General features: G+C 44.8%; 4 protein-coding genes and 1 long non-coding RNA gene across 11 annotated transcripts; 2 read left to right on the top strand and 3 right to left on the bottom strand.

Moving 5' to 3' along the window:
• Positions 1-6,118: 6,118 nt before the first annotated feature.
• Positions 6,119-17,991, bottom strand: FCAMR (Fc alpha and mu receptor). The gene is made up of 7 exons (XM_045182971.2): positions 17,854-17,991; positions 17,633-17,769; positions 15,072-15,132; positions 13,015-13,362; positions 11,362-12,118; positions 10,620-10,738; positions 6,119-10,023 (listed from the first exon to the last, which is right to left on the bottom strand). Exons 2-7 carry the CDS (start codon positions 17,669-17,671, stop codon positions 9,884-9,886), a joined length of 1,464 nt encoding a protein of 487 aa, XP_045038906.2. The 5' UTR covers positions 17,672-17,769; positions 17,854-17,991; the 3' UTR covers positions 6,119-9,883.
• Positions 17,992-69,686: 51,695 nt separating this feature from the next.
• Positions 69,687-81,623, bottom strand: C12H1orf116 (chromosome 12 C1orf116 homolog). 3 transcript variants are annotated; one of them, XM_045182979.2, is made up of 4 exons: positions 81,524-81,623; positions 76,194-76,379; positions 73,693-73,870; positions 69,687-72,454 (listed from the first exon to the last, which is right to left on the bottom strand). In XM_045182979.2, exons 1-4 carry the CDS (start codon positions 81,542-81,544, stop codon positions 70,926-70,928), a joined length of 1,914 nt encoding a protein of 637 aa, XP_045038914.2. In that variant the 5' UTR covers positions 81,545-81,623; the 3' UTR covers positions 69,687-70,925. The 3 variants fall into 3 exon arrangements, with proteins under 3 accessions (XP_045038914.2, XP_024431220.2, XP_024431229.2); XM_024575452.3 differs by having other exon boundaries at positions 81,391-81,527; XM_024575461.3 differs by lacking the exons at positions 76,194-76,379; positions 81,524-81,623 and adding an exon at positions 81,391-81,517.
• Positions 81,624-81,754: 131 nt separating this feature from the next.
• LOC128779659 (uncharacterized) lies at positions 81,755-83,152 on the top strand. The gene is made up of 3 exons (XR_008425731.1): positions 81,755-81,845; positions 82,332-82,421; positions 82,933-83,152. It is a non-coding gene; the product is annotated as an uncharacterized lncRNA (long non-coding RNA).
• Positions 83,153-93,089: 9,937 nt separating this feature from the next.
• YOD1 (YOD1 deubiquitinase) lies at positions 93,090-101,542 on the bottom strand. Of its 2 annotated transcripts, XM_045182991.3 has the most exons (4): positions 101,171-101,542; positions 101,017-101,085; positions 99,661-99,820; positions 93,090-98,623 (listed from the first exon to the last, which is right to left on the bottom strand). In XM_045182991.3, exons 1-4 carry the CDS (start codon positions 101,435-101,437, stop codon positions 97,920-97,922), a joined length of 1,200 nt encoding a protein of 399 aa, XP_045038926.2. In that variant the 5' UTR covers positions 101,438-101,542; the 3' UTR covers positions 93,090-97,919. The 2 variants fall into 2 exon arrangements, with proteins under 2 accessions (XP_045038926.2, XP_045038928.1); XM_045182993.3 differs by lacking the exons at positions 101,017-101,085; positions 101,171-101,542 and adding an exon at positions 100,169-100,602.
• Positions 101,543-101,677: 135 nt separating this feature from the next.
• PFKFB2 (6-phosphofructo-2-kinase/fructose-2,6-biphosphatase 2) lies at positions 101,678-127,013 on the top strand. Of its 4 annotated transcripts, XM_024575520.3 has the most exons (16): positions 101,840-101,984; positions 103,020-103,127; positions 108,777-108,902; positions 109,381-109,477; positions 109,883-109,949; positions 110,080-110,154; positions 110,515-110,571; positions 111,494-111,618; positions 113,623-113,830; positions 114,205-114,351; positions 115,114-115,218; positions 116,205-116,334; positions 117,077-117,139; positions 117,399-117,463; positions 118,077-118,268; positions 125,063-127,013. In XM_024575520.3, the coding sequence occupies exons 2-16, from the start codon at positions 103,040-103,042 to the stop codon at positions 125,123-125,125; spliced, it is 1,608 nt and encodes a 535-aa protein (XP_024431288.1). In that variant the 5' UTR covers positions 101,840-101,984; positions 103,020-103,039; the 3' UTR covers positions 125,126-127,013. The 4 variants fall into 4 exon arrangements, with proteins under 4 accessions (XP_024431272.1, XP_024431288.1, XP_024431281.1 ...); XM_024575504.3 differs by lacking the exons at positions 101,840-101,984; positions 125,063-127,013 and adding an exon at positions 101,678-101,826 and having other exon boundaries at positions 118,077-123,945; XM_024575513.3 differs by lacking the exon at positions 118,077-118,268.
• Positions 127,014-129,220: the final 2,207 nt, after the last annotated feature.

Genomic DNA, 129,220 nt, shown 5'->3' with positions numbered 1-129,220 from the left:
GTCTCGTTTGGAGCTCAGCCACATTCTAGCGGTGTGATTGGAGTCCCCCAGCTTCCCCTCTCTCACAGTGGTTTCCCCATCTGGGATTCAGTGGCCCTAAAACATAACTCCTGCATCCTAGTCCTTGGGGAGGAGGGACTGGCCACGAAGGTCCAACTGCCCAACTCAATAATAATGATAATAAGAGCAGTCGTTTTACCTTCCAAAACTTACCTCATATGTTTAAACATCCCCCCTCTTTAAAAATAATAACATTATGAGAAACATACTAAGAACAACTCCTCATTTTACTTTCATGGCTCTGTGACTTGACGTGAGTCAGTGTGCAGATGTGCCAAGCCCTGGCCTGGGGTCAGAGCTCCTGGGTCCTGGTTCTGGCTCTGCCTCTAATTTGACAACTGCTTCCTACTTTAGGGCTGTAGTTGCTCCATCTGTTAAATGGGAGGGCTGGGCCAAATGGTTTTCCAGTGCTTTTCCAGTTCTAGGATTCTGTTTTGACTGAGCACTGCATTAGTTTCCTGTCGCTGCTGTAACAAATTGCCATAACTGTGGTGGCTTAAAACAACAGAAATGTATCTTCTCAGTTCTGGAGGCCCAAAGTCAGAAGTCAAGGTGTGGACAGGGCCATGCTCCCTCTGGAGGCTCTAGGGAGAATCTGCTCAGGCCTCTCCTAGCTTCTGGTTCTCCTGGCATTCCTTGGCATTCTTCGGCTTGTAGCTGCATCATTCCAACCTCTGCCCTTGCTCTCACATTGCTTTCTCTGTATGTCTAAAATGTGTTTCTGCCTCTCTCTCATAAGGACACTTATGACGGTGTTTAGGGTCCACCTGGATAATCCTATATCATCTCACCTCAAGATCCTGAACTGAATCACATCTGCAAAGACCCTTTTCCCAAATAAGGTCACATTTGCAGATTCCAGGTGTCATGAGGTGGACATGTTTTTGGAGAGTGGCATTTTTCAGCCTACCATGGCATCTACCATGTCCATGACCAGTTCAAAGTCCAGGCAGATTCAAGACATACAGGAGTGTGCATCCCTATTCCCCAGATGCACGTGGTCTAACTGAAGAGTCGTCATCTTGGCATCACCACTGTTGCCAAGGAGAACAGCAGCCCAATGGCAGCCAGAGTGGAGAGGCAGTGCAGCCTTGTGGAAAGCTCACAGGCTCCAGACCCAGAACACCCTCGGTTTGCATCCCAGCCCTGCCGCCTGCTAGCCAGGGGACCCTTGATAAGTTATTTAATGTCACTGGGCCTCAGTTTTCTCATTTATAAAATGGGCTACTTATACTTACCCATAGGTGTGTTATGAAGATTAAGTATAACATGTGCATTGGCTGGTGCCTACTCGGTGCTTGTGATTCAGCTTAGATAAACGCACAGCACAGGCTTTCTGAACATGGAGTCATTCCCCACTGATCAACGAGGAACCACGGGCAGAGAAGTGGAGCGACTTGCCCAACTTTACACAGTGAGGTAACGGCATAGATAGGTCAGGAACCAAGGTCTCTCAGCACTGGGCATTTCCTAAAACCTTCATTCTCCAGATAAATCTTTTGAATTGTGTTCATAGACAGCAAAGAACTCCCATTTGCACCTTTGATTGATCTTGGGAAGGTTGGAGAGGAGCAGGCACACAGGCCTACACAGGTCCAACTTCAGGTTGGCATCATTAGCATGATGCTTCAGGACCCTGGGCTGACCCAGCTACCGACAGAAGGGGTACCTAAATCATACAGTTATTCCCCAGGTATCCTCTGCCCTCTGGCCCTCACTGTGGGTGCTTCTTATGAATGTGGTGTTTGAATGAGGTAAGAGAGGACAGATAAAATGCCTATTGCCGTTGTTTACTGCCAGCCCTCTGCTCCCACATGCAGATCTTTGTCAATGTTTAACCCCTGTCTCGAGTCAATGTTTAATCCCCAGGCACCCAGCCCTGAAATCCAACATTCTTTAGTAAGCCACTAATACAGTCATTTTAGTGTCAATCACTGGAAAATAGATTGTGGCAATGAGTCTACCAAAGCTAACTAGCAAGCCCCCTCTCCTTCTTCTTCTTCTTCTTCTTCTTCTTCTTCTTCTTCTTCTTCTTCTTCTTCTTCTTCTTCTTCTTCTTCTTCTTCTTTTTTTTAAGCATATTGACTGTTTGGGATAATCCATGCCCAAGTAACCTCACCTTTGCCATCAGCAAATAATGATCTGGTATTTCCTCACCCTCAATGTCACCTATTGGCAGAAGTACAGCACCTACTCTGCCTGTTCTAATAGCAACTTCTGGGCTGGGGGAGGGCATGGAATGGGGACTACTGCCCTTGGTGCTCAGCTGAGTGCTGCTCGCTGGCCTTGTGGCTCCTGGTGTGGTCACTGTTTGGAATCCTACTAAGAGAGTGGGGATCTGAATAGTACAGTTAGTTGGCTGGGCTTGGGCAAGCTTTTGGGGGTCTTCTGAGTCCAGACTTATGTCCAAAAGCTGGAACCTTTTGTCAAGTGGGTTTTCCTGTTAGGGAGTAGGTAGGAAAAAAATTAATCATAAACACTTCATATTTGTCTGGCTGTTGGCTGACTTCACAGGGATTATGCGAGGCTCTTCTTAAGGAGCTTGGAGCATGGCATGTATGATCTTGCCACACTGTGCCAATGCCAAGAACAACCTCAGTGAGAAGAAAGTCAGAGGATCACAGGCTGGTGGTGGGCACGTAGGGGGTGTGACAGATGGGGAGAGGGCTGTGAGCAGATTAGCAGTTCTAGTCACTGGATGGTGTTGGAGAGGGTGACATAGTAGCCAAATGTGTGCATGTGGAGCCTCAAATCTTTCTTTTTTTTACATGAACACACTGAGTCATTTCCTTCTCCCTGACCACCTGCCTCCCTGTACACTGTCCAGATGTCCAATCCCTCACCTGTTTTCCCAGCTCTGTTGACTCCCAAACAGAGAATAAAAGCAACATTCCTTCTGGGGTTTCTGGGATGTAGAAGTGTCTGTAACTCTTGATCTTTTCAGCTGTTGGAGGAGTAAAGGCAGAGACTGGCTGTGTCTTGCCTTGAGGAGGCTGTCATTTGTGGAGAGCAAGGAGTGAGGAGTTGAACTTGAGAGAGCCTGGCAATGGAGAGCTGGCCTTTGTCCAAAGGCTCTCTCAGTTTCCCCTGGGCCAGAGAGAGCTTTTCACTGCTCTGGTTCTGAGACGCAGGAGCAAATAAACCAACCTTTTCTGAGGTTACCAAACCACTCTTGTGCCCTCTCCTCCTTCATACCCTGGCTGGGGAGGGGCGGAAGGAGGAAGATTTTTGGAGTAGACATCCAAAGTCAACTAGTGGAGGGTCAGATGACAGGGTCCAGCCCCTCTCACAAGCCATTGGTGTCCTCCTAAAAACTTGCTGTTTCCTTGTTCCTGGTCTGAACCTGGCCTTTAGCCCAAGGTTTGCCTGGCAGGCAGATAATGGAAAAATATCCCATGATCTCCTGCAGCCTGTGACCACCTGAGCCTCGGCATTCCCTTCTGTGCAATGGCGTACAATCTGCTTCTTTCTGGGGATGCACACTGTAATTGATTTTTAGTGGCACTACACAAGCGAAGGAGAGCGCTGCAGGCAAAAGGAAGAGTTTGGGCCCTCGCATCGACGCACCAGCCTGTCCTTCCCATGCCAGGCTCTGGAGAAACAAACTCCCTGATGCCCTTTTCCTGAGCTCTCGTCAGGCGTGAAGTGCACTCTCTTCAGACAAATTGTGGGGTAACTGAGAAAACACCTTTGGTCTCAAGAGTCCTGGTTCTCTTCCTCCTCTCTAAGATACACAGGGTTGGGAAGCCAGAAACTTGAAACTTTAAGGAAAGAAGTGGCCCTTAATTGACTCTCTATGCTCAGAGCAGAACTGGTAGATCTGGATTAAGGCAGCAAGGGAAGGGAACTCGGCCAGAGGTTGGAAGAGGCGGGACATAGGAGATTCCTGTGCTAATTAGGGAATGAACGTGTGTCTCCAAGGAAGTGGGACCAGGAGGCAAACGGTGGCCCGCTGGCCCAGAGCCTCAGTGCTCACGACTTCTGTGTGACTCCAGAAGTGTGGCATGGGTCCTCTCCCTGAGCTGGCACCTCTCTGCTGCCTATCTGGGTTCTAGCTGATCCTTTGGAGAGCAGGCCTTGGCATGACAGCTCACCTTTTTGCTGATTACAAAGGACACAAGTTGGTCTGGGAGGGCCAGTGCATGTAAGACAAGCTGTCACTTTATGAGAAATGGAGAGCTTCCCGGCGCTGGACCCTGCATGCAGGGGCACTTACAGAGTTTATTTCCTTTTCTGTAGAATCTCCAGCCTCTATTCAGTGTTTGTAAAGCTCTTTGTCTTGGAATATCGGCACCAGTGAAATATAATCACGCAGTCCATGTTTACCCGGCTGAAGTACATCATAGGTCTTTCCGTGGAAATACCTTCCTCTTTGCATCTGACTGAAGCTGCTCTTAAACCTATCCTGTATTTGCAGACTGCACTGGCTGCTGGGGGGAGGAAGAAACCCCCCAAAGTGACAGTGGAGTACAAGGAAAATTTGGCTGGGGGTCAGGCGTTTGCCTTGAGTTACCTGAGAAGGGTGGACACCGCCTCAGGTAATTGAGATCTGAGCTCTATCTGTATAAATCCATAAGCACCTCAGGGCTGGTGACTGAAGTTTGAGCTCCCAGCTTCCTGAGCTCAGCTTCCTCAGCTTCAGGAGCTTTCAGCATCCTGAGCTTTTTGTACTTCCCTTAGCCAGAACAGGATTATTATAAACCAGGTAGGTGGCTGAAGAGAACAAATTACTCGAAATTTTTATGGCTCTTTCTACACACGGGCCTAAAGGAGGAAAGCAAAGGAGGCTTTGGAAGCTTCAACAGGAAAGGACCTGACCAGACACCCAGGCCGCAAATCCAAGCGCAGAGGAAGGCAGTGCAGCCTGCTGCTCAAGGATTTAACCTGCGGGGCTCAGTCACTCCCTTTGTGTTCAATTCCCAGTGTGCCCTTTCCCTAGGAGTGTAACTACTTAGTTTCTCTGGATTCCATTTCCTCATCTGTAAATGGAAATTGTTATACTTGCCTTACAGAAATGTTGCAGCCAGTACTATCAGGGAATGTGAGAACACCTACGGTAGTGCCTGCCGTGTGGAGACACTTTACCGAGTGGTGGTGGCGTTAAGGATAGAGGGGGAGAACTGAAGAGTGGTGCCCCGACCTGGGAAATCTGCTGGGTCATAGGGAAGTCAGTGCTTCCCTGCCCCTGGGATTAGAAATCTCCATAGACCTGTCCCTGACTCCAGCCTGGTGGTGGATGTTTCCCTGCTCTGAGTCTGGTGATGTGGGGTCGTGCTAGCTGGGAATTCACAATGAAAAACAAACCACCGACAGTACCAAGTGGTGGAGTTGGCCGGCTTTGCTTGTTCTGGTCCTTTAAGTTAAGCACTCCTACTGGGCTCCAGGCATCAGTTAGCCCATAAAAAAGGAACTGCAAACACACAGGGCCGCCCCACTTCCTTCCTAGGAAAGATTTCACTCAGATTTTATCTCTGCCCAGTTCCAAACTCACCCCTGAGACCCTGATCTTGGCTGTGCTCTGGCCCCTTGAACTTGTGCTGGCTCCTCCGCTGGTGGGCCTCAGTGTTCCCTACAACACCCAAACTGGACAGCCTTTCCTGCTTCCGGAAGCTGCTCCTGCCTTCGGCCACTCGGTCAATACCCTTGTTGGGCTGGTCCCCTTCCTCGGAAGATGGGTGCTCGGGCAGGAAGTATTACAGGAGTTTGGAGGAAGGGGCCGGCCCTGTGGAGTTTTTGAGGAGAAGTGGGGTCTGATCCTTCACATCAGAGTAGGAACAGGAGACTCTCGTTTGGTTTTATGGCTCAGAGCAAGGATTGGCGAATGATGGCCGGAGAGCCAGATCCAGCCTGCCACCTGTTTCTGTAAATAAAGTGTTGTTGGAAGACAGGTAAAATCAGCCAGTCATGTGTTGTCTCTGGCCGCAGCTTGTGCTACACCAGCGTAATTGAGTAGTTGTGAAAGAGGTCAATTACTTGCAAAGTCTAAAATAGTTACTAGTTGGCCTTTGTTAAAAAACAAAATTCAATTGAATAAATTTTAAAGACCTTCTTGGCTTTATTCAACAGTTCATGATTCAGATAGCATCTTATCCAGCAGATAGAAAGAAGCTCCAAGGAACTGTACAAAACAGTCAACTTTTATGGGCAGAAGGGAAAGGGACAGGTAAGTCATAGCAGCAAAAGTAAATTGGCTGTGGCAAAGTCATTTGCCTTTAGGGGACAGAAGGGATCTGCAGGCAGATTGCCTCACTACTGCTGCCCGGAGGAGGTCTGATTGACTGGTTTAAGGTTCCATTTCTGGGACAGGCTGAAACTACAATTAAGTCTCATTTTGGTGATGTGGGGGTTTAGCATAAGTGATTCCATTTTGGGCCTGTTTTGTCTTTAACACACTTGACTTTTTTTTTTTTTTGAGAATGTTGGGAGCAACTTTGTTTATAATAACCAGAAACTGGACACAATACAAATGTCCATCAATAGGGGAATAGATAGTCCAATTGAGATGTATGCATACAATTATCCTTCAGCAATAAAAGGAATAAACTATTGGTACGTACAACAACATGGATGAATCTCAGAAACACGTTGCACAAAAGAAGTTGGACACAAACACGTACTATATGAAGTCTAAGATGGGCATGATGATAGAAATTTGATCAACAGGAGGAGGGAGAAGGGGGGGTTGTTGGTTGTTGACTGCCAAGGAGATTGGAGGTAAGGGAAGTATTATTTATTATTTATTTATTTATATTGAATTTATTGCGGTGACATTGGTTAATAAAATTATACAGGTTTCAGGTGTACAATTCTATCATCCATCATCTGTATGTTGTATTGTGTGCTCACCACGCCAAGTCAAGTCTCCTTCCGACACCATGTATTCCCCCTTTACTCTCTTCTACCTCCCCCACCACTCTACACCTCTGGTAATCATCATACAATCGTCTGTATGTTTTTTTCTTTTTTCTTTTTTGCTTAATCCCTTCGCCCTTTTCACCCAGCTCCCCAGCCCTTGTCCCCTCTGATACCTGCACAAAAAATTTGGAAACCCCTGTTTTAGTGAATCAAACTTCTCCCAAAAAATAGTGGCCTGAGGAACCCAGTCCTGTAAGCTTGCTTCGCCACAACACAAGAATCCAAAACGCTGGGGAAACCGACATGACGTCCCCACTTCCTGGGGCTACTGACAATGCACCTCAGTGTATTAAGAGCTCTAAAAAGTCCTATGCAGAAGAACTTGTTTGTTGTTTAACCCTCAATTGCCAAACTTATTTGATCTACCAAAACCTACTTTTTCTCAGAATACCTTTTAACAATCCTGAGAAGCGAGCATTCTGTGGACTTCCCAGTATGCACTTAATTAGGTAAAACAATCTTACATAGCCTGGTTCTTGGCCGATCCGTGCCTCCAAGGTGCAGAATGACCTTGGCTGAACTGTATACCCCTCAGTGCCTGCTAACTCATTGGTTGAGTGGGATACTGTTGCCTGTTCTATCTCTCTTCAGGTTTTTCATAGCAGGTCACTGAGATAGTGTGCTTGAAAATGGCCTGGAGCAAGACAACTTGGTGTAATTGATTTTTTGATTAGTTTTGCTTTGATCAATGCTATAATGGTGGTGTGGAGAAGGCATTAGATCAAAGTCCTGAGTTCCCTTTTCTAGTCCTCACTTTGCTATTACTAATTGAGTTTACTGAGTGACTTTAAGTAAGTTACTTCCCCCCACAGGGACTCAGTTACCTCCCACTAGGCTGAGGGTTTTAGAGTGGTTAATCTCTAAAGAACTATTAGCTCTGAAACTGTATGATTCCCTTCGGTTAGATGCATACAACTTTCCTACTTATCCAAAACAATGAGGCTCTCACAAACCATGAAGACAGCATCCCCTTGGTTTTCTTGGGACAGTATCTGGGTCCAGCACCTGCTGTGAAAAGGTATTGATAAAGGGTTTCTGGTACTGCTGACAGCTTAGGAGGCAGGGCTGAGGCTTCTGGGAATGTCTACCCAACAGTTCTCTACTCAGTATCAGAGCTTTTCTTGCCCTTCTCTTCCATCGCTCAAAGCCCTCTCTGCCCAGACATTAAGTTCAGGCAGCTAGTTAATAGATTTGGCAAAATAAAAAAGCAGAGGTAACTCCTGAAAAGACAGTGGGACCACGGGTGGAGGGAAAGTCCCCCAACAGGGAGTGAAGTGGTTATAACGCAGAATCCACATAAAATTCCCTTTGGCCACCTTCTCTCTTCACCCCCCACCAACCGTTGTCTAGCTCCACCAACATCCTTGCTGTTGTCAATGTACGGAGTGTCCCAACCTGCAAGAATTTTTTATAAGTTCATGTGAGCCAAAATGTTGACAACTGTTAGGAAGCAAAACCTCAACTGATGGAGGAAATTTTCCAGAGAATGGCAGGTCTGCACCCTGCTTTACACGTTACAATCAGAAGAGAGGATATAAGTGGGCCGCATGAAATCCATCAGTGATAGATTAGGGAGGTGGGAGAAAGCAAAGCAGAGAAACTTCTAGAATTGGATAAAAAGTAAAATGATAGACACATTTTTTTTACACAGGTGGGAACAGGATAGTTAATAGTCAACAATTAACTCAATAACAATGAGGGGATTTGTGATCTCCACTTTTGTACTCTGGTGTGGTATCTGTGCTTTGAGGGGTCTGGGAAAAGGAAATTACTTTGACATTCCAAAAATATGTTTTTGTAGATGCAAAAGGACCATAGACACCTTAATTAAGGTAAAGACTGACTTTTGTCGGGGAAGATTCTAGCCTGAGACATGACTACCTGCCATAAACTGCTTTTAGTTAATGAGATTTAATTTCAGACCATCCTTTGTGGTTACTTTAGTTTTCTGAGTTCATAAGGCTGCTATACAGGCCTCCCCTGAACTGAGCCTGTCAGGTTTCGTATGAGGCCTCTTTTCATCTACACTATCAAGGGTTTATAAGCAATCGAATAAGAGAAGCTTTGTGAAGAAGGTGACAATCTACTGAAAAATACCCGCTTTTCCATGAATTTAGGAAAATCCCAGAAAATCTTGACTGGGTCAGAAGGTCTCCAGCATGGTAAGTATGGGGCCCAGTGGGGAGGAGTGATTGGAGGACTGGGTGTACTTTTGGTCTTTATGAAACACCATCTGCTTATGGAGTCATCCGGGGGAATCCCGAGGGAGAGCCAAAGTGTCTGCGAGAGCTGGGCTCCTGGAGGCAGCTGGGCCCATGCCCTTCCAGGCAGCCAATCGGTCACAAATATTCACAGGGGGTCATCCTGGATTGGAAGTCCCTCCATGGACACAGTGGTAGAAAACAGAATTACTGCCCTAAAGCAGCTTAAGGCTGCTTCATTTACTGCCCTAAATCCACTTGCGGAGGCAAGACCAGTATACACGGATGTGATTCAATGTGTACAGCAGGCTCAATGCCAGCAGATGGCAGGAAAGGGGGCGACTGGCACAGGTTACAAGTGCTGGTTGAAAACTTGTAATCCCCCCCACTGATTAGAAGCCTCTTACATTTCGAACCTCCAGGAATGGAAATTTCACAGTTTTCCTCCGTGACCTCCACCAGTGTTCAATAAGTCCTTTCTTGAAGCCTTCTCTGAGTCATACTGTCATCCTTGACTGTGGCAAACTGTTGACCTTTGTAGGTAGTAGGATGGTCAGCCTTTGCTTCCCCAACTGGAGCCCCAGCTTCCTTTTCTGCAGGCAGAGAAAAATGAGAAGGGGTCATGGTGTTTGGTCCTGGGTCTCCTTCCATGGCGACCGAGCAGCTTCTCCTTGCATTCCTCAGGGTCCTGTCCGTCTCTGGGACCGTCATGTGGCATGGGTAGGAGGAGAGTCATCCTGGAGTATCTTCCTTTCATCATGGGGCAGCTGGTCTGGCTGGAGGCTCAGCCCCAGGAAACGTCTCATCTGAATCAAGATGACTCCTGCTGCCTCTTCTGTCTCTTGAGCTGCATGGACAGAGCACACTATGAGGGGACCGGGCACTGAATTCGACTCCTTGAGAACTACCCCCACCCACCACAAGCCTTCAAGGATTTTCTGAGCCCTTAGGCTGGCAGGGACTGGGTCTGAAAATCTTGGCTTCCTCCACTTGCTCCCAGAAAATCTCACCCTTTCTTCACCAGATTCAAACACCATGGAGTTTAAAATCATATCAGGAGTATTTAAACCTGGGCGCATTGCTGTAAGAGACTTTTAGCTGAGCCACGCAGCAGTGCAGATGGAGTTTGGGCCCAGCACGATCTGCTGCTGGGGTTGCTCATGTGGTTCACACACCTATGGGGAGCACGGGTGTTGCCATCTTCAGAAGAGCTTCTCCTTAATCTCTGGGGTGCCACTGAGACATAAATTCAAAGATGATTTTCCCATTTTGATAAAGGAATGAAGGCCAAGAATGGTTACATGGCTCAGACTAGAATTTAGCACTTCTATTGTACACCAGAAGTCCTGGCACCAACTCTGACCCCACCCAGTCCTGAGGGTGTCAGAGGGGAGCTAAACGCCCTCCCCCTCCCAGCCTGGGGGCTTCTTAAACTCAACTCACAAGTACTCTTTCTCCGCAGTTTCCTTCGCCATAGGACAAGAGCCCCAAGCATAAGCGGGAACAGCACCGTAGAGACAGGAGTCAGGATCCTAGAATTGTTCTTCTCTTCTGGAGAAACACTGTAGTGCAAGTAGCAGGGGTGGGGAGAGCCCCAGAGAGGGGATGTTGGAGCTGAATAACAAGCTGTAGGCCGTTAGCCCTGGCCCCTCATTTTACAGGTGAGAAACTAGGCCAAGGTGAGTTGGCTGCCCTCATTGCCATGGTGGGTTAGTAGCAGAGCTGGGACTAGATGCCCTGTCTTCAGGTTCCTGAGCCCTAACTCCTGTTCCCAACTCCCCCGCCTGTGTGTGGGCCCCACTACTGAACCACAGTGCAAAAGGGGACTGGGCAAGGGTCAGGGAATCTACCCTTGGCATTTGGCTCTGCCACAGTCTTTCCTTGTGGCTTCAGCGAGTCACCTCCCCTCTCTGGAGCTTTCATTTCTCATCTCTAAAAAAAAAGTCCCAAAGGTTTCATTGCCTAGATTTTTGCTGAAAACCACGTAAAAATGCTCAGATTCTCCTAGCACAGACCTCCAGTGAGGGAGGGTGGCTGGTTTTATTCCCTTGCCCTTTACTGTCTTGTGGTTTCAAAGGGAGAGAAGTGAGTAGAAGGAGAGGGGCATGGAGGTCAGCTCATGCAGGGGAGTCCCAGGGAAAAGGGCAGTGTGGAGCCCTAGCCAACAGGGGGCCTGGAGGTTTACCTCTTCATGGAGGACAGCTTGCTGGGGGGCCTTCTGGGTCCTGTTACCAGGTCCTGGCTTGGTGTTATTTGGGGACCACTGTCTCCAGCAGGGAGGTCTAGTTCCCCTTCAGTGCTCCCTTCAGCAAATGACATCTCTACGCTCATGGGCCCCAAGGCCCACATTCCTGCAGCTTGAGTAGTTTCTTCAGTGGAGCCCGGGGCTTGTGGCTTAGAAACCAATCTCTCTTCTTGGAGGGTTTCCAATGCCCCTTTTTCTGTGGCCAGGGTTGATGGCATAATGGTGCCTGGGACCGTCCAGTCTGCATCTAGGGCTATTCTGACCCGTTCTGCTTCCTCTCTTGGCCTATTGGCCTCAGTCGTTGTCTCTCTCCCTTCCTCACTGGCCCGAGTGCCGTTTGCTCCAGAGCTTCTGGTGTCCCACAGCCAAGCACCTCCTGTTACATCGGACATGCCTCTGATTGTTGCAGCCGAACTCTCTGGAATAGGTATGGTTGCCCAGATGGAACTCTCTCCCTGGCTAACTCTCCCTGCAGCTATGTCCCCAGGGGTTCCTGGGGTTTGCATTCCCTTAGCTGAAGCTGTTCTTTTGCTGGTTCCTGGAGTCAGAGCAACTCTGTCCCGTCCTGTGCCCTGTCTTTCCACAGTCTGGGTATTTCTGGGGGTCCGTCTGTTGGCTGCTGGAGCAGCTGTTCCAAAGGATCTCCTGACGAGCTCACTAGCAGCTGGAGTGGCTCTGAGGGTGGGACTGGGAGGACCTGTGTGAACAGCAGAGGGAAACATGGGAAGGCTATCCTGTGGCCTGCAGGGTTTAGCAAAGGAAGCCAGGCTGAAAGCGTTCACTACATGGAATGCAACCTCACTAAGTGATACAGTCTTTGGCCAATATGTTGTATAAGATAAAAATTTGGGAAAACCAGATGTATTCTCTAGTCTGTTGCAAACACTGACATTTTATGGCTCTATCTTACTTTTTATGTCTATATATTCTCTATCCAAGCTGTCCAGGGCTTGCAGGCAGCTCCCTTTCCCAGAGGGAAAAAGAAGCCCAGCATGTACTATCCTCAAATAATAAAAAAGAGAAGACCAGTCATGGTGGAGCAGCCAGGCTCAGCAGGCAGACAGATAGCAATCGGCTTCTAAGAAAATAAGCCTACTGGCCTGTCACAGCCTTCCTCAGCCTCAGGGTGCCTGACCCTGGATCAGTTCTCTGGAACCTGCCATACAGGGTGTGGCTGTCAGGTGTCTGCTGAGGGGTTCGGTCTTAGGAAGAGCCAAGGCCCAGTTCTTCTGTCCTGCCCATCTCACTTCCTCTGCTTGTCTGAACAGAGACACAACGACCATAAGCAGCCACATGATCCAATTCACTACATTCTTGGAACTCTCTGTAAATGTATGTGCCACACACCTTGGGGTAAATGGGTGGGAAAGCTGACGTGCATTCAGCTGCGATGTTTACCCCAACATCTGCCTTTCTTCTGCAGGCAGTTTCCTTAGAAATGAAAGCCTTCTTCTTCAAGCCCTTGCCTTGCCCCGGCTTTTCCTCATCACACCCCTCGTGGGTAAAGCCCTCATGGACCTCTTCATTCCCTGGCACCTGCAATTTCCTGGCATTCACTTCACCAACCTTGACTCACTGGCCATCAGCCCATACCTGCAGAGATGGTCAGGTTCATGCTGAAGAACCGCACACTGTTCCTGTTTCCAATGCCACAGCGGTAGGACCCCACATCGTCCGGGGACAGCTGGGACAGCCTCACCACAAATAAGCCTCTCTGTGGGAAGTCTGTCAGAGCCACGCGGCCAACATAGCGACGGTGAGTGTAGTGGTTGGTGGACACGACGGTGTGGCAGAGCTGTGTCAGGGGGCTTCGGCGGCACCAGTACTTCCTCTGGTGCCTGTTGATGGCAGAGGGCTTATAATGGCACTGGATGGTGACAGCGCCCCCAGGCTTCCCAGGCACCAGCTGCGGGCCCTTCAGGCCCTCCCACGCATTTGTAGCTGCAGGCCGAGAAAAAAACGTCTGAGGGGAGGGAGTGTTGAGAACAGTCACCGTGTGGGGCGTTAACAAGCTCCACACTCTGCCAGAATTAGGGGGCAGGTGAGAAAATGTCTCCTTAACAGTGAGGCAAGAAAAAATCAATATAGAAATGTGAGAACTTAGTCCCTGGGTGAGGAGTAGGCTCAAGATATACAATGAAGCTCCATCCAAGGCCCCATCTGAGAGATTGACATGCAAAAACCATCGTGGCCATGAGTTAGCTAACACGTCGTGTACCCAATGTTCTCGCCCAAGTCTGTCCAGAGCCTGGGTTCCTTTCACTGTGCTCCAATGCAGGTGTTTAAAAAGCTACTATCCAGCCCTGGCTGATGTGGCCCAGTGGACTGAGTGCCAGCCTGCGAACTGAAAGGTCGCCAGTTCGATTCCCAGTCAGGGCACATGCCTGGGTTGTGGGCCAGGTCCCCAGCTGGGAGCATGCGAGAGGCAACCGATTGATGTATCTCTCGCGCTTTGATGTGTCTTTCCCTCTCTTTCTCCCTCCCTTCCTCTCTCTCTAAAAATAAACAAATTTTTTAAATAAATAAAAAATTAAAAGCTGCCATCCAAACACACATAGGAGGGCTAAGGCAACATCTGGCAGAGGGCTGTGGCTTATACGCAGGAAAAGTAAAAGAGAGGCGTTAAATAGTAAGGACAGATCCACATACTTTCTGCTGGGGGTGCGGGGCGAAGCAAGAATCCTGGTTTGCCTGGCAGGTATATCCACAGACCAGTGGTTGCAAAAATGTTCACAGTGGCCGCCTTTTTGTAGAAATGGGCACAGCCAAGGGCCACCGTTGAAGCCCAGATAAGCAGTATTGTGGCTACATCTGCTTTGGCAGTAGGCTTGAACTACAGTATGTGTGGTGTGGCCTGTTTACTGAGTGACTTAATTTTGATTGGTGCAAGCAGCAACAAAGTCTGTTCTTTCCCTTACTGCCTCTTCATACTCCCCCTGTGTGCTTCTGCTCCTTGATAAAAATGTCAGGCATACTCTCATAGTCTCACCTCATCAGTCTAGACTGGCTGCATATACAAAATTATATAACCAGTCCAGTCCAATGACTGTTTGCATCTCCAATCTCTTACCCAGCTGAAGCCTTTTCCTTTTGCTCAGTTAGGTTTGGAGGCCTGTGCAGAGGAAAGAGGCATGCTGGGGCCCCTTGTTGTGCCCTACCCCTTTCTCTACCCCAAACTGCTGTTTTAGGCCCCTCTGGGATTGGGTATGGAGGAGAGAGAAGAGACGCGAGAGGGACAGCAGGGACATGCATGCTCTTGGTGCCCTGTGGGCACGGCAGATGGCCTGAGTTGCTTCCTTCTCTGTTGCCTCTCAGAACCTTGATCTTGCCAATGCAGCTGACTTTCAGCCATTAACTTGAATGGAAGAGAGCAGAAAATAGGGAACATCAAAACAGTGAATATTCTAGAAATCATCAAGTCAGGCATTTGCCCTCCTGTGAGCTCTCAGTTCCCTTATTCCCTCTGGGCCCAGACCTGCCCCCTCCCTGAACCCACTGCATGGCCTTGGATCCCAGGAGAGAAAGCCATGGCTATGCCCAAACTGCCAAGGGTGTGCTGAATGCCACCAAGGTGCCTACTGGCAGTCTCCACAGCCTGGAAGACTTGGGTCTGGTTTTGCAAGCCTTGCATCTGAGCTGTTTGGTCTCACCTTGCAGCAGGCACAGTATGAGGATGACACGCATTTTCCATCCTGCCCTCTGGTTGGTGACCTGCAAAAAACCCACTAAAAATGAAGAGGTCTGAGAGGGAAGCAAGTGAGAAGCTGGGGTGAGCAGCAGGGGGGCCTGCGGCAAGCACCTTCTTGCTTGGGGATCTCAGTCTGCTCGGTGCTGGGGCTGGGTGGGATATCTCTAAGAGAGAAACTGGCTCCCATCTTCACGCTCTGAAGCGTGTACCTCTGGCCTGTCACTGCCACCAAGGGTAACATGTCCCCTGCCTTGGTGGTTTCTGTGTTCAGGAGAGGCAAAGTGCCCTCGGTGGGATTCCAGCCTCTGCACCCACTTGCCAGCATGGAGCTCTGGGTTTGGGGAGCATCGTGTAGTGGAAAGACTACCCATTGGAAGTTTAAACCTCAGGTGCAACCTTGGAAAGGTTACTCTGTGTCAGGGATTAGTTTCTTTTCAGGGACAGAGTCCATATGCGGTTGTTACATAACACCAATGAGACTTCTGTGTTAGCAGTGCTGACAGTGTGCCTGGTAGAGAGTGGCTCCTCTCCCCGCCTCTCCTCACCCCTTCTTTTTTGTATGAGAATAGATTCCTTCAGGGGAAACTTTGTTTCATGGGTAGTGTGCCTCCCAGTCATAACAAGGAGTTAAAAATTAACTCCTGGCCCAGTTGTCTGCATGAGGGTCCTATTCTGTTTCTTCTCCAGCTTCTAGAAAGCCCTCCCGGCCCCCTGGTTCACACCTATCTTCCCCCTGCTCCCATGTCTCCCACTGGGAACTCCTCATGTCTCCCCATGTCTTCCCTGGGAACTCCTTGAAGACTGTGTGACTCTTCTGTCCACCTCCAGGCCGTGACGCAGGATCCAGCACGGTATAAGTGGACCATGTGTAACTATAGTGAACAAGACCAGACCACTCTGATTAATATTTTACTTCTTATTCCCCATAGGGCTTTCAAGGGTGCTTTTTGGTTGATTAAAACTCTTCTTAGAATCTATCTACTGTCTGAAGTTCCTTGGGCCTACAGATAAAAAAATAAGGCAAACTAAAGAGCCATTGTTTTCTCCTTCCTGCTCTAACACTTACCGTTAATGTTAAGAACAGGCATTGCAAGTCAGCAGTCTGGCCCAGGGGCAGGAACTCCCTGCCCCTCTTCCCCAACTGATCCACTGAGTCACACGAGGTCACTGGCCAGTCTGGGACACAGGCTAAAGGAGGAAAAAGGGGAATGGAGAGGGGAGCAGGAAGGAAGTCAGAGAAAACAAGAGCAAGGGGAGAAGAAAGGAACGGTGAGAGCTGAAAGAGAAAAGGAGGGAAAAGAAAGGAGTGAACAGGAGAAAAGCAGAATCTTGGGTTTGCCCTATAGCAGCTTGGCTCTATTCAGCCATCTCCACCAATGCCTTTGCTGGCCCCGTCCAGGTAGAGCCACGTGAGTGGTCAGATTTGGAAAAGTCCAGGGGCTCCTCAGGCTACCTCCGTGCCCTCCCCCAGCAGCCCTCCTGTCTTGGGCACTGCCACAGCAGCCTTAGGCCTTCCCTGCCTTCCAGAGCTCTGGCTTCCTACTCTCACCTGGAGGCTTGCCCAGGTGTGCCTGCACCTAATCTTTTGTTTACACAATCAATATTCACCGAGTTCAGGCTAATTCTGAGGCTGGCACCCAGGACCCTGGGCTAATTTTCCTAAAGAGCTAAGTGCTGACGCAGCAGCACGTGTTGGGGCCGAATTCCTCTGAAGTCCAGTGGGGCAGCCGTCTCTCTGCCTCAGAGGGGCAATGAGGAAACAGAGGGTGAGATAAAATGTCCCCAGGGAGTTATCAGCCTTAACTGAAGGCTGCAACACAATATCTCCAAGTCTTCCACCCTACCAGTGACCTTCAGAAAACCTTTCTCCAGGAGGCAGGGATCCCCAGCTCAGGAGCCTGGGGCCACAGGCCTCTGTTCTTCTGCACAACATTTTAGGGAATGAGGGCCAGGTTCAGAACCTCTCTTGTCCCTCTGTCCTGCTGGGAGGAGCAACGACTTCAGCACAGGCTGGTATATGGCCCACCAAATCCTAACCGCCCTCCTGAGGGCCACTCGTCACCTATCCTCCTACCCCTGGGGCAGCACACGAGAAAGGAAGGAGCCAGTGTGGTGTGGGTGGAAGCGAAGAGAGCCAGGATGAAGGAGGTTCTGCCTTGCCTCTCTGGCTGACAGAACGACCTTGAGCAGTGTGTCTTTCCTCTCCACAACAACGGAAGAGCTTTGACGGTGTGATCTCCACGTTTCCGGCACTGTCCGGCACTTGTTGTTTCTAAATTACGCACGGGCCTCTCAGGAATCATGCTCTCCGGTGGCAGGGAAAGTGGGAGTGAGCAGAAGAGGAGGGAGGGAGAAGGAAGGTGCTGTGCCCTGACCTCCAGAACCTCCCCAGGCCTCCTGGGAGGGAGCCCAGCTGCTCTGGGAAGGGCATGTGAGTGCTGGACAGCTGCTGCTGCAATTTGCCACCCACCTTCCACATTCCGAGACAAGACCCCAGGCTCTGGGGAGAACTTCTCTTCTCACCTTTTGTTCTCTGGGCTTAGCTGGGGCTTTTCCATCCATCTTAGTCTAGAAATAAACTCCACTGGGACTTTCCTTTTTCTCTCTTTGAGATGCTGGTCGTTGGGCGTCTTCTAGCTTCTTCTCTGGGATCCTGGAGACTGAGGAGGCAGCACGGCAGTGCTGGGAAGCAGCTGGAGTCAGCTCTACAGGATGGAGGTGCAAGGTGAGGCTCTGCCACTTACCTCTCCGCGACTTGATCAAGTCACTTCGCCCTAGGCCTTGGCTTTTATTTCATGTACATGGGAGCCAGTCCTGTCCCCTGTTGTTCTCACTGTCACTTATTCCTGCAGAACTTTTCCTGGGGTGGTGACTGTAGTTTTAAAGAAAGTGCACTGATCTACATCCTTCCACCTCTCATCACCCCTCCAAGGCAGGGTCCCAGACTTTTCAGGGCGCTCCAGCTTAGCCAGCCCACTCAGGTCTCTCCTGAACAAGTGATGCAACCACGTGGGCTGGCGAGAAAATTCAGGAGAGGAATTCCCCTGCTGACTGGTGGGCAGCTGGTGCCTTCTAGCTGACCTGGCCCCTTCAGCTCCCATGGAGAAGTGGTGTGGGGCACTGAGTGCGGCTCAACTGCTCTCCTGGAGGTCACTAATTCACGCCCGGGACAAAGCCCCACACAGTAAACAAGATGACCTCCCTGGAAAGGAGCAGTGAGTGGGGCTTCTCCAGCTGGATGACACACTCAAAAATTCCCCAACATTCCCCTTTGGAAAATATTTCATGGGTGCGTTTTTTCTTCATTAAAGACGTGATCTGCTTACCTCTACTGGTTTTAAACTGACCTGAAAATGGCCGGCACAGCCTGAGTGAGACGGGATAGTGAGAAGCTAGGGAAATTCCTTGGCAAGCAGGATAGGGAAACTGAGACACGTAGCCGAGCACAATGGCTGAGCAATTTACAGCCAGGTGCGGATGGTCACCAGGGCCGAAGGGAAGGCCCTGGGTGCCTAGCATGGGGCAAAACTGGGACCTCATCCCCAGGGTAACCTTTCCTCCCCTGGCCTTTCCTCCCTGGAGATAACATCTAGGCCTCAGTTGTATTTCAGCTCCAGGCCCAGAAAAGCAGCAAAACCAGGTGGAAGACGCCAGGACCAACTGCAAGGACTAAGGACCTGCCCTGTCACTGACCAATCAGCAAAGACCATGACCCTAAAAAAGCGCACCTGGAGAACTGATACCCTCCCTTAAGACCTCCCCTAAGATTCCCACCTACAAGAGAGAGAGAAAAGCCTCAAGAAAAAGGACCCAGCACACAGACTCCCTCTGCGGAGCAGCCTGTGTCATTTCCTTTCCCTTTTTCTCCCCCCTCTTCTTACTTCACAGGCACGTGTCTCCTAAACTCTAAGGCAACGGGCAGCTGGCAGCTTGTCCCAGGCTGATCCCCTGAACCTGCCCCAAAGGCCCCCTTTTCTCTGACTTCCCAGTGAGCTAAAGCAGCCCAGCATAGGCTCTCCTGTTGCTTCTTCTTTGCTAAGTCCTTCCTTGTTTTACTGTCCCCAGCTTTCATAAGTGGATCCTCTTAGTCACTTGTTATGAAATCTTTCCTACACAAAGCCAAGAACCCAAACGTATAGCTGGACATAGGCAGACCACTCCAGGCCAGGCTCCTGTCTGGTTGCACAAAGCACTCAGCAACTGAGGGCTCCAGAGGATGGAGGTGCTGCGGACTGTACGTAGGACTTTCCCCAGGACTCCTGTAGATAGCCATGGACCAATTAGAAAGGACCCTCCTTCTTTAAGAAAAATAAATTCAGTTGATACATTGTCGCACAATTGGAATAACCATAGTGGCAGCATGTATTCCCTACGCATTCCCCCTTCCAGGTCGGAAGACAGGTTGCGGGTGAGACTTGAGTCACTTTGAAAGCAAAAAGGGAGGAAGTGAAGCAACTGCACAGGATGCCTGGGCTGGGACAAGGCAGTCTCGTGCGAGTGTGTGTGCCAGTGACCTCACACAGCTGTGTGTGCTGCTGTCCAGGACGTGGTCAGGAGCTGAGCTCAGTGTCTTGGGCAGTCCTTGAGCTCAGTATCTTCAGTCACCTATAGCCTCCTGTACCAGTTAGATCACTTCTGCAACGTGAGCAGGGTCCCCTCAGTGGGGCGTGCTTGAACAGTGCACAACCCCCGGAAGTGTGCATGGCAGCCCCACCCCCAGAGGCTATCCCAGAGTTGAATGGTCCCTGTGCAGGTGGTAGAAAGGGTTGATGCCTGGCTAACCTCCCGTCCCAGCTCCTCAGGGAGCTGCACAGCATTTAGGTTGATTGGTGGGTTGGTCACTGATAGACTTTGGAGTCAGATTCCCTCCAAGTTAATATCCCAGCCCTACTTTTTACTGATATGGGCATGATTACTTACCGTCTTTAAACCTTGTTTCCCTAATCTGTAAAATGAGAGATAATAGCCTGTGTCTCATAAAGTTATTATGTGCATTATGTGTGATAATTCATGTAACTCAAAGTGAGTTGTAAGTTATCAGGAAATGGTAGATAATAATAGTAACAGATTAGCTTTCAGCAACAGGAGTGTCTTGTAATGATCAAACCCTGAAAAACAAGTTCCTTTGAAGGTTTTCATCTCTTCAGAAGTCTGCGACTTTCCTACATTTCCTTTTTCTTTCTTTTTTTGCCACTTCATCATTTTGGTATTTGAAAGATTAAAAAGAAATCAATTTGGGACATGTCTGAATTGATTTTTGTATTTTAAAAATAAATATCTATCTAATTTTTATTTTACAAACAATGCAGTCATTTTATATCCTTCACAGTGTCTTTCCTATTTTATTTGCTTTTGGACCCTTTGAAGCCTTTTTGATTCCTAGAGACATACTTAGAGTAAAGCCCAGTTAGTTGCAAAGCACTGGCCCCGCGTTCAGAGTTCTGTCCCAGAGCCCAGATGGCCCCCTCCCTGGAGCTTTGTGGGGGCAGCGCACTGTCCTGGCTCCGGCTCTGGGGAGCGCAGCTGAATTCTCTCGCTCGGCCAAAGCCACCGGCGGCCTCTTTACACAGGTTCATGACACTGTGATCTGCTGACTTCGGGTCACAGACTCCAGGAAAAGGCGACATAAAACTCAGGCCAAATGTCGGATTTCCAAAGAGCTTTACCCCCTCCCCGTCTGACAAGTTGGATGTTCGTTCGCAACACCTGTAAACTCAGCCTTGGTTAGTGGGAGCCTTTGCTCTTGGTGGGAGTCCGTGTATAGCCCCATCCCTCTAACTGGGGCTACTTCCCTCAGTGTCCACTGTGCCAGCACCACAGTGGCCAATGCCTGGAGTTGGCTGATGTCAGATGGCCAAGTCGTTGTGTCTGCTTGGTAGCTGAACGTCTCTTCCATGGTCTATACTCTCTGGCGGGCATTCACATTCAATACAAAGAGCTTCACACTTCCTGCCACTCACTCCCATGTCCATCCACGTGTCTCTAACCAATGTTTCAATCTTTTTCCATCCAGGCCTCTGTATGCTAAAATCAGGCCATTTTTCCTTTCATATCAAGTAGATGAGCAGGTATACTGTCCAAAGTTCCACCTATTGGAAGGCCTTTGCTTTGCCACTGTGTTTCAAGGTCACCCCTTGTTACACACCTACTGTTCACTTTCAACTTGAACCCACATATTGGACCAACTCATCTATAAACAAAGCTTGGGTTTTGCCCTCCTGTCATGTGGTTATAGGAGGTGCCTACACGGCCCATGTGAGCTGAGGGGCACTGATGCAACGGTGGGGGTCAGCATGAGGGGCTGGCTGCTTCCTCAGGCAGCTTGCTTGTGCCCCCAAGTCCTTCTGCACTCGGTCTCAGCTGTACCACCTCCGATTTATGACTAATGGCTACAGGCCTACCTGATGTTATGACTCACTGGGTATAATAGTTCTCAGCTCCTGATGGATAGTTCGAGATGCCTACTCACCTGGTGTCCAGTGTTCAGGTATTACATCCCTACCAGGGCTCAGTATCATGCCAGGAGTTGTTTCTCAAAAGACACATAACTCTCCCTTGCAGAAGACATGGCCTTGCCAAAGAACCACAGGGTACTATGTGACTAGGCTGTGATTCTCCCACTGGGGCTTGCCATAGTGCCACATAGCATCTGCGCCCAACACCCATACCTGTAACATGAAGTGGCAGGGCTGCCTATGTCTCAGCCCGGACCTGCCACAGAACTCTGGGCCCCACTCAAAGGTAGAAGTGTTCTGTGCCACTGGGTGCGTAGGCCAGAGCAGTATCTCCAGGTGTGGAATGTGCCTTCTCCAGAACCAAGGAGGCCTATCAGTTACGTTGTGGTGGGAGGTGTGGAGGGAGCTGTGGTGTCTTTGACTTGGGATGAGATTTCCTGGTGGACCCTGGATCACTGGGCCCCTAAAAATAAATATGGTTGATGTGGAATCCCCTGAATTTTCGTAAGGATTACCTCCCATCCTCTGAAGCATGGGTGTCATGCTAAGTTCTCCGACATGCTAGCCATGTCTTGCTAACAGGGCCTGATTAGCATAATATCACAAATAATGGATCAATGTGACATTCTTCAGGATGTCCAGATGGTCCAGATCCCTTTGGACTATATTAGGACAGAAGGCAGGGGAGTTAACACAGCCTTGGGACGGAACTGTAAATATATGTTGTTATTCACCCATATAAATGCAAATGGTCTCTAATCTTCTCTGAAGGGAATAGCAAAGATTGCATTCGCCAAACCAAGGCTGCATGCTCTGTGCTCGGGGCCAAGTCCATCTGCTCTGTGATAGTCCCACCCCGCCATCTGTGGGGGAATACCCTCCAAGGCCCCCAGTGGATGCCTGAAACTGCAGATAGTACCAAATGCTATATTTTCCATAGGCATACACAACTATGATAAAGTTTACTTATAAATTAGGAACAGTAAGAGATTAATAACAATAACTAACTATAAAATGGAACAATTGTAACTGAAATAAGAGTTGTGTGAATGTGGTCTCTCTCTCTCTCTCTCAATATATCGGATTGTACTGTACTCATCTTTTCACTCAACAGAAGTACTTTTTGTTGTTTCTTTTTAGCAAATCTGAATTGCCAGCATCACTACTCTCATACTTTGGAGCCTTTGCAAAGTAAAATAAGAGTTACCTGAACACAAGCACTGCGATACTGTGACAGTCCATCTGATAGTTCACCAGCGACTGAAGGGCATACGGGCAGAGAGTGCCGACAGCAAGGAGACGCCGGACAAGGGCATGGTTCACCTCCCGGTGGGATGGAGTGGGATGGTGTGAGATTTCGTCATGTTACCCAGAGTGATGCATGACTCAAAATGTGTGAATTGTTTATTTCCAGAATTTTCCATTTAGTATTTTCAAGTTGAGCTTGACTTTGGGTAACTGAAACTGTGGAAAGTGAAACCGTGGATGGGGGTGGAAGACTGTAGTGGATCAAGAGATACAGTGGCTGGAATGGGGGTTAACATTTTGTCGAGTTGGCAGTCACTGGTTGGCATCCTCCACGGTGCCCTAGGTTTCTGTAGGGGCCAACTATTGAACTGAATGGAGATGTTATGGAAGCTACCACTTTGCATCCTTTAGACCCTTAAGGGTGGCTCCATTACCCACAGTTCTCCCACCATGAGACATTGGTTTGTAGGTATTATCTTGGCTGGGGTGAGGACGTTTCAGTTGCTTCTTCATAGCCTTCCCTGTTATGATAGCTCTTATCCCACAAGCCTAAGACCCAATGATCCAACTCAAAAGCATGTCGGCCCCACTTATACATTCAGGAACTAGAGAAATTACCACTGGAAGTATCTGAAGACCCACTGGGCACACTGTGAGCCGGACCTTGGTCGGGACGTTATACCTGGCCCTACATGTCCCACTAGCTTAAAGAGAGGACCGTGATTATATTCTGGTTCTCCTGGGTATCATGTCAGTTTGGACTCTGTGTCCAACAGTTCTCAGAATGTTTGGAGATTCTTTTCCCCCAGCGTACAGCTACCCAAATAAATGACCGTGGGTCCCTTTCAGGGGGACTTACGGAGTAATCACTGTCTGTGTTTGCTGTGGTGTTGCAGGCTGTTTTCTCCTGGGGACCTGGCTGAATATGAGTCTGAAAACTGGCTCAGGCCCAGGAAACAGGCAAGGAATCATGACACTTTACTGGGGTTACTGCTTTTCAACTCCTGGTCATCCATTCTTAGCTTCTAATGGCATAAGCTAGGAAACACTCCATTGGTTGGTTGTTCATTTTGCCTCTAAGGACACTGTATTTTTAATTGTCTCCAAAACTCTCTGTGGGTCAGGCCGCTTCCAGCCGCCCCTCCCACCCTGTGGTTCATGGTGAGAACAGTATCCACTGGGCCTCTGTGGTTCTGGGCCTGTCATCACCACTGCTGTCACTGAGCAAAGCCTCCACCCACCTAACCTACCACCAGATCTGGCTTACAGAGGAGAGCCCTGGGTGATCTTCTTGGTGAAGCTGGTATCTTCTCTAGCTCATTTCTTTTCTTTTTTTTTTTTTTAAGATTTCATTTATTTATTTTTAGAGAGGGGATAAGGGAGGGAGAAAGAGAGGGAGAGAAACATCAGTGTGTGGTTGCCTCTTGCACACTCCCTCCTGGGGACCTGGATGGTAATGCAGGCATGTGCCCTGAGTGGGGATCAAACTGGCTACCTTTTGGTTCATAGGCCGGCACTCTATCCACTGAGCTATACCAGTGGATAGCTCATTTCTTTTAGCTTCTCTGAGTGGTGGATTTCCTGGGGGCTTTCCATGGAACAGAGTCATCTGGTAGGTCTTCCAGCCTCGTGGTAGGTGTATCCGTCCACACTAGCATGCCCACTTCCCTGACCCTTTCCATTTCTTCTTCACTGGCTACTGGGGCAATGCTAGCATTTCAACCACACCTTTTCCATATTTCTTGGAGCCACTGGAGCAGCAAAGTCATCTCCTAGAGTGCTTGCTAGGGTGTTAAATCTTGTATCCTTGGAGAGTGCTCCCAAATCAATGAACTCTTCCCTGTCCTATCTTACATTTCAGCCCCCTTGGTCCAGCACCTTCTGATCCCAGGCCCAGAGGACCACCTCTGCCTTCAGCTGGTGCACGCTGCCCAGGACTCCGCTTGCTGGAGGTCTTTCCTCCACCAGGCCCAGCACATCCCCACTGGGTTATGTTGTGACTTCCCCTGGTTATCGGCCTTGTTACTAGGAGGGGAGGTAGGGGGGAATCTCTGCAATGTCTTCAAGCAAGGTGGAGGTGGGGGTTCAGGGAGCAGAGACAGTAGCACTAGCTCTTGAAAGGGAGAGATGAGACAGTTCTGCAGGTCAGAGTTTCGAAGAATCTGAAAGATAAAAAAACAATTTGGGTGGGGGTCATCCACCCTGATGACGCATCCTAAGTTCTGGGGTTCCATTTACTCCCAGAATATATCCACTGTCTTTGGATCTAAGCCTTTCTATGTGTGTGACATTGGGCCACTTCAGCTTTCCTTCACAGAGAGACTGTTGTGTGGCTCGCCCCACCTACCTGAAATCCCACAGGAACCGAAAACAAGGGGCTGTCAAGGACCATCTTCCCAACAGATCTTCCAAACAAAGTATCAGCAAAGATATTGAGGCATTGAACAATGCCCTAGATGAAATGGACTTAACTGGTATATATACAGCCTTTCATCCCAAAGAAGCAAAATACACATTCTTTTCAAATGCACATGGAACATTTTCAAAGACAGACCACATGATAAGACATAAAACAAGCCTCAACAAGTTCAAGAAAATTGAAATCATATCAAGCATTTTCTCTGACCACAAGGGACTGAAACTAGAAATAAAACTCGAGGAAAAAACCCCAAAACACTAAAAAATATGGAGATTGAATAGCATGCCATTAAACAATGAATGGGTGAGGAATGATTTTAGGGAAGAAATCAAAAAGTTTCTGGAAACAAACGAAAATGAACTCACAACAATCCAAAACCTATGGGACACAGCAAAGACAGTCCTGAGAGGGAAGTTCATAGCAATACAGGCCTACCTAAAAAGAACAGAAACATTTCAAATAAACAACCTAACCCTACACCTACAAGAACTTGAGGAACAACAACAAAGATAACCCAGAGCAAGTACAAGGAAGGAAATAACCAAGATCAGAGCAGAATTAAACAACATAGAGACTGAAAGCACAATTGTAAGGATCAACTAATCCAGGAGCTGGCTCTTTGAAAAGATAAACAAAATCGACAAGCCCTTAAGCAGGCTCATCAAGAAAAAAAGAGAGAGGACCCAAATAAACACAATCAGAAATGAAAGAGGAGAGACTACAACTGATACCACCGAAATACAAAGGATTGTAAGAAATTACTATGAAGAACTGTATGCCAAGAAATGTGAAAACCTAGATGAAATGGACAAATCTCTAGAAAAATATAACCTTCCAAAACTCAGTGAAGAAGAAGCAGAAAGCCTGAACAAACCAATAACACCAGATGAAACTGAAACAGTAATCAAAAAGCTTCCGACACACAAAAGCCCTGGACCAGACAGTTTCATAGGAGGATTATACAGAACATTTAAGGGAGAGCTAACCCCCATCCTCCACAGATTATTTCAAAAAACTCAAGAAGATGGAAGGCTCCCAAACTCGTTTTATGAGGCCAACATCATCCTAATCCCAAAACTAGATAAAGATATAACAAAGAAAGAAAACTTCAGGCCAATATTGCTGATGAACATAGATGCTAAAATCCTCAACAAAATATTGGCAAACTGCATCCAGCAATACATTAAAAAGATCATACACCATGATCAAGTGGGATTCATCCCAGGGATGCAAGGGTGGTACAATATTTGCAAATCAATAAACATAATACATCACATAAACAACAGCAAAGACAAAAATCACATGATCATATCAATAGATTCAGAAAAAGCATTTGATAAGATACAGCACCCATTTCTGATAAAAACACTCAGCAAAGTGGGAATAGATGGAGCATTCCTCAACATAATACAGGCCATATATGAGAGACCTACAGCCAACATCATACTCAATGGACAAAAACTTAGAGCTTTTCCACTAAGATCAGGAACAAGACAAGGATGCCCTCTCTCACCACTCCTATTCAACATAGTATTGAAAGTCCCACCCACAGCAATCAGACAAGAAAAAGAAATAAAAGGCATCCAAATTGGAAAGAAGGAAATGAAACTGTCACTGTTTGCAGATGACATGATAGTGTACCTGGAAAATCCTATAGACTCCACCAAAAAATTACTTGACCTAATAAATGAATTTGGAAAAACAGCTGGATACAAAGTCAATACTCAGAAATCAAAGGCATTCTTGTACACCAACAATGAAACATCAGAAAGAGAAATCAGGGGAAAATCCCATTGGATATAGCAACAAGAAAAATAAAGTACCTAGGAATCAACCTAACCAAGGAGGTAAAAGACCTGTACTCGGAAAACTACACAACACTGAAGAAAGAAATTAAGGAAGACACAAACAAATGGAAGCATGTACCATGCTATGGATTGGAAGAATTAACATCATCAAAATGACCATACTACCCAAAGTGATTTATAGATTCAATGCAATCCCTATTAAAGTACCTATGACATATTTCAGATATAGAACAAACATTTCAGAAATTTATATGGAACCATAAACAACCCCGAATAGCTGCAGCAATTTTGAGAAAGAAGAACAAAGCAGGAGGGATCACAATACCTGATATCAAACTGTATTACAAGGCCACTGTAATCAAAACAGCCTGGTACTGGCAGAAAACCAGGCACATAGACCAATGGAATAGAACAGAGAGCCCAGAAATAAACCCAAGTCTTTATGGTCAATTAATATTTGACAAAGGAGGCAGGAGCAAAAAATGGAGCAAAAATAGCCTCTTCAACAAATGGTGTTGGGAGATCTGGACAGCTACGTGCAAAAAAATGAAACTCAATCACCAACTTATGCCATACACAGAAATAAATTCAAGATGGATAAAAGACTTAAATATAAGTCATAACACCATAAAAGTCCCAGAGGAAAACATTGGCAGGAAAATCTCAGACATTCCACACAGCAACATCCTCACAGACATGTCCCCTAAAGCAAGGGACATAAAGGAAAGAATAAACAAATGGGACCTCATCAAATTAAAAAGCTTCTGCATGGCTAAAGAAAACAGCATTAAAATGAAGAGAACCAACAGTATGGGAAAACATATTTGCCAATGATACCTCAGACCAGGGCCTGATCTCCAAAATATATAAAGAACTCAAATGACTCCACTCAAGGAAGACAAACAACCCAATTAAAAAAATGGGCAAAGGACTTGAACAGACAACTCTCCAAGGAAGACGTACAGAGAGCCCAGAGACATATGAAAAGATGCTCAGCATCACTAGTCATCAGAGAGATGCAAATTAAAACCACAATGAGGTACCATCTCACACCAGTCAGAGTGGCCAACATAAACAAATCAACAAACAAATGTTGGAGAGGATGTGGAGAAAAGGGAACCCTAGTACATTGTTGGTGGGAATGAAGACTGGTGCCACCACTGTGGAAAACAATATGGAATTTCCTCAGAAAACTAAAAATGGAACTGCCTTTTGACCCAACAATTCCACTGCTGGGATTATACCCTAAGAGCCCTGAAACACCAATCCAAAAGAACCTATGCACCCCAATGTTCATAGCAGCACAATTTACAATGGCCAAGTACTGGAAGCAACCTAAGTGCCCATCAGTAAATGAGTGGATCAAAAAACTATGGTACATTCACACAATGGAATTCTATGCAGCAGAGAGAAAGAAGGAGCTTATACCCTTTGCAACAGCATGGATGGAACTGGAGAGCATTATGCTAAGTGAAGCAAGCCAGGCAGTGAGGGACAAATACCATATGATCCTCACCTTTAACTGGAACATAATCAACAGAAGAAAAAAGCAAACAAAATATAACCAGAGACACTGAAGTTAAGAACAATCTAACAATAACCAGAGGTGAGGGAGGAGGTGACAATGGGGGGAAGGGTTTTCAGGAACTACTATAAAGGACACTTGGACAAAACCAAGGGGGAGGGTGGAAGCAGGGGAGGGAGGTGGGTTTGGCTAGGGTGGGTTTGGCTAGGGTGGGGAGAAAATGCAGACAACTGTAATTGAACAACAATAAAATAATTTTTTTAAAAAAAGAACCATCTTCCCACCAAATGCTGAAACAAGCAGATGTATTCAGTGTCCAGGTTTGCTACAGGGTGACAGGCTCCATAATGATGGGAATTTTATTCTGATTTAAGTTCTAAATAAAGCCTGTTTGTTCATCCTATCTTTTTTAAGATCTACAATGACAAAATTACTTAATTTTGGAGGGTAACTTATCTTCAGAGATCATTCCCCTGAATCCTTCATTCACCACCCCTCTCCCTTTTATGGTTCTACACGAAGATGCCCAAGGAAACCATGAAGCCTCAGTGGGCATTTCAATAGCTGATTTATAGGCTCCCAATGTTTCTAGGGTTATTTTCTTCCTAATGGTTCAATTTATGAAGCTGGGGTTTATCTCAAGGAGAGATGGGAATGCAATCCTGCAGCCCCATGTCTTACCATAAACACCATGGACACTTTTCTCTCTCAGAGACCTGGTTGGACCCTCCTTCCTCCCTAACAATTCCCGGCACCCAGTGATCCTGGCACAGTGCTGGATGCACAAGGAGAGGCTGGCAGGGAAAAGACACGCAGGTACTGTCCTCAAGAGATGTTCTACCTAACTGTGGAAGAAACGTGAAAACTCCAATATCAACACCAACTTATTCCAAAAAATAAGCCCTCAGAAGGGGGAGAAAGTTCAGTGGGAAGAAGCTGGGAAAGGATGCTCATGGAATCGTACATTATCATAAACTCATGAAGTGTGTGGGATCTTAGAAGTGACCTAATTCAATCCCTACTCGATGCACGATATCTCGGAAGACTTCTTTAAAAAGGAGACATTTCACCTCACTTTGATTACCTCCAGGGAAAGAGAATTCACACAAAGCCAATTCCGTTTTCAAATATTTCTAATTTCCAGGAAATTTTATTGCAACCAATCGAACTACTTCTAATTCCTACTTATCGGTGATGCTTATTATACCTTCTGGAAAGAGAAATGTTAGATTAAATGCACTCTCTATTACCCTCAGTGGTCTTTGAACTAGTCCACTAGAGTCTTCTGTTTGCTCACCTGAGTAGTTCCCATTCCTTTGGACTAAAATCATAGACTAGTACTGATGCAAATATGCACCCTTTATTGAATGTCTATTTTCTGCCAGTCCACACGCCTGCCGTGATCTCATTTAAGCATTGCAATGACCCCCTAAGTCCGTGTTATTATGCCCACTATATGTAGACAAGTGTTTTGGAGCTGCAGGGAAGTTCACCCCCTCCCCCACCAATATCTAAGCTGCTCCCTTCCCTTCTAGATGACGAGCAAACATTTGGGAAAATACAAACTGGTCAGGAAATTGTGACAATAATCAAAGATAATGATGAGGTTGGGATGGCTGTGATGAGTAGCACAAGGTCAGGTTGATGTCCAGTGGTGTGTATGTGTGTGGGGGGGAGGGGGGGAGGTGAGTGGAAAGAGGGTGTGAGAAGAAATAGAGGGATTAATTTAATGAGTCCTCATGTATTTCTCAAGAATACATACACCAGCTGGGTGCTGGGTATAGTGAACAAAACAGGTATGCCCACCCCTTCATGGCACTTATAGCCTGGTGGGGGGAGAGGAACATTAAACTAACTGGTATATAATCACATATGTTAATTATTATGAAGGAAAAGAAGAGGTCTAAGAAAGTGGTCCAGGACAAGTTGAAATAGCAGAGTGTGCTGACAACACTTAAGCTAGGTTGTCTTGCTGATGAGTGAGAAGCTCATCTCCTTGTTCAAAGGGATATGCTCCAAGTTCAAGTTTAGCCACTTGCTTGACTCCTGCCAGCTGCCCCTGCTGACTAGACTGGGAGAACCTGAAAGGGAGTTTTGGATGTTGTCAGTTGTGAAGCGCCCTCTAGTGTTGAGGAAAAAGATAATACCCTGAAAGAGGCAGCCGGGAAAGAAAGACTCTAACGGGGGGAGAGGGGAGTGCTTGTTTTGAAGAAAAGACCAAGGAGAAGCCCCCCCAGGGACCTATGCTGATGGGCTGGGGTAAGGTTAAAGTGAGTGCCCCCTCAGTGCCCCAGAATGCATATCTGCACCCAGACAATAGAATGGATAATGAAGCAGGAACTATTCCACTGCTTACCTGTTCTACACATTTACTCTTCGCTAAGACCATATGAGAAGGTACTAGTAGAACCCATTTTACAGGTATGGAAACGGAGGCACCGAGGTTAACTGATTTGCCCAAGGTCACACAACTTGCAAGTGGCATAGAAAAGAATCGCTAGTCAGTGTTCCTCTCTGAGTGCTTGTCTGTGATCCCAGCACAGGCTCTGGAGACTTCAGATGTGCTTGGCTGGCTTCTCTTTCAACATTTGCCTGGGGGCTGACAAAGAAATGCAAAGAAAGGTGCTTCTGGGTTAGACTACTCATTGCTGGGCCGATGCAGTAGACAAACCCTAAAATCTAAGTGGCTTAACACAGAAAACTTTCTTTCTCAAGGGACATCCCATGTGGATGGACAGGGGCTCTGCCCCAAGAAGGGCCACCTCAGAGGAACCAAGCTCTCTCTATTTTGTGGCACTGCCCTCCCGACACGTGGCCTCCAAGTCTGCCGAGCTGAGGAAAACAGGGACAGTGGAGGCACACTGGCTTTCATTTCTTCCCCCCAGAAGTGCCCCAGCAAACGTGCTTGGCTTGACTGAGTCAGGTGGCACCAGCCTAACTGCAAAGGAGGATGGATGGAATGTGGACACATCAGGAGAGTGCTGTCCCTGCCCTGCAGTGGGACTGTCCCCGAGCTCAGCCCCAGAGGCAAGGAAAAGCAAAGGAGCAGGAGCAGCAGCTCATCTCTCCTCAGAGGAAGACGATGCCCGTTGGGCTGCGGGGGCACACAGCCCGTCCTCGCCTGGGTCCGCCTGTTTGCAGGGTGCACACTCTGCCCTGTCCCAGGGGTCAGGGGCCCCCCTCTGTGCCATGGTCCGAGTGGCAGCAGGGAGAAAGGGGGACAGCTGGGAAGGGGGTCACCCTGCAGACCTGTGAGAAGTTGCTCCCAACCTGGGAACGCTGAGGAAAATTTTCTGTTTGAGCTTTTGGATATATGGGGAGACAGTGACTAGAAATTGCTGTAGAGCCCAAGCCCCTGAAAATCCAGCCTGGAAACCTAATTCGCAGGAAATTTGTTGTCCTACCCCCCTTACAGAGTGAGGCTCCTGTGATCCCGCTTCCTGCTCTTCACGCCTTTTCCTCAAGTGTGGGTGCGATCTGTGACTTCTTTTACCCACCAAACACAGCAAAGGTGATGGTCCCTTCTGTGATCAAGATGCAAAAGATTGTCATGCCATCATTCCAGGGGACTCTGTCCCGGGCTGGCTTTGCGGAAGCCAGTGGCCAAGACGTGAGCTGCTCTATGAAGAGGACCTTGTAGCAAGGAAATGAGGCTCTAAGTCCAGCACCCTACCAATAGTCACGTGAACTTGGAAGGGGATCCTTCCTCCACTGCACTCTCTGGTGACAACCCAGCCTTGGCCTACACCTTGACCGCAGCCTGGTGGAGAACTCAGCTAAGCTGTGCTGGAATTCTGGATCCGAAGACATCTTGAGATAATAAATGCGGGCTGTTTTAATCTGCTAACCCCATGGTAGTCTTGTTACACAGCAATAGATAGTAACACGCTAGAACCCGTGACGGTATTGGAGGGAGGGCATCTGTTTCTAGGGCTTCCGTGAAGTCCCACAAACTGGGTGGCTGAAAACAACAGGAATTACTCTCTCGCAGTGCTGGAAGCTAGAAGTCCAAAATCAAGGTGCAGGCAGCGCCATGATCCCTCCAGATCCTCTAGGGAGGGTTCATCCCTGCCTCTCAGCTCCCCAGGCATTCCAGGGCCTGTGGCACCATCACTGCGGTCTATACCTCTTCTCTTCTTACGTGAACACCAGTCGTGATGGGTTAAGGATCCACTGGACTCTGTATGGCCTCATCTTAACTAATTACATCTTTAATGACCCTATTTTCCATAAGGCCATTCTGAAGTGCTGGATGTTAGGACTTCAGCCTATGTTTTGGGGGACAAAATTCAACCCAGTAAAAGGAAGAAAAAAAGAAAAGAGCTGACAAAGTATCATCTGGAAGCAAACACCTTCTTCGTGGGTCAGTTGGCCGTACCTAACCATCTGTACCTTCCGTGCAAGGTCTAGTGCAGGTGAGCATCTCGAAAGCTGCTGGGGCACTGGACCTGTCCCTGGGTGTCACACAGAAAGTGCCTGGACCAAGTCTAATTTTACATGCGGAGACAGGCCCCACCCTGAGGGAGGACAGCTTCCCTCACAGCTGCCAGGTATGGCTGGGCCATCCGCCCCACAGCAGGGGATGGACAAGGCGAGCCCTTACAAATCCCCGCGTTCTAATTCCTCGAATACTAAGGTCCCCTTGGAATGGTGCTTTATTTCTGCCCTATGCTAGGTTAGTGAAGGGGCCCCTTTCTCTGCCACAGACTCTGGAACCCCCCACAAACTGCAGTACTTTTTTTTTTTTTAAGATTTTATTTATTTATTTTTAGAGAGAGGGGAGGAGAGGGAGAAAGAGAGGGAGAGAAATATCATTGTGTGGCTGTCTCTCACGCATCCCCTACTGGGGCCCTGGCCCACAACCCAGGCACGTGCCCTGACTGGGGTTTGAACCAGGACCCTTTTGTTCTCAAGCTGGTGCTTGATCCATTGAGCAACACCATCTAGGGCTGCAGTACTTTTTCAACTGTGGGCAGATGCCACCACCTGGTGTCAGAAAGATGCCATGGCTCGGGTGATCATATAATTTATCGCTTAGATTAGGGACACTTCAGAAAGTGAAAGTGGGCACTTCTCATCATCGTGTTGGGACGGCAGGTGTAAGTCAGGACTGTCCCAGGCAAACAAGGACATATGGGATATGAGGGAACAAGAGGACGTGCGGGGCTTCTCTAGAGGCAAATCTGGCAGATTCCCAGACTGGCCCACTCCCCACATCTACTCCCTGCGGGAAGCTTCCTGTTCTACCCCCCTGGCAGGAGGCTAACAATACTACAGAAAGAGTTTTGAGTTCTTCTGACACAAGTATAAAAAACCCCAACTATGCCAACTACAACTAAAAGGGGGGAAAGGAGATCTCTTTCTGCATGCCTATAGACACAGCATACCCCAAACAGATTTAAAGTTTTGTTCTCACTTATTGATACATTTTAAGTTAATAAAGGAACAAAAGTCCCAAAAAGGGCCTCTTGTGTGTGTGTGCACATGCATTGGTAGTTTCTAAATTTATATATCACTTAGAAATATAAAAGTAAATTTTTGTTGGATAATTGCATTTTCTTCCGGGTGCTAACTTCTGTTCATAGCAGGGAGGAGGTGACATTGGCAAGACATTCGAACCGATGATTAACAGCAACAACCTTTCACTCTCAGACTTCTTTTAGGTAAAGCAGTAAATCCAAAGCTCACACTCCTGACAGCTCGAAGGGGTCTCTTCTTTGCCTCTGCAGGACGGAGCCTGGGGCCTGTGACCTGGCTCACACATCCCCCGATCCCCTGTAGCCTCTGCTGAGACATGGCCCTGCTTGACTATGAAGGTACAGCAGGCCAGAGCCGGTCCATTCTCACCACAGTGGCATCTGCCACCCACACCTGGGTCCATGCCATTGCCTCTGGTGACAAGAGGGCCACACTCTGAGCTTCCTTACTCAGAACCCAGGTCTCTTCTGCTCTCTCAGGTATTCTGCTTCCTCCTGGTGCCAGAAAGCTACAGGTTGCTTCCTCCCTAACATGCTGTGGTGTGTGGCCCCTCAGAAGCTGCTCTCGTGGTGCGAAGTGGAAGGACCTCTGCCACGCCTGTCACTTCTGCAGACTCTTTTCAGGAAGAGGGCTCGGGTCTTACCCACGAGGTCCTGGGAGTGGGTGGGTGGGTGGGGAAGTCACACACACCTTCCTTCTGCAGCCCTGCCCCAGCTCAGCGTACTTGATTGAGTTCCTGAGGTGAGAAAAACTGGTTCTGGCTACTTATTTACTTCCAAATGTAAGGTCTTTGGCCTGCACCTCCACTTTTGAAATTTAAAACCTATTATTTGATCATTTTATTATGGGGTTCTGCTGTAGCAATCCTCAAGACACAGCCTAAGATATAAAACACAATAGCACAAAGCACAATAAAAATGTAAAATCATTGGTTAATGTATTGAAAAGCCCACTACAAACTGCTAAAACACGCAAACAAAATCCCAAAATTGCTCACATGACTTCATTTTAACTGTATTAACATTATCTGTACATATGTAAAAAACTATAAGGAAATACTAAGCGAACTGATGTGCTGGTGAGGAGACGATATGGGTGATTTAAAAAAAATACATTTCCTTTATATTCATTACATGTAAATACTGCCCATGTTATTTGTGAAAAAAATAATTTATTTTACCTCTAATAATACAGAGCCTTCCCAGTTGCTATAGTTCCCACCCGGTCTCCCCTCACTCTCAATAGGGCTTCTTCACTCCAGTGAAGCCAGTCAGCCGGCTCAGCCCAGCTTCCGGCCTTTGCTTAGCCCAGTAGTTCTGAAGCTTCAGCTGCATCAGAATCGCCTGGAAGGCTGGGCCCCACCCACGGAGTTTCTGATTCTTAGGTCAGGGGTGGGGTCTGAGAACTTGCATTTCTAACAAGTTCCCAGGCAATGTTGATGTTTCTGTTCGAAGGACCCCACTGAGAACCATTGGCTTATTCATACCTTTCCCCTGAATTGTCTTTTCCCCCCTTTCTCCTTCCTCCCTTCCTTCCTTCTTTCCCCAACCACTTAAACCGGGAACGGCGTAGGCGCGAGGCACTCCTTAAGGAGTTTTTTGGCTAGAGCCAATTTATTTACCCATGTATTTCACCTACCTTTTCTCAACAGGTTCTCAGAACTCTGATTATTTACTCTGAACTACTGCTACCATTTATATAATCCAGCCAGGATATCAAAATAATTCCACATTATTTTGAATTTATTACTGCATACTGTTGCAGTTATTTCACGCATTTCTTTCTCTCCCTAACCAGCCCTTTGAAGCTCCAACAACATGCCCCCTCTCCCCTCCTTCCTGGGCACAGACCCAGTGTCTGCTGCCGGGGCCCCTGAGCTGTAGACATGCCACCTATTAATAGCGCTCTGGCTGCAGGAACCTGTCTGAGCCAGTGCCCGCCCCACCCTTCGCGGTCCTGATGGGGAATTTCTACTGCCCTGCTCTTGTGGGGCCGTTTCCCGTGCTCCTGCCCCATCTTCTAGGCGGAGAGCCCTGGGACAACTCCCTGCAGGCTCCGCTCACACCGAAACCAATTCCCAAGGACAGCTGTGCTGAAGAGATGGCACCAAGTGTTTGCTGTTTTGAAAATGGACTTGACTATAAAAGTTATAATGTAGTTCCACAGTTTATTTTTAAAAATACAGAAAAGCCAAAGAAGAAAATTAAAATGTACCCATAAACCCACCCTTTAGATACCCAATTTTAATGTCTGAATGTTTATCTTTTTTGTGTTTTCCCACAAAACTATTCTGTAAATACTGTTTTTCAAGGCATGCTTTTTCATTTGTCCATGTATCCAGACTTATTTACTGATACCACTTAATCTTCTGTAACATCACTTCAGATGGTTAGTTACAAAGCTTTGCATTGTATCCAGAGACTGCAAGTTACTAAAAACCAATCCTTTATTGGTTAATAATCAATCACTTCTGCTAATTAAAAAAGCGATTCAGTGACTATCTTTACTCATTCATCTTTGTACACCCTCCAATGATTTCATCAAGCATGCATTTGAGAGACTGACGCCTGTTGAAACACTGCCCTCCCAAGTATGCACATTCCCCTGGGCAGTGTGCAAAAGGCACATGCAGTCCCTCACAGGGTGTCACCAAACTTTAGGTCCTTGCCCAGCTCATTCGTGAAGATGGCATCTTATTTTAATTTGAATATATTTTATCGCTCAGAGAATGAATTTTTTAAAAAGATTTTATTTATTTATTTATTATTAGAGAGAGGGGAAGGGAGGAAGAAAGAGAGGGAGACACTGGTGTGTGGTTGCCTCTCACATGCCCCCTACTGGGGACCTGACCCCAGTATGTGCCTTGGCATGTGCCCTGACTGGGAATAAACCCCTCGACCTTTTGATTCACAGGCCGGCACTCAGTCCCCTGAGCCACACCAGCCAGGGCTTGGAGAATGAATTTTAAATGAATATTTATTCTTTGGTGAATTGCCTTTTTGTGTCCTCTGCCCAGTTTTCTTCTTATTGTTTTTTTTTTTTTTAGGATTATATGTTATTTTTGTTTTTCTTCTTTATAATTTCCTGAGCTTTACTAGAGACTTCCCACCAAAAGTAAGCATATGAGAGTATTTATTTATTTATTCATTTATTAAATTTTTACTTTTATTTTTATTGTTATTCAATTATAGATGGAATTCTACGCAGCAGAGAGAAAGAAGGAGCTTATACCCTTTGCAACAACATGGATGGAACTGGAGAGCATTATGCTAAGTGAAATAAGCCAGGTGGTGAGGGACAAATACCATATGATCTCACCTTTAACTGGAACATAATCAACAGAAGAAAAAAGCAAACAAAATATAACCAGAGACATTGAAGTTAAGAACAATCTAATAATAGCCAGAGCGGATGGGGGAGGGGATAGTGGGGAGAGGGGGAGAGGAGTCCTTTATAATTACTATAAAGGACTCATGGACAAAACCAAGGGGGAGGGTGGAGGTGGGGGAGTGGAGGTGGGGGAGGGAAGTGGGTTTGGCAGGGGTGGGGTGGAAGGGTGGGGAGAAAATCTTCTTATTGTTTTCAGAACAGCAGATTATATTAGCTATTTTAAGTGAATCACCAAGGTACTAGAGATAAGTAATCACAGAGTGAGATAAGAGGCAGACCTGCAGAAAATTCTGTGAAGAGAACGAGAAGCCACTCCTGTGTGAGATGGGAGAGGGTTGGGGGTGGAGAATGGGAGACAGTAAAGCAGATTTCTCTGCAGAGGGCTGTGCTGAGACCAACCTCCTTTCCCAAGGAAGGAGAACGGCGGTGCTTGCCTGTGGCTGGAATAATGACATGGGCTTCGTTGAACGCTTAGAGTGTGTGTACTCCCTGCAATTAGGGTGAAGGCTGACTCCTTCCTGCTGGAAGAATCCAGGGGAGAGGTGCGGCCACATGGCTGGATGTTTGGGGAGTGGAGCAAGCCAAGGATGGTTGCTTAGATTCTATCAGGCAAAAAAGTGAGTTTTCTGTGAACCAGAGGTAGAGGGGGTCCATTCAGAAAGGAGAAATGGACTGTAGCCCTTTGAGACCTCACCCCAAAGGACACTTGTAGTAGGCAGAATAATGGTTTCCATGATGTTGTCCACATTCTGATCCTCAGAACCTGTGAATATGTTACCTTACCTGGCTAAAAGGACTTTGCAGGTGTGATTAAATGCAGGATCTTGATCTGGGGAAATTATCCTAGATTACCTGGTGGTCCCCATGTAATCCACAGGTTCTTTTTCAAAAACTATTTTTTTAAATTACAGTTTACAGCCCTGGCTGGTGTAGTTCACTGGACTAAACACAGGACTGCGAACCAAAGGATTGCCAGTTCGATTCCCAGTCAGGGCACATGCCTGGGTTGCAGGCCAGGTCCCCAGTAGGGGGCGCATGTGAAACAACCCCACATTGATGTTTCTCTCCCTCTCTTTCCCTTCCCTTCTCTCTAAAAATAAATAAATAAAAGTAAAATCTTTAAAATTACAGTTGACATTCATATTACTTTGCATTAGCTTCAGGTGTACAGCATAGCGGTCAGACTATCAGACACTGCACAGAGTGTTCTCCCCACTATCTCCAGCACCCACCTGGCCCCATACACAGTTATTGCACTTACCAGGTTCAAGAGGGAGGTCGGAGGGGCAGGGCCAAGGAAGGGGATTTCCGTAACTTTATTTTATATATATTTATATTTATAAACTTCTGTTGCCATATTGTATTTTACAAGAACATTCTCTTTTTATTTTTAAAGTTTTTAATTGATTTATTGTTGTGGCACTGGCTGATAATATTATGTAGGTTTCAAGTGTACAATTCTATAACACATCCTCTGGTATTTCCTTAATGCAGATGTTATTATGCTTCATGCTGTACCAAAGGTTTCTTAAACTCTCCTCATTTTTTATAATTATTTTTTCTTTTTGCTGCTCTGCTTGGGTGTTTTTTCTGCCTTGTCTTCCAAATTGCTCATTCAATATTTTGCTTCATCTAACCTACTCTTTATTCCTTCCAGTGTATTATTTATTTCAGATATTGCATTCATTATTTCTGATTGGTCCCTTTTTATGGTTTCTATGTCTTTTTTCATGCTGTTTAGTATCCTTGTAATCATTACTCAAAAGTATATCTGATACATTGTTTACCTCCATTTCATTTAGTTCTTTTGGAGAATTCTCTTGCTCTTTCATTTGGGTACTGTGTCGTTGTATTCCCATTTCGGCTGCCTCGTTGTGTTTGTTTCTATGTATTAGGTAGATTTGCAAAGCCTCTGGTGCAGACCCATGTCGGATGCTTCCTGTGACTGGCTCTTGGCAACCTGTTCAGAGCTATCAGCAATCCACCTCTCGTGGCTCCCTCTGCTGGGCCAGTCTCATTGCAGTGGTGGTGTCTCTTCCATAAGTCCTTGTTTATAAGGCTTCTCTCCAGCTTGTGTTCAGTTGGTTATTCAGGATGATTTTTCTATAATTTAGTTCTAATTCCAGTTAGGTCTGAGAGGAGGTTAGTGTAGCTCCACCTACTCTACCACCATCTTGGATCTCCCTTCTGCCTGCTTTTCATCTTCCATTGTCACCTTCTGTTCGGTGTCCTTTGTTTTAGTTAATTTTTACATTTTTTACTATTATTTTAAAAGAATGTTTGGACACACTGCAGATAAAATATTACATGTACTCCGCCGTGTTTAAGCAGATGGGGGATTCTTCTAGATAAGTACAGTTTGATTCTCTCCCCACTCTGCTATGACCAGTGCTGAGCCCCTTGTTCACCCTGTAGCTGGGGGGTTTACTGCTCAGCTCCCAGAGTGCCAGTGAGATTCCTGAATGTAGTCCCACAGTATCAGATTCTGCAGAAATGGCTCCTAGCTGCCATATTTATAGTTTTAGGTGGTTTTATAATTTGGTGAATACAATAATTTACATCTAATCATCTATTTCATCTCAGGTAGAGAAGCCTTTGTTTGTAAGTCTTTCTGGTGAATTATATACTTAGGGTGTTTTGAAAGAGGACTAGAGAATTGTTATCTAATAAGTCACTTGGATTTTAAAACACTGATGAGAAGTTAAATTCCATCCTGTATTAGAAAGACCTACAGTTGTCATATGTGTATCTTTTACTTTTACACAGAACACTTCACCTCTGGCACTCTGCTCACCAAATGTGTGGGACATTTCCCCATACCAAGCAGTTGTGTGACACCAGCTGGGTATCCTACAACTTAACTCAACTCTGATACTATGTATTTACCTGGAGATTGCATCAGACCCCATAGGTAAGGACTCAGTCCTGCAAGTCTGACCACCCCCACCTTTAGATACTAATTGAAAGTCCAGGTTGCCACCTGTGCTTCTGCCTGACTATAAAACCAGAGGTTCCCACAACCCCCTCCACAGTTTTGGTTAACTTGCTAGAGTGGCTCCCAGAACTCAGGGTAACAGTTTCCTTACTACTTACCAGTTTATTATAAAAGGATATGATAAAAGATACAGAATATCCAGATGGAAGAGACACATAAGGCAAGGTGTGTGGGAAGGGGCGCTGAGCCCCCACGTCTTGTCCATGTGCACCACTTTCCCAGGACCTCCATGTGGCTTCACCAGCCTGGAAGCTCTCCAAACCTCTCACTTTTGGGGATTTCATGGAGCCTCCCTCATGTAGGTGTAATCAATTATTAACTCCATTTCCAGCCCTCTCCCCTTCTGGAGGATGGGGGTGGGGCTGAAAATTTCAAGCTTTTCATCTTGGCTGGGTCTAGCCCCACCCAGAAGCCCACCCAGAGTCAACTCATTAGAACAAAGGATGCTCCTGGTGCTCTTATCAAATAGGAAATTACAAGGGTTTCAGGAGTTTTGTGTGAGAAGCGGGGATGAAGACTAAATATATATTTCTTATTATAAGTCAAAATACCACACACTTCCTACCCCAAACACTTAGTTTAATCTCCTCTAAAGTAAGTGATTATTCATGGCGTATAGTTTGCTAAGGCTGCTGTAACAAATACCATACATAAGCTGGGTAGCTCGGACGATGAAAATGTCTCGTCTCTCAGTTCTGGAGGCGAGAACTCTGAAACCAGGGGGCGTCTGGGCCTTGTTTCTCTTGAAGGCTGGGGAAGGATCTGCTCCAGGCATCTCTCCCAGCTTCTGGTAATTTCTTGGCTTGTGGCCCCAAAACTCTGACTTGATGTGTGTTCTTCCCCTGAGCACACCTGTCTCTTCTTGTGAAGTTGTTGTGGTTTTGTTTTAGTAAGGACACAGATTAGATTGAGGATCTACCCGACTCCAGTGTGACCTCATCTTAACTAATGACCTCATCTGCGATGACCCTGTTTCAAAATAAGGTCAAATTCTGAGGTATCTGGGTGGCAGGGTAAGACTCCAACATAAGATTTTGGGGGACAGTGTTCACTCTACAACAAGTAGCAGCGATGGACTTTGTAAAGGGAATATTCGGCTAAAGGAAGCTAATGGAAGAGAGTGGGTCCTCTGGAGCCTAATTACTTGGGTTTAGTTCTGGATTTGTGGCTTCTTATGTGACTTGAAGCTAGTTTAACTTTTCTGAACCTCTGTCTTCCTTCTGTATGGTAAGAAAAATAGTGTTTATCTTGAAAGGTTTCGAGGTTAACGGAAAGAATCAATTAAAAGCATCCTGCATAGCACTGGGCACACAATCACTGTGCAGTGGTAGTGGCTATTATTATTATTCTGTCTGTCTTTGTGGGGTACCTGACTGCTTCTCCCTTACGTAACTCTTGTTTCTCAGGGGTCTCCAAGTATTTATAATTAGCAGCTAAAAATGTCTGAGTGTGCGTGCACTCTGCGTGCGTGTGCATGTGTGTATACATATATACACGTACATTCATACATGCACATTCCTTATTTTACTAATTTATTATGTACATTAGAATTTATACACAGACAAAAGAAATGAAAAGAATGAGATAAATAGAAGTTAAAAGAATGAGATGAATATAAGTTTGAACAGCTTCTCCCATCACTCCTAGAGCTTTCTGTGCTTAGAAACCACCTTTGACCAGGTTAGAGACACCTGCATTTGTTTGTGTGACTTCTGCTCTGGTTACAGCCACTGGGTAGTCAGCTTGCCCACGGTCCACACGGTTTCCACCTGCTCCACTCCACAGAGGCAAACCCACGCAGCCTTGGCCATGTGCTCTGGATACCCTGATCAACTCCAAGTCCTCGACTCCAGGGGACTCTAGCTTTGGCATATCAGTGCACAGAAGTTTGTTCCAGGTCAGATGTTCCCAGTCTTGAGGATGGGATTGGACCGCTTGAACTGTGCTTTTACTGAAGGTCTTCCCCCTGGAGTCCTGAGGTCCTGCTCCACCGTGCGTGTTTGTTCGTGAGCTCTGCTGCACAGAGCAGTCACTGCTTTCCTGAGTGAGGACCTTGTTTCCTGGGTCTTAGGTTTTTCTTTATCTGAGCCAACTCCCGCATTTGCTGAAGCATGCTGTTAATTATTTACTCAGTAAGGAGGTTTGATAGGTAAATTTCTTCAGTCTCCGTATTTCTAAAAATACCACTATGAATAAAACAACAAGACTGACCTAATGGACATATATTAAATAGTATACTTAATAATTAAAGAAAACATACTATTTTAAAATATATATACAGAAAATTCAAGAACTGACCATCATAGAAAACCATTAATCAGCTTTCAACAAATTTCAAAAAGTGTCAAACGAATCTTATTACCTGATCACAAAACAATTACGCTAAAATTCAATAACAATAACACACTTATCTTAAAATTGATATATTTGAAAAATAGGAAAATTTAAAACAGATATCTAAAATTTAAAGGGTTAAAATAGAATAATATTAATTTTAAAATATTTAAATTAAACACTAAAATACTAAATGTCAAAGCTACTGTAGAAATTTGAGGAAAATTTATAACATTAAATTGCTGTATTATAGGAGGAGGAAGACTGAACATTAAATAATTACATTGGATTAAGTACCCAACTAAAAATGTTACAAAAAGAACCACAGAAGAAAACCAAGTAAAGGTGAAGAAGTAACAATGTAAGACAAGGGCAACGCTTACGAAATAAAGAATGTAAAACCGAGAGATCCACATAGTTGAATTAATTAACAAAGCTCTGCAAGCAAAGGCGTCACAACAATATCAAGGATGAAAAAGGGGCAACTACTAGATAGAGGATAAGACGGGAGTGTCATAAATACCTTTATGCCAATAAACCTGTGCTCTTAGTTGAAATGGACAAACTCCTAGAAAAATATAACTGGTAACAATAACCTCTACAGGAAACAGAAAGTTGGAGTGGTTTTATAACCGTGAATGAAACTGTTAAAGAAAACATAGGCCCAAAGAACTTTACAGGTGAGTTCTATCATGTGTGTATTCAAGAGGTTGAGGCATATAATCCAAACCTACTCAAACTCTTAGTGAAGGAAGAAGAAGCAATACTCCAAAGTGAATTTTATGAGACTATTGGAATTTGGATCCCCAAACTGTACAAAGGTAGTATGGAAAATATTTTTTTTCAGATTAGTCTCATTTATGAATACAGATGAAAAACTAAGTTAAATATTCCCAACATAATCCAACTATTTTTTTTTAAGTTAATGAGTCTTTACCGAGAAGTTGTATTGGAAAAGATCTTAATATCACTGATCTTATTAGAGACTTAAAGAGATATTCATCTCAAAGGTCTAGAAAGAGTACTAGATGACATTCAACATTTAGTCATGTTTAAAAAAGTTAAAACTGACCTCTTGGACCTGGAGAGCATCATGCAAGTGAAATAAGCCAATCAGAGGAAGACAAATACCATATGATTTCACTCTCATGCGGAATCTAATGAACAAAATAAACTAACAAACAAGATAGAAACAGACTCAGACCGACAACTTTCAGACGGAAAAGGGGTTGAGGAGCTGGGTGAAAAAGGTAAAGGGATTAGACAAAAACAAAACCAAAACCAAACAGACAAATAAAAAAACCCAACAATTCGTAGATACAGACAACAGCCAGGTAATTACCAGAAGGAAAGAGTGATGTGGGAAAGTAGAAGCGGGTACAGGGGGGATAAACAGTGATGGAAGAAGACTCGACTTGGGATGGCAAACACACATTATGACATACAGATGATGCGTTATAGAACTGTGCACTTAAAACCCATATAATTGTATTACCCAATGCCAACCCAATAAATGCAAAAAAAAAAAATCTGACTTCTTAGTAAACTAGAAATAGAAGGTAATTTCCTGATCAAGGAAATCTTTTTTTTTTCAAATTAACATTATAAATCATTGGTAAAAAATTAAAAGTATTGCTTTTAAACTCAGAAACAAAATAAAGATTGCAGTAAAGATTTTAGCCAGCTCAACAAGGCAAGAAAAAGAGTAAAGATATAAGAATAAAAAGGGATGAAATAAAACTCTCTTCATTTGACAACAACAAGAAAAACCTTATGGAAAACTCCAAATAACCTACAGATTCATTATTGGAATTATTAAGATAGCTTAGCAAAGTTGTCAAGTACAAAATCAATACACAAAAGTTAATTTTAGTCTTAATATAAATAATAAACGGAAAAATTCGATTTCAAATTACAAAAACAGCCAAAAAATCTAGGAATATTAAAGAGTTTCAAGTATTTAATATAGAAAATAATAATGATGTTTTGAAAGGTATTAGAGAAGACCTAAGTAAATAGAAAGATTCAATAAATTTGTAGGAAAGAAAGATAAATTTTGTAAATATGTTCATTTTCTCCATCTTGGTCTATAGAATTAAAGAAATTCCAATTAAAAACATGGTTTTCCATGGAATGTGACAGGCTTACTCTAAAAAGTCTGTAAGAGCAGAGAACAATCACTACCCAAAACCCTCCCAAAGAAGCACAAGGTTGGTGACGAGGGTGGAACAGGACGTTATCGGTGACATCACAATTTATTATAAAACTTGAGTAATTGAAGCGGTGCCATACGAGCAGAGGACAGACAAGCAGATGAATGGAACGCAGTGTGAGAACCCAGATGCAGGTTCCTTGCATAGATGAAAGGTTGACATATGAGAGGGCTGGTTTGCAGATTATCTACCCATATGGAGAAATCGAGTGCCTACTTACACCACACACAACAATGAATTCCAGATGGATTAGGAACTTAAATACAAAAGACAAAAATGAAACATTTAGAAGAAATATAAGAGAATTTCATAAGTTCAAGGAAAAAGATTTGTTTTTTTGTAACAAGACACTAACCACAAACTAAAGGAAAAGATGGATACCCTTGAGTACATTAATAATGTTGTATATATTTGAATACATTGAATACTTTGATACTATTTGTTAAGTATACCATAAAGAACAAGAGAGGAAAAGCCACAGGGAGAATATATTTGCAACACATAAGTGACAAGGAATGTGTATCCCGACTATAGGAAAAACACACACAAATCATAAGAAAAGTAGACTAAGAGGAAGATTGACAAAAGACATCTCACTTTTCACTGGAGACAACTAAAATGGCCCCCAAATTTATGAAAAGATGCTCAGGAAAATAAGTAGTCAGGGGAATGCCAATAAAAACCACATACAGGGAGGGAACATGGCGTGCTCATTCAATTAGCCAGGATTTTAAAACTCTGATAATGTCAAGAGGTGAAGGTGATGTAGAGAAACAGGAACTCTTAAACACTTCAGAGAGAAGTGCTTACTAGAGTGAGACTTTGGAAAAACAATTCGGAATTATCTAATAAATTTGAAAATGTATAGATCGTACCGCCCAGTAATTCCACTTCTGGGCGCACAGTCTGAAGAAGCCCTTGAACATGTACACGAGACGACCTACAGGGGAATGTTCATGAAATCGTTGTCTGTAACAGTAAGAGACTGGAAATGACCTAAGTGACCCTCAACTGTAAAATGCATAAAGTGTAAAATGCGATGGGAGTGTAAAATGGTGCAGCCACTTTGGAAAACAGTGTGGCATTCCTGAAAAAATGTTAAATGTAAAATTACTACATGGGCCAGCAATGTCACTCCTAGGTATTTTGCAAGGGAATCAAAACATACATCCATGCCAAAAAGCAAATCAAAACAAACAAACAAAAAAACTGTGCACAAATATTTACAACAGCATTATTCATAATAGTTCAGAAATGAAAACAATTCAAATTGCCCATCAGCTGAAGGGTGGATAAACAAAAATGTGGTATATCCATAAAATGGAGCATTACCAAAATTACCATAATGAAGTACTGATACATCTACAATATGGATGAACCCTGAAAACATTAAGCTAAGTGAAAGAAGCCAGATGCAAAAGATTGCACACTGTATGATTCCATCTGCATGGGACGCCCAGGGCGGACAAGTCCATAGACACAGAAAGCAGACTGGTGGTTTCCAGGGGCTGGGGAGAGGGGAATGGAGAGTGACTTCTAACAATCGCAGGAGTTCTTTTGGGGGGTGATGAAAATATTCTGGAGTTAAATGGTGATGATGTTTGCAGAGTTTTGTGAATATACTAAAAATCATCGAGTGTACACACTTTAAAATGGCGAATTTTATGGCATGTGAATTATATGTTCATAAAACTGTATTTAAAAGCAAATATAATGTTGAGTGAAAAAACATGTCACAGAAAAATACATAAAGTATGATTTTATTTATATAGAGATCAAAAATAAAGAAAACTAAACAATGTGTTGCTTAGGGATAGATACATATGTGAATAATATAAGAAAAGCAAGAGAATGATCACACAAATTTGGGGCTACTCGTTACCTTAGAGGGAGTGGGAGATGGATGGGGAAGGGCCACAGAGATGTCAAAGGGACCGGTAATGTTTTCCTGAAACTTGGCAGCAGGCAAATGGGTGTTCATGTTCATGGTCTTATGTTAACAGTACATACTGTCTTTTAAAGTGAGTTTCAACTCTCTTTCTCTTTATCTATCTACCTATCATCGATCTATCTATCTATCTATCATCGATCTATCTATCTATCTCAGGTTTATGTGCCTATCATTTATCTATCTAGATATACATACTCATCTATGTGCATATTTCCTAATTTCTAAAAATAAAACCCCTCTTTTCTATGCCTACACTTGATGTTTAGTTGGGGCTTGTTTTTTTTTTTTATGGATACAATAAATATGTCTTAGGATATTAATTTAAATATTTAGAGAAATTCTTACAGTTGTCACTCCTCCATCGGCCTCATTTTTCCCTCATCCTTATTGTCTCTCATCTGCTGAAAACCTCTCCACGGGTCTCTTCAGCACTCAGAGTTTATACATCTTAATTCTTAATTTTTGTATACAGAGGTCTAATATTTGAAGGGAGGGAAGAAAATGTGTGTGGTACATCTGCTACCTTTCATCAGAAGTTAGATTACCTGTAAAATAAAAAATACTACGACAAAAAAGAACTTACATTTATTGCACACTCAGTAAGGGCCTAGCACTGGCCTAAGAACTTACTATTTTGTTAATCTCTGCGACAACCCTCTGAGGCAAGTGCTCTTATTTTCCCCTACTTTACAGATGAGGAAACTGAGAAGCAAGCAGAAGGGATAAATATCTTGCCAAAGACCTAAGAGATAAGAAAGTGGTAGAACCAGGCAGTGTGAGTCTAGGAGCTATGGCGCTAATCATCATGTGACAGAAATGTGGTAGATAGAGAGAGAGAGGCACGCAACCTGACGTTCTGTAGTCGACGGTGGCAGATGAAAATCCTTGGGACAGAGGGGCGTCTTGTGGGGAGGTGTGGTCAGGACGTGGAAGGCACATGTAGCTACTTCGTGTTTTGTCTTCTGGTGGCCTCAGTTCTTCCTTTTGCCTGGTCTCTGGACACCAGACTCTCTCAATTTTAGGCAGCAGTTTCAATCCTGCCTGGGGCAGCTGCAACGACATTTCTGAGCCTGTGTCCACCACCCTGCCCTCAAGACCTCCACACTTCCTTTGGTCAGGTGGAGCTTCAGGACAAGGGTGTCTGAGCTGAGAGAGGGGTTGGTCTAGCGTGTGTGCTCAGTACCACGTGGAAGCTGCCCCAGCCAGGTGCAGCGCCAGTGTGAGGGGCTGAGCCTCTGCCCCAGCCCTGGATGTGGTGGGTCAGGGCCAGGGAGGCAGCCCCAGCCCCGTGTGGGAGCACTACTTTTGGAGCCCCAGTTAACGGACTCTCAGTGCTCTGCCAGCCATGGGTGAGGATGGACATAGGTTATTATTACCGATGTTGTTGTTATCATTCATATTGCTGTTAACACTTCTTACATTGGTATTGTGATTCTAACTTCTCTAAGTACCTTCACTTTGACTTTCTTTCCCCTCGGCGAGGTGTACAAAACACGAATAATCATTCTCTTATTTTACAGTCGAAGAAAACGAAGCCCAGAGAAGTTGTGTTACTTGCCTATGTTGGTGACAGAGCACAGAGGTCTAAAATCAAAGTTCCCTGGCTCCAGTCAATGGTCACTCCAGTTCCTCACAACAGAAGAGAAGAATATTGAAGAGTGAGTGTTGAGAGATCCACCTGAGCCTAGAGTGTTTGAGTTGTGCATATGCCCCAAATTTAGGCAATCGAGGCCTAGTGGGCTACTGGGACTAGAAACTGGTTCTATTTCCATCTCCAGTACAGAACCTACCTATTAATCCTACCTCCAGAAACCACCCAGCCCCAAACAAGAGAGTGGACCAATGCCCTGGGGCTGAGATTATGTCAGTGGAGGCTGGGCCGCTGCCACCTGTCTGGGTAGGAAGGGGTGGAAGGAGGGCTCTGCCTCTGCCCTGGCCTCCCCAGGGTGAGGTGAGCGTGGGCACAAGAATGCGGAGAGGCCACTCTGAGCCAGGCCAGGTGGGTCTTGCCCTGCAGCTCTAAACCGACAGGCTCAAACCAGTTTGTGGCTTAGCCTGTACTTCAGAATGGGGTGGTGGTTGCATTTTTTTCCATCCCCACCCTAAACCAGGCTGTCCATTGAGAAGGAAGTGTGGACAACATAAGAGGCAGTGGGTCGGGACAAATGTGCTTTAGGAAGAGGAGGGCGCTCAGGACTGGAGGCTGCTGCTGCTCGCTGGGCACCAGCCCCTGCGGTCAGCTCTCAGGGTCTTTATCCTGACTGTTCCAGGCACCAGTGTTTTTTAAACTCACCTTCAGTCTCCTGAATTCTCTCTTTTGCCCTTTCATCCGGTCTTCACACAGCAACCAGAGTGAGCTTTCAAAAACACAACCCTGATCACATCACTCCCTGGCCCAAGACTCCCAGTGGTCCCCTGCTGCACGGCAAGTCCAGATCCCCCAGCACGGCCCGCCAGGCTCTGCGTGCTCTAGAACGGCCCACATCAGCCTCACCTTGCCCTGCTCTCCTCACTGCTCCCCGGGCTAAGCTCACGTTCCTTGGAAAGGGTTCTGTGCTTTCCTGCCTCAGGACCTTTGCTCCTGCTGTTTTCACTGCTTGGAATGCCCATCATCTATAGATCCTTCATATGCGAGCTCAGTGCTTTCTTCAGAGAGGTCTACCCCAATGCCATCCCCCACATTAGAGAGGTCCCCTTCCATGTTCTCACAATACTCCATGTGACAATTGTCATTTTTTATTTAATGTCAACTGCATTTTTTGCTGGACTGAATGTTCCATGAGGACAGGACACTGGTATGTTCTTCTCAATACTGTATCTTCAGTACTGTCTATGAGTGGATTAATTACATTCAGTTCCTTGAAGGCCTAATACTCAGATTCAGCAAAGACTTGCTGAGCACTGGTATTGACGAATAGTCTTCAGCAAAGACTATTTGTCAAGAATGATACAACCTCATATACAATCTTAATTAATTAATTTAATTTCCATAAACTTCATGCTAGGATTTGAGTTCCAAAGCTGAGGTTACTACATTGAGATTATGTGCTCATATATTTTAAAAAGCACAGGCTTTTTTATAACACAGGGTTATAGTAGTTGCTCAATAAATATTTATCCAATAGAAAAAAATACATTTCTTAAAAGGCAATCTTCTGACGAAAAAGTTAAATGACACCTGGTGTATCTGAGAAAAACAAGATTCCCTAAATCCCATAGTTGCGAGTGCTAGGCCCAGGATTAGAACCCAGGCCTGCAGGCATGAGCCTGGAGTTCATCTTGGATTCCCGCTTTCACTCCTGGCCCAGTGAGGACTCAAAGAAGTCAAGAACTGTGTCTGTCCTGGAGGAACAGACAGTAACATCGATAAGAGAGAGATACAGACCTAAAGATACAGTTGTCTCTGTGTTTTGGTGCCAAAGAAATTGATATGAACAGTTTGTGAAATCGGAAATAAGAGAAGGGAGAGATCCCCGCAACAGTGAGGAGTACCTGCAGGGAGGGGGAGCCAGAGAGGGCAGTCCAGGAGGGCGAGAGAGCGCAAGCGAGGCGGAGAAGAACAAGTCAGTGTGAATGAGAATCCACAGCCAGAATGTGCTGTTCCCCAGCAGGAAGAGATGAAGCACGGAAAGGAAGGTGGAGACAGTGGCTGAGGGTCCTGCATGGCTGGGGAAGAGGTGACTGGACCTGGTGATGGGGAGCCACTTGAGATTTGTGATCAAGAGCGGAGCCTGATGCAAGCAGAGTGTGAGGAAGGTCATTCTGGGGGTGCAGTACAAGACACACTCTAGCAAAGAGGAAAGAAGGAAAGGAGAGGGGGAGGGAAGAAGGATAGACCGACAAGAGGTAGCTTTCGTCGAGCAGCTAGTAGGCTTTCATTTAATGTTGTCAACAACACTGAATGGTGTGTATTATTATCTGGAGTTTAAGGAGGTGAAAGAACTCACCCAGGATTACTTAACCAGATAGGAATCAGAAGTAATGCTGTGTGATTTGCCTCCAAGCCCAGCAAGCTTTCCGCAGCATCACGAGGTGCATTTGACAGACAGCCCAGTTAGGAGGTCGTTCCAGCAGAGAGGTCATAGTACTTTACAGTTTGGGGTTAGAAGGAGACTTTCCTGAGCTAAAATAGGTGTGCCTATCCCTGAGCCCAGCTCTACAAGCATCATCGCAGGCATGCTCTGACAAGAAATAAGGTCAGGGGCCATGCATGGTCAGTCCTGGGAGAATGGCCAGTGTGGGGCGATGTGGAGAGTTGAATTAAAAGCAAAGTCTGAGGAGATGGAGTCAGAGCCAGGAGTCAGTCTGGCCTGGTTGTTGGGAAAACTGGCTTCAAGTCCTGGAAGCATCACTCTGGGGCTTTGGGTCAGTTGCTGTCTCTTGGAGCCTCAGCTTTCTTGTCTGCAAAATACAATTAAGAATTTCTCATACACTGTGTTTTGAAATCCAAATGTGCTATGACTGAGATTGTAACTGTGTACATGCTTTGATTCCTGAGAAATTCTGAGCTGGTGGAAGAGATGGTTGTCGTATCAGGAATCGGGAGAAGACGGGCAGGATGACTCAGGGCCCCAGGGTAAGCATTTCCTCGTTTGGGACCCTGTGGACATCTCACCCAGCTGACTTCATCACCTCTAATCAATTCACTGCCCATTCATTAGGCACCCACTCTGTTTATTTGTTTGTTTTAATTTTTAATTTTTTAATTTTATTTTTTCAATTACAGTTCACATTTAACATTATTTTGTAATAGTCTTAGGTGTACAGCATAGTGGTTAGACAATCATATACTTTATAAAGTGTCCCCCTGACATTTCCAGTATCTATTGGCATCATACATAGTTACACTATTATTGACCACATTCCCTATGCTGTGCTTTATATCCCCATGACTATTCTGTAACTGCAAACTTGTACTTAGTCCCTTCACTTTTTCCACCCAGCCCCTAAGCCCCCTCCCCTCTGGCAACTATCAGTCTGTTCTCTGTATCTATGAGTCTGTTTAAATTTTGTTTGTTTATTTTGTTCTTTAGATTCCACATGTAAATGAAATCATATGGTATTTGTCTTTCTGTGGACGACTTATTTCACTTAGCATAATACCCTTAAGGTACATTTATGTCTCAAAAAGATTCTATTGTTTTCTTATGGCTGAGTAATATTCCATTGTGTACACGTAGCACCACTTTTTTATCCGCTTGTCTATTGACGGGCACTTGGATTGCTTCCATGTCTTGGCTATTGTAAATGACGCTGCAAAAAAAATAGACGTGCATATACTCGCATTCTTTCAAATTAGCGTTTTGGGTTTCTTCCAATACATACCCAGAAGTGGAATTGCTGAGTCATAAGGAAGTTCCATTTTTAATTCTTTGAGGACCCTCCATACTGCAGCAATCTGCGTTCTCACCAACAGTGCACAAGGGCTCCCTTTTCTCCACATCCTCACCCGTAATTGTTTGTTGATGCATTGATAATAGCCATTCTGGCAGGTATGGAAGAAAAGGAGACAAATACTAAACCTGACAAGCTCAGGGGAGCCCTGCGTGGTGGTCTTACAAGCTCAGAGACCTGAAGTAACCACATAGGATGGTCTGAAATTAAAAACTTAGTAACTGAAAGTAGTTCACAGCGGGTAGTCACGTCCCAGGCTGGTGCCTTTCCCCAAAAGTCAGTCTTCCCTTTACTCAGCCTGTCTGTTGTCTTTTTGCATCTCAAATAACAAACCTTTGGAATGTCAAGAAAATTTCCTTTCTGCAGACCCCTCAGGGCACAATCTTGCATGAGAGCAGGGACCGCCAGAACCCTGCATTGTTACCCCGTTCTCCCACATACCATCTCCATGTGCTGTGAATGTTCGTTGTTAACCGTCCTATACCCACCAGTGTAAAAGAAGTGTCTCTCTGGTTTACTTTTCATCCAGTCCCAGAGATTTCCATGCTTTGCTTTCTCCTGCCTCCATAATCTATCGCCAATGGATTCATGTAACCCTGGTTTGTCTCCTCGTTTGATTGTAATGTTAAAATAAGGTGGGAAAATGCCATTCTCTGGAGCATTATCTCAACTGGTTGAGGTTTTGCTTCCTGGCAGTTGTCAGTTTGGCTCAAATAAACTCACAATAATTCTCTAGCAGGGGTGTCTAACCCACGGCCCACAGGCCGCATGCAGTCCAGGATGGCTATGAATGCGGCCCAACACAAAATCGTAAGTTTACTTAAAATCTTTTTGTTTGTTTTACTTAAAACACTTTCATTAGTGTTTGTGTATTTAACATGTGGCCCAAGACGACTCTTCTTCTTCCAGCGTGGCCCAGAGACACCACAAGTTTGGACACCCCTGCTACAGGTTAGTTTTATTGATCTTTTGTCTTGTATTTTTTAGGCTTTATTTTGTTTATTTCCACTCTGATCTTTATTATTTTCTTCCTCCTACTACTCTCGGCTTTGTTTGTTCTTTTTCTAGTTCCTTTTAGGTGTAAGGTTAGATAGTTTGAGATTTTTCTGGTTTCTCAAGGTAGGCCTGTATTGCTATGAATTTCCCTCTTAGGACTTCTTTGCTGTGTCCCATAGATTTTGGGTTGTTGTGTTCTTGTTTTCATTTGTTTCAAGTGATCTTTTGATTTCTTCCTTGAGCTCGGTGTTAACCCATTCATTGTTTAGTAACATATCATTTAGCCTCCATGTGTTTGTGCATTTTCATTTTTTTCTTGTAATTGATTTCTAATTTCATACCATTGTGGTTGAAGATTCTTGATACGTTTTCAATCTTTTTAAGTTTATTGTATTTTGCCATGTATAATGCACAATTTTTGCCCAAATTTTTGAGAGAAAAATAAGGATGCACATTATATGTGGATGTAACGATTACATACATGGGTATATGTATGATTATACATGGGTATAATAATGGGTATAATAATCTTGTGTATAACGTGCACAAAAACATGGGTGTGCATTACACATGGCAAATATGGTATTAAGCCTTGTTTTGTATTAAGGGAGGGGGAAGGGTCAAGTCAGGGAACATGTATAAAGGACCCATGGACAAGGACAACAGGGGAGGGGAGAGGATTGAATGTGGGATGTGGGGGATAGGAAGGACAGGGGAGAGTAGTTGGGGGGAAATGGGGACAACTGTAATTGAACAACAATAAAAAAAGATTTGTTTTAACATATAATTTATGTTAAGTATGTGTTCTAACATATAATTTACCCTGAAAAATGTTCCATGTACACTTGAAAACAATGTATATTCTGCTGCTTTGAGGTGAAATGCTCTGAAAATATCAGTTAAATCCCTCTGGTCTAGATTGCTGTTGTCTTGTTGATGTTCTGTCTGGAAGACCTATTCATTGATGTCAATGGTCTGTGCAAGTCCCCTACTGTCGGCGGTATTACTGTTAATCTCTCCCCTTATGTCTGTCAATATGTACTTCATGTATTCAGGTGCTCCTGTGTTGTGTGCATAAACATTTGCACGGGTTCCATCCTTTTGTTGGGCTGATCCCTTTATCATTATGTCATGTCCTTCCTTGTTGTTATTACCTTTGTTTTAAAGTCTATTTTGCCTTACAATAACTATTGCTACCCTAGCTTTTTTTCTACTTCCATTTGCATGAAATACCTTTTTCCATCTCTTTATTCTCAGTCTGTGTGTGTCTTTTGTTCTAAGTTGGGTCTCTAGCAGACAGCACATATATAGGTCTAGTCTTTTTATTTATTCAGCAACCCTATGTCTTTTGATTGGAGCATTTAATCCATTTACATTTAAAGTGATTATTACTAGGTACATATTTATTGTCATTTTATTCTTTGTAATTATGTTTCTCTCTTTTCTTCTTCCTTCCTAAAGAAGTCCCTTTAACATTTCTTGTAATATTGGTTTGGTGGTAATAAATTCCTTTAGCTTTTTCTTGTCTGGGAGGTACCTCCTCTGTTTAGATTACTGCGTTAGGCATGTCTGGTTCCAATCCTCTCATCACCCTCCTTTTACTTTTCCTCTTTCCTGTATATCCTAAGAGGTAGTCAAATAATTCTAGTGTGTTTTTGGTAAAAAGTGAATCACCTATATCCAAATACTGAAATATATTATAATGCTTCTTTTACATCATCTTTAGTCTGTCCTTTCATGTCCACAAAATTTACTGTCTGTGGCACACTTGTGTTATAAATTACATATATAGATCATCAAATTCAGTTCCAGAAAAAAAAAAAGAACTAAAAATATGTTTTCCGGTTCTCATTGCTGGTAAACTTTAAAACATGAGCCATTTTATGTGTGGATGAGGGGACTTAGGTATCAGCCAACATAGTGCTTTGCAAATTTACTTTTTTTAGAAAATGCATTATGGGGATAGGTATTTTCATTTATTTGTACCAAAGCCTCTAAAGAAAAAAAAAATACTTGTGTGTTGCTCAGGTGTGTATCACTCTTACAGACGAAGACTACGGCAAAATTCCATTTCAGTAGCCTGAGGAAACAGCGCTCACAGCCCCACCACCGCCCCCCGCCCGAAAGGTCCTTACTGTCTGTCGTCTGTGCGTATCTGCCCAGCCTAGAACACTCTGCAGGTGCCGTGGGCACCTCTGTTGGAGATCAGGGTCAGAGAGGGCCAGAGACAGGGAGAGTCCTAGTTACAGGATGAGGACCACATCATGGACAAACAAAGAGAGGACACAGCGCTTGAAACACCAGGGACCCATGCCGGGGTGAGATTGCAGCAGTTCCCGGAGAACAACAGGCCCAAAGGAAGGTCAAAAGGGACATTACCCTGTGTCCAGCGACGAAAGACTTTTGCTTTACTGGAAATAAAACCCGCTTTAGGAGAGCATTCTAAACCCTTGACTTTTTTTCACCACGTTGGCCCAGTTTTGTATGATCACTTTGTTTGGGTTATTCTCTGCTCCCTGAGGCAGGGAGAGGGTGGAGAAAAGTGGGTTCTCTGTGGGATAAGGAGGACAGCCAGGTGTTTGGAAAAGTGACCTTTGAGTAAGCCACTCCTTGCCTTTGTATGCTGGGAATCCATTCATTTGTTTATCCAACATGACACATTTACTACCTTCCTGTAGGATGCCCGGCAGCATGCGAGGAACTGGAGGGACAGAGAAGAATGGAACCCAGGCCCTCCAGTTTTCTGTAATGAAGCCACAGAACTAAGACTCCTGCCAGCCCAGGTAGTCTATGGCTGGACTTGAGTAAGGAATCTGAACTCCACAAACTCTTCTGTTTCATGGCTCTTGCATTTCCTTATTTAGGGGTTTGTCTTTTTTATAGTTTTCTATAAAGTCCTTTGACAATAATTCCAGCTTTGACCCAGCTAAACCAAGGAGGAAATGTGTATAGTCTATACTTGGCCAAGGCCAGGCATGTGGGTGTGGTGGTCACTCCATCAGACCAGTACAGGACTAAGTGAGGGGCTGGGACTTCTGACTCTAGTGGGGTCTGCCTTTCTCTACCCCTCCTGTGTGTTTCATACCTACAGGCATCTGGAGGATACTTTGTCCAATGGCTGAGAGCAGCCCAGAGACTTGGAACTGGAACAAGAGAATGCTGAGTCGTCATCAAGGACCCTTGGGCCCTCTCAGCCATTGGTGAGGCCATCCCACCTGTAGGCAGCCCCAGCCTCAGGCTCACCATCTTGCATCTGGGATTTTCCAGGCTGTGCATAGCACTCGGCCCAATCTGTCTACTGCCCTGCTTCTCTTCTCCCCATCAGATTATATTCTCCTTTGGGGCCACTTACCATGCCTGTAACAGAATGAAATGCTTGCTATCCCTGACTCTATCTTAATTCTAGCCTGCATTTCTCCCACAGCTTTCAGGCAAGTAGCTCCTGCTGTAGATTTGCTAATTATTAGAAAAATTCTGCCCGAGGCTTGAGCTTCTGGTAAAGATTTGCAGGAGCCTCAACACGGACTCAGATCAGCAGGAGACAATGGACAGGGAACAAAAAGATTTAGAGATTTCAGGCTCTTCCTTGGATCCCAGATGGTGCCTAGATGTCACACACCTCTTGCCCTGCCATTCTCCCTTCCCTTGACCTAAAAGAAGCCTGAATTCTAGGGTCTCTTAAGATGTATTTAAGCTTTAAGAAGCTTAAAGACTTCCCTATATTCTTGAGCTGGTGCCTTCTAAATCAATAAACCTTTCCTTACTTAGAACCTGATGTTTTGAATATTGGCCTTAAAGTGCTAGACAGAAAAACCTTGAATAGTTTACATGCCCCCTTCTCATGCAAAGCCCTATAAAACTGGGCCAGTCAGCAGCCTGCCTTCTTTAAATCCTACAGGACACATGGAGAAAAGAAAGAAGTATTCACTTCTGGCTCTTGATGAGGGAACACCCAACCTGTTGAGGCTCCTTCTTATTCCATCACTGCTCACAGCACATGCTTTCCAATTTCCTTCCCTCCTCAGCCTGGGAGAGAATGACAGGAATCTTTCTTTCTAGTTCAGCTGGTTCTTCTACTTTCTCTCCCCTCCCCAGAGCCCAGGTCTCAGGGTCCCTCTTCCATTGCCCAGACCAAAGTACCAGGTCTGCCTGAGCCCTGGTTCCTCTGTACCCAGTGAGGTGGGACACAGGGGAGGGCTGGAGCAAAGGAAAGGGACTAGCAATGATGCTAAAGGGGCAGAGGGGGGGCATGCTGATTTGTTTATATACTACTTCATCTTGAAGGGACTGAGAGTTTCCTATGTTGGGCCTTCTCATGTCTGTTCCCAGCAGCTACTCTTCCAAACCCTCTTGCACACACATGACTTTAGCCCTGTTTTTCTGCATTTAATTCCAGCGTGTACGTGTTGTGGGGCAGTGGCAGACCCACACCAGCAAGCAATCCTCAGATACCAGCTGGGTGTTTCAAGCTAACTCAATTCTGACACTATCTGCCTGGAGATAGCATCAGATTCCCCAGGTTAAGTGCTCAGTCCTAAGATACTGTCCGCCCCACCCACCTCAGGTGCCAGTCACAAGCCCAGGGTGTCATCGGTGTTCTGAACAACTGGCTAGAGGCTGCGTGTTCCCATGACCCTCTCTTTAGGGGTTTGATGAATTTGCTAGAGCAGCTCACGGAACACAGAGACACCTGTTAATTACTAGGTTACCAATTTACTGTAAAAGGATATATGACTGAGGAACTGCCAGATGGAGGAGGTGCACTGGGCAGGGTATGTGGGAAGGGGCCCAGAGCTCCCATCCCCTCTCCAGGCGTGCCACTCGCCCTGCACCTCCCGGTGTTCACCAACCCAGAAGCTCTCAAAATCCTGTCCTTATGTGAATTGTGTTTCTTTTAGGGGCACCTTCATTACATAGAAATGATTAATTAATAATTCATTGGCCAATGGTTATTGATTAACCTCCAGGCCCTCTTCCTTCCCTGGAAGTCAGCTAGGTGGGACTGAAAGTTCCAACCCTCTAATCACTTGGTAGGGTCACCTGGCAACTAGCCCCCATCCTTAGGTGATCTAGAGATGTTCTAAATGTCACTCCATTAATATGACAAGGACACCTTAATCACTCTCTATCACTTAGGAAATTCCAAGGGCTTTGAGAGCTCTGTGTCAGAATCAGGTGGAAGACTATCTATAAATTTTATATAAATTTCTTACCATAAATTACAATGTCATAAGACCCTAGCTGTTCCCCCCTACCTTTCTTGACAAGATCCAAATGGTCTTCCTCTTCCTGAAAGCAGCCAGATGTGACCTCTGAAAATGGTTTCCTATTCACCTGACCCAGAAAACCCCGCAAATTCATGCAAATCAGGCAGTCCAAATCTTTGTGTTCACTTGAAGAACATGTGCAAAACTGCCCAGGCCATCAAGGGTACGCGTATCTGAAAAGCCACCGAGTATCTGAAGTGTGTCACTTTACAGAAGCAGTGTGCGCCATTCTGCCATTGCAATGATGGAGCTGGCAGGCGTGTCCAGGCCGGACAGTGGGGCTGGACACAGGATTGGTGGCCCCAAAAGAGTGCTGAGTATGTGCTGCACGTGCTTGAAAGTGCAGAGAGAAATGCTGAGCTTAAGGGTTTAGATGTAGACTCTCTGCTCGTTGAGCACATTCAGGGGAACAAAGCTCCCAAGATGCGGCACAGAAGTTACAGAGCTCATGGGTGAATAAGCCCACACATGAGCTCTCCCCGCCACACTGAGAAGATCTTACTGAAAGAGAACAGATTGTTACTGAACCAGAAGAAGAGGCTGCACGGAAAGAAAAAAAGATATCCCGGAATAGACTGAAGAAACAAAAACGTATGGCCCAGGAATACATTTAGCATAAAATAAATACTAATAAAAGTTTTTTTAAAAATTCAAATGGTCCAATCAATAGTTGTAATCTGTGGGCACAGGTCCTCCCTCTTCCAAGAATCATTCTTGATCAACTATTCCTGAAACGGGCTGAACTTCGCCTGACCCTTCCTCTAAAGCTCTATAAACATTCCACTCCCCTCCCCCAAGTTAGGGGGGAATAAAACTTATGTTAATGGGGCTCTGAAGGATGTTCTTCCACAATGCAGTCCTGTGATAGTAGTCCAGTCCCAGAGAAGGTCTTCTGTTTACCCCAAGAAATGTCTTCTGGGGGTAGGGAGGAAAGAAAGATCATTCTGCAGTTTGTGGTGGGATTGGAAAGAGTGTGCCAAGGAGGAAGCTTCTAGAATAGTGTAGTTGGGCCGAGCAGGCACCACCCCCAGCGGCTGGCCGGGGAGTCTTTCTCAGCTCCCCTCCTCAACCTGTCCCTTCCTAGACTTGTCCCTGGGTGGATGGCCCCTCCTGTCCTGTCCCCACAGCACCCTGCCCACCTCTCCAGCCTGTTGTGCTTGCTCAGCACCTCTGCTTCCCTACAGAGCCACAAGCACCTGCTGAGTTTCCTTTATTAGGTTCCGCCTTGGAAAGCTGATTAGCTGAAATAACTGAGATTAAGCAAGAAACTGGCACTTCACAGAGGAAGACAGGCCTCTAGAAATGCTGGCTCAGGGACTCTAACCCGAGAACAGGTGTTAGTCCCAGAGTAGTGTGGATACAAGTCCTTGTTATCTCTCCACGTGGTTACTTGGCCCCGCCCCTATATCTCTCTAGGCAGGTACAACATTCCTGGGTGTGAGGAGGGCCTTATCAGAGGGGAGCAGTAGAAGCTTGATATGCAGGCCAGGGTCCACCTCTGAAGGATGAGGAGTTCCTCACTAATGCTGCCTCCTGCTCCTGTTTTCCCAGAGTGGAATCCAAACTTGTTTGCAGAGGGAAGAGGTTACTTAGGCCAGGGTCCTATCAAAGGGCCTTTTGTCTCCTGAGCTAAACATTGGCTCATTGTTACCTTCCTTCCTGGACCCTCCCTCCAGACGTGGAAGGCCAGTTGGCTCTGAATGCAATGGTGCAGCAAGAGGAGGCTGGCCCAGCTCTGGGCCAGAGGAAACCTGGGACAGGCTAGTGTGATGCATCTGCTCAGGCCTCTGTCCAGCAACGACAGGGTGAGCTGACACACAGTTGCCTTCCTCCAGGACAAAGGATTCTTACAGCTCTTCCTTCCTCCCCCCTCAACTCAAGTCTGTTACAGGATTCTTTTCCCCTTGCTTCTCAGGAGATGGAGATAACCTTGTATTCTGGCAAACCTGAACTGACCTAACTAACACCACCTTCCTTTCCCTGTACAATTACACTTTCCTGAAGAACACTTGACCACTGGAACATCAACCAAGTTTGGACAGTTTTCACCTCCTTGAGATGGAGAAAGAACAATTTCAGAAAGTTTGTAGAACAGACAGAATTGAAGACCTGACCCCAGTTGTTAGCTGTGGAACTTAGGACAAGTCTTTGACCTTCTCTATGCCTCAGTTGCCTCTTCTACCAAATGGCAATAACACTAGAGTTATTGTGAGGACTAAACTGGATAACGTGGGCAAAGTGCCTACCTCTGTAGGTCTTGTAAATATTTGCTGCAGGAAATGTTACCTGGCGTTATAATTCTCCAGGTGAGTCCCTGGACCTGTCCCCAGAGTCCGCACTCTGAATTTGTTCTCTGTTGCCTCTCAAGGCACATCAGCATGGTCTTGGGGAGTTGGAACGGGGTTCTCCCTCTCTGTTTAGAAGGTTCCCCAGTATAATTCAAGGCTCTGGGTAGAGATAATGTCCACACATTTGCTTGTCAAACCTAATTACCAAGAGGACCCCTAGGCCCACCTGGTTATCTAACACCAGGTCCCAATATGCATGGGCCACATTTGGAAAAATTTAAAAGATGCACCTGAGACTTGGTGGACCAGACTTGTCTCACTTTTTGTTTGAGCTGTAGGAATGACGAGCCTTCGTGGCATCCTGCACTTGATTTCATCATTAATTCCTTCATTTACTTAACAAGCATTCACTGAGTGCCGACTGCATGCTGGGAGCCGTTCAATGTGCAGGGCGTAAAGGGATGACCAAAAGGAGATGTGGTCTCCGGGCTTATGGACCTGAGCAGACATTAATGCAACAGGTCTGAGCAAATGCTCTTTAAGAAAGAGAGTGACAAATGCCGCGACCTGAAGGAGTGACTGAAGCTTAGAGAGGGTGCAGGGAGGCTGGAGGATGGACTGGGATTGTTTCTGATGGAGCTTGAAGAGGCTGGAGTCCATGTTTAAGATTTTGGCCTGTATCCTAAGAGCAGTGGGGAAACCCCACGTCATGATTACTTCAGTTTTCTATTTTGAAAAAAATTTTTTTCTTAAAATTTTTTATTTTTAGATAATTTTGGACTTTAAAAAAATGGAAAAAATAGTACAGAGTTCCCACATACTCTTTACCCGTGCTCTCCCAATGCTAACATCTTACATAGTACACTTCATAAAACCAAATGGGGATGTCCTTTTCTGGGGCGAGATCCAACCTAGGATCCCATATCGCATTTATTTGCCTCGTCTCTTTTGCCTCCTTCAATGTGTGATTGTTTTCCAGTCTGTATCTTTCAAGGCCACAGTGCTTTTGAAGAATACTGAGCAATTACTTTGTAAAAGGTCTCTCAATTTCTGTTAGTCTGATGTTTTTTCATATTTAAATTCGGGTTTACACACCACGGCTGTGATATTGTGTCCTTCTCAGTGAGTGTAATAAGAGGTACGTGATATCAATATGTGTCATAATTGGTAATGTTAACTTTGATCACTTGTTAAACTTGTGTGGGCCAATTTTTTTCATTGCAAAGATACTATTTTTTTTCTTTTCAGTGAGTAAGTATTTTCAGGAAGATACTTCAAGACTATTGAAAATATCCTATTTCTTGTACTTTTTTCCACTAATTTTAGCATCTACTAATAATGATTCTTACCTGACACAGTTATTACTATGCTGTTTGCCAAATTGTAATTTTTCTACTTCTATAATTACTTCTACATTTATTGTTTAGAATTCCACTATAATGAAGAACTGTTCCTTAACTCCCATCTCATTATTTATTCAATTATTTATTTATATCAATATGGAATCACATGCGATCATTTTATTCTATGTGTTATTCTTCATGACTATCCTTTATTTTGTTACCCAATTTATTCCCCATTTGGCTCTTGAGAGATCTTTTCTTTTGGCTCTTTTGTCCTTTTTGGCATTTATTAAAAATAAATAAGAAAATGAGAAGGACTAGAATAAGCCCTATGGTATTGGAATGGAATTGGAGGTACAATGTGAACTCATGACTTTTAATACTTACGTGAATAGATGAATATAGGCAAAGACATAGACGTGTGTGCATGTGTGTGTCTATCCATACACCTGTTGCCTAGTTGTGTCTGCTGAGAAGGCCTAGAAGAAATGATACCCCAGTCTCAATGAGCACATCTAACACCCAGATCTTGATTTCTAGCTATTATTTTCCAAAAAAGAGGATCCAGAGGTCCTTGGATAATTCCAGGGTGAGGCCAGAGAAAGAACAAGATGGGCCAAAAGCATGTTACATGCCAAAAATTTTGAAAGTACTCAAAAAATGGTGGGGCACGTCAAAAGGACAAAAGAGCCAATGTAAAGGGCCTGTGAAGGGGCAAATGGAGAATAAGTTGAGCAACAAAATAAAGAATAGTCATGGACTCTTAGCTCACAGAATAAAATAAACACACTTTACTGCATATTGATGTAAATAGATAATTGAACAAATAATTAAAGGGGGGTAAGGAAACAGTTCTTCATTACAGTGGAATTCCAAACAATAAATTTAGAAGTAATGATGGAAGCAGACAAATCGCAACTTGGGAAAGACCACAGAGACCATAATTTCAGGCCAGAATCAATGGGCGCCAAAATTAGCGGAAGACAGTGTGATGCGAAACAGGATGTTTGCATAGCCTTCAAGTGCTTATTTCCTGTCTTCACCAGTGAGAAACCTGGCTCTTCTATCCATAGTATAGTTATTTATTTGTTCAGCCCAGCAGTGCATGTAAAGTAAAAGCAGAATGCTAACCAATAAATGTGAAAAACACATTCAGCGGCTAGAACCTGTCTTCTGCCTTTGACAGCCTATAGCAAAAACACATTTTTTTCAAACTTACTTAGATTAGTTCTTTTCTTTCCCCACTCCTCTCAGTGTAGTCATGTCATTCATTTAAAAAATAATTCAATTAAGGGTTGTTTTTTTTTACTGTTTTCCATTTTGGATCCTCCACCCTCCTCAAAACACATGCACACCCCTCTTCACACACACACACACACATCCTGGGTGTTATTTATGTATTATTCATATATTAATTCTCTGATATGCACAACATTACCATGACTCTAAAATCTGAACTATTCAAAAAGGTATGTGCAGAGAAACGCCTTCCTCCCCCACCTTCTATGATGTTTCCATTCCCATTTTCTTTCCAGTTTTTCCTCCCACCCTCTGTGGTTAATCAATCACATTAGATTTTGGTCTACCCTTCCTGTATTTCTTTTTTTGCACACATGTGCTGATACATGTGTATTTTCTTAGGGCCTTCCCTGAAAGGTGGTGTACTACCCATGAAAAGATAATTCTGGTTGCTGGGTAGATGTAAAGAGAACAATTACCTGCTATTATGGTCCAGGAGAGAGATGACTGGGGTACAGTTGCAGCTGTGGTGGTAGCAGAAAAGAAGAAAAAAACTGATTTGAATGAAGTTTGGAGGTGATATTGCTATGATTTGTAATTAATTACAAATTTGTAATTGAAGACAGTATTATGGCTGGTATTTTGGTTTCTGGCTTTACTCACTGGATGAATGCTAGTGTTGCCTGCTGAGATACAGAACACTGTAAAAGGGTTAGATTTGGGGGCCTGCCACTTGGGTCTGTGTTCAGACATGTTGAGTATGAAGCAGAGATGGAGTAGGCAGCTGAGGCATAAAGCACAGAGGGGAGGTCTGAAGAGAAATGTCTAAAGCTGTGAATTCTCCCCCGGTCTTCTGGGCACATAGGTCAGGAAATGAGAGGGCAGCAGCATGGAGAGTATTCTCCATTCAGCTCCAGTGGGCATGGAGTTCCCTGCACCACCGTGCAAGTCTCGATACCAGCTGGGTGTCTCACACTTCAGTTCGATTCTGACACTATCTACCTGGAGATAGCATCAGATCCCACAAGTGAAGGCATCAGTCCCACAAAACTGGCCTCCCCTTCTCTTCAGATGCCCATTGCAAGTCCAGGGGTTACCTGTGCTTCTGACTGTAAATCAGAGCTTCCCATGACCCCCTCATTGGGTTTGATTAATTTGCAAGGACGGGTTGAAGAACCCAGGAAACAAGTTTACTCACTGGATTACTGGTTTGTTACAAAATATATTAAAGGGTACTAATTGATATCCAGATGAAGAGATACATAGAGTGAGTTCTGGAACAAAGGAGCTCTGTTCCTGTGGAGTGTGGTGCTGGGAATGTTCTGGTTTGCTAACCTGGAAGCTCTCCGAACTCTGTCCTCTTGGGTTTTTATGGAGGCTTTATTGCATAGGCATGACTGATTAAATCGTTGGCCATTGGCAATTAAACTCAATCTCCAGGCCCTCCACTTTCCCCAGCAGTGGGGTGGGGTGGGGTGGGTGGGCGGGTAGGACTAACAGTTACCAGGTGATCAGCTCTCATCCTTAGGTTACCTTGGGGCTTTTCAAAAGTCACTCAATGACAAAACAAAACACACCTTTATCTTTCTACTCACAGGAAATTCCAAAGGTTTTAGGATCTCTGAACCAGAATTGGGGATGAAGACCAAATATATATTTATTAAAAACCACAACTTCAGTCTCATGCAGAAGGAAAAAAACAACAGCAAAACCTTGGTCATCACCCAACCTCTTCTTGCAGGAGGCTGGCTGCTCAGGGCAGGGCGTACTTCTCTAGGGATGGGTGAAGTTCAAGTCACAGGGTGGGGTGGTCCCTGCCTCTCAAGGTGGAAGCAGGATGGCAGAAGATTGGGGCTAGGATTGTGCCTGATTTCAAGTCACCCTAAAATGATAATGATGCCATATTTGAACTAACTTCCATTAAATGATATCTCCTCAGCCCATAAGACCCACCTGGGGCCTTGACTAATACAGAGGAGCGCCTACCTGAACAGTAGGGGTTGGGGAGTTGCTGGGAGAGGAGACTACACCTCTTTGCATATCCAAACAACTGTACAGACAGGGAGCGATCCAAAGGAAGCCCGCCAAACTTGTTGGGAAGAGTGTAGTGGAGTTGGTGTGAGTTTGTGCGAGGTGGAGGTATAGATGCCATGAGTCATCTTGAGCTGTGTCCTCCCACTGTTGTCTGCTGAGCTTATTTCAATAAGCCACCCACATCCACAGATGAGAAATTTTTTGAAAAGTCTCTTGGGGCAGATGATCAACGGGGGCCTTGAATATGGGTCAAAGTGTGAGCTTCCTGGGTGTGCTGTAACACACCAGGAGGGGAACCGATAGGAAAGGAAGTGGGACATGAGAGCTGACGGCAGGCTGTGTGCCTGGAGTTCAGTCCCTGAGCATCTCTCACACCAGTCTTCACTTAAAAACTCAAAACAACAGAATTCTTAAAGTAACTTGATTTTCCATTGGAAAAATTATAGGCCAGGGCTCTGAGTCTGGCCTGATGGGAGTAAGGACAGTAAGGGTAATGTGGGGTGAGCAGGTAAACAAGATGGCTGTGAGGAGGTTGGCTGCAGAAGTTTCTGGAAATTGGAGAAGGGCTTTTGACTGTTTCAGGCTGAGGACTTTAGTTGTAGGCTAAGAAAAATTCAGTTCTCAAGGGGAATCCCACTTGGCATCTGAATTACGTATGTCTAGGATAATAATATCAATAGATTTCATTTATTGATCAATTTGATGTGTTTTTATATGTATTATATTATTTGGTTCTATTCTCATAACAACTGCAACAGATAATATGACTATTGCCTCTACAGGATTTATTCCTGTTATGTTTCATTTTTTTATACCATCTTAAAACCAAATAACTGTAGGGCAGCACACAACAAAGGAAATTAAAGGAATCAAAAAGAAATAAACTGAAAAGTAAACTGAGGTGTAGGGAGCCTGGCATCTTGACTCTTCTGCCTGTGCTCTTGGCTACTATAAGCACTCAATCCCTGCCTTTTTCCTCCTCTTTCCCATCCATCCATCCACTCATCACCTATCCATCTAACCATCCATCCATCCACCCAATTACCCAGCCACCCAGCTACCACCCAGCCACCAAATACCCACCCATCCATCCACCTACCTACCCATTTATTCACCCATCTTTCTGACTGTATCTGTATCCACATATAGATATAATTCTTCTTCAGGTAGGAGGCTGGATTAGATAACCTAAAAACTTCCTTCCAGCTCTTAGGTTAAATGAGGTATCTTTCACTTGAGATTATATTGTGATTATTTTTGGCAGGGTGTTGCTCTTCCTAATTAAATTGCTTCTTCTTGTTGAACATACATTTTCACTGAAACTCACCTGGTCCAGAGCTTTGTCAGGATATCATTTTGCTTCAGATTATTTTGAACTCTGAATACATGGAAGGTGGTGAATAAGAACAACCATTCAGACAGGCAATGAGAAAGAGACAATGAGGCCTGGAATTAGAACATCACCTGTTTTTACCTCACTTGTATTCTGAGTCAATAATGAGAATGATGGTGGTGATGGCAATGATAAGAACGAGTCCAATGAATCATATGGCCCTTATATCAGAAGAGATTTGGAGAGGTCATCCAATTTACCTTCTTGTCTCCTGTTAACAATGCCTACTTCATTTCTGAAATATTCTAAAAACTGCCCTAAGAATCTTGAAATCTTTTCTAGCCTCATCTCTTCCTGATTTTATCCAGAGTTCCCTCCTCATATATAAGTTTATTATTTTCTTCAATTTTAAAAATAATTACTGAAAAATGAACCACATAACCACAAAAGAAAATTAAAATAAGCAAACTATATGGTCACAGGTGGCAAGAGATTGATGATAAAGGGAAAGCCAAATTTGGGGGTAGAGATGCTGGAAACCGATGGTTCAGCCTACATGGAGACACAAACACCATATTGATGCTGATCTCTTTCTTTTCAAATTCCAAGAATCATGGTGTGGTTGAAGGTAAGTCACCTGGAGGGTGTGCCCAAACCTGGCTATTATTTTGGACTTTTATATGCAGCAAAATCTCTCCCATTTCTCAGTGCTGGATCAAGCGCACTCTTGGCTTCCTACTTTCTACATTTGCTCCCTTTGAGAAGGAAGGAATAAGATCCAGAAGACAACACTATCATTTATGGAGTACCTACACTGTGTCAAGCACTGAACTCTACATAGTTTACATCACCTGTTCATCCCCATGTTACAGACTGAGAACTTCAAGGTTCAGCAAGTTCCAGGTTCCCTGATTGGTAAGTAATGGAGGTTGAACTGAGCCCAGGTCTATATTGTCTAGTCATTCACATGAGGAAAAGAGCTTGGAAGCACTTTATCTGCATTCCTTCTTAGATTCTGAGATTAACATGATTTTTCCTATCCATGTCCCAGGTCTCCACCTCCTCTGGCTATGAGCCTATGGCTTCCCATTATGACAGTGTATGATCTTTTCCTTCCTACGTGGATGATCATGGATCAAAGGATAGAGTTGTTCCTCTCACATATTTACACATATTGGAGGCTGTGATAACTTCACTCATAACTTCAAACAGGGCCTGCTTTGCAGTCTTCCCCCTGCCCTTCCTTCCGTGGAATAGACACCAACTTCTGCATACCTGCCTACACCCAGGTTACATGGAGGCCTCTGCCAGACCACACATCCCACTGTGAAGGGAGGCACCTAAGACATGCCTGGGCCCATCCCCGGCCTCTGTGTAGGGCAGCATGTAGGCCTGCCTCTCTGAGTCAGAGTGCAGAACTCTGAGTAGCACCTGAGTGATAATTCAGAGGAGCAGCTGCCAATGCACCTGAGGGCACAGTCCCCACGTGCCAGGCTGAGAGGCCAGCTCCTGTATTTAGCAGATGGTTGTTCTCAGCAGCAGCAAGCCTGCAGAAGGATAGATATAGCAGGGATATACGTTCAAGTGGGAGTAGAGTTGTCACTTTGGTTTTTAAACATCAAATGACTGGCCTTTACACACATCTACAAAAAATCCTTCAAAAAGAGATAAGAACAACCCTGAGGACACTCTCACCTCCCACCCAGTCAGTTCAAGCTGAATGGAGAGTGATCCTACATTGAAACAGAGGCAGATAAATTCCACAGGTGGGTCTAACATCACCCTCAGGATGGCAGGTGTCCTCACTGAGGTCCCTTTACCCCTCTTCAAAATGAGGACAACTGGGTTTGGATTTACTATTCTATTCCTGAACCCCAAAGACCACCCTTAGAGAGAAACATGCCCTTTGAAGGATGAGGACATGGGACACATGGTGTCTTTAAATAACGAGGGAAGGGAGTCTCTCAAATTCAGAGAATTGGGGAAGTGGGCATGGCGCTTGGATGAGAGTGCAGGGCTGAAAGGCAGGCTGTGTGTAACTCTGGTCTGGAGCGAAATTACCTTTATCAGGGAGTGGGGATTTTGTTAAATCCCGACCAACCTGTGTCCTTCAGCCTTATGCTGATGTCACAGCCCCGGATTCCTGCCGAGTCTTACTTTACAGCTAGCCCCCAGTTTCCCTACTTATCAGAGCAATGAATAAAAAACAAAGTGATTGTTCCTCAGGTTGTGTCTGGAAATAGACTCACGAAGCAGCTCAACCAAATATAGCATTTCCACTCAGTCCTACGGGGGAAGACTTCTATTTTTTGCGGACTAATAAGACTTGGCATGGCCAGTAGTGGGAGTCCCAGTCAGCTGGGACAGACCAGCTCCTCACTCAGGGCTAGGACTAAGGCACCAGGCTTTTGGGTGTGTGCGTGAGAGAGTACACAGAAACCGTCCCACCCACACCCCACATACCGTCACAGGGTGGAGTGAGCCACTTGTTGTCCTTACCTTAACCTCGTCCTGTTCAGAAATGCTGAGCTTTGACAGTGCTGGGTTCCTAAGGACACAACCCAAAAATGCTCAGCCAACCTAAAGGGCACCTTCCAAAAGGAGTCTCCTTTATCTGCCTCTCATACCAGGGGTTCCTGGACTCCTACCAGGTCACAGCCATGAATACCATTTACTTCCTAAGGGGAAGCAGGGGTTTCCTGCTCTAAATGATCCCCAAGCTTGTATTCACAAGCTCACACTACCCATCCATGCCACCTTCTTTTGGCATTTTCTCAAGCTGTATAACTTGGTCAGGAAATTTGGGGTTATTGATGAGTTACTCTATTGCTACTTCCCAAAAATAAAATAAAAAGCCACAACACTAATGTGATATAAATAACATTTAATTTCTGATATTTCAGAAGAAACTTTAGGATCTTGAAGGGCCCTTGGGGCGCTGTGTGGACACGCAAAAGTGCTGCTTGAGGGAGGCAGTATGCAGCCTGGAATGGTGATCAGGGGCCCAGCTCTGGTCCCAGCTCAGTTACTAAGTGGCAGTGACCATGGATGAGTCACTTCTGTTCTCCGACAGGGTTGGATCTGAGCATCTCTCAGGCCCCTCCCAGGTCTGATATTCTATGAGTAACTAGCAGAGAATGTACTGGGTTGATTTTCCATAGGCTCTGAGGAAGTTAAAACCTACTACATGTAATAGCATGGACAAGGCCTGAAACAGTTCTTCGCTGCCTCTGGGCTCAGGCTGCAGTCTGTCTCAGTGTTGGCCCGGCCCTGGCATCAGTCATGCGCAGAATGAGACAGGGAGCAGAGATCACAGAATCCGGAACCACTTCATGGTCTATTATTGAATTTGTCAAGTCCATGGACGAGGACCCTCCCCAGTGGAGGTGTGCTGTTTGGACACTTATCCTGTGTTCTCAGACCTCAGACCAAAAAGAGCTCTGCAGCTCTCAGTCAACCAAGAGTTTTTAGTTACAGGAATGTGTCCTATCCTTGGGACCAGGGACAGTGAGAAGGCAGCTGGTAAAGAGATAACAAACCAACGCCTCTTGGCCCCAGGCCCCTGTCCAGAAGGCCAGAACTAAGAGTGATCCAGGAAAGTATGAGCCAGTCTCCATCCATTGCAGGAATTCTGGAAGACCCACGTTTCAGGTGGTGCTGCCTGTGCCCAATGTCACTGGCAGAAGCACAGTCTCATTTGACTTTGATTCCCAGGCTTAGCCACCCCCTCCACTCAGTTCTGGTTAGGCTGAACTCTAACCAACATGAGCAGAACTCTGAGCAATGACTCCACGTGTCATATAAATAGCTTCAGTGATGTATACAGTCTAACACACATACACACACACATACTTGTGGAAATCATCTTCAGGATGATTTGAGCAGGTACTCATTGAGACAACCACCCTGAATGTAAGCATAGGCTTACACTCCAGTCTCTCTCTCCCGTCCACCCCAGAGAGCAGAGCATTGGAGAGGGGCCTACCCCTGCCCAACCCTTGAGCAGCGAGGTGGGCAAGGCTCCTGGGTGGAGGCCTGAGTGTCTTCTTGTTTGATAGGAGGCAGGGAGGAGGTTGTGCGGGCAGTGCTGGTGGCCAGGGCCTACTTTACTCCTTCAACAGTCCCAGCTTCTTCAGAGCCTCCCTTCTATGCTCGTCAGAGATGCCTTTGGGGGAAATCTTGACACTGACACAGGTGGGTCGAGGCAGCTTGTCACGGCTCTGACCTTGGTGAGACAGGCGCTTGGAGCTCTGCTCCAGCTCCTGGTCAGTCAACTTGCTCACCCGAATTCCTGCAAAGTCCTTCCCAGTGCCCAAAGAGGCAGGGCGGGGCCGGGAATTACGTAAAACATTAGGTGAGATCTTGTTCAAGAAGGAGTCTTTTCCCAGAGAGGTGCTGGTTTTGGGGCTGGGGTCTTTCTCAGTTGAGAGATAGCTGCTCAGCCCCACACCTGAACGCTCCAGAGTGTTGGACTTGAAGTTCATCTGTCTCAGGCCAGGGATGCTGCTCTCCTGGAGAGTCAGCCCTGAGTTTGGCTTTGGCTGAGTCAGGGGACTATTGACCTTTGAGGCCGTAGAGATGGGAATTGGCATGGATTTAGCTGCTGGAACCTTCCCTAGAGAAGACCCCTGAGCTGGACCCGGAGCTGGGGCTTTCACTGGAGAAGTTCCCCGGGTTGGAGCAGGAGCTGATGCCTTCCCTGCAGCAGGCACAGCTGCTGAGACCTGAGTTGCAGGCTGCACCAGAGTGGGAGCTAAAGCTGGAGCCAGGGAAGAGGCCTGAGCACAAGTCCCCTTGAGTCTGATGGAGCTGGTGGGCTTACTTAAGTGGAGGCTGGGCTCATCTTGGTCCTGAGGTAGTCCCAGCTTCTCCAGAGCTTCTTTGCGGGCTTTCCTTTGCTCCTGCAGGGAAGAGGAGACCACGCTGGAATCTCCAGGGGCAGCCTCTGAGTGGCGCGACAGCCAGTTCTGGGGATCACTGTGGAAACTGCTCCGGCTGCTCTTAAGAACAATATTAGGTGGCAGCTTCCGGGGCTTCGGCATTGTGAGGGGAGCCAGCTGGGCACTTGGATCGCCCCCTGATGGGCTGGGAGCATCTGCAGCTCTTGCATTCTGGGATGACATGGCAGGAAGAGGCTGAAGTTGTCCTGGTGCCCCCAATGAGCCTTTCTCGTTGGTTTTTTGGGACATGGTCTCTGAAGAAGTCTCCTTCCTCTTCTGGGGGATGTGGAGCTGGGGTGTGGGGTTCTTCTCCACTGGTCCTTTGGGCAGGCTGTCTTCCCCACCCTGCTCTGGCTGGACGTCCCGGAAAGCCTCTGGTGGGGGGATGAGAGCTGTGTCCAAATCAAGGGCAGCCTCCTGGAGGGTGGGCAGAGCCTGGATGGGCTCACTGCTCTGGCTGACCTGCTCTTTCTCAGGGTCTGGGATGAGCCTCTCAGGTTTCCCTGGGAGGTGGTTATTAGTCTGGGTGGTGCTTTTCCTGAAGTTCTGGTTCCTACCAATATGGATATTTCTGGGGAGGCTGTAGGAGCCGGATCTGAAGCCTGGGCCTCGGGGTTCAGGCAGATGTGGTGAGCTGGACTGAGTCACTCTCCTTGGCTCTAGTCTTTGCTGAACAAAAACCTCCTCTGGATGTCCTGTGAGGGTCCGGGAGAACGGGCAAAAAGAGAGGACAGAGGTGAGAATCCTACTGCCAAGGGGAAAGCAAATATTTCCTGAACTCTGATCTGTAGTTTGCATAGACGGGTTTTGCTTTTGTTGTTTCTTTGCTCTTAAAGGGGCAGCACTCTTATCTGGATATCATTTAGCCTAACGGATCAACACTAGCAGATTCCCTTCATCCAAGGATTAATTTTTCCTGACAGCTGGGGAAGGCCATCTGGGGAAAGGGCAGGTCCAGACAGTTCCATGTCCTTGACCCAGGTTCTTCCTTTACAGAGGCACCAGGGTTGGGAGGGGTTCAGGACAGTCCCTCTAGCTGTCTTGGGGCTGCCAGGTAACTGAGTCCATTGGGAGCATTGAACACGAACAGCATAAACAGGTGGTTTGCTATTGATTTGACCAGGCTTCCACCTTCTTCCACCTTCCTTTTCTAAAAGTACCTGGATTATTCTGTAATGGCCCAAACTGTCCCTACACCAGAGAGTGACATGGGCCCTTTCCTTCCAGCGAGCTAGTCAAGTGCATCAGGCTCACTAGATCAGGGAATTAATCTTAGGTGGCAATGAAGTCCTATGGTCTCATTTACTGCTCTATCTTCATGGAGGGTCTAATACATATTTACTAAATGAACAAATAAATGATTGCAGCCTTGATACCAGTGGGATTCTCCTCAGAGTAAAGTGCCACCCCACTCACTTGGACATACAGCCCCATACTCGTGTGCTACCCAGACCCTTTTCTACTGCACCTAGCACCACTGTCTCTCTGCATTCTCTCACAAGAGGCTCAAGGTGCCACACACCCAAACTAAGGGAGCCCTTCCCTCTTCTTATCTCCTGCAGCCTCAGCCTCTGGGTCTTCCAGATTAGCTCCCAAGACTGAGTCTCTCCAGAGCCAGCAATCCACCCCTCCCTCACCTCTGTGGTTGTATCTAATTAGAAATTCTCCAAGAATGGATGGGAGCTGGTCATACCCCTTTTGCCCCCAGGCCTCTGATACATATAGAAAGACCTAGGAAGCCAGCTTGTCAGCAGTTCCTCCTTCCCTCCAGGGACCAGGCTTTATTCTAGCCAGGAGAGTGGAGAGGACTGTGGTCATTCTTTCTTCTGCCTGGAGCCCGAAGAGTAAAGAGCAACCAAAGTAGAAAGTGGACAGAAGGATGTTCAGATTTTTGGGGTTTCACTGAGGTGCTACCCCAGACTGTCTCTCTTACCCTGGGGAGCAGACTGGATTTTGGGCAGTGCGTGGGGACTTTGGGGAGTTGTGGCTTGTTCAGACTCGTCAGTGGACAGTCCACTGTCAGCCTCAGTGTCCAATGAGCCAATGGTCTCCTCCAGGAAGAGCAAACACTCCTTCTCTTCAGCGGACAGGAAGTCGTAGCTGCTGTCACTCTGAGTAAGGAGAGGAGGAAGCAGAGAAGGGAGCTGTGAGAGGGAGCTCTGCAGAAACTGGCGGGGCCTGAGCACCACCCTGAGTTGGGGAAGGAATGCTGAAGAGCTGGAAACCTTTCCACCAAGCTACTCTGCAGACCTGCTGGAGCTGCTTCCTGAAACTGCAGGCACCAGGCAGTGCAGGGACTGCTCTCCCACCAGCACCCAGCTCCGGCAACTGGGCAGGCAAATGGCAAGTGGCCTTTCTTTTGCAGTCCCAGGTTCTACTTCCAATTTCTCTGTGTGACCTGTGTCAAATATTTCACTTGGTGTCTCCGATTTAGCTCTAATCTTTATGAGTGACATAAAGATTTGACCTTCAGTTTGAATGGTACTGTTTTCAACTCTTCAAAGTACTTCTGCATCCTTAATCTGTCCTGTGAAGGACAGTACAAGGACAAAGAGGAAGTATGGCCAACTGCTGGCTGCCAGGCCAGTGGAACAGGGATATGACTAGCCACAGATAAATTTACTAAATAATTTACACTTGACTGTGAAATGCATTCTATACAGGATTTTTTCCCTTGTGTACTTTATTGATGGCATTTGGCTCTGCTGACATTCGAATAAGTGTGCACTTCTTAAGCAAATATTAACTTAAGGGGACAGGGCAAAGAAACTGGATGAGTAGAGGGGGAGGAGAAAGCAATTTAGTATTAAATATTAAGTAGGTATTAAGTAAGTAATTTTAATTATGAGAAAGGCCATAGGAATATATGGAAAAATGCCGTGGTCATTTTGGATGGTTGCTGCCCACGCTTTACAAGGCCAGGAAGGTCCATGGAACAGTCACTCTCCAAGAGAGAAGGTTGAAGGGAAGTCCAAAAGGCCAAGTGGGAATATATGAAATTTGGCCAGAGTCCCTTCCTGGCATCTTTCCCCTTCCCCCTAATATTTGAGATACTTCAGAGGTGTATGTTCTCCAGACCCAGGAGAATAAGGCCAGGAGAGATTTGGGGGTAACTCTAAAAATATCATGGGCAGAGAGAAGATGGCTGTTGGAGTAACGCTTCCAGTCCCCAGACTCCTTAAAGCACCATGCCAGCAGGGCCCACATGTTAAAGGAAGCCCCACACACAGCCCTTGGAAGCCCTGGAGCCAATGCCAGGGGTTCTCTGAACAAGGACCTCCTTTATTGCCCTCTTCTACCTACAATAGCCTTGCCCAAGATAAGCCAGCTCTGAATTTCTGCTTCGTGGATAGTTCTCTCTGAAAACCTTTCATCCTGGTCGTACTCTGTGTCCAGTGGTACCTAACTATTCATATTGGCCTCAGCCTAAGAGAAGCAAAAAGATGTCTCTCTCACGAAGAAGTTGTATACCAATTGCCTGCACTTTGGATTTGGTGTGTTTGTATATGTGCTGCTTTTTCTAACCCATTTTTACATGTCAAAGCTCATCGATTATATTAAACATCCTTGACACGGGGTAGAGACCCTTAGAATTCTTAATTTTTCAGATACCTCCAGAGGATATAAAGCAATAAAATATCAATTCTCAGGCGTGATTATGTGCATGATGAATCCCAACAAGAAAGGAACGCTTACGTTTGGACACAGGGGAAGTTTACTCTTTCACACCAGCCACACAACAATTAAGATTTAAATTCACGCCCAGAAAACTTCCAATGTATTATGTGACCATACTGACTTTGGAACAGTCGCAATCTCTGTTCGCAGAGAGACCATTTCTCTTCTACATACAGGCATGTGCTAACTGCTTATATGTGTTTCATTTACTTCCCCCTAATATCCCTATGGATTCAGTTTTATTATTATCCCCATTTTAAAAGTAAGGAGACGAAAGCTTATAGAAATTAAGTAATTTGCCCAAGGTCATGGAGTTTATACTAGGGAACCCAGATCCTTTGGCTCTAGAACCCAGGCTCTTAATTACTCTATTCTCTTTGATCTTTTTAAAGACTGAAGCAATGCCGCTAATTGCAGAGAACCTTGGGAATCCTTGTGCTGCAAGGGTCTATGTTCTAGCTTCCACCATGGCCTCAGATAGATTACTGGCCTCTCTCTCACCTCCGCTCAGACCCCCAACCTCATGAAAACTAAAAATCGTCTCATTTGTCCTATTGCACCCTGGGGTGGTCCCACCCTATTTTCTATGGAACCCGGGGTGACTCAGAGACAGAAAGCATCAATTGGTGTGACTCATTCCCTGACAAGGAAGATGAAAGAGAAGGAGCAGTGAGACAGGGTGGTGGTGGGCAGGGCGGGCCAGGGCAGGGCAGGTGTGCGGAGAGCGGGCCAGGCTGCAGGACAGAGAGTACGTACAGATCCAGAGCGGGTGGAGGTGGTGCTCGTCATGCTGTTCCAGCTGCCGACGTGGGTCACCGGTTCCGAGCCAGGCCCCTCTGGCCACAGCTCCCTCTCGGGCATTGCCAGAAACAAGGTGCAGGGACGGTGAAAGGGGATCCCAGAGGGGAAGCGAAGGGAAGTGAAGAATGTCCCAAGCTGGGCCTGAAAAGAAAAGAATCAGAGCCACGTGTGAGCCAAGGCTGGGCTCTGGCAAGGCTCTGCCCAGGCCCGGAGCAGCATGGTGGCAGGGACACCAAGCAAGCAAAGAGCTAGAAGGGGCCATGGACAGCGATTACCCAAACCCAAACGCCCCAGCCTGCATGGAAGGACACATAAGCTGGCTCACACACATGCAGAAGGACGGACTTGGGTGGTGGAGAAGCAGTCTAGTCAGAAAGGAAACCCCATCACTTCCCTTAGTCACCTTTTCCTCTTAACTAGGGCGCTTACCCTATATTCTTATTACTATGTACAATAGATATTACAGGAGTTAATAGCTTGGATTCTGGAGGTAGTTGGATCTGGGTTCAAATCACAGTTTAGCCATTTACAGTTATGTGACTGGAGGCAAATTACTCTGAGTTTGTTTTTCCTTATTAAATAGGGCTAAAGTACGGATTAAATGAGAACAGTACAATTTAGCTGCTAGTAAATATTCAAACACTTAATGAATAAACTAACTACTACTGTTCTTATAATAAGAAAAAGACAAAAATCTACCTAGAATCAAAATAAATTGAATTAAGGGAAACAAGAGTTTAGAAAGGAGGGGTCTGGATTAAATGGGAGACTATAGGCTTGACAGAAGGAACAGGGCCCTTAATAGCACCTACTTCATAGGGTTGTTCTGAAGATATAACAAAATTCTCCACGTTAAACACTTGTGCAATGCATGGCCCAATTGTTAGCTGCCATCACAGTCAACATCACCAACATCACTACAACAGCCACCACCACAACCACCATTATCTCCCTAGCCTGGGACACACACACACAATACCTAGAGGGGCTGGCATGAACCCAGTTCCCCTCCTGTGCATCAGCCCCTCCATTGCTGAACTTTTTACAGTGTGGGTCCCTAACACTTATCAAATGAACAAGAGCAACGTCTTATGTAGCTTCCTCCCACCACCAAGTCCTACAGAAAAGGAAGTTTCAAGTTCGTTGCACCAATGGTAATAGCAAAGGAAGGCAGTGCCATCTTCCTTCCAAAAATCACAAGGACTTTCACATGCCTGTGTGCGGAAACACTCCAGCAGAGTTGGAAAGGCCAGGGTGACTCTCCTATGTGAAAATGAAATTCTAAAAGAATAAAGATTAAAAGATAGGCCAAATGGAGAGTTGGGGGAGAAGTAGAATACATAATATAGAATACAGTCTGATTCTGAATCCATATTTTCCCCACAACACCAGGCCCATCTCTTCTACCCTTCCAATACTAGCTAAATTTTCCTAGGAAAATGTGTTCTATTTGAGACCTTGGGACTTGGGATTTGGATTCCAGATCTGGTTGTCCCTTTGCCAATAATAGCTCCCAGTGCCAAAGTCAGGTTTGGGCTGTGCTGGGTGAGTCAGCCTGCCAGCTCTGTAGAGCTGACAAGTACAAGGCCTCACAGAGCTCCTCTCCTACTTGGGAGAAGGCCCTCAGGTGGAGCAGGTAGGGAGGGGCAGGGCAATGGGAAATGAAGAAGGAAGATCCCTAATGACACATGTAGTTTATGAGGGTCCAAAGCCTCTCAGGAGATAGAGAGGAACCAGAAGGGACAGAGATGACAACGACGTCCAGTGATAAGTTATCATGGGCAAGACAGCCCTTGGGTTCCCTTCATGAGGTTAGTTTCCCAATATCCAGAGCCGCAAAGAAACAGGAACACAAGAAACCATGTGCATGAAGTTCAGTTACCTCGGCTACACACTCCGTGGCTGACCGTCTAGGTTCAGGGAGCACTAACTCATTGTTGACATTCCATGGGAGTGAGGCCATTGCGGCGAAGGGGAACCATCTCTCATCAGCCTAGGCACACAGAAGGTGCTCAAAAAATGTTAGATGGATAAACTTGCCATCCATTCCGGTGTCTTTTGAGTTGCGCTATTGAAAGACCTCTTTTTTGGCTTCTACCCTATTACTATAAACTCTTTCTAAAATACTTTATTTCCCAGAGAATACATGGCTCAGTGGAATTTGGGCCATGCTTTCAGTTACACTAGCAGGCAGGGGCGTGCACTATTTCCAGGAAGTCAGTGTACATCCAGGGGTCTAGTTTTGGGCTCCAGTGTTCTTATCTGTAAAACGGGGGCAGTAAACATTACAAGTGGCTCACTGGGATTAATACAATATTCTCTGAATAGGTGAGAGGACACTGTCTGTTCCCTTCAGAGAAAATTACTATCCGTGTTCTTCCAAGTACGCTTCAGCCTATCCTTCCTCTCAGGGTGCCTATTACACTTTCCTTTCAAAACCAGGGTGGCCTGAAACAGCTGGAAGAGGTAGAAACATTATGAATAGCACTGCTTTGGAAAACATGGCATGGTATAGCTTACAAAGTGCTTTAGATATGCTGGTTAGATCTTTCAAATAGTCTGGTAACTTAGGCAGGATGGGACATTTTCGTTTGACAGGTTGGAAAGCTGGAGCTCTTCCCACTTCCCCTCCGTAAGGGAAGGAGGGAATGACCTATAACTGCACACACAGGGCAGCCTGTGGGCCCTGGCCCTCCTGTGGGCATCTCCGACTATCCAGACGCAAGAGAGCCGTGCACTGAAAGAAGGGCCACCCTGACGAATCACTGAAAGCCCTACGGTCACCTGTCTCCTAACTTACCCCCTAACCCCTGCACATTATTTAGTTCAGCTTTATGCTTCCAGGACAGGTTTTGCCCCAACAACAGACATTTCAGAATAAAGAAATTACACCAAATGCCACCGACAATCATACCATCAGGCACTACATGACCACTGCAGAGATGCATCGGAACCTGAAACCAAAGCTGAATGAGCCCTAAAGTGCTTGTGCCTTGTCTCCACACCTTGTTTTCGGACACAGAGTCCGAACTGTGAACAAGTCTTCTCTCCCCACCTCCACCCTCCCTCACCAGCGGGGTCTGATCTGGACGCTGCGTTTCCTTCCACCAACTTTACAACCTTGAAACTTGGGGGCTATTTCAGGGCAACCATCGAAACCTCGGGTATTTCAACCTGATAAGAAGCCTGAGAAACAAGCAAAACTCTCAGGTGAGAGTTTGGTATCTTTTAACCCTTGACCTCTGCGGAGGCCTTGAGGGGAGGAGGGAATGGGTTGGGAAATGTGCACAGCCTCTAGTCAGGGCTTGCAAAGGCACATTAAATATTAACTACTCCACTACTGCCTGCCAAACCTTAGAGGAGAGTAAATAAATAGCATGTGGAATTCAGGCATCTGAAGAGGGTGGGTGGGGAGAAGGCTTCAGCCCCATTCCAGTTGGGATTCTCTATACTTTCTAAATAGACTCCTCCTATGAGCCCACCCCCATATCCTCCAAGAGCTCAGCCTCCTTGCCTAGTAGTCAAGGAGTTTGCCTAGTTCTCTCAGACCAGGTGTCTGCACTTTTCGCTGACTACCCAGAAATGTGCCTCAGGCTGGAGAACATCCCAAGAAAACCGCCAGGGAGACTCCAGGTCGCCTGGTGTGTGCCGCTCCCTCCAAGAGCACATGGGCGCGCACCCTGTATCTCCATTTTCACCATGGTGTTGAGGGAAGGGGTTGGTAGAAATATTCTCTGCACTAAAGAGCTTTGCTCGACACTGCAGGTTGTCTTTGTTGCTGGCAAGTTCACCATCGACGGCAGCCCTCAGTCGGTGAGTTTGGTGGGCTGTTCTGTGGTGTGGACTGAGCTAAAGCCTAAAGCTCCCGTTGTCAGGACTGGACACCCAATACAAGGGTTGGCAAAAGTGGGTTTACAGTTGTTCATATGGAAAATTATACAATAGTTACTAAATAATGATACAAAAACAAACTCGGTGTCTTGCAAACTCACAACCACTGTGTATCCACATGTATGTGCCAACCCTGTACACTCACTCAGAGCTTGTGTGTTTCAGGCCCTGGGAGCCTGGCGCTGGGGTCTCCCCTTTCCCTCTTTCCTGCAGCAGGACAAAGGCGGAAAAGAGGCAAAGTTACAGGCCAGAGTGTTAATCTCCCAAGGTGGTCAATGGAGAGGGCTGACTTCCTATTCTGACCTGCTGTCTACATCCAGCTTCCTTACGTAGGTAAACCTGCCAACGTACTGCCAACGGGGGCCCCTGACAGAAAATAAAACCACTGCACTGGTCTGGGTCTCCTCCCTGTGGACACTGCCACACTCCTTCGACCTGAGCCCCACGCAGAATTTCTACGAGTCAACACGCTACCGTGAAATATGAACGTGGGGGAGGCCCCAGCACAGCCAGGCAGCTTTCTGTTTGCCAGTCTCTATGCCTATTAACAGGTAAAATCAGAAAATTAGTTGAGCTGAACCCAAATAAACTGGACTGTACAACTAGATTATCCGTGGATTTTCCAGAGATGAGCTGGTGGTCTGAGCTGGAGGTTTCCCAATGTAGCCAAACCTCATACGCCTTCCAAACAACGAGCAGAGCTTACACCTTACACTTTGCCACTATCACATTGCCATGACTGAACACACTCACACACACACACACACACACACACACACACACTGCACCCTTTACTTAAATAAAGATAGGTGATAAATGGATAAAACCACAGGAGAATTGCCTGCTGGAAATGCAATGGAAAGCCACTCTTTTCCCCTGGGTGAGAACACTTCTGTACTCCAACTATTCTCTTCCAAAGTCACAGCTCAATTTGAATTACTCAGAGATGGAAATTTCCAAAACAAACCTATTTTCCCTCCTTGTGTCTGCACAATATGCTTATCCAACCTAAATAGGCAGATTAAAAAAAAAAAAAAAAAAGGCATTCCAGCCCTCGTCCCCACAAAAGCATTTCAATCCAACCTTTTCTGATCCCCGACTGGCCTGTGAGAGTTGAAGAACAGACAGGAAAGCCCCCCAGCTGGGGTGTACAGGGCTCCCCACAACCCTGTAGCTCTGAATTCCTACAAAGCGGCCCCACGTGCCCTCCCCACACCACCTTTCTACAGAACAAGCAGTAGCTGGTTACCGATGAACTCACCTTCACTGGGTGGGGGGCTGAAGAGAGGAAAGAAATACCCCTATATTTCAAAGGGCAGAAACGGAGACGGGGAGACAGAGACTGCTTCCCATGCCTCCTACAGTTTTCTTCTTTTGACCTCTTCCTGACTTACCTGGACAGGTAAATGCTTCATCTGTGCTGGCTCACCCCACCCTGCCACTGACTCTCAGCCAATCCCAGCCTTCCCTCCCTACTTCTCATTCCAGCTGTTTCTTCAAGGAGGGCGCTGCTGTTCTCACTTAGCCAATCATCTCTTGCCATCCCTTCCCCCATTTAGAGCCAATAAAGAGTCCTTGGAAAAAGGAGGGCTGGAAGGAGGAGGGACTGCTTTGGGCTGAGACTAGGAAAGGAGAGTTGGCAGGGAGGGAGTAGGCAAAATATTTTTCAATCTTCATATGAAGAAACACAGTCCATTGGATAGTATGCTTTTTAACGTGTGTTTGAAACTTGGTTTTCTATCTAGTGCTACCTTCTTCCACTTGAAACTAAGTATTCCCCTGAATTCTCCAAGTTAAAATTCTCAGGGGCCAGTTTTGTTAATGGCTTTTGTAATCTTTCAGAATCACTTTCATCCTTATTAAGGCTTTTCCTAGAAGCTCCTAATGCTTCAAACTCCACTCAGGACTGCTGAAGGAGATGTATCAAGTCTGTAGAGCTGGTGCACCCTTATCACCGCCCCCCACTGCAGTTTGCCAAGGACCTTCTTGGCCACATTTATTTCTGGGGGAAATGAAACCATTTTCTCCCCTGAGAGGTCCCTGATGAAAAGTGACTGGACAGCCCCGAAGGAGGGAACATGCTCAGTGTCATTTGGGTCTCTGGTTTGCTAGCTGTTGATGGAAGGTAGCAGTAAATATTAATAAATAAAAACAAAATAAGCTACCAACCAGTTTAGCAACTCCTGTCTCCTTCCATGGCAGGTTTTTGGCACCTGTAGTTAACCAGAAGAGAGGCCGGAGAACAGTGTGGGTGGAAGAATCCAATGCTTTCAGGAAGAAATCTTCCTCCAGGTAAGGAGGCCAGTTTTACCAGATCTGACTTTTGGCCTGGAAGCTGAGTTTTCCTAATTATAGGTTATCCTCCATAGCAAAAGTGCAGAAAGAAAAATTTAAAATTAATGCCCATGACAATTGCCAACATTTATTAAGCTCTGGCTGCACCTTGGGTATTGTGCTGTGCTAAGAATTTTCATCCATCATTTAATGTCTATTTCAACTTCAAAAAGTAGACTCTATTAATATCCAAATTTTGCAGGGAGGTTAAATAACTTGCCCACGATCACATAGTTAGGTGGGAGAGCAGAGATTTCAATTTAGCCACTATGACATCACACTCGCCTTGTATCAGTGTGATGCCCGTCAGCCTCTATTTAGGAGAAAATCCTAATACACAGATAATTTGCAGGTCTGATTCTAGCCATTAGATTCATCCTTTCTCGTCTCATTTCTGTCTTGGAGCTATTCGTGTCTTATATGACAAGATGACACATGGCTTTCGTCTTTTCTCTTTCCGTGATCATAGTTGATTAGGAAATAGGAAGTGCAATGATCCAGGGGCCAGCGTGGAGAAGAGGCAGGGCAGGACTGGTGAGGAGGAAGGAGGTTTGAGGAAGTCCAAACCAGTAACCTATCAGCAGCATATGGATACCAGAGCTGACTGGACACTTAAGAGCGGTGACCTCTCTTCCTGATGTGCCATTCAAACGTGTATGATGTCATAATATGAACAAAACAAGAAGGCATCTCCTAATCAAGAGTTCAATGCAACTAGAGTTACACCCATGGATGAAGTCACTGCGGTTGATCCAACTTCATAGGTGTGTAATTTGAACATTTGCTAAAAAATATGTAAGAATTGATGAGTGAGCATTAACCTCAAAGATGACAGTAGGCATAGTCTTGTTTGTGAACAGACACGGTTTTTCAGTTTATAATAAAATTGAGATAATTAAGAAGAGCTCCTGTCTTTATCAAGTAGGGGCATAGACAAAATGATCTTTCTGTTTCTCTTTCCTTTTAGACATCTCTTTTTGAAAATGATGAAATATCTCAGATACCTGGCAATACAAACACCACTGCATCCAACACCCAGTTCAAGAACTAGGACATGAACATAGCAGTTGAAATTATGTACAAGCTTCACCCCTCCCTTCTCTCCTGCCTCCTTAAAACACACATACACCCCATGTGAAATAAATCACTATCATGAATTTTGGGGGTTTTATTCTCCATGTCTTTAAATATTTTACCCTGGAATCTTTCTTGCTATTGCTTTGCTTTCTTGGAAAAATACCAAGTTTCTAAGGTTCCAGGAGAATTGGGAAGGAGGCCTAGACTAGGGGAGGAAGACAACTTCCCACATCAGAAATATCCGAAAGACTAAGGCTTCCCGGTTGATGATGCCGGTCATCTTTTGAGGAGCAGTGCGTGTCATTGCTCTTTGTGTATGGATTCCTGTTTGATGACCTGCCTCTGCGCAATCCAGCTACAGTCCAGCTCACCTGACTTAGTGTCCTCACCCCGTCCCCGCCCTGGCATGCTGCCGTGCTGCACTCCTCTCCTCCACTGTCAGAGACTAGCTCACTATTTCCTTTCTCTGTACAACCTCTCAGCGAAGCAGCTCACTCTGCCCACTCGAGCACACTTCTGCACACACACGCAACTTCAAGACCAAAATATACCACAGACAGTCACTGGTCAGTCTTTCCTCTTTGGACACTTTATAAAGTTGAGCTCTCTGCAGAATGGCTGTGGACCTCCATTCTGACCATTAATGATACTTATTCAATCACATTATAGTCACATTCTGTCAGTGTCTTTCTTCTTCTTCTTTATTAGTAAAGGAAAAAGGAGGTTACTTTGAACACGTATTATCATCTTCCCTAAGAAACACAGGGTGCCCACTGTGGTCATGGCATTGGCATGCTACAGTGTGCTGGGCGTAATTCTGAGCAGATTTCTAACATATTGAGGGGACGGAGGGGTGTTGTGTTTTGTTTTACTTTATTTGGAGGAAAGGTTTTATTCCTCAGGTAGCAAGAGCTTGCTTTAAAGAGAAAACAGCTAGGGAAGCCTTCAGAGAAGGGTGATTAGAATTTGGAGTTGATAGGCCAGATTAAGACGTGAATTAGATCACCAAGTTCTCACCAAAGTGATATTAGAGTTAAGCCTAAAATAATTACATGGAAACCAAAGTGTGTAATTAAGTAGATTGGGATGAAGGAGTTCTGCAGTTGCTTAATCATTACGTAGTTCCTGGGAGCAGATTTTTCCCTCTTTTTTTGAGAGCCGCATTACTTTGGCCCGCCTATCATGGAAAACTTTTCCTTCCAGTGCTAATGAAAGTTTGAGGGCTGAGGTCATCTTTTGGCAGCGGAAGTTCTGTAAGAAACACCAAATGTCACCATGTTCAAAATTGAACTCATCTTGCCCCTCCCTGAAATCTGTCCCCTCTCCTCTATCTGCATGCCAGCTGATAGCATCACCATACCTACTCCCACCCAGACTCAATACTTCACAGCAGTCCTGCCCCAACACCCATCTCCTGCGAGATTGCTCTCACATCTCCTTTCAGCTCCTCTTCCTCCATACTCTGGTTCAGGACTTCACTGTGTGTGGGACTCTGGGTTGTTAAAGATAGAAGACTACAGAAATGCCTTGCTTCACATCTTCCATTTTATAGCGGTACGTGTGAATTTCATTCCTTTCAAAATGCTTTGATGTATTTTCTTTTTTGAAAAAAGAGTTTATTTATTTATTTTTAGAGAGAGGGGAAGGAAAGAGAGAGAGGGGGAGGGGAACATCCATCAGTTGCCTCTCGCACGCCCCCAACTGGGAACCTCGCTGGCAACCCAGGCATGTGCCCTGACTAGGAATCGAACAGGTGAACTTTTGGTTCTCAGGCCAGTGCTCAACCCACTGGGCCACACCAGTCAGGGCACTTAGATATATTTTCATAGCATTCAAGATGAAATTGTAAGTCCCTATATGACATAAAAAGACCTTCGTAAGCTGGTGTCTCCCATCACATACTCATCCATACTTCTTACTATAGTCACATTCATATTTCTGAAACTACCATGTTTTATTTTTTCAAAAATTTTAAAAAGATTTTATTTATTTTCAGAGAGTAGAAGGAAGGGAGAAAGACTAGGAGAGAAACATCGACATGTGAGCGAAACCTGGGGACTTGGCCTGCAACCTAGGCATGTGCCCTGACTGGGAATCGAACCGGCGACCTTTGGTTTGCAGGCCATTGCTTAATCCACTGAGTCCCACCGGCCGGGGCAGGAGTTCTTCAACTTTTGATGTCATGGATATATCCAAGTGTGAGATACTATGAAGGTCCCCAGCTAATGATGTTTTATATCAATGATTTAAAACATCTGACAATAGTGTGACCTATTTTCTTTTTCTTAAAATGCTTCCAATATTCTTTGTTATTTACTTATTATCATGGATATCTCAAATTGTTTAATAAATAATAATTATTAGGTTTAATAGTATTTACAATAAGCTGTATATATAGCAAATATTCAATAATGGAAAATTCCAGGGAACATTACTGGGTAATATTTGGATCTCCTATCAAGCTTCTAACAGCTCTACACAGAACATTTGTTGAAACAACAAATTGAAGAATCTATTTTGCTTCTCAAACTTGTTATTTCTTGGAACATTCTTCATAGAATTTGCACTAAATATACTATAATTTTATTCACTGTTAGCGGCAGACATGGACGTGGAACACAAACTTACAACAATAGTTACAAGCAAGAGATTGATTAGACTGTAACCACCTCTCTCCCAGCTGTCAGTGTCCAGGTTCCCAGATGTCAGCTTTTACCTGTTACTCTGCATGCCAGCATTTTCTGCTCTTGCTTTTCATTTGCTATCACTGGATTCCTTCAAACCACTACCATTTCTTGTTGATCATATGACAAGCAGATTGGCACCACTATAAATTCATGAATAACAACCTCCAGTAATAACCTTCCACCCCTCTTTTGCTCCCTTCATTTTAAGATAATGACTTCGCCACCGAATTTGGAAAATTCAGTAAGAAAAACAGCAACCAAGAGGCAGTAATTCCATCTTCCCATCACCAAAGTTACAAACCTACCTTCCTTTGCACCCACGTTCTTCTCCTCTTTTAGCACAACAAAGAGAACGTTTTCCTGTAACCCCATCATCCACATGTGCTCTGGACCTGTCTCATGAACTCCATCCCTGCAATCCTCTCTCTTACAGCATCCTTTGGACCTTCCACTGAAATAATGGGGCTGGTTGATTTCACCACAAAGAGATCTTTTTGGACCATTTGGTTGGAAAATCTTTGATGTCAATTATCTTTAATCCTTTTGTTGGCTTGTTTGTAATCCTTAGAGAAGATTCCCCAGAGAACAGTATTCCAAAATTCTGCCTGAAGAGCATGATTCTGGCGGCTAGCATTCTTGGAGCCTCGTATGAGAAGGTTGTCGGTCTCAACATCTGTCTGGTACATAAACTAGCACTTCATTCCCTCGGTTTTGGTACAGACAGCCTCTGTTTCACCCCCTCCTGGGAGGGAATATAGCAAGCTCTTGGTTGCTCCGAGTGGAAGAGGAGTTGTGAGAGGCTAACTTCTTAAACAGACTCTCTAACCATTCCCAATTTTTCCTATCCCTGTTTCCAGAGGTACTAATATCACCATTTGGGGGAGGATCCATGGAAAAAAATAGGGTTGTTGGCTTAGGATTCAGCTTTTTCAAATCTGTTAGGTCAGTGACCATTCATCCAGCTGCTGGCTAGCTTCCAAAATGTCATTGCTATTATTTACCACTCCATCTCTTTGTCCTTTAGAGTCTGTGCATTTTAAAATCCCATCACTATCATTTCATCGCAGTTTTGGAGAGAGCAGATCAGCAAATATGGTCAACCTGCACCTTTAACCAGATACTCTGCTCCAACCCACATCCACCCGACCTCTTTCCCCACTAGTCCCCGAAACAGCTCGTTAAGTCACCCAGCAGCTCCAGGCTGCCGGAGTCTACAGACTCTCCCAGTCCTCTTCTAGCTTCATCGTTTCCTGGCATCTGACAGAGCTCGCCGCATGCTGTTTCTTAAACCACTGCTTTCTCTGGGGCCTCATGACATGAAGTTTTTATGCATCTCTAAACTCTTCTGAACTCTTCTGTGGTGGTTCTTCCTTCTTTAACTCCCTTCCAAATGGTGGCTCTTTTTCCTTTCCTTGGCTTCTAAGTATTGGGAGTTCCTTGGGTTTGGTTCGGAGTCTTCCTCTCATTACCCTCTCTCTAGTTGACCTCTTATATTCACATAACTTTTAACTATTTATAGGTTGACAAAGTCCAAAATTTAGATCTTTATCTTTAGACATTTTTAACTTTAAACCTGTAGATGCCTACGTGACATCCCCTTTTAGGTGATTCACAAATATCTCAAACATGTTATGTTTGAACTCTTATTTTCTCTATTTCTTCCTAATGTTTTCTCCTTCCATCTTCCATGGGTAAATAAAGGTCACTTTCATCCACCAGCTGTTTGAGTAAAAACTCTGAGGGACATTCTAGATGCTTCCCTCTCTATTACTCCCAACGCCATCGAGTTCTGAAGACCCTATTTCCAAAATATATCTCAAATCCACCGTCTTGACGTTTACTGAGTCCAAACCATCATCCATTTATTAGCTGTTTATCCTTGAGGAAGTTAATAAACTTCGTTAATTATTAGTAACTGTAGTAGCTACAGAATAGATAATAAAAACATTATGTCTCATAGTTATTGTGAAGATTTTATAACACATGAAAAATGCTCAGTACCTTGTAAGCACTCAACAAGTGTTATTATAATTGTTACCATCATCACTTACGGATTACTGCAGTAGCCTCCCCCTACCTGGAAGTCCTCCACTTCCACTCTTGTCCCCTTCAATTCATCCCCCAGAGAGCAATTGAAACAACTTGGAGAAACATACACCTGATGCTCTCCTTACAATGCTTTAATATCCTCCCAAAGATCTTAGGATAACTTTATTCCTAAAGTACACTTTGACTTCATGTATATATGTGTTCAGTTATTTAAGTGCACATTGAACATGTACTGTGAGTCCAGCACTTTGTTAGGTGCTGGGAATAAAACTGTAATAAGAGGAAAACGGCCCCTGCTCTCATGGACAAACTACTTGGAACACAAATATGAAATAAGCAAGCAAAATGTGATAAATATAAATTAGAGTTAAGTGCTTAATGTGGCTTAGAGATGTTGCAAACCTGGATCCTTGTTTGCTTCTAAAACTTCGCCTCATATCCTTCTTTTCTGCTTTACCATGCTATGGCCAGGCTGGTCTGGAAAGTATTTCATTTCCTCTTGCAACGTAGTGTCTTTAAATGCTATACTCCCTACTTGAAATACTGTTCTCAGTCTTCAACTAACTCCTGTTTATGCTTTAGGTTTCAGCTTAAATGTCACTTTCTCAAAAAGTGTTTCCCAGATTGATCACTTTTCTAGACTCTCCCACCCTCTTCATTATCCTCTTCATGGCATCTGTGTTTCTGTTTTATAGCATTATTTGTGCCTCCCCCAAACCCTCAATGTATACCCAGCACCCAAGGCAGTTCCTGAACCATTAATACTCACAAATGCTTATTGAGTGACTATCCTTGTAATCCTGAGTCATTTGATACCGCATCTTACAAGCAGAAGCTCAATAAAGGCTTGTTACATTAAACTGCTTAACAATTTATCTGAGATATATTATCACTTTAGGTGCTTCGAGCCAAATCCAAGATCATTTTCTAAGTCTTCCTTGTTAGAGAGGAAGAGTAAGAAAAACAAGGCTGGCTGTTAAAAAGTGGATCTAATGGGAAGGTCACTTTGGCAGTAGGTCAACATAACTCGAAGTCTGTCCCTTAGTTCTGTGGGTTTAAAAGCTTGATTAGCTTACTTTATAATTTTCAAGCTCTGGGAGAACTAATTCACTCCAATGACATTCATAAGAGAAAGATTCATCAAAATGAGGATGGGCAATTTGGTGAAATATCCCACATAATAGATTAAAAATGATTTATTCCATGATAAAAGGAACATTTTCTATTTAATTCAATGTAAATATCCAACAGGACTGGAATAAACTGTGCTATAAATATTCATGGGTATTTGCTAAAGTGCTTCTTCCTTCTGGACAGTTCTAATTAAACACTAATTCTCACTAGCCTCTCTTCCCTCACTGTTGATGGAAAAATTATGTTAAGTGATTTGCTTCATACCTGCTGTTTCCATTTCCAAGATTATACCTTTTAAAGTAAATTTTATGGGAGTTGTATCTTATTTTCATCAGAAAGGTGTTGCTGAAGACTTCCATTTCCAGTAATGTCAGACCAAGTAATTCTGACACACTCTTCTTGCTAACACAGTGGAGAGCCAGAAACACTGTAAAGAACTTGAAGAACTGCCAAGCCTGGGTCAGAATGAGGATAGAGGTTGGGTGAACATTTGAGGCCACCTTTTCCTTGGAGACATTCTTCTGTTCCTGAATGGGTGGCTGAGATATTGAAGGGTGCTTCTGTCAGCTTCACAGAAGTGGGGGACCAGGGGCTGGACTCCAGGATCCACCAACGGATGGGACCCAGTGAACTGCACCCACTGTGGATTGGTTGGCACCTGAAAGAGCTGCACCCCAGAAGTTAGCATGAACTCTTCTAGCACTGGAGTGGGGACTAGCTGTGTTGCTTACTAAGTTATGGTAATGTCTATATACTCTGTTATATAGAGCCAGTGAGGGCTTATCAGGAATAATTTTGTCTTTATTTTGAATATGAAATAACGTCAGCACTGATTTTGAACTTGACACACAAACTTTAACGTCAAATTAACAGCTTTTGGCCTGCCACAATTATTTAAGAAGGCCATCTTCGGGGTTTTGGAGGATGGCCAAGCCACTGTGACACCTGCTGTACTAACTTAAGATTTAGTAATAAAGCCCTTTATTGGAGTACAGAGAAATGCCATGGAGTAAGAGCAGAAAACTCTTCTCGGTGTACAGAAGGGATTTCAGAAGTACAGGAAGGCAGAGAAACGGTTACGAGAGAGGCAGTTACTAAAGCAAAGAGAGAACCCTGGATTAAAAAAAAATACCTCACACATAGGGGAATCATAAAAGTTGTAGTGAGTATAGAGACGGATGCTCATAAACTGGCACTTATTTCACCCGATATCTGATAAAGGCCCTCAAAATCTATAAACACAAGAGACAAAGGCAATCCAAGCAGAACAAATTTTTAAAGTACAAAAAGTATTTGAGATGCCCATTTTTCTATTCTTGAATCTCTCATATTAGGCTTAAGAGATAAAATAAGCATAGTATATATTATTACCAAATATAGAAGTTCTGATTTGCAGCCTCTGCTGTACTCCTTTTCGAACAATAATGGGATGGTAGGGAGGAGAAAAAGAAAAAAGAAAAGCTTCCCTTTCTCTCAGGGAAGTTCTTCTTGTCATTATCTATTCATTTCATAACTACCATTTGAAACAAAAGATTCACGAGGTCAGGGTCTTAATGATTTCTAGCTTTGTTTCTTACAGTGTAGGAGGCTACACCATAATACTTGAGCTTTAATACTGAAGCATCTCTTTCCATTTGTATTAGGTTTTCTAAGGTAAATTTTATTTGTGATATCACCCCTTATTGGTCTGAGTTCTTTCTCTGAAGCAGTAATTTTCAACTTTTTTTTAATCTCATATCACACACAAATTACTAAAATTCTGGAATGCACCAAAAAATATATTTTTTGCTCATCTGACAAAAAAATTAGGTATACTTTTGATTCATTCACAGCAGATGGCTACTGTTGTGTTTGCTGTTGTCATTTTGTTTTTTAATTTGACTATCTAAGGTAAAAAAAGTTCAGTGGCTCTGACTAAATAGTCAGGTACTGCCTGTTTTAAAAATTCTTGCAATACACTGGTTGCAAGTTGCTGCTCTAGAGCCTTGGAAGAATAAATCTAATTTATCTTTCATGTAGTTCCCAGACTCGAAGTTAGCCATGATGTCAATTTGAAATCCATTTTCTCTCCCCCAGGTAAATATATCCGGTTCCTTCAACTATCACATAACAGTTGTCAAACTTTGTAGTTTTCATCACGTTTTACATGTGAAAACCTTAGCCAACCCTCCAACGCAATGTGACTAAAGCAGGGCACATTCATTGCACTGCTTCCTTTTTTTCTAGATCTTTTAACTATTAAAATGCAATTATTTCTGCAGGCCAGATCATATCACTCTGTCGGGATCAGAATAGCAGTCAAGTATCATTGCTATCTCTCTGTCAGGTCTACTGCAAAGCCAGGTTTTCCCCACGCTGGACTCACATAATGGAATGTTTTAGAACTGAAGGGCAGGACTTCACACTGCTGAGCATTCAATATTGGGGTCTTCAGCCTGCTGAGATTTGTGAATTGCCATTCGTTGTACTGTCCGTCTTCTCTAGAGTTATATTATTTGTAAGTTTAGTTAACTGTCTTTAACTTGTGCATGAAAATGAATTGCATGAGGTCAAGTACACAGCCATCAGAGTTCTCTCCAAGTCGACAGATTTAAACCACTGTGGTTGCACTTGTGGTTCTCAAACTTTATCGTGCATCAGAATCACCTGGAGGGCAAGTTAAAACCGACTGCTGACTTCATTTATTTCTGAGGTTCTGGGGTAATGTGATGAACACGCTGTGGGACCTTTACCTGTTCAAGCAGCTATCATCACACAGACAATGAGATTCTTTACAGGTCTGTTAATAGGAGGTTCGACTTGACTTATTCTTATGCTGGATTTACGTTGGTTCCAAAGATATATTTCATCCTGGGGCACAAATTGATTCATTACATTATGGTTCTATTTCCATAATTTTAAAGCTTCCAGTGAGAAGGAAAGGATTAAGTATGAATAGTTCAATTGAGTTAGAGCTTAAACTGGCCAAGTCTAGTAAGTCCAATGCTGCTTCCAATGAATGTTTAAATGTCAATATTGTCAAAGATTAAGTAAATTCCCCTGCGGAAATGTAGTAGTTTCCAAACAGATCTAAATTCACACAGCTCTCCATTATAAACTAAAGGGAATATTCAGTATTCCCAGTTTGATAATTTGTCAGCAACAGGCACTGAATTACAACTCCCAGGAGCTGACTGCCTATCAGAAAATGTGTCAAGGAAGAGAAATTACAAATGCCCTCTGGGGTTACAAAGAAGAAACACTGTAGATTCTACTGTCAAGTCCTTAAGACTCCACCCACAGAGAGAGATTGGCAGATTCTGGTACACAAGTCAAAGCAGTGGTCTATGAGCTTTTGATAATAAATACTATGTAACTTGAGTGTAGCAGCTGTTCACTGGTCCTCCACCCTCACCACAAAATATGCTCAGACAACAGTATTTTCACTTCATTTATTCACTGAAAACAAGTCATTTCGTACAGCATTTGGATATTTAAAATCACACACCTTATCAATAAAATCAATGCACCTTAAGGACAATGGCAACAGCACAGAAGGTGTTCAAAATAAAACCGGACATCTTTCCGGTAGCAGCAGTGCATTAACTTTGAAAAAAATGCTGGCAAATGGACAAGAGAACATTCTTAAAACAAGAAAACACTGTCCATTTCACTCAGAAAACTATTTTCTTATAACAAGAAAAGCAGAACTTTGTTCTATTTTGCTCTTCCATACTACCTTTTCAAGTCATGGTCAAAAGCCCCATGTCTGAGTTTTGGGGTTTTCTTCTTGTTTCAGGCATTCCTCCTCTACTGCATTAATACTGAAAATATGTACTGCTCATCAAACTATACATATTTATTTCGTATTTTAAGCTGAATTCTTACTTTTTTAAAAGGAAGAATTACTTTTTGCTCAGGAAATCACGTTTCCTGTAAACAACTTGGGTCCTGAATGGCACCACCAGTGAACTGGGAAACTGACAAGAATCAGGTGCCCTGGTCCTTAAAGCTCATTGGCTGCAAATAATTACACAGCCTTGATCAGGGATAAAGTCAGGCTTCTGTGTCTCAGCAGAGATTCTAAAGCTTTCTCAGTTTAACCTTTTCTTTTTTAACCTACAACTTAACCCAATCATATCTTCACTATCCCTAAACTCCTAGTTGTAGGTTTGTATTTTTTAAAAACAAGTATAAAAAAGCATCATACCAAACTGCTTATATCATGGTTTTATACTTTAATCACTAGCTTTTCGGCTATGATCCTGCCCCATTCTATGCCAAGAAATGAAGGGGTGGGGAGGAGGATTAAGGTGACACAAAGGCATTGCTTGGATTTTCCAAAAAGCGTAACTCACGAGTAGGAATGCATCCATTTGAGGGTCTCTTCTATTCAAGTGGTGTTCTATTCTCCCACTCCTTTCTCCCCTCTGAAACAGCATGGGAGGGTTATCAATCTCCTAAATCAGCACCCCACAATTCAGTATCAATGCAATGATTTCTTCAAAGTTAATGAGTCCTAGCACTGTAAACAAAACACCAGCCAATTTTTGGAAAAGAAAAAAAATAAAACCCTTTCCCACAATCAGGGAAGGTTTATATTCTAAGTTGGATGAAATGTGCTAAAATATAACTTTTAGTAAGAAAACATCTTTAGTTAATAAGCTCGCTTATTCAAATCAAGTGCTTCACTGTAGTGTTAAAAATGATGTTGCTCATTATGTACGATACTTTTGAGGCCTCTGACTTAAAAATCAGCTCCTTTGAAATAAGTCTGCTTAGAAACAAAGGAAGTTTTAAGAATCGAATCTTTTCAGAGTTAAGCCATCTTTGTGCTAGAAGGACAAACTTGAAACTGCACTGTACAATGGATAAAGAACTATCACATTATAGAAACGGGTAACATTCTGAATGCTAGGGCACCGAGCATGCTCCTCCTCATTACTGCAATTGAGTGCTATTGTTATCAAAACACCAGAATGTTATACTACTGGACACAATTTATACTGGTGGTAATTGTTGCTTATGAAGAGCTGATTGTAAGCAGCTCAAGGATTATATTTTAATGTCTTTAATAAGATCCCTGGAGAGGCCGAACATGTAAACTTCTAGTTCATATTTTTAAAGTGCAGCAAATAATTAAAGAATGCATATTCCAACACATGAAAGAATATAAATCTTAATATATGGAAGTTTAGGAAGGCCACCTCATTGATTCATAAAGAAAACCATCTCTCTGTTGCTGATCTTGCATACTCCCCAGTCTCATTTTTTTCAGAGACATAGAAAACTATGTTTAACTAGGGCAACTTGCAACATCCTGTTGTGAATAGTCTACATAGGAAAGAATAAGCTTGATAAGCAAGTAGGCACGGGTGCTTAGGGGCACGTATAGATGAATAATATAACGTTAACTCACTCCTCATTCTGATTCTGTGGGAACTTGAACTTCATGTCATAATCAAGTGGCATAACTATACTAGTTCTTGCCAAGAGGGTCAAGCCAACCAGCAGCCAAACTTTCAAGGGTACCAGTTGACTGTGACCACTTTTCATTCCTGGGAAATAATTTAAAAATAGCCACAACCCTTTAACAGAAGATGTACCACACTGGTGTCTTCATATGGCTATCAAATCACAAAATTCCCAAGGATATCATTTTAACTTCTGAAATCACTCTATCTACAAGCGCATCTTCAGAGCTCTATACCTAATTTTTAAATCCAAAGGAGAGTAAGGGAAAGAAGAGTAACCGAAAGAAGTGGGGAACGGAAAAGCACAATCTTCATTTTGCCACTAATGTAAACAATTCTCATTTTAATTAAAAAAAAAAAACGTATGGCGGTTAAAATCAATGACTGGGAAGGGTTTCATTCCACTCAAGTGCAAATCTGAGAAGAAGTTTCTGGCCCTGGCCAGGTGGCTCAGTTGGTTAGAGCATCGTCCTGATATGCTATTGCTGTTTCTCTCTCTCAAATCAATAAATAATTTTTAAAAAGTATCTTTTAGTCCTACTACAAGTAAAGTACTAAATTCCTAAGTTTTCAAAATTCTTAAGATTAGAACTTACATGTTAATACACTAATATCAAGAGTTTAGTAAGTGCAGTAAAAAACTCTTTAAATTCTGTGAGGCTCATAATAAATGAGTTTACAATGAGTACAAGCTTAGGGTTTAATCCTCAATAATTAAATCAAATAATCTGCAATCTCGAATTTTCCAGGATCAGAACACTAAAGTCCTAGTGCTGAATTTCAGCAGCTGATTAATTTAAAAAGCAATTTGACCGAGTATCAGTTTCCAGGTAGTGGACAACCTAGATAACAGGTAAACGGAATAAAGACCCCTACATAAATATTTGACATTTGCTGTAAGAGTGTAAGCTTAAACATACAAACAAAAGCACTTAAGATTGAAGGGTTTAATTTTATAAAGTATCAGGTTCTCTTTCTTTCCATTTGTTAACGTAATCCAATGTAGATAGAGTACACTCAATTTTAAAGTGAAATTTTGTTGGAAAACACATCAACAGATGCCTGGTACATTATCAGTTATTCAATAAATATTTGTTGCGTAAATACATTTCTCTCAAATTCCAGTTAGCAAATGTCAAGTTTGGCTGCTGAAGTACCTAAGGAGGGAAGGCAAACAATATGATGGATGCTACCCAGTGTTACATCAACTTACGGTTTTAAATTTAGTACGTTCTGGGGGAAATAAAAGATACAAAAACCTTTTAGACAGACCGGTACTAAGAGATTTTCAATCATATTCATCTATACATATTATGACTGTCAAACATTAAATACCACAAACTCACAAGTGTCATTTTTAAGGCTCAGTAAAATAGAAAATTAAATACTTTTAAGTGATACTGACCATAATAAGTGTTGCCTGAAGCAGCTATTCACACAAAAGTTACTCAAAAAACGTCATCTAATGATTTCAAGCATACTCTGTGAATTGTTCCTTAAAGGTACTTTCCCCTTAAATTGTTTACATGTTCCCTAATTTAATATGGCCACCTTCACCAAGTGAAAAATGCTAAAAGTAAATATCAATTTTTTAGCATTTGTCAATAAGATATAGTGAAAGAGATTTAAGGGCTTTAAAGTATACCACTGGCTTTCTAAGTGAAATACTTAATAAAAAAAAATGAGACCAATATAACAAAACTTCACAACACTAAGCCTCTTCACATTATGTGAGATAATACATAACAAATTATAATTTAGCATCCCTGATCTTCAGAAAATTTACAAAAAGAGGTAGAAAACTTTTATCTGGAAGATCTCAGAGTAAAGCTAAGTTTTAGAGGGTTTGTCTTCAGGATTAGCCCACCGAGCAAATGGCCACACATCTAATATTAGGAAGAAGCTTATTCAGGTAAGGCAAGAATTTAAAAACCTGTCATATTTTGGAAGTGAAACTAATTCTTTCAATATTATTACCCCAATTACTTTAAAACTCTTCAACAGTCCAAGTAAAAGATCGCGGATTAGCAAAGTGCTAATTTGCAGAAAGGTGAAATTATTAAAAGAGCGTTAGTGGCAGGTTAAGGGTAGGATACAAACAAATACTGTTTAGACAAGCAAAAGATCTCACAAAAACCAAACCAAAGCACATCATTATCACTTTAGATGAACATTTTTTAGGAGTTGGAGGAAGTCTCTTAACAAAAAGCTGAGGAAATTAAATCCCTCCAAATCTTTATGTAAAAAAGCAAAATTCAAGCATTCCAATTTTATAGAACTTCAATTAAAAAAACATACCCTGCTTAATTTTAAATTTTATCCAACGTGACAAAGATTAATAGTTTCATTAAAACACGAGGCCAATGGTCTTTTAAAGCTTCAGTAAGCTTCTCAGGCACCTTTTCCCTCATACGATCTACTTTTATACACTAGACCTCCTAAGCTGGGCACTATCAGTTCCCATTTTTAGGTAACATTGTCAGGGAACAGACTCATCCCTGCAAAGCTGCTTCTTACGTACTCAGAACTGGCGAAGGACACATTTTACAAAGTCTACCAAATTGCAACATAAAATCAGTTTAGACAAATGTGTATCTTCAAGTGCGGAATCAATTCATAATTTAGAAACTACTAGCTCAGAGTTTTTGAAAGGACTTAATTTTTGGAGACATTGTGGTTTATGTCCAATGGCCTCACACCAGGCCTTCTGCATTACCCAGAATATGATGCTGTTTTCTTCTACAAGCTAAAGCTGCCGGGTGCTAGTTTATAATACTGAACCTCGATCTTCAGGTTGGTGTCAGCCGGTAGCATGGACCATCTGTTGTGTCACCCCAGCAGAAAGAGGGCACGCATCCCGGCTCCAGACACACCTCTGTGAACTTGCACACCAATTTTAATCTTAACAAGGAATTTCAGTGCCTTAGTGGTTTTAAGTTATAAGGATGGTTCAAGCATTGTGTTCTTTGTTCTTCAGGGTTGTGAGTAGCTTATTGGAAGACCCAGAACCTTCTGGATCTGTGAGGTAGTAGGCTTTAATCCTCATCATGCATAGATCACACTTCTCCGAAGTTGGTATGGCCCGTCTCCTTGGCATGCTCCCTTGCTTCCGCTTGTCCGGTTAGTCCCTTTTGACATATCATGCATCGCAGGGTGAAGCGATTTATGTCAGTAAACTGTCTCTTTCTTCTAGCTTCATCGGCTAATTCCAGTGCTTGTACAAGAACAATATCATCATTAGAGGAGAAAATGGTCAGAGGAGGGGTGTCTGGGTCAGCAAAGTTACGCTGAAGCGGGTCATAGTGGACACCATCATAAATAAGCAGGACCCTTTTAGCATATCCTGCATCTTCCCCAAAACGATCAATTCTTACTGTCTGTGTATCTACTACACATATTTCGCACTGATAATATTTAGACAGAATTGATATCTCAATAGCTCCTCCCCAAGTATCATCCCTTTTGATCCATTCACAGTACTCTTGATTTGTTTTTCCTAGTATTGCTTCGCTATAGAAATCTGGATCACTTGCTACAATTTGTGCTATGAGGCGTCTCATCTCAGGGGCACAAGCTGGATTCAAGACTCCTCCTTCAACAACGTAGTATACACTGGTAAAGAGGCAAGAGTTGTCAGCCGGGACCACGGTTCTGGTAAGCACGGGCAAAGTTTCCCTGACATAACTAGGAGCACCGTGTCTGGTAAATGCCGGTGAACTGTGGGGCCTGGTTTGGTCTTCTTCAACGATCAGCATGTCGCCTGTTAAAAATAAAACACATCCAGAACTGGGCAGAAATTATAGATCAAACTGAATGTTCACTAGCCAAGTCTGTAAACTGCAAACAGGAGGAGTTAAAGTGTAAGCTGGGGTTACTAGGGAGAACATAGTTTTGTAAACAAGTGACCAGGAATATACTTCTTGCTCACTGAATCTCCATAAAGTTCAAAACAAAGAGCAAAAACACTTTAGCTTGCATTCCAGTTTTGTGAGGGGCCTGAGTTATACACCTTTATAATTACTTAAAAAGATACATTTAAAGAATAAAATTTCCTTATGCTCCCTCTGTATTTAAAAAGCAGAAATCTTCCAAAAGGTGTTTATAATAGACTAGGCCACTAGGGGGTTCGCCCCTCTCTGAAAGTTACCTAGCCTTTTTGGTGTTTACAGGATCTCGGATACAACAGCACAAAATTTTAATTAACAATATCGCTATTCACATTTTAACACTGGACAGGAATAGCTGCTGTGGTTTAGAACTCGAGGGAGCCTTTAGTGGATGTGTAAAAGCAAACTCGAAAGTGAGTACACCTGTCAAAGTCAGTTTATATGTAGGTGATTGCAATCAAACCAGGAAAGCAAGCAAGAAAAGTATCCTGCATCCTTCAGACCTGCTATCTTCTTTCAGTGATAAAAGGGGAAAGAACCATCAGGACAAAGAAAATAGGTCCCACTTTTTTTTATACTTTTGTGGACGCCGAGGGAAAACAAAATGAGTGACAAGTGTTCAAGATAAACCAGAACAGACGGAGGAAGGGGAGACTCCAAAGGCTTTGAGCTTCTCACATAGTTTGGAACCTCTCTGTCTCTTTCAACCATATGTAAAGTCAAGGGGTTGCTAGACACTTGTCCCGGCCTCCGTCCGAATTCTTTAATAAGGATTTTAAGTATCCTTATTCTCGTCCTCAAAGCCCCCAGCTGACCAACAGCCACTGTGACTTGACCGTATCTCTGTTCTCCCTCACGCCCCTTGCAGTCCTCTCAGAACTTCCCCTGGCCCCAGCCTCCATCCCCTTACCTGACTGGATGGGCAAATCCCCCAGCATAGTATCCCCGTTGCTGAGATCCAGGCACTCGGGTGGGTATCCAACCAGGATACGCTGACAGCCAGGGGCGATCCCGGTGATTGCTGCAATTTGGCCCTGGAGTTCCCGCACCCGGGTCTGGCTGGACAGATCCTGCAAAACATAGGTGCCATCCTTGGCTTTGCAGCGGAGCCGCCACATCGCGTTGGTTAGACCGCCCATGGGCCAGGCACCAGCGGGGCCGGCCTTGGTCCCGGCAGCGGGATGGAAGACGCCGCCGGGACAGGCAGCCGCGGACTGGGCTCCAAGATGGCCACCCTTTGCCGGGCCAAACATCGCGAGAAGTCGCTGCTGGCTAGTTTTTGCAATACTCCGGTGCAGCTTCTGTTTTAGCGCCTTAAGTAGAACCAACGCTCTTAAAGTGACAACTTTTGTCCCCACCCTTCAGGAGCCGAAGGGTGAAGACTCGTCAGTATTCCTCAAGAACAAAAGGCTTGCTACCTGTAAAGCCAGTGAGGTGCCCTCCGCGTCGGCAGCATATATGCTCAGGGACAGAGGGCGGGGAAGGAGCTGCTGAATCCAGTACATTGGAATGTAATCTTGCACTTACTAAGGTCGGAAATTATTAAGTTGGGGCTTCTAAACCACCCTGGGAGAAACAGAATCATAGTTCAGGACGCAAATGAATGCCAAGAATGGTCAGTGAGTCAAAGGACCTGCCAGAAACAACCAGATGCTCGTGAATAAATTCATGGCTGCAGCAAACATTGACTCATTGAGGTTAAGGGATGACTGGCCCTTCCACCTGCAAGGGACTGTAACTTGAAAACGTCCATTTGCCACATCAGAAAGAGCAGTATGAGGTCAGCCTCCTACTGAGCTATTGCCCTAGGCCCCAGGGCTATTGGTACTTTCAGGGGGCGGAGGCAGTATAAGGAGAAGGAACGAAGAGTACTGACGTGTGTCACCGCATTCCAGTTCCGGCTCTGGGTATTCAAACATGAAGAAGGTTCCACTCCCGCCTTCGTTATAACAAGTAATCACTGGAACCGGAAGAGAGGGTGGGGAGTAAAGGACACATGAGCACTGAATTTCACAGCAACATGATAATGCTACATTATGTGACCCTCTTCAACCTGGTGTCCCTAGAGCCAAGGACTGTGCCTAGCAAAAAAAGACGCTCAATAATAAACACTTGCTGAATGGAGAAAGAAAGTTGTACAGGCACAGAGGGCAACTACAGTATACTGAGAGTTGTAATGGGCCTTAAAGAAGAGATACTGTTGGAGCTAGTTAGAGGATGAATTTAATCCCCAGGTGGAGAAATAAAACGACCCCTCTGGACTTACCTCTTTTCCGAGAAATCCGTACTCTTGTTTTTTTTCCTTTTTCCATCCTGATAGAGCACAAGCCCAAACCTGCATAGAGGGGGTTTATCAACAGAATCAAGCATCAAACGAACTTGGGGCAACTGAAAAGTTCACAGGAAATGTGCAAACTCACCTCCACGGGAAAAGCCTCTACCCCTGAGTAAGTTATATGAAAGCTTTGAATCTTTTCACATCTTTCATGACCCATTTTCCTGCTGCAGCGTTTTCCTCTCTGGTTCTTCAATACGACCATAACAGAAAGTATAGTGCGGGAAGAAGCGGGGAGAATAGCGGTGGTTAGAAGTCCACTGGAGTGTGTGGGTGTGTCCAGGGAAGCTCGCGGTTCAGCGATTAGTTGGTTTGCTGAAGTTACAGTGTCTGACCCAGGAGAAGGATACATGTAATCGGCTCAAGTACTGCGGTAGGTTACTCTAGCCAAGAACCTTCCACAGGTTACGTTCCAATTTAGGACTCTCACGAGGCACTGCTGAGATTCTTGGAAGGGTTAAGCGGCGCAACGTTTTTTCGTCACAAAAAGTCACGCCCTCTCATACGTTTCAGTGCACTCTCGCGAGAGTATGAAAAAAAGAAATGCTGTCAGTAAACCCCGCCCCCAGCCCTATTGGTTGCCAAGCAACGACGCAACCAACCTCCACAGTGCTGGGAAAGGGGAACTTGCACTCTCTCCCGTTCACAGTTCCATCTCCTTAGGAGCGGGCACTGAGACGTCTATTTGAGCCCCACCCCTTGGAATGTGCGGGCCCTGGATTGGTCGATGATTCTCTTCAGGTGAGCACCAACGTGGGGGTGGGTGGAGCCAGGCTGTGGCACTAGAACTGCTGGACACTGGTGTACCGGGCCCCAGGCCACAGTGTGTGGGCTCCTGTCTGCCGCGTTACGGGAGAAGTGCCGGGGCCACTGCCAGGAGGGACTTTAGGGATCACAGGGTGAGCGACAGCTGTACTGCGCTTGGAAGATCCCAGGGAGGTCAGGAGGAGGGGGGCTGCGTGCACCCGGATGAGGTGCGAGACGGTGGTGCCTTGCTGTTTCGGGGAAGTGCCGGCACCCAGACCTAGCCCGAAGCGTGGACGTTTAGAGACTTGGAATCGCAGCTGGTGGTTGGATTGGAGGATTAGAGTGGTCAGTGGAAGAACAGTGCAATATCCTTAAAGCACTAGGACCTTCTTCCTTCCTCAGGAGTTCCTTGTCTGGGTTTGGGGGTGAGCTCGGGGCTCTCCCATCCCAGTTCAAGTCGGGATTTTACCTTTATTCTGTAGGTGACCTTGAGGAAATCATTTACCGCCTCTTAGTGCCCCAGTGTTCCTTCTATAGACTTTGCAACGGGTAGATGGGGAGAGGGTGCGGAGCAAGAGCTTGAGAGTAAGAACATCGGAGGAGAAATGGTGCTGTGCTAGAAATGGGGTGTCCAGTTACAGTTTTTCCTTCAGGAAACAAGTTCGATATTTTCCCACTTTCTCATTTTTTTTTTGCAGGACTGAATCCTACCAGTGGACTGCCATTTCTTTCTGATAATGGACTTTATCTCTTCACAACCCACCCCACACCCCAACTACTGCCACTGCTCTCCCCAGATTCTTAAATTAGAATTTGAGGTTAGGAAGGAACTCGAATAAGCCACTTAAATTGATTGACTTCAGTTTTTCAATCTGTAAAATGGGAGGAAGTAATAATGATAGTCTTACTACAGGAGTATTGGAAGGATTGAGGAGATAATTTATGTGAATGTAACTCCTAAATCAGCCTTATAAATGCAAGGTTCTGGTGCTGTACTTACATGTGCATGAGGAAACAGAGGACTCAGTTCTTGACCGTACCCTAGGGCATGTAGCTATTAACTGGGAGAAAGAGGGTGATCTTGACTCTTGGCCCAGGGTATTTTCACTTTGCCACACTGATCCTCTTCACTGTTTTGAGGGATGTCTTCTTCCGTCACCTTCTTACACCCCTTTTGTCCCTTGTAGACATCTCCTGAAGAGCTGCCATGGCTGGGAATAATGTGTCTTCCTCAGAACAGAATAGCAGCTATGAAACAAAAACCTCAAATCTTCGAATATCAGAGAAGAAATGTTGTAAGTTCTGGCAGAAAGGAGGGATTGCTTTCTCCCTGCATTTTTATCTTGGGAATATTATTGTAATCCTAGACTTTGCTGCTTGGTGGGAGTAGGAAATAATTCTTTGGTGTGGAATTTAAAACAGAGTCTGCAAGGGGAAGCTCCTGTCTGAAACAACTAGACTCAGTGAAATGTCTGTCCCTGGGGCTAGAGTGTTGGTGGACCCCAGCATTTTCTTATTGCTTTGTTCAACTGAATGTCTGTCTCCTGAGGTACCTGCACACTGGTTGAAAGTGAGGGCCAGCGTTACTAGTACAGCTCTGTGAGGAAGGCCGAGTGGCAGTATGCAGGACCTTTGTTTCTTGGGCTACATATTGTGAGGGTTCTACTCACTGTAGAAACTGCAGATAGGGCCCTGGCTGGCTGGCTCAGTGGATTGGGGGCTGGCCTGGGAAGCAAAGGGTCACCGGTTCAATTCCCAGGCAGGGCACATGCCTGGGTTGTGGGCCAGGTCCCCAGTTGGGGGCGTGGGAGAGGAAACCACACATGGATGTTTCTCTCCCTCTCTTTCTCCATCCCTTCTCCTCGCTCTACAAATAAATAAATATTTTAAAAACCTGAAACTGCATATAGGAGCCATAGCTCATTTCCACAGCTGTCATTGGAATCAGCCCTGACGTGTGACTTTTCACTGTGTTTTGGGCACTTTCTGACAGATTTAGCCTTTGAACTTGCAAACCATGTTCCCTCCTAGTTCATCCCTCAGGGACAGTTTTCACATGAGTATTTCAATGCCGATTCTGTAGACAGAGACGGCAGGTGGGATTGCTGAGAGGGGAAGCATCTGCATTCTTAGGCGTCATTATAGACCTCAACAGTGCACAGCCTGGTTCCGGAAGGTCCTGAGCCACTGAGCCCCATATGTCCTGGGGAACCTAAAAGAATGCTAAGCCCTCCCCCGCGCTTCCAGATCGCATTTTCCTTTGGAACCCTCTCAGTTAGTTCTTCTCACGTTAGTGGTTATATATATCAGCAGGTGGAAATAGCTGAGCAGCATGAGATCTGGAATCGTCTCATGTTCAAAACTTTCTCCAGAGTCTCGACCTTGATGTCATGCCCTTGTCAGTCTCATGATTAATGACGGTAATCTCTTTTCACCTGGCAGTGGTGAGGCTTGCGGGGCTTTGGGCCGTAGCAGAGGCAGGTTGTTGGGATGTGATACCGGGTTTGGTGTACCTCTGATCTGGGTGTCCTTTCTCTGCCAGGGCAGGAAGCTAGTTGCCGAGGGCGAATACCCCACAGGAGATAACTAATATAGTGTGATGCTTGAGGGAAGCCGCTGGAGTCAGACTGCTTGGGTTTGAGTCTGGGATTTAATACTTCCTAACTGTGTAACCTTGAATAAGTTTGCCTATCTCCTTCATCCCTTAGTTTACTGCTTTATAGAACTGGGATACTGATAGTACCTCCCCCCCCGCCCAGAGTGATGTGGAAATTAAATGAGGAAATATAGGAAAGCACTTACGAGAGTGTTGGGCACATAGCTAAAGTGGTATTATTTTCACTGGTGACTCTATTTGCATTTTGTGTTTACTTTTGAACCATTATATGTAAATTGAATTGTAGACTTAAATGCTGTGCTGGGAGCTCACTATTTAAAAGAACTCTGTGAGGAATTATATTTTCAGTAAAGGATGTTTTCTCTTGCTTGACAATATTGTAACCCAGTTTTCGGGTACAGATGCACATCTCAGAGAGAGGTGCACTTGATTCAGAAGGGAGCAGAGAGTTGGTGTGTGAATGTGTGGTGGGGGGAGTTGAGAACTGTGGGAGTCTCTGACCTTGCACAATGCCTAGTGTCAGTCCTTTATTCTCCAAAGGAATCTCCTACTTGTCTTGACTCTTCTGTAGTTTTTCTGCCTTGAGGGCTTTTGATTATTAGCCAAGGAAGAAGTAATTCCAGGTCTCTAGTCCTCTGGACTCTAATTCCTGGTCTGGGCTCTGATTCTCCTCCTCCCAGCTCTACCCTGTTCTGCCTCTCTGGAAACATTCGGTTTATCCTAAAGCCACTGTCCTTCATTTGCCCCATTCTCCTCTTCTGGTTGGACTATGAGACTGTTACAGCCACAGTCAAAGGAGAAGTACAGTTATGAGAATATGTGTTAGTTCATTTCCTTTTTCTCTGTCATTTGCCTAATCTTGGAACAGGCTCCCTTGGCTGCTCAGTGTTCACACCCAGCATTTGCTTTATTAATAGCTCAACTATAATTCCCTTGCTGCTAATTACACCTGTGTTGGCTGATTTTAAGTGAGTGAGCTGGAGGATGGAAGCATTACTTTAGGGAGCCAGAACCTCCAAAGGAACCTTACTGGAACTTCAGCTGCTCCAGGGATTGGGGTGAAGGGGAGTGGTGACGGCTGAGGTGTCCTTGAGGTGCTCAGATGGCTGCTGTCAGGGCTGTGTGAAAGCAGGGATGTGTGTGGGGAGAGGTCTACATGCCTTTCTCTCTTTGTTTCGTCTATTTTTAATATTTTGATAGGTCTGGGACAGACAAGTTCCCATGTGTGCATTCCCCTAGCTGCAAAAGCAATGCATGTTCATAAACTATTCAAACAATACAGAGAGAAAGTGAGAAGTCAAAAATCCCTCACAATTTCTCCTGTCTCTGTTAAGTCTGATTCTTTCCAGCCTCTTATTCTCTGGTATATCCTATTCATGAAAAAAGGTTCACACTGTACATGTTTGGTTCTGCTGCCATTCTCTCCCCCCTTTTTAAGACTTACTGTGTCTGGGACATTTTTTTTTTTCATGTCAGGAAATCCAGATTTACCTCCTTCTGCACAGGATTGCATTGTATGGATGTGCCAGTCTCCCGCTGATGGACATTTCCAATTCCAATCCCCCCCTCCCGTCACAAACGACACTGCACACACACTGTTGCATGTGTGTTATAGCCACTTTTCTACAGAAATGACATGAGAAAAGATAGATACATTTAAAATGTCGATCGGCATCATTAATATACTGTCCTACAAAGTTCTACATTGTAAACTGATTTTAATGTTTCAAAGTACTTAAGGAACTTGTGCATTATTAATTAAAGCTGCACTGATTGATGAAAACATTAACTTTCTTAGTGTTTTGCTGCAGAACTTGGATATTTTGTACCCATCAGTCAAACAGTAGGAAATAGTTGGCAGGTTAGGACTTCTGATGAATAAAAATAAGATATTACTAAGGAAACACAATTTATTGGACAGCATATTTCCAAAAATGTTGGGTCTACTTAGAAAAATAGTGGAAGAAGACCTTGTTCGTGAAAAGGCTGAGAACCATTGGTCTTCTAGACCCCTCTAGAACCAGTTGGAGCGCATAGCTGTGCGTACCACGGGGCTCCCTTCGTCAACTGCTGACAAGAGCTTGTGGCTGGGACTAGAAGGGCAGTCCTGAAGCCAGGAGTCTGGTCAGAGCCTGGACCTTGACCTCGACTTTCTACTGTGGGCCATGCTCTTCACTTCTCCGAGCTTTAGTTTTTCTGTCTATAGAAGGGAGGTTAATCAAGCCCTCATCTCCTCTGACTGTGTTCATGAAGGGAAAACAAGTCTGAGATTGACAAAGTGAGGTAAACCTTGTGTAAACAAGATAGAAGAGAATTGCAGAATTGAAACAACTTTCCATTGTATGCCAAGGGATGTGTTACATTGTCTCTGGAATTAATCAGCATGAAGTGTCTACTCTGGAAATTAAGGTGGTGGTGGGGTGTGGTTTTATTTTTGAATAGGCAGGACAGTATGTTCCTAGTTCTGCTAATGTGGCAGTTTGAGATAGGAAGTGTAATTTAGTGCCGTCCGCCGGAAAATGAGAAATCCTGGTTGGCAACGTGTGTGGCTATGCTGCGGGCAGAAGCGGGAAGTGTGGGGGGGGGCGGTGGGGGGAGACCTCAGAGACTTGTTATTTTCTTTGGGTCTGAGCCCCGGCAGTCCAGTTGGGTAAACATAGAGCAGCTGGTTACCTCCCAAGTGTTAGTGCATTTTCAGCCTTAGGGAGGGTATCAGGACCTTCGGGGAAGTGCCTAATGGGCTGGAAGGTGTGGACGAAGCAGGCCTAGAAGTGCAGGTAATTACCCAGGTTGTGGGGGGTTGAGAAGAAGAGTGAGGCACTGAGCTGGAGAAAGTGAAGACTCAGGAGGATTTAACTACCAAAACCTGCGGTAGCTGATCCAGGTAGATAGAGCTGCCTGACAAGTCAGGGATTAACATTTCTGAGGCTGCAGGGTGAATTCCCTTGCCTCTGAGCTGCAGATTTGGACAGGTGAAAATCCCTTCTGGTGCCCACGCCAGGCATTTTCCATGTGCACAAAGGACAAAAGCCAGGCCCTCTCTGCCCACCCCTCCCTCACCGCGTGGGCCACGCTTTGGCTTCTGAGTACTTCTTGCCAAACACCCCTAGGAAACTCTCTTCTCCATTGAGATCTTTTTACATTCTTTTCCCAAAAGATAAAAGATGACTTTTCCATCCAAGTACCCCGATTTTAGCCTTATAGGGCCACCTAGTCCCAGGATAGAGCAGCAGCAACAACTTGCAGGGCACCCTCGGGAAAGCAGTGCTGGGGAGTGAAGATGGTTCTTTTCCCCCTCCTGGCGGCGTCCGTATTCACGTGGAGGAGCCAGCAGAGCCTGAGCCTCCCAGATGACCTATTTGGGTCTTGGCCCTAGGAGAGTGGCTGGCAGTAGTGTGGGGCCCTCACCTACCCCTCCTCTGTAGCAGGGTGGGCAGAGAAGAGCCAGACCCTGTGAGCAAGCTGAAGAGAAATCACAGGGTCTTTTTATGGAGAAAAGCCACTGAGGAAGCACCAGATCTGGACTCGCACCTGCTCTTCCCTTGTCTTACTGTGTGTCCAGAGGCAAGTCACCTGACTGACTCTGAGCATCTAGTTTGCCCTGCCTTTCCAGTGAGACCTGTGTCGATAAAGGGGTGCTCCTAAAATAAGTTTCCTAAGGAAGGGTAGACCAATTCCTGCTTCTAAATGGTCTTGCTTTCGTAAGGGCCATTGAGGCAGGCTGGCCGTGATGCCCTTGTGGGCTAAGCTTTACTAAAACTTCCTGAGGTCTAGTCAGAACTTGTGTCTGGTAGGCCTTTCCACAGTAGTCTGCATCTTAGTGTGGTTTAGCAATTCTGACTTAGGCTCATGTCCCGAGTGCAAGGCCTAAACAACTTGAAGCCAGGCTCTGTGGTGGGCGAGCTAGTTGTTGCCCGTGGTGGCTTTGAAGGGTAAGTGAGGTCCTCAGCCGAGACACTCTGTCGAACCTGTTATAGGAGTCTGCTCAGTTCTGCACTGGTAGGTCTCCAGACACAGCGGCATCATTCTTGTGTTAAGCAAGGTGCCATGGTTACTGTCTTTCAAACTCTTTTCCCTTTGGGTACCTCTGTGAAGACCTTGGTCATGTGGAAAAAACACCTTTTCTTTTGGGGACTTTCTGAAAGTCTATATGATCCTTTAACTCAGGAGGGTTTGCCTGATAATTCTTCAGTTTGCCTTCCCAGTCTATCTGGACCATTGCCTCACTGAGGTTTATGGGGATTAATTAATATTATAACTGTGACGTTGGTAGCCCAGTGCATGAACCTTACTTGGCCCCTAGTCATTTAGTTCTCTTCTGTTCTAGCATGGGCATCCTACATGACCAACTCCCCGACTCTCATCGTTATGATTGGCTTGCCAGCCCGGGGCAAAACCTATGTGTCCAAGAAACTCACACGCTACCTCAACTGGATTGGGGTGCCCACCAAAGGTAGGTGCAGCTCATTCATTCTTTGGGAAGGGAAATGATCATAGGCCTCTGGGAGGTTTACTCTTGGCCAAGGTTACACGGTGCTCCTGGCAGCAATAGCAGTTGCTTCCTGATTTACTGAATTTATTCCCTGTTCACAGACTTGTTTCCTCCTGGCCTAGGTGTGAGGAAATGCCTTTGACAGTGTACACTTTACATTTTCAAAGCCCTTACATATGTGTCATCTTGTTTAATCCTAGCAGTACCCCTGTGCAGTAGCAGCAGTGGCTGAGGAAATTGAAAAAGAGTCAGTTTGAAACTTACCGGAGGTCTCAGAAGTCTGAACTTGAGTGCAACTTAACTCGTAATCTGGTGTTGTTCCCAACATACCTTGGGGCTTTCTTCGTCACCTTGGCCACTCTGACATTAGGTCAGGTGTTCCCTTTGGTGTTCCTCACTGTGTTGGTTCACTGCTGAAGGGTGTCGGTGTCTTTTGCAGTGTTTAATCTTGGGGTTTATCGGCGGGAAGCAGTCAAGTCCTATAAGTCCTATGACTTCTTCCGGCATGACAACGAGGAGGCCATGAAGATCCGCAAGTGAGTCTTCGCAGGCCTCACCTTCTGGGCCATCCCAGGAGTGGGTGTGATGGGGCTTAGTTTTCCTTTCAGAAAATGTCCTGTAGAGATTTTAAGTGGAAGTTATTTTCTGGACAGGTGAACTTTGGGCTTGGGTGGGTAGAAGAACAGGGCTCAGGGCTCGTAGGTTAGGCCTTCGGAGGGATAAGATGTATACATGGGGCAGTGGAAAGGGAAAGATGAAGGAGGATGTAAAAATCTCAGTGGGGAATTTGTAGGGTCTTGTTAGGGAAATTTTTGAACAGTGAGAAAACCGAGCAGGAAGGAACATGACTTGTATAGCCACCGAGCTGCTCATGTCTCTGGCTACACCTGAGCTTGGCTTCGCTGCACCCCCCTTGCTGATTTCCTCTGCTCTCATGGCAGACAGTGTGCTGTCGTGGCCCTGGAAGATGTTAAGACGTATCTCACTGAGGAGAGTGGGCAGATTGCGGTAAGCCTTACCTACCTCTTCCCGTCTTGGTCTCCACCCTTTCAAAGCTGCATAGCCTCCCCTTGGGTCTGCCTGGGCGGGATTCCATTTCCCGTGCCCCACTCATCTGCCTTGTGGGCTCTCTTCCCAGGTGTTCGATGCTACCAATACAACCAGGGAGAGGAGGGACATGATTTTGAACTTTGCCAAGGAGAATTCCTTCAAGGTAGGATCTGCCCTCATGCTGGAGGAAGAGGGCTACGTGGGGGTGGCAGTTCGAAGGGGCATGTGGACCTGTTCGACTCTGATGAGGACAAGATTGGGTATCTGATTCTGTCCTCATGGGACATGCCCCCAGTTCTTGAGTGTTTTCTTGCAGGTCCTTTCTCAGACCCTTAGCCCGTGTGTCTGAGGCCCTGGGGATGTGGTAAGAGTTATTTTTAAATGAAGAGGCCTTGAAGGCACTTTGATGAAAGAAAATCCTCTGGGATGTGGTGGCTGGGGTGGGGCCAGTGTAAGCACGTGCTCCTAATGAACAGCTGGGCCATTTTTGACTCATTTGTTACTGCCCTCTCTCCCTGGCCAGGTGTTCTTTGTGGAATCTGTCTGTGATGATCCTGATGTCATTGCTGCCAACATCCTGGTGGGTGACACTCCTGCATACCACCACCTCTTTGTCCTTGTGCCTTGTGTGTGTGGAGGAGGGGTGGGGAGGGGAGAGGGGAGTGTCAGCTGGGTAATGAAAGAAAGAAATAGACATGTTTAGCATCACTGATTGATCTGTTTGATCTGCCAGAGCACCGTTTTGTACTTCCACGTTCTTGGGAGAGGAATTGAGGCTTTGAGGAATAAAGTACAAGTTAGTTGTTGAATCCAGACGAAAACTTAGACTGTAGGATTTCTGACCCAGTGTTCTGGGTATCAGCTGGATACTGAGACCTCGGTGTATTTCTAAAATAGACCAGACTCTTCATTGTCTGACAGGGCCACCTTCTAGGAAGGTCACCTGCCCAGCAGTTGTCTAACAGGTTAGTGCTCTACCCACACTGAGTGCCTCCTGCCCCGTGTGGTCACAGCACAAACCAGTGCCTATCTGATGGGCTGTGCTGTGCCGAGTAGACATCCACGCATGGTATCGTGGATGGTGCTGGCCCAGCAACATGGGAACTCGGGGTGATCTAAAGTTCTAAGAAAGAGGCATCTGGTCTCAGTCAGGCATGAACGAGTCAAGCACCCTATTCTAAATGGTTGTGGGGAGAAATTGAAGCACATTCTGTTTTCCCAGGAAGATAAAAGAAGGGATTAGGAACCAGCAGCAGCATCGGCTGCATGATAGCCACTGTCCTGCAGCCAAGGACAGGCACATGACTCCCCAGTTGTCTTTCCCTTCTCGGTTGCCAGGATCATAGGACCATGTGGGGGTGGTGCTGAGGGGATGGGGGTTGCCAGCACTGCAGTGAAACACCGCTTCTGTAGACTTCTTCTTCTTTATTTAGCAGAGCCTGTTTGCAGGAGGGCTGTTGAAGGCAGACCTCTGACTAGGTCCCGCCCTTCTGTGATTCTAGGAAGTGAAGGTGTCAAGCCCTGATTACCCGGAAAGGAACAGGGAGAATGTGATGGAGGACTTCCTAAAGAGAATTGAGTGCTACAAAGTCACCTATCGACCCCTTGACCCAGACAACTATGACAAGTAAGGTTTAAGGCCTTGGCTTGAAGGGCATAAATAGGGGTCTCATTTGAGAAAAGAGCCTTTCTCTCCGTCTCCAAACTTCCTTCTGACATTCCAGCCCCATAATGTTTCTATCACTCCAGAAAAACAAGGCATGGAGTTGGGGCTTCTGTGTGGGTTACATCTTACACTTACTTGCACACCGAAGTGTTGTTTTTGTTAATCATCAATCTTTTTCTCTGTCCTCTAGAGCAAGATGTCCCAACCCTAGCATTACTGACATCTTGAACTGGATAACTCTTTGTAGCAGGGGGTCGTCTTGTGCATTGTAGGATATTTAGCAGCCCCCTGGCCTCTCTGCTCACTAGATACCAGTAACTTTCAACCTGTGACAAAAATGTTTCCTGACATTGCCAAATGTCCTTGGGGAGTAAAGTCACCTTTGGTTGAGAAGCACTGCTCTAGATCACAAGTTTCGGGGGTATTGTAGGATACCCCTTAGAACTGTATCATCAGTTTTTGATAAATGTTAAAAGTGTATTATATATTAACATATGTATTATGTATTATGTGTACATATACACATATAACATGATACATATGTAAAACATGTACATGTGTGTGTACATGCAGTATGTATTATTTATTATGTGTGACCTGTAACATAAGACAGATAACATATTGCATAGATAAATATAAATAAAACATATAAAGTCCTCAGCAACATGCTTGGCTTAGAGAAATGACCAGTGCTGGCTGTCATCACCACGGCAGCGTCTGTCAGCAGAGTGGTATGCAGGACGAGTTAACCTGGTATGTGTGAGGTACAGGAGCCATAGCAAAATGTGCAGTAGAAAGATGTGTGCACACGGAAAGCTGTGGGAACGTGGCCTTTGGAAAGGGAAGCGGTCAGAGCAGCTCTCAGCTCTGTTCCAATACAGATGCAGCCCTGCAGCCACGCAAATGAGACACGTGTACATGACCCACTGTTCGCTCCCTTCAGTGGTCTGCTTCGAGTCTCTCACCTCCTTCCAGGGGTCCTCCAGAATGTTACTGTTTGGAGGTATTCTCTTTTTTTTTTTTAGATTTTATTTATTTATTTTTGAGAGGGGGAAAGGAGGGAGAAAGAGAGGGAGAGAAACATCAATGTGTGGTTGCTTCTCGTGTGTCCCCAGCTGGGAACCTGGCCTGCAGCCTAGGCATGGGCTCTGACTGGGAATCGATCCAGCGACCTTTTGATTCACAGGCCGGCACTCAGTCCACTGAGCCACACCAGCCGTGGCTGGAGGTATTCTTTATACAGAGGTTGAAAACCACTGCCCTGGATATGGCATAATAGTATATACTTTAGTACCGCCAAAGTCCTACACAGAAAAACATTCTGGAAGAATGTGTGTGTGTCTGTGTGTGTTTTTAGATGTTCTCTCTATGGGTAGGCTTATGGGTGATTTTTATTTGCATCATTCTCCCTTTATTTTTGAAACTTTTTTGGAATAAGCACTTACTATTTTTATAATGAGATAAATCCCATGGCGGCCACAAAGCAAACAATCCACAGAAATACCTTTGAGAGAGGCATGATTTAGGTAGATGCCAGGAACGCACAGAGATCTCCATGGTCCTGCCCCCTCCTGGCCACCCCTCACTGCTGGCGATGCTGCACTCTGGCCAGGCCTCCACCGCCCCAGGTGGGGGTTGCACTTCTCACCCAATTTCAAAGTTAGCGAAACCTTCAGGTCATCTAGTGTAGCCCCTGAGGGGAAGCCTGAACTCTGTTTATCGTACTTATTACATTCATGATACAGTGTAGGCACTGAGGGGCAGACCAGAAGTTTGGGAGAGTTTATTCATCTCAGTTCTGAGGAGCACTCCAGCTCTCACCATTCTGCTCCTTAAATGTGGGGGGGGGGGGGTACGACAGGAGGGAGGGGAGAGCTGCTGTGATTCTGTGCGCACCTATGAAATCCTTTCCCCCGCTGCTGTTTGCCTCAGCTTTTCACACCAGGGGACTTTTTCTTTCGTCAGGGATCTTTCTTTCATCAAGGTGATAAATGTGGGCCAGCGGTTTTTAGTGAACAGAGTCCAGGACTACATCCAGAGCAAGATAGTCTACTACCTCATGAACATCCACGTGCAGCCTCGCACCATTTACCTTTGCCGGCACGGCGAGAGCGAGTTCAATCTCCTGGGGAAGATTGGGGGCGACTCTGGCCTCTCAGTGCGGGGAAAACAGGTGAGTAGTTAGCCAGCAGGCCAGGTTTCCTAGGCTTAGGGTTCCCCCTAAATTCCACCGGGGCTGAGGGTGAGGGTGTGGCCAAGCAAGCGCTAAACCCATTTTCTTGTCCACTCATTCTAGCTCTGCATTAAGGTGTGGCTTACTTGGAACCATTTCTGCTGGGATAGGTCAACCATCCGATTTTTATTGGGTACAACTAGTGTGCTTAGCAGAGCACAGGGTGCTCCAGTTGAAGCTGGTTTCCAGCTTGGGTTAATGTCCTGCATCATCTTCCAGACTCCGACTGCGGTCGTACACATTGGCCATATAGGCTGAGTGACCAGTTGTGTGTGTGTATTCTCTTCTTTTAAAATTTGTATTCCAAACCCCAGTTTTCCCAAGCTCTAAGGAAGTTTTTGGAGGAACAGGAGATATCAGATCTCAAAGTGTGGACGAGCCAGTTGAAGAGGACTATCCAGACTGCTGAATCCCTGGGGGTGACCTACGAGCAGTGGAAGATTCTGAATGAGATTGACGCTGTGAGTAGGAAGCTTTGATGGTCAGTACGGTCCCATGTTCAGGCAGGAACTCTCAGAAGTCATGACGTGGGCAGTTTTATCTAAAAACTAGAACCACCAAGTAGAAACTTTGAGGAAGCTGAAACTATGGCTGGTTTGGGTGGAAGTAGGAACAATTGCACCCCTAACTAGGGCTTCCTGTCTGCTTCAGCACCTGTGCCAAAAAGGGGACCCAAACCAATTTTGGGGTGCCTGGGGAGAGTGGAGCTCCACTTGGTTCCTTGGTGCAGTTTCTTCCTGGGAAAAGGAAATAGCTAACGACATCCATTTCTTTAATTTCTGCTTAGATCATTTGGTCAGCTATTCTGAAAAAGTCCTTTCCAAATTTTTTCCCGGCTTTCTCTGTTCTTGAGCACAAAAGTAGGCATTTCCTTTTCTTCCTCTGTACTCTTTTATGCCTTATGTAAGAATTCTCCAGTCCTTTCAGTTTTCCCTCCTTCCCTGCTTCCTGTTCCCTTTATCCTGCTGACTTTTCTTGACCTTTAAATTCCCTACAGTAGTAGGAGAAAGTGGCAGCTTACGCTAGAGAAGCCGCCTCCTCTCTGCAGTGGCCCTCACCCTGCCAGTCCCAGACACCCCGGCCAGTCAGTTGCAGGACATGAAAGGACCCGGCACAGTGCCTGGCACGTAGTAAGAAACTAGTATTCTTCAGTGTCGTCTTCCTTATTTGGGTGGGGCTGTGTGGATCCGTCTACCTCTGTAAGCCAGTGTGGCTCCTTGCAGGGCGTGTGTGAGGAGATGACCTATGCAGAGATTGAGAAGCAGTACCCAGATGAGTTTGCGCTTCGAGATCAAGAGAAATATCTGTATCGATATCCTGGTGGGGAGGTGAGATTCCCTTCTTGTGGGGTGACTTCCCAGCCCTGTGCTGGGGGTTTAGTGTTAATTTGGGGGAAGGATTGAATATAATTTGGGGGATCTAGAAAGCATACTTAAGTCATCATTTAGTTTATCCTCCCACCTTGGGTCATAGTGTCTTTAATTCAGCTTAGGCAGTCAGATGCCTCATTACTTTGTTAAGATCTCTGGGGAAAAGAGGGACAAGATATACAGTGTTGGGTATATGGTAGAATCAATACGATCTTCCATTGTATTTTTATTTTTTTTTAATTTTTTACAGGTTATCCAATTGTTGGCATATAGTCGTTCAATATTTTTAAACAATCCTTTGTATTTTCTGTGGTTTCAGTTTTAGATCTTTGGTGTATTTTTTTATTTTTTATTTTTATTTATGTTTCTTTTTTTATTGGGCCAACATTAGTTAATAAAATTATGTAGGTTTCAGGTGTACAATTCTATAACACATCATCTGTAACGATCTTTTTACTTCCTTTTTTTCATTCCACCTCCTCAATCCCACCCGCAGGTATGGGCACTAAGTAAATATATGGGCTATGAATGATTTCCTTATCATCTTCAGTGTTTCCTGGTCTCAGTGGCTTCATAGTCTAGGGATGTGTGAGGCAAAGGTAAATAAACAGCATGACAGAGGCCCAGGAAACCCCTCAGAGCCCCTTGTTGCCTTATACTTTGCTTAGTCTTTGGAAAAAAAAAACAAACAAACATACTGAATTCAGATTTTCTCTTCTTGGCTATAGTTTTTTCAGTCTGAATGTTGTTCTTGAAAGGTCTGAATATTCTTAAGAGATACCAGGGCTGGGGGAGTTAGCAGGCAACCTGAAGTTGCTGAACCTGCAGGAAGAAAGCCACCCAGGGATGAGGGAGCAGTGGCCTCATTACTCTGGATACAGCCACTGACTTGGCTGCCAGCTTGCACCTGGCCTCCTGCCAGACTGCCCTACTTCCCCCCACAGTCATACCAGGACCTGGTACAGCGGCTGGAGCCTGTCATCATGGAGCTGGAGCGCCAGGGCAACGTCCTCGTCATCTCCCACCAGGCGGTCATGCGCTGTCTCCTGGCCTACTTCTTGGATAAGGGTGCAGGTGCCATTGAGGGAAAGGCTGGGGGACATATTCGTGGGAGGGGCCTGGACTTGGGGTAGCACTAGGATCCCTGGCAAATAGACCTCTCCCTGTTTCACTCAAATTGGAGTACATTCTTCAGGCAGCAGTATGGGGCTCCCAGCAGCCACTGGGCCAACTATTTGCTGGTACAAATGCCCCCAGTGGAGAATGGTTGCTGCTGGAGCTCCGCAGTCCTGCTTGGCTAAAGGGCAGCACTGAGCTGACACTCCTGGAAGCATCAGAGAAGTGGCTGGATATTTCCAGCTTGTTCCTTTGACTACAAGGAGGGTGGTATCTCAGAAGCATCTTCATCCTTTGGATTCATGGTAGGACAGTTTCTGGGTAGAGCCCAAAGGAAGTGCTGCTGCCTTCTCTGACACTTCCCTTCCTGCCCCACCTGAGCTGCTGGGAAGCCCGCAGGTTGGCTCTGGAGTACCCCAGTGTGCCACCATCTTCCCTTCCGTAGGGTCCTGGCTGCAGCACTTACTCCTGTTTTGCCTGCACGGAAGGATCTAAGATGGACTTATTTCCTTCCTTAGCCATTCGGTAGCTTGGGTGGCTTCTTTGGTGGCCATCTTGGTAATTGTTTGCGGGTTAGGGGAGGAGATGCATAAGTAGATCAAGGTAAAGAAAACCCATGAGCTCCTTAGATTCTTTCTTCCGCTAGCTTGCCCTTACTCCATCCCGAGAGTCTTCCCTCACCTGGTCTTTCTGCTTTCAGATGAGCTACCGTACTTGAGGTGCCCTCTCCATACCATCTTCAGACTTACCCCGGTGGCCTACGGTAACTATGAGTTTAGGGGCTGGGCAGGCGGTGGGGATTGAGGAAGGTCAGGATTTTTGAATTTTCTCTGAAGTTTGTGTAGAAGTTCAACTTCATCACCTATACCAGGAGAATTCTGTCAGTGCCTTCCACTTTTAAATGTATGTACGTATCTGGGAATGCATGCATTCTTTCATGGTATGCTTTCCCATACTGAAACTAAGGAATTTTTCATTGAGCTTTTCCCTGAAGGCCTCTTTTCTTGCTTCTGTTTTCCCAGGGTGCAAAGTGGAAACCATTAATCTCAATGTGGAAGCTGTGAACACTCACCGTGACAAACCAGCTGTAAGTATTTTCCTACAGGTGAATGTGTGAGCTCCTGAGTCTTTGAAACTTTGGCATCAAGACACTGGGATTTCTTTTATGTACCAAAGAAGAACAAATCCAAACTCATGTCCTATATAGTCTGCTTACTTCCAAAAGGAAGAGATGTTGGAATTATTATCTTTTAAGATTATTACCTCTCTCATGAGTCTTGACCTTGAAAGCTCCTGGAAATAGTTAAATATGCAAAGTGTTTGGCTGGAATGAATTGCAAATTCCCCCAGGAAGAGAACCTTTTAGAAAGCAGGATTTAGAAGAACCTGTAAGGTAGGGTGAAGAGGTGTGGGTGTGTTCCTAGGTCTGTCCTGTTAATCTGTTTGTTTTTAAATAAGTCCCTTCCTTTCTTTGTCCCTCTTTACTGCTTTGGAGTCTGATGCTCAAGGAGCTTCTACCTCTACAACCCTTTAGCTTTCTGGGGCTAGGGGGCCGGGCCATGGCCCACGTCCTGTGAGGGACACTGTCCTAGAGGAGTAGCAGTAGAGGGAGTTGTTGTGGTTATAAGCGTTATTTAACCTTTACGAGTGAGCTTTTGTCTTGGCTTTCATTTGTGTGGTGTCCCTCCGTTTCCAATCAGAACAACTTTCCCAAGAGCCAAACCCCTGTAAGGATGAGAAGGAACAGCTTTACACCTCTGTCCAGTTCGAATACAATAAGGCGTCCAAGAAATTACAGTGTTGGGAGCCGGCCCCTCAAGCCCCTCAGTCCTCTCCGCGCCCTGGACATGCAAGAAGGGGCCGACCAGCCGAAGAGCCAAGTCAGCATTCCGGTGGTGTAACTGTGTGTTTCCCTCCAGTCCTGGCCTCCTGCCCTTGTCACTAATCACCAGGGAATCATTTAACTTCCAACCCCCCACCCCCAACACCCCACCATGAATCTTAATACAGAACGTGAGGCCGTGTGTTTTTAGACCAACCTCATCTATTCTGCAGTGTGAAACATCTCCCCATTTAGGGGCAAGTTGACGAGTTGGGTGTTTTAGAACAGGTGCTCATTCTGGGTGGTCTAGAGGAGGAGGAAAAGGGATGGTCACCTCTGCGGTGATTAGCATACCTGGGGCTGAGGCTGAGCATGGCCAGTACACTTGGTTCTTCTCAGTCCCTGGTGTCTAAAGTCACTAAAGTTCTTATGGTGGTACCGTGGGGGTGGGGTGGAGAGGGACACAGAAGCCCATTTTCCCTTCACCTTTGTCTCTTCAAGGTGTGCTTTACTCACAGTTCTTACCTGCCTGCTTTCTTCCCCCTCCCTCATCTCCCTATTAGATTGTCCATTGTGATGCATGCCATTGTCTTTGTAGTGTCTGTCTAGGAGGGAGGGGAAGGTTGTCGAGAGAGGGATCCAGGCTCCATTGATTTCTCTCAACAGAGGGCCCAAATGGATGGGGGTGGGGGTGGGGAGCCTTTCTTTTCCCTTGTCCCTCTCTCAAGCCAGGCCCTGCCAGGCTATAGAACTTTCACAGGTACTCTGGAGCTAGTAAGTGGATATAGGGTGAGAGTTCTGCCTCCTTTCATGAGAAGTAGTCCTAAGGCTTTGATACCCTGGGGGAAGCTGGCTCTGAGAATGTGCGACATATCTTGGCTTGTATTTATCACTTGGAGACAGGCATAGGTCTTTTGGAGGCTGTGGAGTGAAGTTCAGGAGAGTATGACGGTCCCTAGCTGCTACGGGGCTCTTCTAGAGCAGGCCATACATTTTCTCCAGTGGCTTCCAGCTTCTTTGCTACCCACTGCAAGCCAGCGACCTCTGGGGCTGTTTAGAAGGACAGTCACCACTGATTCAGGACTCACCACTGATGTTTGAATTGCTCGAGTCAAAAGGCAAAGAAGAGCTCACTGGAGCTGCTAATTATTTTCCAGTGATTTTCAAATCACTCCTTTTTAAGTTGAAGAGTCTGGAGGAGTCTTTAGGACCCTGTGGGGTATGGCTCTTCACTGCTCGAATTTACCCCTTTATTCACTTCAGTCATTTTATTTTCTCTGTAGGGTTAAATAGGAATAGCTTACAGCAGGGATTCTCAGCCCCTGGGTGACTCATGATAGCATACTTCTCCCCCCAAATTCGTATGCAGAACATGTGATTATATGGGCATTTTTCTGAGAAACAAGTCTAGAGTGCTCATGAAATTTTTCATTTCAATTTTTTTGTATTAAAAAATGAAAAAAAAAAAAAAGAGAGAGAGATGACCCCATCTTAAAGCCATTAATTTGTGTTTTAGAAGTGACCAGTGAAAACAAGTTAGCTATTTGCCAAAGTTGCTTTTGGTAATAGAAGACCCCTTGCCATGGTTCTCATCTAGGAGTATTCATGAGAACCCCCTTGAGAACTTTTGAAAGGTACACACGCCCGGCCTGCTTGAGGCTTAACATTCACTCAGAATCTCTGGGGTTGAGGCCTGCACGTGCCTGTGTTTAACCATCTTCCCTGTTGATTCTGATTCATACTCCAGGTTCAATCTCCATTCTGTGAATTTGGGTAACAAATACTGGGGTAGCAGTTTCTTGGACAAAGCAGTAACCTAGGAATTCTGAATCCCTCATGAAGTTAGATCACATTATTAAATGAAGTGATCCCCTCAAAGGCAGGCTGCTGTGTTTTAGAGGGTGATTCTAGGTTCTAGTCCCATCTTTAACCATTTACATGGCAGGGTGATGTGGAACAAATCACTATGTAAATAAATGTCCTTTACAATAGCTGGGAATTTTAAGCACCCTGGAGATAAGTACTGAGATAAACCTGTAGGATAAGAAAGGTTATAATCACAGGCAGCTGACTGGTGACCTTGAGTCCTTGATTCTTATATCTTGAATAGAACATCACAGTGAGTTTCCCAAGGCTGCTTGCCCACATTCTGCTTGACATTACATTGCTGTGCTCCTCCTGCTTATCATTTTCATAAGTGTACCTAGTGTCTCACTTTGTGAGGCTTCGGACTGGGTGGGAGTGGGGGTACCCGGATACATAGAAGTAGAAGGAAGGTACTTGCCCCAATAAGTCATTTTTAGAAACAGGGCATATAATTTATAATAAGTGAGCATTTGCGAAAGAGCAACACCTTATAAGTGTGGACACTAAAGTGGAGTATAGATGACTTCTCCCGACCTTTCCCTTGTCCTTGGCCATGGACTAAAAGAGTTGGGAGAATGAGTTGTGGTCTAGGACACGTGTATGGTACTTGTAGGTGGTTGCCTCATCTATTTTGCTTGGCTGGTGGTATCTTCAGCCCAAATGAGCATTCATTCCATCTTTCCTCCTGCTGTGCTGTGAGAGTAATTCAGAGTTAATGAATGAGAAGAAGGAGCATTTTGATCCAAAGACTTTGGATTTGGCCTTTACATACGTTTAGTGAGAGGAGAAGTATCTAACAAACTAGCATTATGTTCCCTTGTTATAAGCCCCAGCATTAGCCACGGGTCACTGGGGTGTTCATGTGGATGACTTCTCTGCACTACCCCTGTGCTAGTTTGCTTCACGCAGAAGAGGAGCCTGAGGTGGTCTTACTGTTCTCAGACAGGACACAAGAAGTTACAATGTGAAAACAGCAAGGGCTTTAGCATTCTTCAGGTTTTAGAGCAAGATCTCTAGGAAGGGTTTGGCAGGAAGAAGCCAGGAGAACATAAAATGGAATGGAGCTCCAAATATTAGACAAGTCCTACTTCCTATCTTTTTTTTTTCCTGTCCTCCTCTCCCATTCTTACTTGTGTATTGGTAGAATATCAACATTACTATGAGTATATCTATATCACAAATCCTACAAAGAAAGGGTGTACCCCAAAGTACGTTTTTGCTGAGGCTTCAGTTTTGTTATGGGAGAAATAGGTGAAGGCTTTAGTATTTACCTATTGATGGAAAGTTGAGAAAGGAAAATCATTATATTCAATTTTTTTTTCTATTTTTCAGTTACAGTTGACATTCATTTTCTATTTTTTTATTACTGCTTTAGAACTGAATGAGGCCCTGGCTGGGTGGCTCAGTTGATTAGAGTGTTGTCCTGATACACCAAGGTTGGTGGTTTGATCCCCAGTCAGGGCACATACAAGAGTCAACCAATGAATGCAAAAATAAGTGGAATGACAAAAATAATGTCTCTCTCTCTCTCAAATCAGTTAAAAAAAAAGAGCTGAATGAGGAATTGTGTGCCAGACTTGAAAGAGAAATGTAGATTTATTCTAAAGCTTCTCTTTCTATCTCCTAATCCTCAGATTTGAATTAGCTTTTACTTATTATCTACAATGTCTTCATTTTGTTTTGTAAGAGGATTATTTTACATTCATTTGGGGAGTAGAATAGGAAAGTATTTTAAAACTCTTAAAACTTTTTGTTAAGTGGCCTTACCATTGTCTCTCTTTTTTTTTTTTTTAAATCATCACTCGAGGATGTTTTATTGATTTTAGAGAGGAAGGGAGAGGAAGAGAGAGACAAACAGTGATATGAGAGAGAAATGTCAATTGGTTGTCTCCTACATGCCCTGACTGGAGATCGAACCTGCAACTTTTTGGAGTGTAGACAACATTCTCCAACCAACTGAGCCACCCAGCCAGGGCTGTCTCTGGTTTTTGTTTTTTCCCCAAGAAATTTGTATTCCTAGGCTGAACAGTTGAATGTTTCCTGTGAGGTTCTGGCTCTTCCTCTTTGTAACCCAGTTGATATTCAGAGGTACTGGCATTTTGAAGAAACATGATATAGCTGTTAGGAAATAAATCCATATTAAATGTTTTTTCTGTGAGCAGGGAGATCTGAGTTCCAGAGAAACTTACGGGTTCACGAGGCAGTCAAAGGACAAGGAAAAAAGTCTCTAAAAATTGAGAGAACTATTTCTGGGTTGTATAGTCTTATGCACATTTCATTGTTTTTGCTAAGCTCAGAAATCAGGTTGTTTGTTTTCAAGAAATTTGATAAATTTACCCAGGTTTTCCAGTATGCAATTTAACTTGTTTGTGTTTTAAAATTTTTAATTTTAAAAATTATATAACAATTGAGTCAGGTTTAGAAGGATTGATATTTTACTTCTCATAGAGGCTGTATAGACATCGGAAGTATGTCCGGGAATTTAAGTTAGACTCATCGTGTCCAGAAGACTGTATGTAGTGGTAGTAGCTATGTGCTGGCTGACTGACAGACTCTGAAAGGATCTGAAAGGACCTGCAATGCTGACTGACAGACTCCAGTAGGGTTCATATACTGACTGACTGACTGACAGACTCCAGTAGGGTTCATATACTGACTGACTGACAGACTCCAGTAGGGTTCATATACTGACTGACTGACAGACTCCAGTAGGGTTCATATACTGACTGACTGACTGACAGACTCCAGTAGGATTCATATGCTGACTGACTGACTGACAGACTCCAGTAGGGTTCATATACTGACTGACTGACAGACTCCAGTAGGGTTCATATGTTGACTGACAGACAGACTCCAGTAGGGTTCATATGCTGACTGACTGACAGATTCCAGCAGGGTTCATATGCTGACTGACTGACAGACTCCAGTAGGGTTCATATATTAACTGACTGACTGACAGACTCCAGTAGGGTTCATATGCTGACTGACTGACTGACAGACTCCAGTAGGGTTCATATGCTGACTGACTGAAAGGAAGTAAACACTCCACATTTTTCTTGAGGAAGAAGTTAATAGACAATGCTTTTAGAGTAGCAGCCAAAGTTTCATCAGTTTGTAGAAAATGAAGGTTGTACATCATTCGTATGACATTTTGTAAACTCTGTTAAGGAAATGCCTGCTCAAAGCCTGAAATTGTTATTCTGCTTGAAGTCATCCCTTTCACTCCTCACTTCTAGGTAGTGTTTTGCTTTCACCACCCATTTCTGGACTTCTGTGTCCACAGCTTTTCTTTTATAGAATGTAGCACTCCATTGGGTAATGCTGCTGGTTGTAGTCTGACATGCATTTGGCACTCGTTATCTAATAAATAAAAATGCAAAGGTAATTTTACATTCAAAATTGATTTTAAGAGGTGGCAAATTATTCTTACCAGTAAGCCTTTCACCGGGGAATCTATGACCAATATTTAACTATTCAATGTTTTTGTTTCTGAATTACTTCTGTATATTTTTTAATTGTGTTGAAATAACAAAATCAACTCATTCTGATATGGTGATGGTTTTGCTGTGGCAAAAGCAAAGGACCGATCGTCGACTTTGCCCTTTGGAGGGGTTGGGAGTGGGCTGAGTACTACTGGGTTAAATGGGAATGGACTCAATTGGGAACCTAAGCAATAGAACTACCCTGCTGACTTCCTAGGCACAGCTCTGTTGAAAGAAGGAACTTAAATCCTTAACAGCATTCTGATTTAATCTGGTGACACTGGTATCAAAACATGCCACTCAGATCCACTTAAGGTGTGTATAACTGTATTTGAAATGTGTTTTGTGTGTGTGTGTGTACAGAATGGGTAAATAAAATTGTTGAGTAACTTGAACCAATCAGAACGCTTCTGGGTTTTTTGTTTTGTATTTTGGGTTGTGTTCTCACCCATTCCACCACCCCCAGAACTTTGCCTTACACTGTTCAGTGATTGAGCCTCACACAAGCCAAGGCCAGCTCCCAATGTGGCTGGAGTCCTTGGTGTAGGCATGGCTCTCTGTCACCACCTTCTGGGGAGGATGGGAAGGACATTATGGAAGGCAAATGAACTTCTGTGGGAGTTGTGTGTACTTTTTGGCGCCTCTTCAAGAATTACCTCTTACCTTTGACCACACCGCGCTATGACTCCCATTAACAACATGTAACTCACTATTTATTGTAAAGAAAAACTTTGGAGATCTCTTAGAATTTAGTGGACTGTTCCTTCTAAATATGACCTGCCTGTTTCTAAAGAGGTTATAGCCAGTGGGTATAGCCAGAGGTAAATACAACAGTGTTTAAGTTCTTCTGGGACAGGAGAATACAGGCGGAATTGTGTCACTGTTCTCATGCCTTACTCTTTGTTACTCTAACAAAGACCTGGAGCTCATTAGACATGCAGACTCTCAGGCTCTCTGCGAGGCCTACTGAATCAGAATCTTCCTCTTAACAGGATTCCCTGGTGATTCAAATGCACACTTAACATTTGAGAACCACTGTCCTAGAGGGAAGAATTTCTCACAAGCTAAACTGCGAAATCCCAGTGTATGGGAAGAAGTTGATTTCTGCTCTCATGACTGATTTCAGAATGGGCTTGGGTAACTGCAATGGCAGAGACCCTCCTCAGAAGCCAAATAGCTCCTGTCACTTATCTTGGCATGGCCTTTTGGCTGATGGTGTCAACATACTCTCCTTTTACCTCATATCTTGGGTGTGTGGCTTACAGTCCAGGTCTGAAAGGAGTGCCTGGTTCAACACGGCACAAGGAAAGTCGGTTTTTCTAAGAAAGAAGCCAGTGACTGCCACTGGAGTGTGTCCGACTCCTGAGAGTAAAGGGGTGTGTGCATGTCTGTGTGCACATGTGGGGATGGGGCGGGTGCGGGGAGGGGGGGAAGTAGTGGAAGAGTTGGGGAGGGGTTCTGCTCTATCCTTTATTGACATTTGGTGGCTTTGTTTCTCTTCCTCTCTGGCTCCTAGGCAGATACCTCGAAGGCTGTGCCTAGAAACTCCTCTCCGACATCCCTCCCATCGCTGTCCTGATACGGAAGCTAAACCAGACCTCCCTGGGGGACCTGGATCTGCTGAAAATCTTGGATGTCAGCTCCACCCGGGTTTGAACAGGAAGTGAAGTGGGGATTGGACATTTGGGACCATCAAAATGAGGCCTGGAAAAACACCACCACATTTCCCCGCCTCATGCCTAATGGGAATATCAGTTACATGGAAAAACTTCATTTCTTTGTGCCTCAAAACATTTAACAGGCTGAGCCAGTTAGTTTTTTTATGATCTCTTTGGGTTTTGCCCAATTGGTCAATCTTTTTGTTTCGGTATTTAACATCCTACCTGTGACTAGCTCTAACTGGCTATTTTTTGCCTAAACTACAAGTGCACCGCTTTTTCTGTTCTGTAAGAGCTGGTCTCTCTATGCATTCCAGGTGAGCAGTATAGAATACAATTTACGTATGTTAGCATTCGCTTTTTTGTCATATTGGAAAGAGGCAAATTCACCAGGTAGAAGGAGGGTATCTGAGAATTGCCGTCCCTAAAACGTCTCTGCCGTGGTGATGGAAGAGGAGTGACAGCAGCAACCTTTTTGTTGAGAGAAGTTTTTCTTGTTCCAGGCCCCTCAAGAGCAGGGTCTGACCGCAAGCGTCCCCCATCCCCATCTTCTAAGTTCTCTCTCGTGGCTGCTGTGTTTTCTACCTGATGCTGCATGTGTCTGCCTCAGCTGAAGAGGGCTGAAGTGTTTTCTCTGATGATTGGGAATGAGGGCTGGAGAGAAAGGCAAGGGGCCATTTATATCACATGAAAAAGTAGAGAATGTTCCTTGGGGATCAACTCTATCAGGCAGTTCTTTTGCTTTCAAAACAGGTGCCGTTCTGTGGGGTTTGTCACCATGATATGGTCATACGAGAAAGCAGTGGCTGTGACTTTAAGAGCAGCTGGTCTTCTGATGCCTGCCTCTTAGTTAGTTGTCTCTAATTTGGTCTACTTGTCTCATCTAAAATATTGGGGGTGCAGGGGGACCCAAGCCCTTAATGCATTAGTCACTGGGTTCTCCTTAAAGATAAGCCAGGTAATTAGTCCTTATATCAGTGATTGTCCAATATGCAAATATGTCTCTAGATAATGGTATTAATACGTCACTCCTCCTGAAGGAGAATGGAAGCTCCAAAGGATACTATATTTTACAAGCAAAATCATTTCTTTTTTTTTTTAAGAATGGTAAGTTTTTAGCTTTTTACATGTTTTTTCCTTTTCACTCAGATGTCCACTTGCTGGGCAAGGGGGTGAGTAGCAAGAAAAGTAATTGAGTTGTAGCTTTCCCCAAACGGTTCTTTTATACTGTGGTTGATACAGGGCTGTTACTGAAGATGTGATCAGCTGGGCTGCAGGCAGCACAGCAACTGCATCCAGCAACTAGGAGCTTATTTTACACGCACAAAGCTGCCTTCAGAGAGGTTCCTGACGGCGCTTTGTAACAGGTCATTGTCATCTGGCTGCTTGTAACATGCTGTACTGCACTGACTTTATTCTTGTGATGCAGGCTTCTCTCTGCATCTACATACACTGTCTTTGGATGACCAGATAATTTTTTTAGTTATTTATTCATCCATGTAAAGTATTCTTAAGTCCCCATATTAGTGTTTGCATGTATTTAATCAGAATGTACGGTAATTTGTATTGTCAGTTTTTGATAGAAATTGAGGTAGTTGGGGCATTCAAGTCTAATGTCCATAGTATCACCTTAAATTAAAATTTCAGAATATAGATATCTGTCTTCTATAAAAGGGTAATAACTATATGAAGGCACAGTGGATTTCTTTGAATACTTTTTTTTGCTCATTGATTTTTATTTATAAATCAAGAGATGCATTTCTCTGCAGAAAAGTGTATCTCCTAGATAAATAAAATCATGCTAAAATATGTAATATGTATTCCTTTTGTAATAAGAAAACAATAAAAGCTATTAAATAAAAATGCAATTTTTGAAATCACACAAAAGAAAATAACATTTGGTACATTATACAGACACAAAATATTAATAACATTGTGTATCATGTGTTTGAAATGAGTTTCTTTAAAATGATTCCTAAATTACTAAATTTAGGAATGATTCCTACATTCCTAAAATGTTGTATTTTCAACTTGTGGTTTGAACTGGCTAACTCCTGCCTTTATCAAGTTTATTTGCATTTCAAAATGATATCAGCGGGGCCATTGCTGTCGTGCGCTATTGACATTCTAAAGCTTTATTAATTTATTTAACAAATATTCATTGATCACCTATCGGTTGCCATGCAATAGCTAAGTTAAAGTCCCTGTCCTTTTTCTGGAGTTTATTATTGGAAAGGAAAAAGTAAACAGCAGTTCTGAAACCCATCCCTCCCTGTTGGGAATGCCTTCCCTCTTACGAATAACATTCATCAAAACCGTGATTAGGTCATAGTTATGTAAATGTTTATGATAAAGGAACTTTGAACACTCTCTTCAGGGTCAGTAGCAATAGAGATAAAATGAACAGTAGAGCAATTGCAAGTTCTATAGTCCAAGGCATCTGGTAGGATGAAGACGATGTATCAGTTCTCCAAGTTTGCAATAAGGTGAGAGACAGTGGTTATAAGTATTGCGAAATATACTGAGCTGCAGCAATATATCTGGAGGAGTAACAATAATGAGGGTGTCAATGGTGTAATTTCCTTAGATCGCTAGGCAACTTCGCAAGTGTTTTCTTATTCAGCAATCAGCCCATTATTTATAGAAGGCTGGAGGGTGTGGCATCATTCACCCAGTCTTACAGAGAGGGGAATGAACACCCTTATCAAGCGGTTCATCTCGACATTGATGGGGTTTTCGTCAAAGCCCATAGCTCAGAACAAGGTAAACCATAAGATTTGGAATGGTGAGGGCCCGACAAACACAACATAGTACTATTTTTGTGTATAGCTGGAAACTTAACAAATATATCAGGCTTAGAAAACGACTATTCAGAAAGTGCTCCATTACTTACTTGATTTCTGTAACCTTATTTATTACATCATGTCTTAAACCTCTGTAGGGGCTTCGTTGGGGACTCACTGTAGGAGGGTCAGCCTTCAGGCTCACTAGCTTGTCCTGGTTGGTGACAACCCTACTGGCCCTTCCTGTGGCAGTCTGGCCAGCACCTGCTTTCATGCACTATGGTCTTGATGTATTCTGCACTATCCAACCTATGTTCTTTGTCTTGACCTTGTTTGAAAATTTGACAAAAGCCAAAGACTCCTCAGAAAAAGGTAGACCTATAATTTTGCATTCAGTTTTTGGAGGTCATAACTTCCTGAAACCCATCCCTGCATAGCAGGGTATGAAACCAGAAGCTCGATAATACGCGCACACACACACAGACTCATCATCTCCCTTTTCTTTGACACAAAAAAGTCAAGAGATATCCATTTGATACTTTTTTAAGCAGAAGAGGAGAACATACGAAATTCTGAAATGTTCGCATTCTTTTTTGCTGGGCCTTTTGGAATATTTAAGAATTTGAATGTATTATAGTAATCGTGGAGAGTGATATTTTATTTTTCTTAAAAACTTTAAGGCACCGTCTTTTATGCTCAGTAAGCCCATGCCAGCTGTGTTATTTTAATCATGACAGGCAGAATTCCCTTCTGAATTCCAAAAGGCATTAAAATGCCCTCGTTGGTTGTATGCAATACCTTATCTGTGAAAACCAGGTCAGATTCTATAGGGGAATTTATCTTGCAATTAAGGGACATAATTTCAGAAGCAGAGGGACTCTTGGGAAGCAGCATTCCAAATCTCCTGAGGCCTAGGCTCAAAAAGGATAATGACCTTCATGGCCCATCCAGCCCACTTTCAGAACACATCTTGTTTGCCCACGTGGGTTTTCTTTATTAGTGATCTGCTTACCTTGTTGTTTATATTCAGTTCTCACTTCCTAGGATCTCCCCTTTCTCATTCATTGCCTTTTGAGAATTTATGGAAGGAATGGGGAAGAGCCTCTGGGCCCATCATTTGTAGAAGGCTGGAGAGTCTGGCATCTTTCACCCTGTTTTCTAACTCCTGCACCTGAACTATTACCCTAGTTCTCCAGAAAACAATCTGGATTAGATCAAATTGTACTTAATATT

This window comes from Desmodus rotundus, chromosome 12, assembly GCF_022682495.2.
Source record: "Desmodus rotundus isolate HL8 chromosome 12, HLdesRot8A.1, whole genome shotgun sequence".
NCBI classification, from domain to species: Eukaryota; Metazoa; Chordata; class Mammalia; order Chiroptera; family Phyllostomidae; genus Desmodus; species Desmodus rotundus.
Note: the sequence above shows the minus strand (reverse complement) of the source record. Positions and strands in the feature narration are given on the sequence as shown.

What these genes read in the sequence shown, in the direction of transcription:
- FCAMR (XM_045182971.2), bottom strand. Translation starts at nt 17,671, where the DNA reads ATGGATGGAAAAGCCCCAGCTAAGCCCAGAGAACAAAAG. An exon ending in CTAAGCCCAGAGAACAAAAG is followed by an intron (nt 15,133 to 17,632) that starts GTGAGAAGAGAA and finishes GGTTTTTTGCAG; the next exon opens with GTCACCAACCAGAGGGCAGG. An exon ending in GAACCTGACCATCTCTGCAG is followed by an intron (nt 12,119 to 13,014) that starts GTATGGGCTGAT and finishes CTGTTCACACAG; the next exon opens with GTCCTCCCAGTCCCACCCTC.
- PFKFB2 (XM_024575520.3), top strand. Translation starts at nt 103,040, where the DNA reads ATGGCTGGGAATAATGTGTCTTCCTCAGAACAGAATAGCAGCTATGAA. An exon ending in GAGGCCATGAAGATCCGCAA is followed by an intron (nt 109,478 to 109,882) that starts GTGAGTCTTCGC and finishes CTCTCATGGCAG; the next exon opens with ACAGTGTGCTGTCGTGGCCC. An exon ending in TTCTGAATGAGATTGACGCT is followed by an intron (nt 114,352 to 115,113) that starts GTGAGTAGGAAG and finishes GGCTCCTTGCAG; the next exon opens with GGCGTGTGTGAGGAGATGAC.
- C12H1orf116 (XM_045182979.2), bottom strand. Translation starts at nt 81,544, where the DNA reads ATGAAGCATTTACCTGTCCAG. An exon ending in CCTCCACCCGCTCTGGATCT is followed by an intron (nt 73,871 to 76,193) that starts GTACGTACTCTC and finishes CTCCTTACTCAG; the next exon opens with AGTGACAGCAGCTACGACTT. An exon ending in AATCCAGTCTGCTCCCCAGG is followed by an intron (nt 72,455 to 73,692) that starts GTAAGAGAGACA and finishes GGACCCTCACAG; the next exon opens with GACATCCAGAGGAGGTTTTT.
- YOD1 (XM_045182991.3), bottom strand. Translation starts at nt 101,437, where the DNA reads ATGTATCCTTCTCCTGGGTCAGACACTGTAACTTCAGCAAACCAACTA. An exon ending in TAGAGGCTTTTCCCGTGGAG is followed by an intron (nt 101,086 to 101,170) that starts GTGAGTTTGCAC and finishes CCCTCTATGCAG; the next exon opens with GTTTGGGCTTGTGCTCTATC. An exon ending in ACGGATTTCTCGGAAAAGAG is followed by an intron (nt 99,821 to 101,016) that starts GTAAGTCCAGAG and finishes TATGTTTTGCAG; the next exon opens with GATCTGTCCAGCCAGACCCG.